General features: G+C 54.0%; 1 protein-coding gene across 2 annotated transcripts; it reads left to right on the top strand.

The window, feature by feature from the left end:
* The first annotated feature begins 52,464 nt into the window (after positions 1 to 52,464).
* Positions 52,465 to 123,314, top strand: LINGO1 (leucine rich repeat and Ig domain containing 1). Of its 2 annotated transcripts, XM_010223636.2 has the most exons (4): positions 52,465 to 52,505; positions 84,536 to 84,681; positions 89,140 to 89,225; positions 121,291 to 123,314. In XM_010223636.2, the coding sequence occupies exon 4, from the start codon at positions 121,303 to 121,305 to the stop codon at positions 123,142 to 123,144; it is 1,842 nt and encodes a 613-aa protein (XP_010221938.1). In that variant the 5' UTR covers positions 52,465 to 52,505; positions 84,536 to 84,681; positions 89,140 to 89,225; positions 121,291 to 121,302; the 3' UTR covers positions 123,145 to 123,314. The 2 variants fall into 2 exon arrangements, with proteins under 2 accessions (XP_010221938.1, XP_088376878.1); XM_088520752.1 differs by lacking the exons at positions 52,465 to 52,505; positions 84,536 to 84,681; positions 89,140 to 89,225 and adding an exon at positions 113,921 to 113,978.
* The last annotated feature ends 17,451 nt before the right edge of the window (positions 123,315 to 140,765 follow it).

Here is a 140,765-nt window from a genome sequence, read left to right as displayed (position 1 = left end):
CTCTGTGCTTTCCTTGCCAGTCTCTGCATCCCCACAGTGGCAAGGGGACCTCTCGGAGGGGACAAACCTGTCCCCTACTCTGGTCTAGTAAATTGGGCAGTGTTAGAAGCTCCACAAACCCGTGGGGAGGGACTAAGGAGAGGAACCGTCTAAGGAGGGGGCTCCTGGGCAGTGTTTCTGGTGCCAATGGACTTGCTCTTCCCAGCACAACCTTCCACTGGGAAGTCACCCCTCCGAAACTGCAGGCACTGAGTGGAATTAGACCAGGCTCCAAGATGTGAAGCAGGAGAAACCTCAGCAGATACCCATGGATTACGTAGCGGAGCGTTGTTGTGGGGACACGTGGCCCTCGTGGTCACACTGATCTCACACGCGCCAGGATATCCCCATGCCCTGGGATATTCCCACCCAACCCTTAGCCTTGTTGCCAGTCCCTTGGAGATGGGATGGAGAGATCCAGCTACCACCCCAACCTGCACAGCGCTGACGTGGTGTCTAAGTGATGCTAACTGAGTTACACCATGGAGTGAGCATGTTCCTGTCCCCGTCCTGGACGGAACGAGGTGCTGTGGTCCAAGTGTGTTAGCACAGGTCAAGCAGCAGGTGCTCCAAAGCGGGACAGAGATGGATTTCCAGGGCCTATTTAGAGGTGCTAGAGAATAAAAGCCCCTTAATATAACACAGAGTCTGCATGCCTTTCAAGGGGTCCCCTGGGGCATTTCCAATGTTTTGTTGCTTATTTTAAGTTGGCACGTCACTAACTCGAGCTACCATCGTCCAACTCAAATTCCTGGCGTTGTGGTTCTGCTGTAGCCTCTGCTCCCCGGATGATGCAGAGGCAGCTGGAAAAAAGCTGGACGGGCTGTGATCCTTGTCCATGCTCCTCCTGCTTCCAAGCACCAGGCGGTTACCAGCAGCGTGCAGAGCTGGCTGGGATTTCACCGGAGCTGATCGGTCCCCAGGTGCCGTTTTGAGGGTCTGGCTGACAAAATGATTGGTGATCAGCTGGGCGAACTGACAGATCATGGCACAGTTAAAGACCTCCTGGTAGGAGAGATTCAACCCAGGCGCAGACAGAGCGAGGTGCAAATATTGAAGCAGCCGCTAAAGATGCAAAATCATTATCTCCTGAGCAATCCAGTGACACTCGCAAGGACATTAGTGCCCGAGTGGTAAATAGGGATGATGAATGTGTGCGTGTGGATCTTGCATTGTTAAGCAAATGGTAAGACAAGCTCTACTACAACTATATCCAGCCATCTTTCCAATTGCAGCCTGCAAAGAAATGCAAAGCGCTTGGCTCGGCGCGGAGAACGCGAACACATGAAAGAAGCACAAATGACTCTGAAGTGGAACATGCTCTGGCGCGCTGGAAAGAGCGGCGACCTCGGGAGCTTGAAAGCTGGAGATGCCGACGGGAAGGAGGAGCCGGGGCTGCTGGGCCTGCCCGCTGCTCCGCTGCCTCCCGCCGGGATTCACCGCCGAGCGCTCCGACGGCTAATTACGCTGCCGTGTTCCTCGGTACACGCGGGGCTCCGCGCGAGCCTTTGCGAGGGCTGCCACTGAGGTCAGCGAAACTAATTGAATTGCATTTCCAGAGCGTGTGTTTACATGGCTATTTTCAGAGCGTGCCTTTCTAAAGCCTTTGGAAGAATGCAAAGCCAAAAAGCCCACTGCTATGTCTTTCCTGGCCTCTGTCTTGTCCTGCAGGGCATTGGAGATCCCTTTGGCACTGGAACTGCATGCTCTGGTTAGAAGAGACGTGGCACCTGCCCTTCTGCAGCTCCCCAGAGAGGTCTGGGATGAGCGTCGGAGCAGCCTGGCTCCGGGAGGAGGAACGAGCTGCTTCGGAAGGGGTGTTCCTGCTGCTTGAGAGCAAGCCACTAATTAATAGAATACAGATTTCATTAGCTGCCTGCACAGTCTCTCTGCTCTAACGCAGCTTGCACACTGAGGAAGAACCCCCATGCAACAGTGTTGTCTATGTGGATAATATGAAAGGGCCCTCTGATGGACAGGGTGCTCCAGGTGACCCAAGCACATGTCATGGGCGCCAATGTGACAGCGGTGGCTCCACAGCGGCACTAAACCCCGTGGCTAAGCCGCGTGCCTTGGTCCCTCATGATGAATGTCCTCGCAGAAAGGACAGCTTGAAGGACGCGCATGACTCCCATGGGAATGAGGACACAAGGCCATCGCTCAGCCAGGTGCCATCCCCCCGGCAGGAAGGTCCTGCTCCACGCAGCAGCAGTGACAGTTTCACCGAGCGCTTTCCTGTCCCTGGAGCGGTGGAGGAAATGCCGGACAGGGGGATACAGCCTCTTGACTCCCTGCTTTGAGCCACTCCAGCTTGGGCAGGTAAATCCTCCTATGCTCCTGGAGAGAGGGACCCACAAGCTGCTTTTTCTTTTTTTCCTCCCAGTTGTAGTTTATCTGCAGTAACAATGTGCTTAGCGTGCAGAATGATGCCGATGGAGGCTCCAACTTACCTTGGGAATATTTGAGCAAGTTTCTAAATGAACATTCACTGCAGTTTTCCAAATAGCGCGTGTTGCCGCCCTGCTACGGCTTTAAATAGGCAGCAGGGTCAGTTCTTGCTAGAAAGAAACTTGTCAAGTCAGAAATGCTGGAAATGCCCAAAAAGGAAGCTGCAAATTTTCTTTGTGGCCTGGGGATGTGGGGACACGATTCGTTGGTGCTTGATGGGGTCTGTGAAAAGGGGCAGGCTCTGTTTGCAGTGCAAGTCCTTCCTCCCATCCAAAAGCAGCTGGACACCAGAAATACAGTGGTGCTGAAGGGCCCGAATGGAAGGAGTCTTAGCCCCCAGGACCGGCTTAGGACTGCAGGATGTTGGCACGCTTGGCTGTTGTAATAAAAACATCTGAGCTGCCCTAGGGCCAGGTCTACAGAGAGCTCTCGGTGCTACAAGTAAATGAGCTTGCAGCAGATTCAGGCAAGACAGCACTTAAAACAGGTCAGCTATAAGCAATATTAGACAGCTAAGAAGCAGGTTTTCAAAGCAGGATTTTTCCAAAAGGTAGGTAGAGCATCTGAAGAAAAATAAAAAAATCTTCCTGTGTATGCAAGGACATTTCCAGAGATCTAAATCTTTGATTGCAACAGATCTTAGGAGAAGGTATGTTGCTCCTTGAAGGTGGGGAGAAAACAGAATTACTCTGGACTGATGTAAAGTGAGCCACTAATCAGCAGAGAATAATGATCGATTCATTGGATGTGATATATTTAATGATGAAATACCAACTGTCTTCCCTAATCCCTATGACTAATAGTGAAGGACATAGTAAAAAGTATTGCTGAGAACAGGAGGGTTCAGGAAGCGCCGGAAGAAATACCAAGATGGGGGGTTGTGGGCATTGACGTGGCACGAAAGGACAGGGAGCAAAATGTGCCGTGACTCAGCCAGGCACCTTGAGGCTGCCGCGGGTCTGGATGGGGACCGGGACTCGCCGGCTCCCGCGGGGACGGCAGCTGGGTCTACGATGGGAAGGGTGATGGATGCAGGGAAAAATCCCTGTCCTTGTGGGGAAAGAGCTCCGGGAATGACCAGGAAAAAGGGAAAAAAACCAGCCGTGCATGGCACACGTTGGCTTCAGCATTTAATGTGCAAGGAAGGTAATTAAATCCTGCAGCCTTGTAGGCTGCCCCGTCTTCGGGAGGGATGGGGAAGGAGGAACCTAGTGCAGTCAGGCGGTGATTTCCCTGTTGTGGAAGAAGCCAACTATCGTATTTAGATTTGTGTTTCCTATGCAAATTTCTCAGTGCCCATAAATCAGCGAGCGAATGGCACCATCGGCCGCGCTCGTCCTCACCCGCTTGCTGAGGCCGGTCGCGTTTGTCCTCTGCTGCCCACACACCCCGGGCCTGCGTTTGCACCGGGCTCGTCTGCAGCCCAACGGGGCTTGCCTTGCAAAAAGCCTTTTCTTTTGCATGCAGTTCTGCTTTGAAGCATCTCTTCATTGTGGGGTGCAAGGGGGATTTGTGTTTTTCAGAGCATGCCTCTCCTCCCCTCTGCTTTTTCTGCGCTGCCTCGTGTTAAGGTCTCTGTAAAAGCTCTCAGCAAAAGGTTTTAGAGCCCTCCGGGTGTTTTTCTTCCTAGATGAAAATAGCTCAGCGGAGCAAGGGATAGACTCATTCCTTGACAACCGCGTCTAGCGTCGGCGGGACATGTGCGATGTCCCCACGCGCGGGCGGCTCCGCAGCCTCCCCGCTCCCTGCTCCGCAGCAGAGCCTCTCCGGCCTCGTTTGGTTATTGTGGCCTTCTGCTTCCTTCTTCTCCCAGCAATCTCATGGACTGCCTCCATAAAAATAAATACACGGAGACAACTGGCCTTTCCCATTACTTTCCCAAGACTTTATCGGTTGCGGATTCATGCCGGCGCGCTGCACAAGTGCAGGTACTCGGATAAATACTAACCACATCAATCGTGACGCTCGGAGCTGGCGGGGCGCTTGTGAACAAGCCGGGGATAATTAAAACCACGGAATTAAATTTTCCCTTTACTGCTGACAAATGAAACCTTTAAAGCTACTGCTTGGACACCTTGACAAGACCCCCCTGCCACCATGCGCGCAGGCATCTCTCCAAGGAGCTGGATCTGACTGGCCAGTGGGATGGGAGAATTCCAGCCACCAGGCAGGAGAGGGAGAACTAAATTACTAAATTAAATCTATTCCTGTGCACTCTGCCCGTCTCCCAGAGTCGGGGATGCCAGGTGGCCTGTGCCCGAGCCATAGCAGGGACTGTAGCTAGATGCCACTCAGCACTTGGGCATCGTCATTTTTTACGAACTAACAGCACGTTCCCTAATGTGCTTTGGAACATTATCGTAAATAATTAAATCTGAACTGCGGTTGTCACAGTAAATGAACAAAAGATTGTTCTGCTTCCCATGTGCGAAGTACAAATCACAGACTTTTAGACTCTTTGAATTTTTACTGCCAATTTAAAGGAAAGCAGCAAAGAAAGAACCAATATAACGTATCCAGGTTGGGAGCAGATCCAAAAGCCTCCTAACCCACCCCCTTTTGGTAGATGAAATCTGTTTCCTTCCCGGCGAGGGATGAGAAAGCAGAGTGGTAGCAGCTAATTGCAATTGCTGGGAGACTTCAGCAGGGTACCCACGCGTTGGGGTCAGCATCGGGGACACGCTCCCGTCTTTGGGCATGGGATGAAGGGACAGCACCTTGCGGGCAGAGTTTGTCCCGTTTCACTGCCATGAGTTTGCACCGTTCTCAATCTATTCCCAGCCCAGCGATTCCCGCCCTGGTTTTGCTTCCAGCGGGAGCGCGAGCTGCTTTCTAGGGCTTGGACGCGAGTCAATTCCGCTCTCGCCAGGCTTGTTACCCGCTCTGGCACCCGTCAGCGGCACGTGGGGGGCTCCGACGCCGACTTCCCCGGGCTCATTAGCAACGCGGCGGAGGCTCCGCAGGCTGAGGCTGCTCCTGTTTCAGGGGGGTCTTTATTCATCTTTACTGACATCTGTAATAAGACCAAAAGCGAGTTTTATAAACAGGTGAAGCCTGCGGTTGTGTGGCTTTCCCATGCGACACGGCGCGTGTCAATTCTGTTCTCAAGCTGCCAGATTTGATGGCGTTTTGCGGAGAATTTGTTTTTTGTGACAGTTTTAGTAGGACCTCAACAGCAGCCACAACAGGGCGCAGCAAAGGTCCGTTTCACAGGTGTCCTGCATTGACATTGCGCTGCAGGAGGACAGTACACACGCAGCGATGCTTCCCTGGTGTGTTTTTGCAGCTAAGAACATATCTGCCAGCACCAGAGTTTTGCAACTGGGGTTGAACCGGAGCCTCAGGCCTGCTGCTGCCCCTGCAGGCCTAGTTCTCCATGCGGAGAGCGCAGCCTAGGAAGGTGCCTGTAATCCCATCCATCTTGGTGACCATGATGTACGCGCGAGGTTCATGCTTCGCCTCTTTAAATCTTCCTGAGCAGCCTCTAAATCAGCACAAAGTGGGGACATGTCACTCTGATTCCTGCCGTGTGAGTTTTCCCCTTCATCTTCCTTTTGGCCGTGGGAGGAAGGAGCTGGGAGCTAGATGGAGACGGGCCCATGCCGGCCTTAACAGGCAGGGGCTTTTCCCACATCTCTGTCCTCGATGCACTGCAGGGTCTTGGCTACCCCCTGCCATTACGCCTCTCTGCCTGTCGCTTTCCCCAATTTTCCATCTCATTTCTTTAGGTTAGAAAATTCTCTGCCCAGCAGAGGACACACAAATGCATTGCCCACAAGCTGAGGCCAAGCAGCAGAATAGCTGCCTATGCCTCCTGCTTCCTAGACACCATCCAAGGTTTAAGCTGCAAAACATTTTAAATGGGCGATTAATTAAATGGTAATCATAAAAGCATCAGTCAGTGCCACTGTGTGACTCCCCTGTGTTCAGCATCCCGGGCCTGGATGCTGCTGCAGCACAGGGTCCTCATGCTGTACGGGATGCTGGGGCTCATCCTGTGGTTAAGGGGCTCTTTGGTAAAAATAAACAGCCCACTCGGTTCTCACAACGCAGGCAGAGATTTTTCACTTGCTGAGTTCATCCCCATACAAGCAGAATCTGCCTGTAGACTGTCCAGGACAGGGGGTGTTTCTCTTGGCAAGATCCAGCCTCAGTAAATAACCCAGAATTTGCGCTTGATGGATGTTCGCTCCCCGCCAGCTCGTCTCCTGAGAGTTATATAATTCCTTTTCCTGGATCCTGGGTGTAAATTCAGTGATTCATGGCGGGTCCCTCTGCCAAAAGCTTTTACAGACCCGGTACCCTGGGCAGGGAAGGACAGGGCAGAGGGCACAGGATGGTGGGTGCCGTGCAGGAGGGGCTTGGCCTCTCCTTGCTGGGGCACCACGTCTTCGAGGGGAAAACTTCTCATGCGGGAGCAGGAGGCTTTGCAGGAACCCACCAGCACAGGGATGCTCCTCCGCAGCGCCTGGAAACGCACTGGGAAGAGCAGGAGAGCTGGCATGGAGGACACTCCGTGCTTTCTCTGTCACCTTGTGGGTCCTTGTCAGCCTGGGACGCCCTGTGGCCACCACAGTGCAACCCGCCCCGCAATCCCGAGGCGGCCCTTGCACTGAGCGTGCTGTCCCGCCAGGCATCTCTCCGTGCATCCGCGTGGGCTCCTTGGCTCCCTTCCCTCCGTTGCTCCGTGCTGCGGCAGTGCTCCGCAGCGCGGCCTGGCACGGCCCCACCTGGCCCCGGGAGCAAAATTACTTATTGATTTTTGGAGGGAGCCGTCCCTTATTCTGCTCTATCATGGCCTGCCTGGTCGTAAACAGGGCTGAGGCGCTTGCTGGGTGCTGGCAGAGCGGCGGAGGGGGGACGTCTGGGTGCCTCCCACCAGCAGCTCGGCTTGGAAGAAGAATACCTAAAACTTCGTTTCTCTGCCAAAGTCAAGGGCACGGGGCGCTCCCATAACATCTGCCAAAGGAAAACGTCTCCGGATGCCTTCGACGAGTCAGGAGAGCACTTCAGCCCCTCTCAGAGAAAGAGCTTTCTCCAGCGCAAGAGCTGTTGTCTGGCTGGAAGCTACTTTTCCTTTCCAAGCTTGGCAGCCTCTTAATTCCTTGCGCCGGGCCTCAGGACTCCCTCTGAGGGATCCCTGAGAGAGCCACATGGGGCTGAGCTCCCAGGAGGGAGGGATCTTCTTGGGGCAGTGGGCAGCCTGCCTGTTCCACAGCCCCAAGGAGCTGCTCGGCCTTTGCGACAGTCCCCCAAGGATGGGGGACACTGGAGGATGGGCTTCACAGCCGGGATTTGGGAGAAGGCTGCTTGCTGCGTCCACTTTTCCAGCATGAGCTTCTCAACTGGAATGAGCCCACGTGCTCTGTCTGCATCTCAGACACGGCCAATCCCCCTCAACGACAGGCGATTAAAAGCACGTTCCCTCCTGGGCTGGTCTGCATGTGTTTGGTAACAGACCCTGCCACTTCCCATGTCTTTGCTCTTTGAGACAACTGCTCTTTTCAGGCTCTGCTAATTGCTCTGAAGAGCTTTCCTGCAAGTGCCAAGGAGGAGCATGGTGGCAGAGGGACAGCATCCCAGAGCGCTGAGCCAAGGAGGATGGTGAGCATCGCCTCTGGCCACCCTCGCTCCTGCCTCTGGGTTGTAGGTAAAACATTTGTTCCTGCAAAACTGCTTGAGCAGGCATTCATGTCAGCCAGCTGCTCCTTGCATCTTGTTCTTACAGGGTTATGTCCATCTGGGGCTGTCTTTCCAGGAGGAGGGTTTGCTGTTGTTTCCCAGACCGGTGGTTCACAGCATATGCTCAGAGTTTCTCCAGGATGACCCATCCTTCCTCTTGAGCATTTCCAGCTGATAGTTTGTGCCAAGGCACAGGCAGTATGGATCTGTGGATGAGGGCAAGGCTGCTTGTGACCCACACATGACCGAGTGGGAACCCGCAGGGCAACACAGAGTGTATATGTGGATGGGTAAGCACATTGAAACTCCATCTAGTTCCATGAATGTGGATCAATTACTCAATTTCTAGTGTTCCAGCCCTCCTGAGAAGCATCGCTGTCTTTCTTTTCCTTTTCTCCCTATCACTGGCCATTGCATTCTCATCTCAATCTGACAATAGTTCATTTTCATTTGACATATTAATCTATGCTTCTTTCTGTAAAGATAACTCATCCTTGTTTGATCGCAGGAGTGCATAACCAGAGCCATGCCAGGAATATTTTACTGGCTTTGAAAAGACCATGGAATAACAAGTAATTGGAGCTTTGCGGGTATCGCCCATACATTTTAAGAAGCTAGAGGTGCCTTGCAGGGACTAACCTGGCAATGAGGATTTAAGAGCTCAGAGCACAAGGTGCGACTCAAAGGGTACTTGTGTTGAGCTAAATGCCAGCAGTGAAAGGAGCAAATTCAGAAGTGCTTGTCCCCCAGATGAAGGATGGAGCCCAAGCACTTCCCTTGTGTGTCCTCCATGCTTCCCCTCTGCTCAGTTACATCCCAGTGCCTTTTAGAGGAGCGCTATGATTGTTATTAACACTTGGGCTAAAAAACATCCACAGCCAGTGGCACGAGCACCTCTTATAGCCCAAAGCAGAGGCAGGATCAGCATGGAGATTCAATATCCCCCAACAGCTCCAGGGATACTCCCACTGCTGCTCCCTTAACCACATAAAAGGGCTCCATCTGGTTTTAATTATTCAAATGAGATGACAGACTAATCAATATAAGCGGTTAAACGTGGCTGGGGTTTATGTTGGCTCTGCAGCAGTGCTGGAGGAGAGTGCTCAAGATGGAGAATTAGGTGCTGCCCCTGCATGCATGGATAGAGGCACGGATAGAGGGACAGGGTGATATCAACACCGGCAGCGCAGCAGCCCCTGTGCCAGGCAAGGCCGCAGCGAGGGGCTGGAGGGAGGGTCGCATTGCTGTGGTGCTAAAATAACTTTTTAAAAATGCTAATTGCTAATGCCCTGCTAGCTGTGCCCCGCTATGCACTCGGGCTTGCAGAGTGAGACCTATGAAGCGGGAGATGCCGTGGGTTTAATGGGGGACTTGGGGCGCTGTGTCTCCCCCTCACTACCTTTTTTTGGCACTGTTGCCATGGCAACATGGCCTGCTGCACCTTGAGGGCTTGCTGGCCTCGGGCCTGCCTGGGCCACGGCTCTTCAAATCCGCAATAAAACCTTATTAAAAAGAGGAAGAAAGAGGAGAGGGGGGAAAAAAAGGCAGGGGGGAGAGGTGAGGGAGATTGGCATGCTCTGGGTTATTGAATTTTCCTCTGCTAGGCAGCACCCGGCAAGTAGGAGTGTTGTGAGGCCCTTGTTGGTGCTGCTTTGCCCAAAACTGTGTTGTTTTGCCTTGCGTTGTGCAGTGGAAGCATCTACCTTTACAGCCTCTGTTTATATTGCCAGGAGGCAACTCAAAATGCGCTAAGTGTGGAGGCTGCATGGCTTTTTTTGATGATTGTAGAAGATTTATTAAGCCCTTCTAGGGAGGAGAAGAATTAGAGGGAAGTCGGCGATGGGGGAGAAAGCCTAGCACATCAGATACGCTACCCTGCGCTTTCTAGCAGGGCTCCTCCTTCGCCTTGGAGTTCAGGCTGGGGAGCCAATAGTTCAGTTCAAACGGGGAATAATTAAAGGTTCGCCGCTTGCTAATGACCTGTGCACTGGAAAGTGTCCATGCAAAGCACTCAGCCGAAATTAAAACATAGTAAGTGCTCTCTGAGCAGGGATCTGGAGCGGTTCCTGGACAGTTCGTGAACATGAGAGATGGGTCCAGTTCACTGCACAAGTTACTCACAATTAATTAATTGACTGGTTCTATTAGTTTGCTCCCAAATACAATCAGTGGGGGATGAGGTCACAGCTGGCAGAAGCACCAGCAGGATGCAGAGTTTTCTGCAGAGTAAATTAGCAACATTTAATTTCACAAGTGTCCAGAAAAAAAAAAAGAAAAAATTGCTAAAAAGTCACTGAGGCCTGGAAATTGGCTGAGATGCACAGCCAGATGTGAAATTTCTGATAGCTGGAGAGGCCTGCGTGATCCACACTGGGGAGCGGAGAGGCCAGATTGGAGCCAAACTTCACATCTAAGGAGTTGGCTTTTTTTCCTTTTGGCACCTTGTGGAAAAAATAAAAAGCGTGATCTGTGGGGGAGTGAGGCTGCCCGTGTACGGGCTCCCTGCCGCAATCCTCCCATTTTGCTGCCTGCTGTGGGAGGTGGTTGCATGGCAGAGGGTTCAGTGCTGGGGCCAGGGAGGAAGCTGAGCAACCATAGCCCAGTGTTTGCGTTACTCTTCTCTGCTTCTTCCTATACCTGCCCCAAAGAGCAGCCAGGGCTGGATCCAGCCTCTTATTACCCCACTGATTACTCCAGACTACTAAATCCATGTCTGCCGCACCATAGGTGGAGCGCTTTGGAAATTCCCACCTGCCAAGTAATTTCTTGCAATGTGGTTTAAAAATCCTCCTCAAAGCCTCCCGTTTCCCCAGCTGCCTGCCTTTGGAGGGAGGCAATAGCACAAGTTTAATTCTAATCATGGGCTGCCTCTGTGCCATTCCCTGCACCCTATCGATGAACAACAAGCAGTGGTTGAAGCTGCCCTGGGGACAAGGCTGGCCCTTGGCTTTTAGGTGAGGAATATGCAGAAGGAGTAGAGGATTGCCAAAGAATCAGTGACCCTATTTCAATGCAAATCTTACTGGTAAGGAAAAAAAAAAGTGAAACTGGAAAATCAGCAGAATATGGGACCCATGAGTGTTGCAGGGTTGTTTAGTATGGACTCCTGGCTGCTGTGTCAGTGTCAGTTGTGAGGCAGCAGAGGAATCGGCTGCATTATTACAAATATGAGGCAACTCATTTCCTGTGAGTTTCCCAATTGGTTGTTCTTCCAGATTAATCTGAGCATCTCTTCTATGGGAAAATATTTAGTCATGTCCACTACACATATGTAAATATGCCCCTTCGCCTAGCAAAGAAATCTTTGTTTTGGGAAAAGGCCCAGGTGAGGGGAAGCAGCTGGAGCTGGGTCTTTTGGCATTGCCTGTAATCTCACATTTGAGAGCTTTAAATATAGGTATCTCGGCTTTACCAGTACAGTCCCAGTTTTACCAGTGCAATTAAATAACGTTGTGTTGTCTCTGATACTTGTTTCAAGCCTCTTTTGAAAGTCCTTTGTACAAAAGACCAACCCAAATGGAAGTCATTTGTGCCAGGTGTATCACTGTGCAATGCTGGATTTGCTCCGTGCTTCCCGAGATGAGTCCAGAGGAATGAGAGCTGAGCCCTGTGAGGAGCAGGGAGAGCTGCCAAATGCAGGTGAACACTGTCAAAGCCGGTCTCCTGCCCCAAAGGGACATTAATGCCTTGGTTGCTCTTTTGTAAAAGACTTGCACAACATGATGCATTACTAGGAGAGCCTCTGCTCTGAGAGAAATAATCTCATCTTGCTGAGAGGAGTCAGTGGTTATCCCATCAGTCATTAAAAAATACAGACTGGACTCTTATCCGGTGCAGAGCGCTTATTGTGAGTCTTATCTTGTTTGAAGAGCCAGCTGTCCCTTCTGCCCAGCTTGCCTATTTCTAAGGAAGCAAGAAAATGCAGCAGAATCCTGTCTGACTTGTTTTATTTTAGCACGAGCCTCTGGCTTTGGTGGATGCTGCAAAAAAGCTTAACGATGCTCAAGAAGAGTGGGAGAGAGGCTTAAGTGCTGCACGATGGAGAAAAACACGCAAACTCTTCCCCGATGGATTTAAGACGATCTCAAGTGATTATTTTTCCCCCGCAATTGGTACCTGTTTCTAGTATTGACGATACTGCTTAAATGTGTATTTTAGATGTATATTGGAGTTGGCTTCAGATTTTTGGCAAAATACACATGCACAGGGAGATTAGTGTTTCCATTCACCTGGGGAACGGCTGTTGAATCCAAGGAAGACTTGGAACATCCCGCTGCTCTTGTGCTATCATCTGCTGATACACTGGGAACAGAAATGGAGATGGTGGAGCCGAGTTGTAGGCCCGAGTGTCCAGATGGATTTGGAAACTCTTCCGTCAGTCCCTCCCTTTAAAACCTGATGTGTAGGATGGACGTAGAGTAGATGGAAGCTGTAAGCTGACATCCCAGAGCCTGTAGCTGCCTCCCTTCTCTCCTTCGCATGGTCGAGCGTGGTTCTCAAAGGGGACAAGGACACCAGGGGCTGCTGTGGCCGTGTCCTTGGCTGCTGTGGCGGTGCCTCGGCCATGTGTTGTGCCAGGCCGTCTGCAAGCTGGACAGCTGTCCTGCAGGAGCTTGCTGACATCTCTGATTCATCTCACATGGGTTGCGGAGCCCAGATGGTAACAGGACATGACTTTCAGGCACTGCTGATCAAGGCTGGAGTAAACTCAGTGATCTCCAGGTGAAAGGCTTCCTAGTCTGTTACCAGCCTTGTAAATCATGTGCATCCTGATTTTTATTCAAAACTGCGGCTTTTATGCTGCACAACAGGTTTGGCACCCAGGAGGAGATATGCAGGGCTGTTTGCACCATCGCATTGCTGCTGCTTCTCAGAAGGAGACATAGGTGGGCAGCCTCAAAACACTAAGGAAAGGTGAGAAGATGTCAGATCTAGACCACAGAGGACATGGTGAAGCATATGAGTCATGTGAAGGTAGAATGGTGGATCACAGGTCTCAAAGAGCTTTAACCACTGAAATATCCTCAAAGATGGGCAAGAATTAAGGAACCTGGATCTCTAAACCTGCTACTTGGCTGCAGGTGCTTGTTCCTCCCACAGGTGTTTCTTACCCAACCCTTTGCTCCATCAGTTGGGTTCCCTTTTCCTCCAAACCCTGAATCCAGGAGCTTCAAATCTTAATCCTGATCTCCTGTTCCCTGATCTGCAGCTGTGGACAGCCGTGGTAGCCAGAGCTCAAGTCGGACTGGTCCTCCTGGCAGGGAACCCCGCACTAGTGAGGGCTCCAAACCCAAACACGAGGTAGAAGTTTACTGAAGGAAGCACCTGAGATGAATATCAAGGGTAGTAGAGCTGCAGGTTGGTTCACCAAGCACGCGAGCAAACAGCAGCCTGTGCCGCCCTTGCCCATCTCCTGCTCCGCTGGCAGCCGGCGCGCCTGGGCGCGTGGTGCCCGGCGGGCAAGCGATGCCCTCGAGGAACAGCTTGCAGATGTCACCTACAGCTGAGCAGCCGGCGAGGAGCAGGAGGACAGGCTCACCCAGGCTGGAGAGATGGGATGCTGCTTTGCAGGGAAGGAAGCAAGAGCGAAACAGTGCATTGGAAGAAATGAAAACCGAAAGGTATTGGAAGCTTGGAGTGAAACCTGTTTTGCTTCTCCCCAGTCAGAAGCAACCAGGCATCAGCCTTGCAATGCTGGCACCCCAGCACATGGTCCCTCCTGGCTCTCCAAGGAGACTGCGGGGCTGAGATTTGCTGCTGCTCCTGATAGGCACAGGCAGAGCTTGTCCCTCTGATGAGCCTGCTGACATGTGTGCTCAGGCATTAGCCCGCATTCTCCAGCTGGCTTCTAGTTGGTGGCAAATTGTTTGTATCATGCAGCAGAATGCTGCAAAAGCACATGAAACCAGCCAAAGCTGCTCGGAGGGGCCCTAGCAGGGAGGAAGAATTCAGGAGCAAGCAAATGGATGTGACTGTGAGGGGCGTAGGGCTTGTCTCACTGATGGGAATTGAGATATTGCATTTGACAGCCATCACTTTGCATCGAGGAATGATCAGCTCTGAGCTGGGTTCCTCCAAGAGGAGCGTGTCCCCTGGAAAACAGCACCCCTACAGCTGCTCTGTGCTGTTGTGCTGAGCCCTGCCAGGCTCATGTCCCTTGTGTGCTGATCTGCTCTGCATTAAGGGCCTGCCTTGGTGCACCCATGCCCCTGGGCAGAGCCTGAGGGATGAGCCAGCAGAAAGGATAACCTTTTAGTGTTGGAGCGAAAGGTCCACGTCCCAGTCCATGGCAGATGATAGTTTAGGAACAGGGATCTGCCCTTGTCCAGCTGACACTGGGCAGGTGCAGGAGGAAAATTGAAGCCCATGTGCTGGCCCCTGGCATCCAGGCTGCCATCCTGCTTGGGAATGTGCATGTGATGCTTCCCACAGTTTTACGTGCTTTTTCTGGGAGCCTGAGCCTGCGCAGGACTCCCTTCCCTGCTGGCAATGCTCCAGTGATGCTAGCAGCCTTGTACCTGCAGAGAAATCGGATCTCCGTGTCCTCATCTTTATCTGATCCCGTCCGTTTGGCTCTCTCTGGGCACAGCCCTACACAAGCGTCACTCTACTTCTTTCCCACTTATATATTTGAGGTGTCTTCCCACATCCAATTAATTCAAGCAATGCCACTAAAGTATCACACTGCCTCAATGTGTCCTGCCTTTTATCTTCCTGCAATAAAGACGCTTTTGTTAGTGGCTTGCCGTCAGGCTGTGTTTCTCTCTAAAGCTTGCGTGAAGCATTCGCAGAACCTGTTATATAAAAATATTCGTTACTCTCTTCTACAAACCTTGTTGCCAGTAAGTGGAAGAGGTTCATTATATCCTGTGTGGGTACCTGAGCCTGAGCCCCCCTGATGAGAGAGGGAGCCAGGGAAAGGAGAACAAATGATGGGGACCTCAAATGATGTCAGGATCAATTTTAAAAAAATGTTGATGTGGAATAGAAAAATCCAGTGAGGAATAATACTAATGTTTTTATTTAAATACTGCCCTGTCCCAGCAGCTTGGAGGGGATGGGTGATTCCATAGTGGAAGAGGGAGCTGGAAAGATGTGATCCAGTCTCCCTGCTTGCAGCGGGGTTGCTGGAGTGTGTGGATGCAGGGACTGTGCTGTTGCTCAGAGCAGGATGGAGCAATGAGGACCTTGGTCTGGCTTTCTGCTCCAGTCTGCGTCTCGAGGGGAGATGAAGAACCCAGCGGAGCCGGACGAGGCCCTGGAGCACGGCTGGCCGCGGGGAGCGCGGACGATGCTCTCCGCTGGCTGCTTCGTCAGCGCGGCGGGCCCCGAGGGAGCGCCGGGCTCTGCCTCGCTTGCTCCCCCTGCGACTCATCAAGCTGGGCCTGCGTGAACTGGTGCTTCCCATCGCACACACTCTTGAGGTAATGGAAATTTTTCCACTGGCAGCGCATGTTATTTCCATCCCCTGTCCTCCCTTGGGGAGAGCAAATCCAGCCTGGTTGGATGGTGCAGGTGCCCGCAGGGAAGGGATGTGCTGCAGGTCTCATCCTGTATCTTCCTCCCTGCAGGTAGGGCTGGGGCTGGGGAGGTTCCACCAGCAGGATCTTGCTCACAGGGCCGGATGGATGTGCAGGTGGCAGGGTGATGTTAGGTGTCACGGGGTTGCTGGGACCACAGAGATGAGCACTGAGCACAGGGACAGCTCGAGAGATCCCCTGAAAGCTGCATGGTGCAGCATGGTGCCATCTGCTTGTCACCCCCCTGGCTGTCCCTCAGCTTCAGTGTCATCCTTCCCATTGCCCCTTACCCCATAGAGATTTCTGAGCAGGGCAGAGCAGTCCCTCTTGTTTTCCTCCTGATCACTGCTGTGCCGAGGTAGCATCAGTGGACCTGGCAGAAAAATTAATTTTTTAATTACAATTCTTTTTTCTTAGATACTGCTTTAATGTCTGGATCTGGAGTAATTATTAGGAGCTCCAAGGAGACACTGCTTTAGAAAAATTGTTGGTGCTGCTGCAAAGGGATTTATCTGATTAGCCAGATCTCCACCTGAGGGAGGAGGGTCAAAGGCTGGTGTTTCTGCCCGTTTCTGGACTAAACAAGCAGAAAATGACCCCAAAGAGAGCTCGGTGCTGGCTGCAAGAGGTGCACAAAAGCACCAGGTTGCTCCTGAGGAACCGGGCGAGCTTGGTCCCGCTGTGCCCGGAGTCTGCTCCTGGGGCTGGGCACAGAGGGGATGGAGCTGTGGTTTAGGTTTAGTTCAGCCTCTCCGGGACCCTGGAGCGGGCGGACTCAAAGCTCTGCGCCTGAATGGGGATCATGAGAGCCTCTGAAATGCCCGGTGGGTTCAAACCTCATCCAGGCGGCATCTCGGCATCCCGCTGAGGACGCGGCTGGAGCAGCGGCCGTGGGGCTCGAGGCTGCCAGGCTCCATGTGGGCACCGGCTCCTTGCAGGATTGGCTTTGCCCAGTTTGATCGCAGCGTTATCGGTTGCCTCTCTAATGGGTTCTGCAGGCTGCAGGCAAATCCTACCCTTTGTGCTCAATTAACAGGCTATACCTTGGAGAGTGGGAGGTAATATAAATATTTTCTGCGTAGTAATAGGACTTTTTTTTTTCCGTGCTGCTGTCATTATAATATTGATTTGACATCCAGGTGTCAGGAACAGCTGGATGACAGGAAGAATTGCAACTTTAATTCGTTTTGCAGTGGGGTGAGCGGGGGGGACGCTTTTCCCCCAGGCTTTTCCCACCCGCCTTCCCTCGCCAATGCTCCCTGTTCCACCCTGACAGCAACATTTATAAACTGCCACTGTGGGGAGTATTATTAACAGCTCGGTTCCTTAAAGACGCAATTAATTATTCACCTGCTTCCAAATCAGTTTAAGCAGCTTCTAAGCTGCAGTATAAATAAAACCTTCCCAACTTGCCTCTTCTCTTTCTCCTAAGGAGAGGTGAGCACACACACTCACACTCACTCCTGGTGTTCACAAAGCTGAGCTATTTAAATTAAACCAATCTGTAAATTTAAACTGTAATTTTTACTGTAAATTGTTGCACCGCCATCAGCTTCCCGGGATCCCTGCTGAATTACCCTAGGCAGGCCTTTAGGTGATGGGTGCTGGCATTCTTTGCTCATTTGCCATGTTTTTAGGCTATTTTTGCCTCGATGTTAAATCCCTCCTTTTCTGTCATGCCTTCCCCCTTTACCTTAGCTCCAGCTCCCTTTTCCTTGTTTGCTGCTTAATGAATCATTCCCAAAATTATCCCCTGATAAATGCCAGCTACTGTGCTGCTTGCAGGTCTTGCAGGCTTCCTGCTTGTTCTGCTGCTTTTCCAAGCACTGCGTTTGGGCTCAGATGGCCAAAATGCATCCAAATGGCTTGGAGGTCCTGAGTTCCCTATTACAGGCTGGGAAAACCAGCTGCCAGCAAAGTTGTTCAGCATCTTTCCTGAGGGGTTCCTATCAGGAAACCCCCCTTTTTTTCCTCATTTCTCTTAAGAGAAAACCTACAATTGAGGAAAAGAGAGCAGACAGCAAGGTCCAGAGGATGCTGTTGTCTACAACCAACAGGTTTGGACAACCCTGGAAAACAGCATTTTTCTGTCCTGGGGTCTGCATTGCTGCAGCTGCCAGCTTGCTTGGAGCAACCCAAGCCCTTGTGCTGATCAGCTGCTAACAATGCAGTTAATAACAATAATGATGCCAATGTCCCGAGCCTGCGTGAGACGCACTTATTAAAACCTGCCAGCACCAGGTAATCACCGCGTTTCGCAACGTCAAAACCATCAATCATCTCAAGAGCCCGTTCACCCGGAGGCGCGCGCAGCTCTCGGCGCCCCATGGTCCCTCCTGCCAGGCCAGCCCTCACCCGGCATCATTTTACTATTAATTGTCTCGGACTGCAGCCAGAGGGTCTGGGAAAAGGATATATCCTGTAGGATAGCGCTGCCCCGCTGCAGGAATAACCAAACTGGTCACAGAGGGAACGGGAAGGCGCCAGCCCTGGAGGTGGGAAGCGACTTGGTGATGCTGGGCCTTGCAGCACCCAGCGTCTGGACACTTCCATGCTAAACGGACACTTGCAAATAAATATCCCTGTTTCCAAAGCCAGAGGCATCTCAGCTTGGAGCCCCTTCCCTTTTCTTGTGTAATTTTCCTCCCCTTTCCTCCTCCTCTTCCCCACTTTTGGGATGCTGCTTGATTGCCTGGCTCCTCATTAAGATGATATCTGCTGGCAAATTGGTAAACAGAAGCATGTGAATGAGGGGTTGATTGCAATCAGCAGGGGAGCCGGGGCTGAGAGCGCTGGAGAGGCCGCGGCTGCTCCCCAATCACCCGGCGGCCGCGGGAGGGGATCCGCTTCCAAGCACGGAAGCGGGTGCGTGAGGCCCGGGATCACGGTGAGGAGTGATTGGAGAAGGAGAGCTGGGCATGTGCGCCGGAGGAGGGTACGCAGTGACGCCAAGGTGCAGCATTTTGGGGCGGAAAAGGAGTTTCTGGGCCCCCTGCAGAAATGCGGCCTGTGGGAACGGCCCACGGTGCCGAGGTGTCCCCACGTTCAAAAGTGTCCGCCTGGGGCACAGCACTTGGAAAGGAAGCAGCTCATGGAGTTCAGAGGTCCCCTAATTGCTTGAAACTTCATCCTGCTCGTGGGCTGATAGTGGAAGTTGAACAAAGCTAATTAGCAGATATTTTGGCAGCCTGCTCCGGTTAATCCTTTTTTTTTTTGCATCCTGCCAGGTCAGAGAAGCTGGATAATAATAACAACGAGGTTTCCCGACGTGCCGAGGAGCTGCCCGCTGTGAGCGCGGTCCCCGGACCTGGCCCTGTTCCCACGGTACGATCCCAAATCCCCCCTTTTCCAGGCTGGGAGAGCAGGGAGCGTTGCTGGAAGCCAAGGTGATGGTGATGATGCCTGCAGGAATAGGCGGTTACAGACTTTTCTTCCAAGCAATCCTTCCAGTGTGGCCTTTGCTCGACAGTGTCAAACGCCTGCCCGGAAAAGGCAGCTGGAATAGGATCCTGGAGGATTATCATCCCGCCATCCGCAGCTGGAAACATGGCTGTCAGGGATAAGGCGAGGAATTAGGCACGGGGACCTGAAGATGGGAGCTTAGGCTTGAAAAGGCCTCCCCGCAGAAGGAGAACAAAACACTGGCAATATTTTTGCAACCGTGCATCTGTTATTTGACCTTATAAAGCTCTGTTTGTGGAAGTGGTTGTTATTTTTCATTAAATCTTTTAATCTAAAATCCCATTAGGCTCAGTGGCGCGCTCGCCGGCAAGCGGAACAGTTTGGTGTCTGCTCGTTCCTGCCTCTTCCCTGCTTCAAAGGGAGGCAAGAAAAACACTCAGCTTTTCCTTGGTGTTTTCGACAATTTTGAGGCGCATGAGGCAATTTCCAGCCAGGTTTGCCATGGGAATCAAGTAGCGCCCGGGCAGCGGCCTCCGGAGCAGCGGCCATCCCCGGCCGGGCACAGCGGTTGCCCGACCGGAGCCGTTGCCCTTTAGAACAAAATATCATTAAAAGATGTATTGCCTGTGTTGTGTCGAAGCGCCTCTGCTGCCCGCCTTGACCAAGCCCATTCCTAAATGGCTATTGATTTTTCATTTTATTTTGCAGATCCAAATTAAGCTCCAAAAAACGTGAAGTTTGGGGATTGCTTAGCTCTGGATAATTTTTATTTAGGTTTTTTTTTTAAAGAGTTTTTTTTCTTTCTTATTTTTTTTCTTTAGTAAAATCTCTGGCTGTGGGGCTCTGGGTATCCTCAAGGCCACCTAGATCGCGCAGGGCTGGATCCAGTGATGGGAAAGGGCCCAGGGCCTGCGGTTTTTCTGCCTCCCAATCTCCGTCATCTTTATTTCAGGAACCCCTTAAAATCAAGCCTTGAATAATTAACTGGGCCCAGCCACCCCAGCAAGTGACTCGGCACCGCTTCCCTCCACTTCAATAATTCACTTTCCTGCTAGCAGCTAATGCGCTTTCCTTGTACCCATCCTGCTGTGGTGCACCGGGAAGACAAGGGAAAAGAGTTTAATACCCAGCATGTTTCTTTTAGGAAACACTAGGGTTTGGGGTGGTTTTGGTCACTGCCCCGTTCCCACCTGAGGATTGGGACGGAGGCTCCGACCGCGCCGTGCCCGCTCCACGCAGCCCGGCTCCGCGTCGGAGATGATGCTAAGAGGCTCTCGGCTGGGCCTGGCAGCAAAATCAATGGCAGGACGTGGGGAATCCGGCAAAATACCTGGAGTTAAACCCTCTGCAGGCACCTGGAGCGTTTGGTGTGAGCAGCCCTGGCATCCGCGTCCTCTTGTGCCCCCAGGCAAGTGGAGATGGACAGGGAAGGTGGCGGGGGGGGGAAAAACGCAAAGAAACAATTTTCCTAACATTTCCCTTTTCTTTTTCAGTGTGAGTTCTTCCGGGAGGAGGTCTTTAAAATTAATAATGTTCCTTCTCTCTCTCTCTCCCTTTTCCCACCGACGCCTGGTTTAAATTAATGAAATGTCAAATACTATTAAATCCTGACGGTATGTTTGTGGTGATGAAGAGGAGGCTGATTTCCAGCCGGGTTACGGCTCAAACCTGCTTTCCCTCTCCCTGTCCTGTTACAGGCTGGGCTGGTGGAGGCCTTGGGCTTCAGATGGGGATTTTTTAAGGCTTTCTGAGCCATTCTGTGAACTCTTGGGCGCAGGGGGGATGCCAGAGCACACCTGGGTCCCTGCCTCGCCGGGCATGGGGCGGCAGGAACTGTTTGCAGCTCCATTAGTGCTCGGAGACTGCACCGCGGCGGCCCTGCAATGTGTCCGTCTGATAAGAGGCAAGTTCCACTGAATAATGAGCAATAATTGGATTTCAGGGTTAACCAGCTTGCAGCAAAAAATAGAAAAGAAAGGAGAGCCATTGGATATTCCTGTTCTGGCTCATCACGCACTGGAGGTTTATCTCTGCTGAAAATAGCACCGGAGAGGTGAAGTTATTAGCGACCATCGGAGCATGGTGATGCCATCGCCCTCGTGTTTAGTGGCACGAGTCCGGCCATCCCCAGCGCGCGGGAGCCCCGAGCCATCCTCGCTGCCCGACACGGAGCCGCCCGGCTTCCCGTAAGATGGATCCAGACTGGAAGCAGAGAAGGGCTATTAGTGCCGAGGGGGATGGAGAGCCTGTCTTGCAGGAGACTGAGAGCTCTTGGCTTGCTCAGCCTGGCAAAGGGAAGGCAGAGCGGGGAGGTTATTACCCTCCATAAATATATCAAGCAAGTAAACACCAGGTACAGAAAGGAGCCGTTTAAGCTAAAAGACAGCACTGGCACAAGAACAAATAGGTTTAAGCTGGCTATTGCAGGCTGGAAACGAGGAGACGGCTTGTAACGATGGGAGCTGTGAGGCACTGGATGCGGAGGAGGAAAACTGCCCTATTTGGAGCTGGAGAGGTGCAGGAAAGGAGCAGCATCCTGGCCCGTTTCCACCTTCTCTGGCGTCCCTTTAGGGACCTCAGCATGGGGAAACACATTAAATCCTCCTTGATTCCGCGTAGGCTGTAGGGCCCGTCTACAGCATTGGTGAAGCATCCGCTGATTAGCACCCTAATCAGTGTGGAGAGCAGGTAATTTCTCAGCTAGAGATCATCTCTGTGCAGGAAACAGGCTTCAGGAGGGAGCCGCCGCTCGCAGCACGGTGGAGGCTGACAGGAGGGCTCGCCGAGCTGCACAAAGAGCAGCTCCCATCCCAAAGCCTCCTCGCCTTGTGGCCCTCCTGCCAGGTGGCTTTTCCTGTCTCGCTGAACTCCAGTTTTAGCTGAAAAAGAGTAAGTCCAGGTGCAGGGACCCCCTGCAGCACCCGGCTCAGCAGGGTCCCCGTGCCGGCTCTGGCCACTGGGTGCTGCTGCAGCACCGGCAATAGAGCTGGGGGCAGTTTTACACTGCCCTCCTCCTCCTTCCTCGCTCCCAGGAAAAAAAAGGCAGGGATGCTTTAGGAACTGCTTTGCTTCATTCTGGGGAGAGCAGCAGGGAGAGCACAAGCAGGTGAAGCGAATTCGAGTTTTGATTAAAAGCAACCAACCTGCAAGGTTCTGGTCCTCCCTGAAGACCTCTGGAGAGGGTTTGGCCTTGAGCAAACCTCTGGTGATATCTAGAGCAGGGTGGCGGGCTGGGAAAGGGGAAGCGTGTGCAAGGACCCCTCGTGCCCCCTGTGTACTATGGGCTGCTCTTCACCCCTCCGTGCAGCCTGTTTGGATGGAGACTTTCCCGGAGAAGTCAGTGCCGCAAGCGTTCCCATGTGGTTTGTCCCAGGGATGGGGTGGATTCTGCGGCTCCAAGAGGCACGGGAACATGCAGTGGGTGTCTGTACAGCCCAGGCCCGGTCAGCTCTTCTCTCCCCAGGAATTTCCACGAGATCTGCCCCACTACAGCCTCCCTGGGTGGCAGAGGGGATCATTTCTCCCCAGGCAGCCCCTTTGCTCCTCTCCCTCACCCGCCTTGGCGCGTCGTGGGCTTGGTGCATTGTACCCCTTGCACGGAGCCTGGCGCTCCCGGTGCTCGGAGCATCCGCGTCCCTGCCCCGCTCGCCCGGGTCCGGAGCCGGGCGCCAGCCCGCGGGGTCCCAGCTGAGCCCGGGCACCTCATCACACTGATGGCCGCAGCCAAGGGCGGGCAGGCGAGCGGGGCGGCTCCTTCCGAGCGGCTCCGCGCCGCGATTTGTCACCGGTGCCGGCGGAGGGAGGGAGGGAAGGAGCGGGGGGCGGGAGCTGCGCGGCGCCGCCGCGGCGAGCGGAGCGCGGAGGCCGGAGCCGCGGAGCGCGGGGCCGCCCGCGCCGCAGCCGCCGCCGCGGGGCCGGGAGCGGGCGCGGCGCCCAGCGCGGAGCGGCGGAGGATGCGCCCGGGCCGAGCCCGGCAGCAGCAGCAGGAGCAACGCGGCGCTCCCAGGTACGCGGGCCGGGGGGCGCCGGGGAGGGCACGTGCGGGTCGCCCCGGTCCCCGTCACCCCGGTCCCCGTCGCCGGAGGGGCCCCTGGTGCGCACCGGGATGCGCGGGAGCCGCCACCGCCCGCGCAGGGCAGCTCAGACACAGGAGGGTGGATGGAACCTCCCGGGAGAAGGGCTCAGTGCTGGTACCCCCAGTTTAGGGATGAAGGGGATTCTCTTGGATGCTGGGCGCTGGATTTCCAGCAGGTTCATCCAGCTGATCTCTCCGTTGGAGCAGCTGCCTGCGTGCATCTTAAACCTAGGGCGATTCCCTGCCTGAATTAGGGCAAATTGCAAAAATGCCCCCTCCATTTCTGCATTTCCTCTGGTGTTATTGGCTTGGGCAGGAGCAACCCACCACACCAGTGACTGCAGGGCCCCAGGGTGCCTCTTCTATCTGCTGCGCAGCAAACGCGGGAGCGAGCGGGGTTTAATTATCCTCAAGTGTCAGCTCCAGATGAATCTGCTGGGACACAGCTCTTGGCAGGTGCGAAATAACAGGGCATTTTCATGCATGGGAGATCGAGCTGAGAACAGTTCACTGGCTTAATTGGTGGCTGCTAGAAGGGTTCACATCGGGGAAGGGAAAATGGGACGGTGCGGGCTCCGACAGTGATCCGGGCGCTGCAGCTGCGGCCGAGGGAGGAGGGATGCCCAAGGGCTGTGTTTTCCTTGGTGCTCCCAGTAGCAGGAACTCCTGTGGACGCTGTCGCCGGAGAGCCGGGCGTCTCCCTCGCCGCTCCGTGCGCTGGTGCCGGCTCCCGAGGGAGCCCTCGGCCTGGCTGTCACGCGGCGGGCCATGTTCCTTGGGACGCCTGGGATGCCCAGGATGGGTGCGGTGCTTACCCAGGGTGCTGAGTGTCCTCTGGGGTGGCCTCAGGGGTACCAGAGCAGTTTCCCTTCCCTCCTCCTGCCCTGATGCCTGGAACACGCTCTGGGAGCTTGCGATAAGCATTGGAGGAATCCTGCATCCCAGCCTCCATGGGGAAAAGCCACTCTGAATAGCTCCAAATGGCTGTGGCGGGGACATTTGGTGTTATAGCTCATCTGGATGCACGTGGCTCTTCTCTGTCCCCATTCCTTGGGACACATGCATTAAGGAAGCGGTGCCCCTCCCTCACTGCTGGCTCGCTGGCATGGGGGGCAATTCGGAGAAGGGTTTGGGCGCTCCTTGCTGTGTCCCCATGGCAGTGACCTAGTTCTGCACCCGCTCGCGCTCGTCAACGTGCAGTAGCGGGTCGCCTTGGAGGACTGGAGGTGGCCGCTTCTTGTTCTTGCTGCTTCACATCAACTCTGGCTGCTCTCCTTGTCGCTCACTGATGCTGTTCTTTGAGGTTGCTCATTAAATGCTCTGCTGAGAGTGAGCTGGGTGGATGTGTGAGTACAGGGTGTTCAGGAGGACCCAGCTGTTTGATGTCACATCAGCTTGTCAGGGCGCTATCACTCCGGCAGCATCCCCTTCCCGCTTGAGCGTCGTTGCGCCACCCTCCTCTGTGCTCCCGGTCTGCCAAAGCCACATCCTCCTTGGCAAATTTGCATCAGTGAAACTCAGAGGCTGTCGTGTGCACAAGCCCTTGCCCATCGCGTGGAGGGCACGTGTCCATCAGGACCTGCGTGGTCCTGATGCAGCCAGCATGGAGCCACGCGCATCCCTGAAGACCGCAATGAGAAAAGGCCTCCTGTTTCTCTCAGTCACCTGTCCCTCCAATCCCACCACTCCAGGGTGCTGCTTAGGCCCCCAAAACCCATGGCTGTCTCTTGCCCTGAGCTGGGTGTCATGCTCTCCTACTAGGTGACACTAGCGGTGTCACTACTAGGATGCCGACCCATCATGGAGGTCCTGACGTGGGCCAGAGCGAGTGGGAGCAGAATCTGCCCCCGTTTAACGCGCAGCAAGCTTTGGATGTCACCTGCAACTGGGGTGTGTTTGTGCCTGAGATCTGTCCCCTGCGTTGGCTTTGATGGGCTTGAAAGCGTGAGACCTTTTGACCCTTTTTTGGCACAGTAATAATAATAATAATAAACTAAACCCAGCAATCCTCAAAATGTCTGCAAATCCAAGAGCTTATCCTCATCCTGGGAAGGCAAAATTAACCAAGGGTGGGCTCAGTGTAGCAGCAGAGCAGGAGAAGCTGCGAGTTCAGCTGGCGGAGAGCCCTGCGACCACACTGAATTGGAAGGTGCTCTGGATCTGGCCCTGGCATCCGCCGTGCTCCGCGCTCATGGAGGCAGCCGAGTTTCAGGTTTCTGGGAAGCTGACACTTTGGAGACACCAGGACCAATATCTGAGGGCAGAGAGGAGACCTGATCGTGATTTGGGATCAAATCAGTTGAGCTAGGGCAGGCCACCACCTTGGGCAAAGGTCTGGGGTGACTCCTCACCTGTGCTGAGATTTTTGGTTCCTTTTGGTCTTCCCTTTTAGCCCAGGGAGGAGATTTCAAGACCACTGCAAAGCACATCTTAGAGATGAGCACATCAGTGACAGCGATAACCATCCTAAATGGCTGTTCTTTTAGCTTTAACTGCTCTCCTGTCTCCACTCCACACTCAAGGAGCTTGCACCGAGTCAGGAGGCAGAATGATCCCCCCTCTCTCTGTTGAGGAGCTGCAAGGAGCCCAGCAAGGGTAGAGGCGAGTGAGCTCTCCCTGGGCGATGCTTTCCTGAAGCCAGGAGCAGTTTCCCAATCCCTCCCTGAGCCAGGCCGGGCTTTGCGAGGTCGCTCCTAAGCCTGCCGAGCCAAGCCAGGCACCGAGGGCTGGAGCGCGCATCCGCCAGTGCCATGGGAATGTCGAGATGCAAGGAGAGCAGTGGGAATGGTGGATATGTCCCGGAGCAGAGCTTGGTGGGACAGGAGCGGTGGGAGGTTCGGGCCAATCTGGGTCACCTGGAACTTCATGGTATCCCCTCTTAAACACCCGTAACTTAGCTGTGCAGGAGCAGCCACCACTGCAGCGTAAGAAGTGCCTCAGTTAGTGCTTAATTTGGGGAAATGCTGTCATGGGGGTCAGCCAGAGCCAGCTGCTCCTTGCTCCCTCCCAATCCAGCCCCGAGGCAGCCATGGGGACCCAACTTGGGCATCCCAACAGGCTGCAGCTGTGCAAGGGTGTTCAGGAGGACACGCGGGACACCTGGGTGGCTCCTTGTGAGGCTGTTGTGGGGTCCTGGCCACCAGCTGGGGCTGTTTTGGCCCTGACAGGGATTTTCGGGCAGTGCCCAATTGCTTGCAGCAGGTATGTGGGGAACATGGTGAGTGCAGTGCTCCCATGTGCTCCGCTTGCTCCGCTTTCCCTATGTAGGGGAAAAACAGGCTTATTCTGATGGTTCAGTTGGGCTTGCATGGATGTAGCTCGGGTTTTGGGTGGCTTTGCTGGGTGCTGGGGTAGGAGGTGGAGGACCGTGTGCTTGCAGAGTCCTGGCTCGCTCGGGCAGGCTCCCTTGCAGGATCTTCTGGCTGGTAAATCTGGGAAGGCAAATGGGAAAGCTTCCATCGGCTCAGCTTAACTGGCAAAAGAGAACCGCGCCCTTTAAAAAATAGCTCTTAAAAATAGTTTTTATTTTGTTTTCCTTAGCAGAAAATGCCACTTCAGAGCAAGTCAATTGGCTCTTTCTCAAGGGCTGGGAAACAAAATGCTCTCGGAGCTGTGAAATTCAACCTCTTATTTTAAAGCCTTCAGAGCACCCGGTGTGGCAGCTCGAGGTCTGTGCAGGCTGCATCCGACCTGGCTCCTCTGCCTCGCTGCTTCTTCCTTAGACCTGGGAATCTTGGGGTGGTATTGGGATGAAGAGGGGAAAACAGTGGCTCTGGGGCTGCCTGGGATGGGTTTAAAGGCAGCAAAATAGACCAAGCTGGGGGATTTTAAGATAAGACTTTGCTATTGTTTGTTTTCTTTCTGCCATCAGAAACACAATTTCATGGAAAGGTTTGGTGGGAATATCTGCTCTGTGTGGAGGAAAGGGCTGGGGCTCCCTTCCCTTTAATCTAATAAAGAACTTTAAGTGGATTCGCGATTTTCGAGGCATTTTCCGTGGGATTAATCACGGGATTAATCTGGCATTAATGAAGGGCCCCAGCCTTTCTAGGGAGCTGCCAGGGCCAGATTATTTTCTCCTGCTCTGTTGTGCAGCACTGTGTGGTGCAAGAACATGCACCAAATTGACATTCCTTGGGTTACTGGTGGAGGGGACATCTCAGATGGTAGTCAGGACATACGGTGGTGTTTTCTGCATGAAGAGTCGAGGGGAAACCATGGTTAAATGTCCCTCTGCCTCCTCTTCCTCAGCGGCTCTGGCCTTCCTCCTCGGTGCTCGCTCGAGGTTCCTGATGGGCAGCACCAGCTATTAGTACGGCTCCGCTTTGTATTCTCCGTGGATTTTTTCCCTCCAGCGCTGTTGTTAGTGGCTCTCCGCTGTTGCCTTTTGTTTTCCCCTCAATAGCTTGTCTAATAAATGTCATTATCTTGGGCACAAATCTGCTTCACGTCTTGATTCTGCTCGGAGAGCATTGGTGATAACAGCCCGACAAGGGCCCTTTTTAAAGGGGCTCTTCCAGCTGCGCCTGCTTCGTGTGCTGCCACCCTGTCCCCAGAGCTGAGGAAGAGGAGGGGATGTGGCTGATAAATGGGGTCAACACAGCGGCTCTGGGGACCCAGGTGGCTGAGCCCCGGGCACCTTGGCAATCAGGGCTGATACATCCGTGGCATCTGCTCGGCAGAGCCGCTGAGTTTTAATTGACGCCAGCCCGTGCCGGCTCCTCCCCGCCGGGCGCGCGGCCGCGCTGTCGTCAGCGCTTCGGGGAGGGCCTTCCGCAGGCCTGGGGAGCGGGAGCTCTTTGGGAAGCCTCCCCTGATGGTGCCTTAGGGCTTTTCCTTGCCCATGACCATAGCCATGGCTTTGGTGTCCCCTCTCTGGAGAACAGACAGCATCAGGTGGCCCTGTCTGCATTTGTTCCACAGAAAAGTGTGTTCAGGAGCACCCACTTTCCCTCCGTATGCCCGTGACTCATGTCCTATTTGCCCTGGGGTGGGCAGCTCTGCCGCCTGGTTCCTGGCCAGGGTACATCCTGGCAAGCAGTGATGCTGCGTTGGGACTTCATGCTCCTGTTGGATTATGGAGTCCTCCTGGAGCACTTTGCACGCTCCAACCCCTTCCTTGAGCATGCTGTGGTCCTGTTGCTAGTTTGTCTGGGTGCTCCAAGCTGTGTCCTTTCCCCAAGATATCAGTATTTTTATTCTCTTCATGACTACTGCATCATTTTGTTTAAAGATGTTTTCTTTCCCCCTTCTTTCTTTATTTTTTGCTCGGTCCTTCCATTTTAAAACCCACGCATCGCGTGCAGCACTCGGATGCGCTCTCGGCTTTCCCCCAGATGTAATTGCTTCAAAACTGCAGGTAGCTGGCGAAAGCAATTTTCTCTGTATTATGGAAAACTCCAGCTCGCATCATCCTTCATGCAAGCCCCTATCGTTGCTTTCTCCCTAGTACTTCCTGCTCTCTCGATGTGAAATGCTCATGGCCTTGGCTTGCACCGTTATCCGCTCCGTTCTTGGCTAATGTCCTTAGTCTTTCGGGACTGCAAGAAGAGGCTTGCAGGGGCACACAGTGATGGGCATCTTTGGAAGCAGAGGAGGAGGATTAGTGATGTTGGAGTATGTGCAGTGAGAGGATGGTGCTCAGGGCAACCCAAAGCCTCAGCTCTTGGCTACATCGGTAGGAAGTGCCTGGTGCCATCGCCAAAGTCCCTGGCGAGCTTGGCACAATGCTGGAACGCGCTAGGCGTGTGCTCTTCCTTTTTTTTTTTTCTTTCCTTTTTCAACTCTGAATGCTTAACATGCTCTTTTCATTTGTGGGACGTGTTGGGTTTTCAAAAGCATTAATGATGGAGAATAAATTGGAATCTGAGTGAAATAATCTTTAGGCATTCTCTGTAGGCCCTGTCTTGCCTCGCTTTTCTCAGCCATGTTGAAGGCTGTGCCTGGGCTGGAATACAAATGAGCGTGAGCCCTGGATCCCTCTAATCTGCTGTGGCTCCTGCCCTGTGCTCAGTGGGTCCTTCCGAAGAGGGGGTTTTGCAGAAACGCTGTCTGTTTGCTAGCACTGATAGAACACATGGAGATTTGGAGAGGATTAGACGTGGAGGAGCAGCAGGAGTGACCACAGGCAGAGGCACCGCCGACCCCTCTCCACAGGCCTCCAGAGAAATAAGGAGAAGGTTTCTCCCTGCGCGACTGATGGGAAGTAGGTCCCTGCAAGGTGAAAAGCTTTTATGGTAAAGCAAGAGATGAGAGCAGGGGGGTTGTTGTGTGATGGGGACCTCCAGAGGAGGCCCCTCTGCAGCTTGGGTGGATGGAGTGGGGTGGGACCTCTCCCAAATGTGGGAGTCCTCCATGGCAAACCCGTCTTGCCCTCCGAGAGTTGCTGTCTCCAGAGGAGAGTGGAGAGGGAGATCCTTTGCCAAGGGGACATGTGCTGTTTGTAAGTGCTCTGAGCAAGACGGATCATTGCAGGGTGGTGGCTGTGAATGGGGCCTGTCCTGTGACATGTTGGTCCTCAGTGTAGGTGGTCCTGGTCAGGGGTTGGGCCACCTTTGTGAGCAGGGAGAGCTGTACATGGAGAGCTTGAGGTTCCCCCTGGGCAGCTGGTGGGGAAGGAACATCCTTGCACGTGCCAAGTCCCAAAACACGAAGAGGTCTGAGGTGACCCTGCTTGTAAGGACGAGCTGATGATCTGCAGAATCTGAATCTGAACCCGATAAAAGGATAAAATCTGCCACGTATCTTAACCAAAGCCAAAGCTTTGGCAGGAGCAGCCTCAGCCCCAAGCGTGAGAGCTTGAGGAAGCGCAGAGCTCTGCCCCTTCCTTGCAAATGGTGTGTGCGTGTGGTTGCCTTAAATGTGACTTTCCGTGGCTGAATAATTAATAGCACTGCAGGTTGTTCAGATGGGAATGTGATAAAGGAAATCATACCAAGTTCTCAGTGCTGACACTTTCACAGTGGCTTTCAGAGATTCCCTCTCTGCCTAGCTCCCCCCTCCACCATTCCCTTCCCGTATGCTCCTCACACATTAGAGGAAGAGCAGTGCTGGTCACTTCTCCCTCGAGATGTCTGTCTTGATGCCAGCAGCCTTTCGAGATGTGCTTTAAGATATCTGCCAGGGCAGGATAGGGCAGTTTTGTCAACATCAAAACCTGGAGGTCCTGCAGAGGAACGGATGTGCTGGTGGGGCAGCGAGGTGGGATCCTGGCATGCGTGGATGCTGGCTAGCCCTGTCCTTCTACCTGGTACCCGTCCTGTCTTAGGCAGGTTTTCTTTGGCACGAGGATTGCCTTTTGATGGACACTCGATATACACAGTGCGTGGGCGGAAAGGCTCCCTGTCAGCTGGAGAACATGGCAGTACGTGCTATTAAAGTAAGAACACATTCTCCATCCTCACTTTGGAACAGCCTTATATTCAGCTTATAAACAGTCTTGTACGTGGCTTTGGCTTTCAGCCTCCCTTGAGAGGTAGGAGGCTTCTACCTTTGTGTCTGGGTTGGAGAAGGTGCTGCCGCAAGGCCATGGGGTGATGGTCCATGCTCAACTCAGGTGCCTGGGCCCAAGGAAGTCCTTGCAAAGCCTCTTTTGAGGCTATCTGGGCTTTTGTCCTGTATGGCCTTGGTTAGGGCTGATGTTCAGTGTGGAAGACAGTGCTGGAAAACCTGTTGGTCTCTTGTGCCCCTATCCTGGAAAAACAACACGTAGCTGGAGCGGTCCATGAGTCTGCGGAGAGTCATATCTCGTGCATGCCTTTGGCAGGAGGCTGTTAAGGCACCGTTTCCTACCTTAGTCTGGCCCCTGGGCTCCTTTTGGACGCAAATCAGTCTCATAATGAAAGCTTTCTCTATGTCTATTTATTTTCTGAGTACCAGCTTATGTCTGGAAAACCCTGTTCCAGTGGAGTCTGGAGTACTTGAAAGGTGTCTGGTGAGAGCACTGGGGCTCTGCAGGGACCCTGCCAGGCACAGGGCAAAATCCGCCTGCAGTGAGTGGCTGCCCACGTTCAGGAGCTCAAGGAGAACCCGCAAATCCCAACCCTTCCTTCCCGCTTTAGCCATCCCACTGGTCCCACCAGGGCTTGGAGTTGCATTTTGTCTACCCCACCCTGGGGAGAACAAAACCTCTCCCTTGGCCACTAGGTGGGATGCGGGCTGAGTTTGCTGTGTTTGACTTTGAAAAAATTTTCATTAATTGTGGCAAGTGCTATTAAGACTGCTGCCCTGCTCTCCTGTGAGTTCCTTGGAGCAGGGACGTGTGTGCGGATTCCTCGGCATCGCTGCTCGCAGCTGTGCTGCGTGTTCCTGCTAGCAAAGGCAGATCTGAGCCCATGCCTCACACTTGTAACGGGAAGGATTGAAGGCAGTGGTGCCTCGAAGATCTGAGTGCTGTATTGTTCAAAGGTTTTCACCTGAAGCTTAGACAAAATGCAGCTTTTTGGTGTCTCTACCTCTAGATGGTTCATGTGCACACAGGTTCCTTACTGCCTGCATTGAGGGTGTGTTGTCTTCTTGCCTCTTTTTTAGCAAGGGGAAACCCAGGTGTCCCCCAGCTTGCAACCTACTGAATTGAAATTTTCTGCCCAATTCCAAGGGGTTGGACTTGGTGGGGTGAGGGAAATCGTGTGGTTTGCTTCCATAGCGCAGCCGTTGTCCGTAGGGTTTGCCATGCCAAGTTGCACGTCTTCCCAGTCTTGAACGTCTGCAGGTCTCTTGATGATGAGTGGGTACATTGGGCAAGAAGGATTCACAGGTTTGAAACCCGCTACAATCCTCAAGCATGAGTTAGCCCCTTTCATGGTACTTGAGAATCCCTGGTGCTTTCTCCTTTGGGGACTCCATTCCGAGTGATGCCGAATGAGGCAGGCTGCTTTTGGGAGCCTTGCTGCTTGGGTAGGTGCTGTGCCCTCCCTAAAAGCAGGCCTTTCTTGCAGGGCCACCCCTCCGGTTGCATGCTTGTGCGTCGTCTTAATAGTGTCAAGCTCTGAACGAGCTCGGGCAATTTGCTTTATAAAGCAACGCACTAAATATGTCAACACTTGGTGCATGTTTTTAATATAATATTTCAGATTGTTTTGAAAGAAGCCAAGATCCTTCTTTCTCTCTTCATTAGGAATGTTTTATGTGAAGGAGATGAACAACAGAGAGAGTATGCCAGAGAAAGCTTTCCTGAGTATTTGTTGCCACTGAGAAATGAGATGCTCTTTACAGAAAAAAAAGAGGGGAAAAAAAGGAAAACTGCAGTGCATAACTATCAGGGCAATTAAGCCACGTGGATGTTGCCAAGGAAGGCTGTGGACTTGCCGTGCCTGGAGACGTTGAAAGCTGGAATTGGCCGTGTTCATTGGGAATGCCATAGGCACAAGGAAATTGCAGCCACCCCAGGGCGAATGGGTTAAATGACCTAAGAGCAGATCCCCTCCCAACCATGTTGTTTCAGGAATATATTGTGAGCTCTTCTGCCATGAGTGTTTTGGGGTTGAGGGTTACAGGTGATGGTGAAGCTGGTGCTGCTTCAGCCCAGAAACTATGGCTGGGTCTTTCACCTTCCATCCTGCCAGGACCATGGACACATTCTATTAGCGTTGGGTTCTCCAGTTGTTGATGGACTTTTGGCTGGTTGGTTTCATGCTGTGAAAAGTGCAAGACCTTTTGCCTGCCTGGTGGGAGTGCCTTGTTCTCACTGGAGGTAGTCAAAAAAAAAAAAAATATCCGCTACTGAAATATTTCTGTCAGAAAAACTGGGCTGTTGGCTACACAAGTGCTCCTCCTCCTCTGAAAGTATTTCGTTTTCAATGCAAAAAGGAGGGAGCTTTGGGGAAAGTTGCGTTTCTGCACTGGCTGCTCGTGACGTTATCCCTGGAGCTGTCTTTGCTGGCCTCGTTAGCTGGAGGGTTTCTAGTAGAAGTCATGGCACCGCTGGTCTCGGAAGAGGGATTGGAGCTTGGAGGGCAATCTCTTGGCAGGATCAGGAGAAGCGCTCCAGCCGCCGAGGAGGGCATGCAGATGTTGGCATGACAACTGGATGCGGCGGGTGAGCCGCTCGCCGGAGGCCCTGGCTGGGATGAGGAGGAAGACGAAGGGAAAGGAGGAGGCGCAGGAGATGGAAACGCAGTGCTCTGCTCCACTGCAGGGGAGCCGTGTCCCGGTCCGGGTGTCCAGGCGGCTGGTGCTGGCATCCCCGCTGCTTCCCACGCAGGGTGGGGGTCACCTCTCACTAATCCTGCTGCTCTCGGATGTTCTTCCTGCAGATCTGTGTTTTTTTTTTTTTTATTTATCATTTTTTTACAGCTTCTAAATGGAGTGTTTAAGCTTATTCTTTTCTGTCCTGTGAAAGAAGCACTAAATCCTTTATCCTGGCTATTTCCGTGCGGGTATTTTCTCGTTGCATGCCAGCTTGTCAGCCGTGTCCAAGCCTGGAAGCCTTGGCCTCCGGCGTGCTCCGGGCTCGCATTTCTCTGCATTTAACAACACAAACTCTGCTCGGAATAATGTTGCCTTACCTCCTCTCGGTGTCCCAGTCTGGTTGGGAGATGAGGATGAGGAAAATGTCCCACTGCCCTGTGCTGCGGGTGCCTTTCCTCGTGCTACGGATGCTCCTTGGAGGCACCTGGAGATGTTCTCTGCGTGCGGTGCTCACTACCCTAACCAGGATCCCGCTATTCCCCCTGCGCTGCCGTTAGCAAGCGATTGCCTCCCTCGTACCCAATTAGCCCACAGTGCTCCAGTGCTTCAAGTGTTAATTACCAAGCCCTGGTCCATGCCTGGCCCGTCCCCCCATGGGGAACGTCACCCCATTTGCAGCCCACGCTCCCACGTGCGACACAAAGTCTTCGTCCCCATTCTGCATTTGCAGATCTGCGAGAGGACCGCGCTCGGCAAATAAATTTGCAGCAAGCGTGTCGCGGGCCTGGAGATTTGGACGAATCCTTGGCAAATATTTGCCAGGCTCTGCAATATACCTTGCGAATATTTCTCACGACTTAGATGCTGCGTGTAACTGGTGATTTTAGTAGGATGCCAGACCTTGGGCATGGCTGGGATGAGGCCGTGAGCAGCTGCCACCAAGGAGCGAAGCGAGCAGCGCTCTCCTGCGCCCAGCTCCTTCCTGCTCACTTGGTATGCAGCTGTGTGAATATCTTAAGGTACGATACACTTGACTGCATCCATTGTAGGATCATCTCCTGCCCATTAAAAGGTGACTGTGGCTAAATACCATTTGCTCCGCCGGGTCTGCAGCAGTGCCCTTTAGTGTAATTGTGAGAGGCGGCCCCGTTCCCGAGGACAGGAGACTCTCTTTCAAGGCACAGTCACTTTATTATTAATTTGTTAAGCGCTGACTGCTCCGAAGGGTTGGAGACACCGGGAAGGATGTGAATGCTGCCTTGGGGACCTCGGCGCTAAATAAATCTATTAAATCAAAACTGTGCAGACTACAACGGCGTTGCCACAAAGGTGGAAGTGGGTAGAGGAGGGCCAGAGGTGCCTCCCTCTCCATCAGGAGACGGATGCTGCGCGGTCAGTGCTGAAGTGAGGCTGTCCTTGCCCATCCTACACTGCCCTCTGGTCATTCACAGTGCCTTGGGATCATGGGATCATCTGGCTAGTATCCCTCTGAAGGAGGTGGTTTATCTCCGTGCAGAGGATCCGGGCTCTTTGCTTCAAACGCCTGCGGCACCGGTGCGAGCGGGTAGCGCGTGCGTCCCTCGCGCAGCGCTAAGGCGCGAGCTCCGGGCTGCGCTTCCCTAGCCCGAGTTTCCTGTGCTCTCTCCTCCACAGCCCCCCGCGAGCCATGAGCCATTCCGCGTGCCCAGAGAGCCACTGGAGCATCCCTGCGTCCCCGCAGCTCTGCTAGGCGCTGTCGCCTAGCGCTCTCTCCCAAGGTAAGGACCGCGCGCTTTGGGACAAAACCGAGCGGTTTTGCTAACGAAGGTCTAATTGCCGTGTGGGTGCTCCCAGGGAGGCTGCCGGTGGAGGATGCTTGGGAAGGAGGTGGCAGGAGTTGGGCTGGGGAGGGGACCGCCTTGTTGTGATGGGCGCCGGGTGGCGGATGCGCTTCCAAGGATAATTGCCTGTAATTTGCCTTTTAATAACGCTCGGGAGGCTCTGCCGGCACGCGCAGCCTTTCCTCCCTCAGCGAAAGCCTTGGAGGCTCCGTGGGGTCTTCCCGTCGTGGGGAGCCGTCGATACGTGGAGGTTTTGCTGCTCTCGCGCTGCGTGGTGTAGAGTTCTTGTGCACAGGAGCAAGGAGAAGATGCTCGAGACACACTCATAGGAAGCACTCGTTTCTCCTGCATTCTCCCCTTTGAGCTGTGACGCGATGGGAAATGCTGGAGGAAGGAATGCTTGGTGGAGAGCCCAGAGGTGATGTCCTCTGCCTGTGCCGGCTGCTCCCTCAGTTAAGCGAGGTCAGTTTGGAGCTCGCAACGTGCTGCGGCATTCGGCTGGCAAGGCAAGCTCCCGGGAGGAAGCGTGTCCCTGCATGATTTATGCTCATTTCCAGATTTCGTTGGGGGTAACCTTTAAGCAGAGCTTGGTTTCTTGGTGAGGTGGTTTTAAATTAATTAGTATCTGCTGGGTCTGGAAGAAGCACTCGCATGGAGTCATCTGTCGGGGTTGGTTTTGTGTCGTTTTTTTGGGGAGGGAGGGATTTCCCTGGTTGTTTTTTGAGTTCCCTAGAGCCCTTGGATGTTTGCTTGCTTGTCCCCAGGATCTGGTGCCGTGCAGGAACCTAGGAAAGGTTGCATTGGGTTTTGTCCTACAAAGGGTCCGGCACTGATGGTGTGGGGTAATCCGAGCTCCAGGGGCAATGTGCCCTCGTGCTGGGCATGGGAGCAGTGTGTTTGAAGGCACAGGGTTAAGCGGAGCTATCACACCGTCTGTCCTCTCCATCATCCTCGCTCTGGTGCCATCAGCAGATTCCCCTCAAGTGGGATGCATTCCCACAGATTTCTGCACCTAGTTTCTCCTCCCTGGTGTCCTCTCTGCCTTGGTGCCCATCACGTATTCGTCGCAATGCCCCGTGCTTCCCAGAGCCCAACACGCTGTGAATTACTGCTCATCTATTCCTCCTGACATCCTCGCGCTCGTAACGAGGGAGCCTGCATTACCCGCTCGCACATCTGTCAAGCTGCATGTTCCGCGGCCATTTCCAGGGATACATAAAATTGCCTGTGTTTATGACATTATTGACAATCCGCCCCGGCTCCTTCCCCCTCCCCGAGCCCAACTGGCTGCCTGGCTTTATGAGGATTGATATTTGGGCAGTAAATATTTTAGAAGCTCATCTGATGAGCGTGTCTGTGCGGGTGAAGGTGTCCCTGTCTGAGGACAGATGTTGGAGCTGTCTTCATGGGCAACGCCAGGCTTTGGCTTCCCCTCTCTCCGCTTTTGCGATGGCTCTAGTGTCTCAGCAACCCTCCTACCCCAACATAATCCTTAGTGGGGGATAAGGATCCGAAGGAGGGAGTCAGGCTGAGGTTGATGAGGAGGCCTAGAGAAGTCTTGGTTGGAAGAGGAGCTCCGAAGTGGAGCTTTGGGACAGCCCCTGGTCTGGCTCTGTAGCCAGGGGGTCAAATCCCTTTAGACGAGATGATCATCCTTATCAAAAATCCTTGTTTGAAACCCCTGGGGGCTTTGGGGTTTCTTGCTGGGTTGGACCAGACATTTCAGACCCTCCTGAAAAGGTGTTGGTGTTTTCCAAGCAAAATATTTTGACTCTCCTGCTGGGAAATGCCACTTCATTCCCAAAGTCTGAAATAGGCACTTTTGTAAACCTCCCCAGGGAGGAGGCAACAACATGGGGCTGACATAGCCTGGGGAACCTAAGCTTTCTTTTCTTTTTTTTTTTTTTTCCATCTTGCTGAGCAAAGCCAAGATGCTAAAATGTTCCTCCAAGATTCTCTCTCTTTCGTTCAATCAGCAAAACAAAGCGCGGGCGGGTTCCTGGAGGAGAGAAAAAGCAGATGCAGCTCCCAAAGGCCGCGGCAGAGAGCCAGGGATGACCTAGTCCTTTGGCTGCCCTGTGCCGATGGTCACGGCCGCGCTGCCGGCTCGCCGTGTCAGGGACACGGGGGACCTGCTTGAACTGCACCTTGAGCCTCTGGAGCTCAACTCTGCTCGTGAAGGTGGAGATGCCCTGGGATCCAGCCCTGTGCCCAGGCTCTCAGCCTTTCCAGGTGCTGCTCCATCCTATTTTTCCAAGGGGAGACAACTGTACTCTCCCACTGTCTGAGGCAGCCGGTGGGCTCCCTCATGTCACCACTTTTTCCCTCTCTCTTCCCAATCTGTAAAAAATCAGCTGCCTGGGGATGATTTTGCAACTCAATCTCAATTCTGCCCGGGGTTTTTTCTTGCTTTGCTCTCCAAGGGAAGCGGGGCTGGAGGTGCACGGGCTCAGGGCCGAGCATCCCGCTCTGCGCATCTCCCGGTGCTCTCCGATCTCGCTCGCAATGAAGGATGTTAACCCGGCCCTGGACAGCCCCGCTTTTTTATGCCCACAGAGTATCTATTTATTTATGATTTCTGTGGGTGGCGTTTCGGGTGATCTATTGAGCCAGAGTGAGATATTTTGAGGCATGGTGCGATATTTTAAAAACATCTCATCACTCTGGAAATATCCGCTGTGCGAGAGCCGTGTATTAGTCATTCCGAAAGGGAGCGATTTCAATGAAGGAAAAAACATTTCATCTTGTCGGAGCATTTTCACTCACTGTCTGCCAGGCAGCTGCTGTCAGTCTCCCATCTCTGTTGCTGGTTTCACTCTTCCCAGGCTCTGCCTTTTATTCTTTTTTTTAACAAGAAATAAAATAAACCCTATAATGGATATCAGGAGATACTAACTCATCAATTGTCAGTAAAAAAAACGCCCCTGAGAAGATGCAATAAAAGCTCTTTGCCCTGGATTATTTCCAGGGGGGTTATTTCTCCTGGGGACAGTCTGGTTTGGAAGGAGAGGCTCCTCCTGTGGATCCTGGGGCCAAAAGCTCTGCCTCTGATGGGATTTATCCTGGATTTATTCCACTGTCCCACACCAGCTGGAGATGGGAATTAGGCTTAGGGATCGGGTGCAAGGAGAGTGTTCTTGCAGGGGGAAAGACAAACCTGTGGCTGGAAGAGAACCCAAAGGATGAGGTGCCCGTGGAAGCAGCACAAAGGAGGGCAGAAAATGAAAAGCCAAATGAGCTGTAAAAAACAGCAACACGGGTTGAGAGCTTTTTCCACTTTGATGGAATCCGACATAAATCACCTAATACTGGGCTTGGTGCTGCCGTTCGGGAGGGCTCGTTGTGCGCGGTGGCTCCCTGCTCCGCTCGCCTCCTCCTTGGGGTTTCCATATGGCCAAAGACCCAGGATGCCCCTCGTGCTTTTTTACCAATTTCAGCAGATCTTGGGCAAGCGGAGGGGGCGTTTTTGGAACCATTTGGGTCTGGGCGGCTGCGCCCCCTGCTAGCCTGAGTCAGCAGTATTCTGCTGCCGTCGTGCTTCGCGAGTCCAAAAAAAAGCAAAAAGTTTTGGTATTTAAAGCATTCCAGCAGATGGGAAGCCGCAAAACACAGTCGATGCGCGGCTCGTGTTTCATGACTAACAAAATATGCCAGGTAGGCCGCTCCGCTCGAGATATTTTGAGGAATACATTCATTTTCACACATCCTCCTAAGTTTGCCAAAGCGTTAGCTTTCTCTCCCGTACGGGAGGACAAGACTGCAGCATCCTGAGCTCTGTGCCCACCTTGTGCCCTCTGCAGCATGGGGTGAGGGGCATTGGTGAGTTGGGAAATGCCAATCGCGTATGGATTTGTGAAGCCCCGGGTTGGGATGCGCGTTGGGAAGGGCGCCCTAAAGGCCTGGGCTCCCAGCCTGCCCTCGCTGCATCCTTAGTTCAAGAGCTCCCGGCGCCGTCACCCCGGTGCCTCCCACAGCACGATGCCATTTTTGAGGAATTGCATAAAAAGAAGTTTCCCTAGTGACTCGGAGCACCCAAAGCTCTTCGGGTGAGGGCTCCCCGCATCCGAAGCGGACGGATGCCGGGGCCCGGAGCCCCGCGCTGCTGGGTGGCGCATGCAAGCGCGCTGCTCCGGGGAAGCGCGCGGCGCTTTGACAAGCCGTGCCGGAGACGGGGGCCGGAGGTGGATCGTTTTTAGCAGCACGCGCCCGCCGAGAGCAGACAGCTTGGGCATGTTCCAAAACACTTCCCACGCCCCGAGGCTGAATTTTAAGAAGCTGGGGCATCTGCGCATTCAAAACGCTCCGGAAGAAAAGGGAAGAGAAGGAAAAATCCCCGAGGCAAGCAGAGCACTCGGGAAGGGCGCGTGGAGCCCGCGGGTTGATGCCTCGCCGTGGAGGGGAGCTTGTTTGGAGGGCTGAGCATCACGAGGACTCGCTCTGCGGCCAGCGCGCGCCCAGGTGAGCAGAGGTCCCGGCTCGCTGCGTGGCTCATCCGAGGCTGATCCTGCTGTCAGCTGAGCAGGAGGAAGAGGAGCTGGAGTTATGCAGGAGCTGTGCCTGAGTGAGTGCTGGTTCCTAGAGTGCATCTGGGGTAGCTCCAAGGAGATGCGGAAGCTTTGGGGCTGCTCTTCTCCCTGCAGCCTCCATGGCCTTGCAGGAGGAGGAGGGTAGAGGGCAGATGTGGCTTCCAGGATAGAAGGACGTGGCACTTGCCTGCTGACTTCTCTGGTGCCCGGTTCAGGGCAGCCCTCCAAGGAAGAGCATCATCCCCATCCACATCCCCAGCGGGGAGCTTGGCTGGGAATGCGCAAGCCGGGCGTTTGCGCCCGCTGTCCTAGGACTATTTCTGCCCTACCCTGGAGGCCAGCAGCTCCTTGGGCAGGTTGGGATGCTCAGGCTAGCGAGCCAGAATGGGAAACCTCTGGGGCTCAGAGACGGACACCGCGCTGCGTCCTCACGGTCCGGTGAAGACGGCCCCGGAGCTGAGACCGGGGCCTTTGCGCTGAGTCACGCTGTAGCTTCGGGCATATTGCTGCAGCTTGCGTTGCCTGCTTGGAAGGCTTCTGGTGCTGCGTGTCCAGCATCAAAGATGTTAAAAGTCATGCTCAGAAGGGCTGATCATATCCCTTGGTTCTTGCTGCTCCTGCGTGCTTGAAATTGGTGGGTTTCTGGCAATGTGGGGGGCGAGAGACGTGTTTTGGACATGGTCCTGGTGGCTTTGGAGAATGCGATCTGCCCTCTCAGTTCCTTGTTGTCCAAGAGAAGGGAATAGCATTGAGGTTTGGTCTGCATTTTGAGATCCAAGGATGGATGGAGGGGACGTGTGCATGCATGGCCAGTTGAGGAGTCGTTGCTGTTGTCTTTGAGGAAGACGGTGGTGCGGTGCTAGCAGCTCTTGCGGTGGTGCTCGGCTCTGACGGCTCCCCCGTGCCAGTCTTTTGATGGATCACGTGCAAGTGGGGATTGTGTCTTCTCTGGGGTGCTCAGAAAGCTTTTTCTGCTGGTTTTCCTCCATATCCTTCACCAGAGAGATGGCTTGGCATCTGTGTGATGGAACTCATGGGTTGTTTGAACATGTGTTTTTTTCCTTACCTTGTACGACTGCCCTTGCGGTGGGGATGGCCAGGACCAAGGAGCCGAGGAGCCTTTGCGAAAGCCTTTTCCGTATAACCAGCACTTTTAACATATGGAGAGATGGTCCCTGATGGAGAAGCCTGCAGGGCCTCCCTCCTATGACCAGATGCCAGGACTGATGTGAAGAGCATGGGAGCTCACTGGAGCTGTGGGGTAGGAGCAGCTTCTGGGGAGCTCGCATGGAGCTCACCGGCAAGAGCGGCCGATGCGCGTCGGATTCATCTGCGGGCTGGATGGCCCTGGGCACAGGGCTCCCTGTGGGAAGTCTCCACTCCCAAGCATCTTCCCGAGCTGCCTTCCCCGCATCTTGCCCTGGCTTTTTATAGCGCGGGCTCTCTGCGGGCGGGCGGGCTGACCTGGATACGGCAGCGAGGCGCTGGGCCCCGCGCGCTTCCGCGTCGCTCCCTCCCCGCATGTCAACGGCACCCGCAGGAGCGGCGGGATGACGCCGCCTCCCGCGCCGAGCGCCGCGGCTCCGCGGGGTCCAGCCTGCCCGCTGTGCAGAGAGGGGACGGTGACGAGGGCTGGAGGTGCCCCCCGCTTCCCTCCTCTGCAGAGATTGGGGTTGTGCCAGGAATCAGGGCTCCCCGGACCGCGGGGAGCTTATTCGAACTGCTTGTGATCGCTTAGAGCAAGTGGCCGGGGTCGTGGCGTGTCCCCGCCGGCTACAGGTGACACTTTGGTTCCCCCGGGGCGCCGCGGGGGCCGCAGGAGGCAGCTCCCCTGGGCGCAGAGCCCTTTCCTTGGCCGGCCTCGCTTATCGCGGCGCTCCGGCTGGGATGAGGCGCGGATAAAGGCGATCGATAAATCCTCCTCCTCGGGGCCGCGATGCGCCACGAATCCCTCAGCGCAGGAGGGGGGCTGCAGGCGCGAGGGCACCGCGCTGCTGGTGCCGGTGGAGGCGCGCGGCCCCGCGCTGCCGAGCCTGCCGCTCGTGGCTGGAGCACGGGAGAAAGTAGGTCAGGCGGCGCCGCAGAGCCCCGTGCCAGCGCCGCGCGCCCGGCCGCAGCCGTGAGCGCTGCGGCGCCCTGAGCGCGCCCGGGCCCGGCCGTGGTGCCCGGCCCCGCTCGCGGGGCGGATGGAGCCGCGCGGCCCAGCCCAGCAAGATCCGTGTTGGAATAACAGCGTTTTGGGCTGAGCAAATCCGCTCAGTCCCTGTGCCCAAAAGAAAGAAGAGGGAAAAACATCCCCCTCCCCTCCCCTAATTGCCATTGAGGGACTTATCTGCCAGGCCTGGTGGTGAAGATAGAGCAAGCGAGGCAGGGAATAAATTGAGTGTGTATATCACAGGCAGGTCTGGGCTTTATTGATTTTCAATGAAAGGCTGTGTCATGAATTTTTCTCTCCCACTGTATTTGCGGCAAAGTTGCATCTTGACTCCAAGCGTTAAGCACTAACTAGAGAGCTCATTTTTTCCCCTTCAGGAGAAGGTGAGACGGGAGAGAGGGAGAAAAAAAAATAGGCAAAGTTTGCACAGTTTCTTTTCAAGGGCATGATGGATGCGGTGGCTTTGTTCATCCAACACCGGGGCAGAAAGCCGGTCTTAACAGTGGCAAACATGTGGAGGGCTCCAGAAGGCCGGAATTTCTCAGAAATGGTCCTTATTCTGTTGTTTTCACCTGGTCGTGGCAGCAGGGAGAGCTTGAGAAGAGCTGGCCTGAGCTGTGCTTCCCGGGAGGTCACCCTTGCGTTGACATCTTGTTGGATTGCTCTTCCCAGGCGCTGTGCCGGCGTCTCCGGGGCCCGGGGCGCTCCGTGGCAGCCAGCCCGTGTCCCGGGGCTCCGAGAGGCTTCCCGGAGCCTCGCGGCGGCTGCGGGAGCCGCCGGGAGGGCGAACGCGGTGCCCGGGCGGAGCAGAATGCAGAGCAGCTGAAGTGGAGCGCTATGCAAATCTCGCCGCTTTCGTAAACTGCTTAATTAGGCGAATGTTAATGAGACGTTAATTACTGTTGTGCCGGCGAATCCCGCGGAACGGAGATTATGTTTCTCTTTAAACATCCAGTCTTAATTATAACTTGCGCTTGATTCTGCTGCCTGGCTCGGGCTGCGGTCGGGTACGGAGGGCCGAGCAGGGGCTGCGCTCGCCGCCTCCCAGGGAACGCGGTATTTTGGGAGCATATTTGGAAAAGCATCCAGCGCATCCAAGGCTTTGGAGAGCAGAGTGCAAGATGCTTCTGCCGGGCTGTCAGTGCTTGGTGCTGTTCTGATTTTCCATCAATTCAGTGAGACTTACTTTTTTTTTAATCTCCAAAATTAGCCTTCTGAGAAGAGGAAACCTGGGATGAAAGAGGGAACAACTGGGGATTTCTGCTTTTTTTCATTTTCTTTTGCACTACCTTTTCCCTCCATGAATGCTTAAGTCCTTGTTAATTAATTAAGAATCCATTAGTTCTTGTTGCTTTCATTAAAAAGCACCCTGGTCTGGGTAAAGCTCTAGTTCAGCAGTGTTTTGCGTTTTCCTGGTACTCCTTAAAGGATTAGTCATTACTCGAGGCATCCGGGCCGCGTTGCACCTTGCGAGGCAGAAACGGCTGATGATCCCAGGGACTTTGCAAGGCAGGATGGGAATATCTGTCGGTGTCCATGTATCCTTCCCAAGGGGGATATTGCTGACCAAAAATGCACGTTCTTCAGATATTATTACGGCCTGACAGCGATGAGGCAGAGGCGATGCAAAGGTGGTTAAAGAGCAAGTTTGAGTTAGCAAAGTGCAGTTGTCTCTCGTTGCAGGGAACTGAGCTCCCTTTGCCACCCGCCTCGGGAAGTTGGGCCTCACTCTTCCTTTTTGCGTAAATGCCAGATAATTTATTTCCTATCTGCTGTCCCACCGCGTGCCAGGCCGGTGGCGGGAGGGCCCTTGGCCGATGGGGAGCCAAGCGGTGGCCAGAGAGGCCATCTGTGTTGGTGTGAAAACCCGCAGGTTGCTCTTCCGAGCTTGCCCGCTGTCCTCAGCACAGGACTGGCCTGAGTGCAGCCCGGCGGCTGCGGTGATGGGCGCTGTTGGATGCTTGTGCACTTTTCCTGTAATAATAATAATAATAACACAGTTCTGCCACTGCTTGTTCCAAGATGAAGTGCTTGGTGCTGGCAAAGGAGAGCAGGGATTTTAGCTGCTGACCTCAAGAGCTCCAGACTTCTGCAGCTTGCCCGAGCCAAAGCGTTAAGTCCCGGGAGGAAACAGTGAATCCCGCTATGTCGGCAAGGCCACCGTGCATCTCGCAGTGCCGTCGTGTGGCATCTCCTGGGAAAAGAGGTGGATCCTGGCACTCGGGTGCTCAGCAGGAGGAATTTTCAGGCTCTCACAGCATGCTCAAGGCTGGTTTCAAAGAGCTGCTCGCGGCCGAGGGACTCAGGGTGGCCTTAGCTTGGCTGTGTCAGTAATCCAGATAGCGCTGGCTCGTTGCAGGACTGGACTCCAGCAGGGCTTCACCTTGTCGGTGTTGGACTCGAATGTGATTTCGCTGCAGAAATCCCTGTCGCAGATGCAGACCGCCGAAGCAGAGCGTTTCGGTGCTCCCACTGTGATAGCTCGGGTTGGGACCAGAGGGTCTGCTCAGCTCCGGGCACCGCGCTGGCTGCCCCATGTGTTGGCCTGAGATATCCCCACGGAAGCTCTGCGTTGGCTTTGGCCCACGCAAAGCCAATTTCCCCGGCGTGTCCGGCATTCCTCAGAGCTCTTGGATGTTCCAGCTCCATCAGCTGAGCCTCAGCTCCTTTCCATGCTCTTGCTGCTCTCGAGGCGGCGAGCGTTTTCTTCCCGGCGCTCCTGCTCGATGTGGGAAGCATCCTTGGGACTTGGCACGGAGCGTGTGCATCCCCATGGAGACGCGCTCCGCGGGGGATCGCTCCCGGGGCGCCGCGCGCCAGCCGCGCTGGCAGCGCCTGACAGCGCCCGCGCTCCCGCTGCCTCCGCGCCGCCCCGGGTCCCCCTCTGCGCCGCCGCTCGCGCAAATCCCCAGGTCCCTTCCATGTCAGACGTGAAGAGCTTGCTTGCAATGGGTTAGATTTAGAATTACAGAAAGAAAAAAAGCTGGAAAGCATCCCTTCCACGTCTGTTCATGCTCAGAGCCAGGGCTTCCTCCCAAAGGGAAGGAGCAGGAAGGAGGTGGGACATGCAGGGAGCGAGAAGATGCTCAAAACGCTTTGGGCCCCTTCTAGCAACCTTAGCAATAATCACCAAGCTCCCCAAGGCCTGACGTGGCATTCATGAGACAGGGCTATGTCTGGAGTAAATATTTTGGAGTAAATATTGACTGAAATCTCCTCCTGGGGCAGGTTCCTCAGTGCTCCATGCCACGTGCCCTTGTGTAGGTTGCTGGGTGGCCTCTGCTTTGCTTTGGACCTTGCTGCTGGCTCCCAGTGGCCTGGGACAGCCCTGTGCTCCGGCATCTCTCTGAAACAGCCTCCCTGCGCCGTTTCTCCCTCTGCATCCCTTCCCGCATCCCTCCCCGCTGCCTGCCCCGTGCCGGGCTCCGCACGGCGCTCGGCCGGGATCGGATGCACCGCGTGCCAGCAGGCGCAGCTCGCCTCCGCTCCGCTGGAGGGTTATCAGAGCCGACGTGTTTTTTCAAAATATTTCAGTTCCAGCGATAACCGTTGTGCAATGGAAAAACCCATGTAGTCAGACGGCACCGATTGGCTCTAATCACAAGTGATCCTCGGGTGCAGGGGAAGGTCTCCTGCCCGAGCCATGTCCATGCGGGGCGGGATGCACATCGGCATGTGCCGGCACGCGTGCCCCTTCCCACCAGTGTGTTACCTACCAAAGGGCGAGATGCTAAGAGCCTCCCTATGCTTGCAAAAGCAGCAGGGCAGGGTTAGGAATGCCAGGCTTTTCCAGTCTGTGGTTTGCTCTCTTCTGGAATCACGTGTGCCATGAATGGGATAGTGGGTCCTGTGGAGAACCGAGGATTTGGCCATCGGAGGTGGCATCGGGAGATTGGAACCAGACAGGGTCCAGCTGAGCTTGTGCAACACAGAACCTTGCTCGCCCCCTTCCACCACGTGGCTTCCCGTGCTTTAATTCCATCCCTCCTAGGTTGTCTCCTTCCCAGATTAAGTGGCGCTGGGCTCTTCTCCCGCACGTCCTAATCGCTGTTGTCGCCAGTGGTTGTTTGCATTTTCCCGGCCTGCCAGCATGCATTAAGCCAAGCTTCCCATCGAAGCTGTCCACCGTGACGCGCCTGTCCTTTCCTCCCTGAGTTATTACCATTAATTCAGAGCTCGACAATGTGCACGAGCGCTCAAATTATCCCTTGCGCCCCGTGCTGCAGAGCACTTGTCAGCGTTGAACTCAGCTGCCATCTTGCCAGGGAATTATCCGGGTCATCCCCCGTGAGCGGCGGTGAAACCTCTTACCCAACGCGGCGTTACTGTGTCCTTGGAACTGCTCGCGAGCTTAAAAGCCACTTGAGAGGCGATTGGGCACCTCTTGGGTTCCTCCGAGGAGAAGGATGAGGATGGGCTTGCTGAAAGGCAGAGTTCTGGAATAGCCAGTGTTCGTGGGTCCCGGATGCGCTGGGAGAGCAGCAGGATCTTTGCACGAAGCTTCGTGCTTGCTTGGTGGCATGGGGACAGCAGGCATTGAGATGTCCCGTGTTGAGTAAACACGGCTGAAAGCAGCAGCGATAACGCTCCCTGGAAATGAGGAGTTTCGGGTTCGGAGGAACGTGGTAACTGACAGCTCGGTTTTGTATTTGCTTGTTTTTCCATTTAACTGAGGAAAAAAAAAAGTAAATAACTGCTTTGGCATGATCCAAAGCAATCCTCAAATTTGATTAGAGCGGTTCATCGGCCACACTGCAAACTCCGGGCACCCATTTGCTGGGGAGCAGCGCACGGAAAGGGGGCAGCAGCGGCGGTGGCCACTCGGAGTGGCACGTGCTGGAGCTGGGATGGGAGGGATTTGGTCCCACGCGGGTTTTCCTCCTGCCTTGCCTCCCTGCAGCCCTTCAGCAGGACCTGGCAGCAGGCATTAGCCTTGCCATGTCCCAGCGCTGGCACCGTGCCCGCTCCGGAGCCCGGGCTCTTGGAGCCGACTGGCATTTCACACTTTGGGGAGGATGACATTTCCTTTGCGGCATTTGCACATTAGAAAGCTGGCATTTCACCCCAAGAGGAAGCTGGTATTTATAAGGCAGGGCACTGGCATTTCGCTCGCTGTTACCATCCAGCGATTCAGACAAGGTTGCTTCGCCCGAAAGGTCAGCGAGGGCTTTTTTCCCTTTGCCGCTTTTCCTTGCCTTTTCCCAGGGAAAGACAGGAAAAGCAAAGCAAAAAAAAAAAAAAAAAAAAAAAGGGGGAAAAAAAAAAAAGGCACACGAGAAGTGCTGAATAGACTTTTCCTGCCTTGCAGGCTTTCCAGGGTCTGGCTTGCCAGGCTCTCTTTCCCTTGGAAGGAGGCCCTTGCTCCACTTTGCTCGGAGTTCCCTGTCTCTCAGTGACAGCAGCCTCCTCCCTGCCAACTCCTCGTCCCCGTTTCCCTGGATGGCTGAGCCGATACTGGGGCAACCTGCAGCGCGTTCGCAGGAGGCCCAAGCCACGTGTTTCCTGGCCAAAGGAGAGGCCGTGTCCTCTGGCCCTGGTGGCATCACCCCTCTGGGGGCTTGATGGCAAAGTAAGTGCCAGGGTCTGGAAAAACGTAAGAAAATCAATAAGCAGCAGTTAAAATTGTGCCTGCGCATTGCAAGGAGTAGCGCAGACTGCAGCACCGCATCTCCCGCAAACCTGGGAATTTATCTCCTCCGGAGCCGTGCCATCCATCACCGGCAGCAAAGCTCAGCACGTCCTCCCGTTGGCAGCCCCTCGGAGCAGGCGCTGCGGGCAGGGGGGCTCCGCGGTCCTCCGGCATGCGGGAATGCCGGCGTACCGGTGCTGATCCGGGCGTCTCCGCTCCGCGGCCGATCGATCGCGGCCGCCGCGGAGCCGGCTAATTGCAGGGAGAGAGGTCGATGGGCTGCGCTCACCTTGGGAAGCAGAGGGAAGGGGCACGCTGAGAGCCGGCCTCCCATTTCCTGAGTGTTATCCCGGAATAGCTGCTTGGTGCTTCCTGAAACCGTGCACGTTTAGCCCTGGCGGAGGAGGTGAGGAGGAGGGGGCTGGATTGCCTTCCTCCTTGGGCACTCAGAGCCGGGCGCCGCTCTCAGGCTGGGGCTGCTGCCCGCTCCCATCCTGGCATCCCGCAGACCCCGCTCCGGACCCAGCGCCCGTGGAGACCCGGCGCCCTCACCCTCTTCCTCCTCGCGCTGATGTTTCAGCTCCGGATGCCATCAGCTGTCAGCCCCGGCGCGCGTCACGGAGGTCTACGCAGCGCCCTGCTTCTTCCTGTAATTTCTTCTGATGCTTTTAGGTATTTTCTTCTTTCCCCGTATCAGCTGGGAACCCACGGTTTATCCCGTTGCAGCAGAATGAAGACTTGTCAACCCCTCTTACACATATGTTAAGATGAAAATAACTTCCCAAGCCCCTTAGAAAGCCTTATTTTCTGCTGCTTTTGCTACGTCTGGGTATAATTTGACTGACTAAAGAATCTTCAAGTTAAAAAAGAGAAAGCAGACTGATAGTAATAGGAAAAGCCTGTTCCTGCAAAGCAAAGGCAATAGAGACCTCAGGAATCCCAGTGTAAACCCATCCGTGTTGCCTGGGTGCCATTTGGGCGCAGTGAAATGATGCTCTTCTCTACTCTTCTCCAGGCCAGCTCTTCCTTTTGAGGTTTCTGGAAGCAGAAAATTCCTGCTGCTGTTGAGCGTTTCCAATAGCTAGTGCTTGTGTCTGCCTAAAAATTGTGCCTTATTTTTAGTCTGAGCTTGTCTGGATTCAGCTTCTAGCCACTAGGTCCAGTGAGAGGTTTGCTGCTTTAAGGGATGCTCTGCTGTCTGAAGGCCCTTCCCCATGCAGGGAGCTGTGTGGCTTCATGGAAAGGGCCCAGCACAAATCTCCTGCTTTTGATGGAAACAGAGTTTTGAGACGAGCTCCATTTGTCATATAAATATGCACTTTTGGGCAAAGATTTGAACTTTCCCCTCTGCAGAACAAGCACTCCAGGCCTGCAGGCTTGCTTTGGAGAGGACCAAGGGAGGGGACACAGTGGTGACTGCTCCCGGCAGAGCATGGAGGGGACATCCAGCGAGCAGGAGCTGTTTCTTGCCGTGTTCTCGGTGCTTCCCTGCCCTGTCCATCAGGAGAGCTTTGGGAAGATCCCTGTGGGTCGAACCGGGTCTGCAGGCACTGACCTGCGCCTGTGGCCTCTGCCCAACCTGGCTCTGGTGAAGGGCTGAAGCGCGTTCTGTCCCCGGCTGGTTTCACAGAGCGCTGATTCAAGCTCCTGCCTGTGCTCTGCAGGGCTCGTGGGTCAGATGCGCTGCTCGCTCGGGAGCTGTAAGCAAAGATGTGGAGCTTCTCTCCTGTCTGTATTTATGCCCGAGCTCCTGTTCTAGCCAGAGTCCTCAAGTCACATCGCTTGCCACGGCCCCCCTCCCCACCTCAGATGTTGTTGTTCAGCTATTTTATTTTATCCCTTTGATTTTACAAGAAGTGACAGTAAATCTATCACGTATGCACAGGACCATGTGGGGTGTTTAAGCTATCATTTGCATCCAGATGTGTTAATAGCTTTGGGGTATCTCCCGACAACATGGGTTTGTGCTGTATATGTTGCGCTGTGAAAGTTAATGTTCGGAGCCTGATGTTAAATGCACGAGAGCAGATGAGCTGTTGGCACTGGGTGCTCTGCTCCCCTGGGTGCTGGTTCCAGCACAGAGCAGCTCTGGGTGCACCGGTGGCCACGGGCTGCTTGGAGAGATGCAGCATCGGTGCAATTCGAATCCAACCTCCTCATACTGCTCTTCAGATGGGGTCATGGGTGCTGGAGTGTGGTCACTTAGGGGCTACTAGACCCCATGGAAAGTTCCTTGGATCATGCAGATGTTAAAACATCCACAAAGCCCATTAGCTGGAGAGGGGAGGAAGAGGGAGTGAGAGGAAGTGGTGGAGGAAGATAAGACCGGGAAGCAGTGGATTTGTGCGGAGTTAATTGGCAGCAAATTGCCATGAAGCTCCAGGAGGTTCATTCCTTCTGAGTCGGTGCTAGCTGCTCGTCTGCATCCTAACGTGGCGAGGGAAGCGGCGCCTCGGACAGAGGCAGGGCTGGCAGGGACAGTGCGTGTGCATGGCAGGGTTCGGAAGAGATAAGCGCCAGAGACGGGGCCGCGGCTTGGCTGGGACGGCCGCGGAGGGACCTGCGGTGGGAACTCGTGTTCCAGACAGAGCTGAGAAGATGGAGGAGCAGGGATGGCAGGGACGGCGCAGGAAGCACCGCGGGCTGTGCAAGGCTGCCCGCAAACCGGGTTGGGGAACACAGGAGGAGGGATGAAGCAGAGGGAATACTGGGCTGCTGTGCACCATACACCAGACTGTGCTCCCAGGCTTGCTCGCTGCCTGCGGCGCCCTGGGGCCCTACTCTCTGCAGGGCACTGAGTATCTCTTGCTTCAGCCCGAGCAGAAATTTTCCAGTGCTGTTATTAGCTCTCCAGCCTGGAGATAAAGGCTCTTCTCCCGGTGCCTGGAGAGCACTCGCCGCAGCAATGCTGTGACAGCTTAAATCCTTCACTGTTTCCACTGTGTCATCGCATCAGCTGCCCGCTCGGTCCCTGGCAGCGCGTAGGGCTTGGGGACGGCGCGCTGGGCAGGCCGTGGTGGTCGGTGCCGCGCTGGGGGCTGCGGGGGCACCCGGCTCTGCTCCCTGGGTGGCCCCTGGGGTGCTGCTGCCTTCGTTCCCCCCAGCCGCTCGTCTCTCTGCCCTTCTTCGGGCTGGCAGTTGCTATTCCCCACCCTCTCTGGCTCCCTTGTTATGCAGATGATACTCCAATTTGCCGGCTCCCCTGCCAGCTCCTCTCGCCTTGGAGAGCATGAGCAGTAAACATGGAGCTGGCTGGGCGCGTGACGTGGCCGGGAGTGTTAACGCAGCACTCGGCACAGGGGAGGCGAGGGGCTCCTCAGTGCGTCCTCCTCGTGTGCCGAGGTCCCCAGGGCAGAAGGGGACCCTGGATGGTTTACAGGGTCGTGGGGCTCAGCTGTCCAGCAGAGGAGTTGTTGGGTGCCTAGAGCACCGAGTGGTCCAGGAAAGCTGCTGAGAGGGGTGAGATGTCCCACGGGGACCGGGCCTCTGGGCAGCTCTGTGCTTGTCTCTCCCTGCACAAAACCGGACCCCCGAGAGAGGGGACGTGTGTGACTGTCATCTGCAAGGCCAGACACTGCTCCTGTACGCTGTTTGTGCGAGGCCACTTCTCTGCTCGTGCTCCTTTACGCGGGGCTGGACGGATGAAATGGACTTCACAGTCCAAAATCCCTTAATCTCCAGTATACTTAACTGTATTAGCCAGATTACAGGAGTCACAGACACAGTAATTGCACTCGGCGGAGGACATGCTCAGAATTTCATGCTGCAAGAAGACGTATTACTCATTTTTTTCTGTCTCCCACCCATCTGCACAGAAATACATGGAAGTCATGATAAAGATACGTTGAACACGCAGAGAAATGTCATAGCTGAACCTCAACATGGTCTTCTGGTAATTAGCCCGGGCAGCCTTGCAAAAGCTGCTGGGGATGAAATTTGCTGAATGTAGTGCCTAATAGTGAGTCTTTTTTTTTTTTTTTTCTTCTCTCTAATGGAACAACCTGGCCCATTTCTGTATCACATGCGATTTTAAGAAATCTTTCTGGTTTGTCAGATGAGGATCCAGCAGGCCAGGCCTCCCTGTGATGGGACACTGCCTGGCGGGTGCTGCTTGGCAGGCGATGATGAGTTATCTTAGCAAGGGGTGGTTATTGGTGCAGATGGGGGACAACTTCTATCCACAAGGATTAGATTGGTGGCCAAGAGACTATTTTACTGAAGAGAATGGTGGAGAGGGCTGGGACATTTCTCCTCGTGCTCCTGACTTGGGTGGCTGCACCCAAGCATTGGGTGGCTCATGGGGCACCAGACAGGCTTGTAGGAGCCCATAGCAGCCAGGCAGTCCAGCGTGTCTCAGCCCGGCTCGCTTAGCAGCGAGTCCTTCTGCCTCATCCTCCATTGCCACGTGAAACAGGACCGAGCAACCACAACCTGTTGCTTGTTGAGGCTGATTTAAAGTAACACCCCTGAAGAGCGGGTGACGTAATGACCCAGTCTGTCATCTTTATGGCCGGCTGCTTGAATGCGCCGTGCCTGACGCCGCTCCAGTTTGCAGAGCCGATAAGTGATTGCAGAGGATACTTTATTGTCTGAGGATTACTTATGCAAACTAACACAATGGCTTAATAGGGAACACCTGGAGAAGCCTCCCAAGCAAGCGCTGTAAATCCCCCTTCCCTTGTATTTATGGGAAGATTTTTCACAGATATTTATAGTTTACCAGACATGTTGTTGTGACTCCTTTGCATAGATTTGCATAGAGTGTTATATGAGTCGGGGCCCGGGAAGAGGCAAGCGCTAATGGGACAGCCCTGTGTTTCCTCCTAATGAATTCCCAGCTTGTGGTGCTGCCCGTCCTGCTCGGTGGGATCTGTGTTGATGAGAGGCTGGGGAGGAGAGGCCCAAGCGCGTGCGGCAGCCGCACGCGTATCCCCCTGTTTGGGGCTGATGCAATACCAACGCCCCCATGTTACACTTTCAAAACGTTTGCTGCTGTCAACAGCCAACCCACTGAGCCACGTCTCTCTCTCCTTTTCAGGTTGCTTGCCTAGCCAGCAGGTCCTTGCAAGATTTCATCTCTGGTAAGTGCAACAGCGTTTCCTCCTCTCTGAACAGGCAGCTGGTGCTAAAGCATCTGCTCCATTGCTCTGTGTAAGGTACATCCATGCATTTGATCTCAATGCCCACGGGCTAACTGAACCTTGGTCTGCAGAAGCCCCCAGGCGGGTTACAACTGGCTGAGAAGCCTTTGATGTGGAGATGGGGCTTCATCTCAAAGTGGAAGCTGGTGCTCTCGCTGTGACGGACGCTACCGGCTGCGCGTTAGGACGGAGTGGACCTGAAACCTTAGTCTTCCCCCTGTTCAGAGGTCCCGTTTAGTGTGTAGCAGTGCTGGGGGCAGGCAAGGGAGGAGGCAGCGCTACCAACTTGCCACGTTGCTGCTGTTGAGTTTGTCAGGGGAGACGTTGACACCTCCTACTTGAGCGAGGCTGCTAAAGAGGAGCGTGGAGGGGGGAGAACTGCTGTGATCACTGGGTGATCTTCTTAATTAGCTGGACCCTATCACAGTGTCACCCAGCCACCTCCTTTAGGTTGTCTTGTGCTGTGCTGGAGGAGCTGGAGCGCGGCGTGTAGCAGCTCCGCTCTCCAAATATTCCTCGCCAGGTGGGTGGAAGAACCAGAACACGAACAGGCGCCTCTGCCAATCCTGCAGCCCCCACTGCGCTTCAGCTGAGCACAAACAGAGCGTGCGATTACTCCCCTTCCTCCCGTGTGAGAACTGGGTGAAGCGCATTTATCCATGCCTCTCGGTGCTGTGTGGGTATCTCCCAGCCTGCCCAGGTAAATGTTGACAGATGAGAAGCAAAAACTTCAGTTGAGTAATCGGCGTGATGATTTAAATGAAAACAGGGATCCCACCATTGCAGCGAGGGCGTTCTAGGCGGTGGGCTGTGGAAGGGACCTTTGGAAAGAGCAGAGGGCGCAGCGACGTGCAGCGCTGGGGCAAAATCTCCCCAGGGAGCTTGCAGGGGAGCAAGGTTGGGATGAAGAGCGAAGAGAGAAATGTGAGAGCGGGAGGAAACGTGAAAGTCAGAGGTTGCAGTCCTGGTTTTACCTGTGCTAGGCAGGTTGGTGTCGTCATCCGTAACCTTTCTGGTAACGGGCTCCTTTCCGAGCATGCGCTCCAGCGGCGAGACGCTCCATCGGCTTTCTGTTTGTTGTTGCAAAGGGCGTATCGGGCCTGGCAGAGTATCCCTTCCAGCAAGACAAAAATCCTTCACAAAGGATTAAAAAAGGGTCCACATTCTTAAAGCTGGTGCTTTGTCTGAAAATACTTTTGCTTTGAGAAGAAATGTTGTCCTCAAGATAAAATGACCCCTAAAAGTTGACGTTTTACCGTTGCATGGGAAGGAAGCGATGGGCAGTGTAGGTCTGGGTTTCAAGGAACACAGGCTCTTCAGACTGTATTTTATGTATCATATTGAGTGGCCACTTTGTAAGGGTAAATTCTGGTTGGCATTTGGGGTTGCAGAGCAAATCAGTGAGGAAATGGGGCAAGACCCAGAGCTTTTGGAGCGTTTTTGTGCAACTTTTCCCTAAGGTAAGGGAAACGATGAAGGAGGAGCGCTATTGAGGTGGTAGGGAGGGAGAAACAGCTTATACAGTTTTTGTGGTCTCGGATATGGTGAGACCATCTCTGTTTTCTCAAGGCGGACCCGAAACCGCCTTTTGTTTTGCTGTTTTTGCACTTTCAGAGGAGCTGTGGGTTTCCTAATGTACATTTAACCCGGCACAACAGGGCCTGCTTCTCCGCTGAGGTAAATTAGCGGCGCTGGCTTGATGTCAGTGGGCCTGCTGCAGGGCGCATCATCTTCCCACATGGGCCCTTGACACATTTTCCTCAAAAAAAAAAAAAAAAAAAAACCCAAAAACCTATCCAGTGAAAAAGCAGCCTGTCTTTTACCACGTCCCGCCAGGTTGGTAATTGAAGCCCACGGAGGTGCTGCCGGCACCTCAAGGCTTTCAGCATTGTCGCTGGGCCCTCTCCCATCGCACCGCTAGCCATGGGCACTGCTAGGAAGCCATCCCTCCTTCCAGCCCCTAGTCTCTTTCCACATTAGTGAGCAGAGACAAGGTGTTAAGACTTGGAAAGCTTTGCTGTTATTTCCTAAACGGAGAGAAAGTACATCCAGCCTTGCTGAGCAACAGGCGGCCTTGGCTTCTCTCTGGCTTGCCGCGAGGTGCTTTGGGTGCGAGTGCGTGAGCAGCCCGCTGCCAATTCCTGCCTACTCAGTTTGCTCAGCTCTACTCGAACATGAGCGAGGCCCCTTTTGGCTCAACGTGTTCCGTATCTGCCTCAGCAACGGGTGGGAGGGGAAGGATGCAGCCCGAAGAGGCGGAATCGCAGCAGCAACAAAACTAGATGGGGAAACTTCATTAGCAGAAGGTTTGAAGGTGTTGCTGTCCCATTTTAAAGAGGGCTTTATGGTGATTTCAAGGGTTTGGTTACTGCTGGGATGCTCTGAAGTCTGCAAGCCCTGGGGATGGGGTGGTCTTTATTCTTGGAGATCCTGCCAGGGCCTCATAATGGTCTTGGGCGATGAGCAAGTCAGCAAGGCTTGAGTTGAACTGCACGTTCCTGATATGGGACTTGGCATGTGGGACCCAGCAAATCTCTGTACTGGATAATCAAACCAGAGTGAGGTTGAAGTAGGGCTGTTGCCGTCTCTTTGCTACATTCCGGGTTGTGGCTTTCATGAGGCCAAAGAAAGGCCAATGTGAGGCCTCAGTGCTAGCAAGAACACAGCGCTGTGTGATGGATTTGGCTGCTGCATCTGGCATCAGTTGTATCAGAGACTGGACGTGGGACAAACAATGGGAAACAAATGTATTTAATGACCTTTATTTCTCTTTGCTGGTGATCCCTCGTTACTTTTCCCCTGGTCATCTCAGCTTCTCCCAATTCATCCGAATGATGTGCTGTTTCGTGGGTCCTTGGGCTGCTGTGAGAGTGTTGAGATGCAGCAGTGACCTCTTGAGAGTCACCTGCCTTTTCTCTTCCCTATCTGGCATTAATGACATAAGCTGTAGTGGGAATGCTTGTAAATCCTACTGCCTAAGGGACAAGCAACAGTCAGAGAGGTGCAGGTGGCAAAGGTCTGTGTATCAGAGGTGCTCAGGAGAAAGTTTGTAGGGCAGCCTCTTTGTGGCGTTTGTTCCATTGAAATATCCTCTACCCTCTGCAAACAGGAGACACTGGCATGGGGGTCCAAAGACGTCTTTAGGAACCAAAGACCAGGCAGGTGGACACGTCCTTCAGCTGAGAAGCTGCCGTCAGGAACAGCTCTGGCAGGTTCATTCGCTCTGCGGCTGGCGTGAGGAGGCAAAGGAGCCCGCACAGTCCCCAGGGGATGTTATTAGCACGTGTTCAAGAGAAATAAATATGTATATAGTGACACCAGAGCAGCAAGCTACTAAGGCGCAATTGGCAAGTGAAGAGAAGCTGATGACAGGAGAAAGCTGAGCTCATGGAAAAACGCTTTGTGTGAAGCTCTTCTTTGGGAGGGAGGCTCAGCGAGAGGCTGTGTGCCCTGATCTGCAATGGGACAACCCCTGGGAGGGAGAGGGGCTTGACCACGGTTACCCTGCAACGCATTTCCTCCTTGGTTGTGTCCCTGCTCTAAACTGCCTCATCTATCACGTCCTCTGTGCACACACGATGGTTTGAGACAGTGATTATCACTGAGGACACGTGCAGCCTGAAGCCAGCAGCTTGTGTCTAAGGCCTGGTGACACTCGGAATGTCTGCTAATGAAAGCAGCAAGGGGACTTGAGAGGGCTGCGGAGAAGAGCGCTGGACACCAACCGGGGGGACTCACTGGTGTAGGAGGCCACGGCGCAATGGGAATTTTGAGAAAAAGCAAAGCCCAACTTGGCAGTGCCTTAGTGCTTGTGGTAGGGAGCAAAACTCCTGATTAAAGTTAAAGCCACCTTGGGAGTTGTAGGTGGTGTGCCCAGGCAGACCCTCAATTCTCATTCTACAGCAGCAGCTCAGAGTGCTCAGGTGCAGGATTAGAGAGCTGGTCCTTGAGAGGGGAGCACTGAAATCCTGTCTTTCCTTGCTGGAGGATTTGGTGGGTAGAAGGTGTGTATTTAATGAAGGAGGTCTGGATGGGGGTGGCTTGAGGCCACCCAAGGCAGAGGATGTAGAGTGCTAGGTGCAGTGAGAACCCAGAAGAGGAGCTTGCTGGCTTCAGAGATGAGCAGGATGTGTTAGGAACAGTGCTCTGGGCCATGAAGGGAAGCTGTGGTGACAAATACCATGCAGATAGCCCATGATGGGATGGCTTGCAGCAAAGTTGTGCAATAAAACAGCTGTGTTGTTATATCTCGTGCCAGCCTTCTCTCCTCTGTGAGCATTTCTGGCTGTTGGCTAACAAAGAGCCTTTCCCAAATTCCCACCACGCTAGAGACTTGGACATTGCAGGCTCTTGATCAACCACAGATACACCACAACTTAGCATGTTCTTCCTGATCTTCTGCTGGCCATCTGGGCATATGAAGGATTTTACTCCCACTAATGTCAGTGTGTGAGGATGACTATTAGACCTGTACAGCCAACTGCACCTTGTGAAGACATACAAGAAACATCTTTGGGTGCTTCTTGCTTAAACGGACGCCTTAAAGATTTCGTGCCAAGCTCTGTCATGCCACACAGCATCAACAGGGCAGAACCCTCCATCCAGCTTACGTTAGCACCAGCGCCTGCCTCAGAAACACCCACAGCTTGTTCCACTGTACGAGGTAAAGATGGAGAAAGTCGCTCCAGGCTTCCAGCTAGGATCCAGCAAGGATGTAGTGGAGTTGCCATCTTTGATGTCTGCCAAGGCATGTGGGTAGCAAGTGGTGAAACAAGAGCAGAACTAGCAGATCCTGATGCTGCCAAGCTCTGCACAGGATGGGGTTGTATTTCAGTTCTCTGAACAAAAGGTGGAGCCAGAAACCCTGGAGCTAGGGAAGAGTTTGCTTCCTGCTCACAATCAGTACATTTGATTGCTTCAGCCTTTGGGAGAGCTCCTCCATGCAGCACAAGCAGCCTTGCTGAGTCAGGTGCTCTCCAGTAAGTGTAGAAACTCCATTCATTGGGTGGATGCTCAGCCTGAATGATTTTTCCATGGCAGGACTGAATTACGCCAGGAAGCTAACGTAAAGATCTGTTTCCCGGGCAATTCCTCCAGGAGACATAGACTGGTATAGGAGTAAGTTCTTTTTGTGCTTGTAGAGCTTTGATCTGGCATTCAGTTCAGACCTTTCCTACGCTGGGGACTTTCACACTAATTCAAGCCTCAACTTCATTTACTTCAGCAAGGCAGGATGTGCAGTAAGAGGAAGGATCTGTGCTTTTCTTCTCTGCAAGCTGCTAAATAAATGGAAGCGAAGGAGCCTGAGGTCCTGAGCTCCTTGGGGTGCAGCAAACACTGAGAAACAGCTCAGCTTCCATGCCTGGAGCTGGGAGAGCAGGTTTTGGAGCAGCGAGGAAAGACCATGGCTGGATTTGAAAGGGGGGGATGTATAGCATGAGACAGAGCTGTCTCAGGCAAAGATGGTGGAAAACAGGTTGAAAGGGGGGTGATGAAGAGAGGAAGAGGAGTAAGAGGAGGAAGTAGCCACGATGGTAAAATTGAGTCTGCTGAAGTGCAGTAATCGGCTCACAGCTTCCTTCCCCCAATCCTCTTACACTTCCCCCATTGCACATCCCTCCCCAGATTCTGCCATGTGTGTCAGCAGGGATAAAAACTCCCTTCCCGCACTGGGCTCTTCTCCCTTAGTGTGGTTAATTGCAACGTAATGTGGCAAACGTTCTTCCCGGGAGATGCCCTGAGCCCGGCTCCTTTCTTTCGAGGTGCCTCCTGCTTTTTTGCCTTCTCTCCCTCACGCGTGCCCTCCTCCCCAGCGCACACCGCGTGCCCCTGCGGGCTGCACGGCCGTCACGTGGCTGTGATAAATGAGCTTCATCTGCACTGAGAATTAATCACATTGTCATGCTGGCAGAGGATGAGGCAGCTGCATGAAATGCCCGAATCTCTGGCTAATTTATCACCATGGCCGGATGCAGACCTGCTCCACAGCATAACCACTTCTGCTGCACAGGGCACATTCAGCAGAGCTGGTGCGAGGGCTGGGCCTGGAGGCTAATCTCTTGAGATGCAGTTTTTCTCCTCAAAATGTCCCACGAGGACTTTTGTGGCTCAGCAATTGATTTTCAACAAGGAGAATCCAGCGAGAAGTTGCTGGTGTCCGAAAGCTGAAGGCTGAGGCTGCTAAGGATGGCCTGGCTCCTGCACGGGTCTGATCCCGTGACCTGAACCTGCAAACTGCCTGGGACCTTTTAGGCTGGAAGGACATTCAGAAACCTGGATGCGCTATAAATATGGAGGCAAAGCTTTCCTCCCTGCAGAAGGCAGCACCAAAGCCATTGCTGACCACAAGGCTCTGCCACCACCACTCATCCCCCTGGGCCCAGGGTGAGCACAGCTGGATCCTTGTGAGCCCACCAGCACTGCCAGCCCTGCTCCCACCCCTGGCATGGGGCAGCCCCTCGGTGAGCACGTTTTGGACTCGGTTCTGTCTTGCAGCCCATGTTATTCCAAACGTGGATGTCCAGGCAGAACTATCAGGCAGAAGTCTCTAGCAGAAGTAACAGTTGTGGGGTGAGTAGCAGACTAATGATGAAAATGGATTTTAAGAAATTACTCCTGGACTTTGAGAAACCCAGTGTCTGCTGATGGTGGAGCTTGAAGCTGCCAGGCTAGACTGATAATGTCCTGTTCTCTTGGTTAATTATGTGCTGCTTCTCAGAAGAAATACTCACATCAGCAATGCAGTCTGCAACATACGTACGTACCTGTGTTGTGCCGGGTATTATCCTTGCACAACCAGCTCCAGGGCTGATGTCGCTCCTCTGCTGCTCCATTTACCTAATGGATCTACACCAGTGCCTAGTACAAAACTTTAGGGACGGGAGCTCTGTGTTTTAGTGGTCATTTCTGGTGTTGCATGGAGGGCCGTACTTCTCTTTGGGATCCAGATCATCCATTCAAAAATCCTGCTTACTTAATGCCAATTATTCCTCTTCATTTCCGTATGGATTTGGTTGAAGATGCCATCTTTTCCTGTCGTTTGAAATTCTTTGTACCCTTTGTACCCAGTGAGTTCAGCAGATACAGCTGCATGTTGTGTAGGAATATGGGGAGTCTGTGCCCATCTGTGCTAGTGATCAGCCATCAAGGAGGGCTCTGTGATGGCCCTTGGTCAGGTCTTCCCAAATGCTGACATTTTTGGAGGACTGGCAGTTGGCACAGGCTACCCCAGAGCACGTTCAGGAGCCCAGAGAGGCCATCTACTTGTGGGCAAAAGCAAAATGGGCCTGTGGAACGTGCTGGCTGTCCTCTCATGCCAGAAGTTGAGCTTGTCTCCCACCCTACCACCTCATCCTGCAGCGAGGAGTTTGCCTCTCCACCCAGGCCCCTGTTTACTTGGACTCGTGTCTGAGAGATGTGGGTTCTTCAAATGTGTTCAGTGTTACTTGTCCTGCGGCAGCCGATCAGTCTGTGGCAGTTGGCAGTGAAATACGAGCAAGCTTCTGTAGATAGACATGTCACTGGTACAGGTCCCACTGGTTTGCAGCTGTATTTCATATGTCTTTCAGGTGTCTCCTCGAATTCGCTGTTCTCCTCTTTGCTGTCAACACCAAGTACAAATCTGCTCTGTTTCCTACACCTGAGGGGCTTTTTACACTTGCTTGGTCCCATTTATTTTGCACTGTTTTTGCTTGGACATTATGGGGATGTTGCTCTTACTGTTCCCCATTTGTGCATGGTGAACTTGGAATAGCTTTATGTCCTCTCTCTTCTGCACACATGCCTTCTGTCAAAACAGAGTTGTTGTCAGGTCACCAAAGCAGCGTGTTTCTGCTCATTTATAGCTACCAGGAAGGTTTTCCTCAGTGTTTCCTGCCTTTGTTGGTCTCCAAAGTCCATGTCCTTTTTGATCCAAAGGAACAAGCCATCTCCCCATTTGTTGCTTCCCATCCAGAGACCCTTGAAGGGTCCGTGTAGCAACACACTGTGGTCCCCTAATTTTTACTTATGGTGGGAATGTAGATCGAACTTACCGTATTTCACAGAAGATCAAGTATGTTTGGAAGGGACCGCTGATGGCAATACGAGAGGATGCTTGCTCTGGGATGCAAAATAATGGAGAATGAAGTAAGGCAACTTGCAGATGTGCTGTATTGTAGCTGATGTATTCGTCAGCTTGGTTCAAAGGGGCTCTCCTCTGTGGCCCTGGAGATGGGTCTTCTGGAAGAGCCTGGAAACAGTTGCTCTGGCCACTGATCTCTGAAGATTTCTGTTGCAGATGTTGTCAGATTTTTTTTTTTCTTATGGTTCAGCAGAAAAATACTGAAACAGTTGTACATTGTGATCCGAAGTTCCACCCTGCCCACGTTTTCCTGTTGTAAGAACTGGTCCCTTGTTTTCAGAGGAAAGAGGTTTTATCAATAAGAATTGAACTGCTGGTGCTCCCAGTAGCTCTTCCAGACCATGGGGGGAAAAAAAAGCACTGTTTTGTTGTTGTTTTTTTTTTTTTTCCAAAACGTTAAACCTTTTCCTTGAGCTTAACTCATAAGGACATGGGCTCCCTTAAGCCCACAGTAAGCTGGTTTCCAGATAAATACAACATCTGCGGGAGGGCGAAGAGGTGCTCCTACTTCCAGTCTCCTTTAGACATGTGTCTAGGACAATCCCTGGTTTAACTGTGGGCAGCAGGGTGAGAGGGAACCACAAAGTCAAGTCTAAGCATCTCTGAGCCCCCTCTCATGCTGCAGCCTGTCAGATTGCCTGTCCTTTCACTGATATGGTTTTCCTCCTAATCTGCTTGCTCCAAAGCATCGGAGATGGTGTGCGTGGCCTGACTGTGGCTTCGTGCTGCTGCCGGGTCACAGGGACAACCCGTAATCTTTTTTTAACACCTGCTGGAACCAAAGGTATTTTCTAATTGGAAATGTATTTAAAACAAGCCGAGCTTGCTCTTTGCTTGGAGAAATAAATCCATGGCACACCTCTTAGCAGAAAACACCTCTTAGGAGAAAACTCCCTTTGCTCTTCCACCAGGACAGGCTTCTGGAAGGCACCTGGATGAGAAGTGCCCCAACAAACCAAGGAATGGAGGGAATGAAGGTTTTCTGATGGGGCCAAGCTGGCCTGAGTCACTCTTGTGCCCTTCCTTGGGAAGGATGATCATTTAAGTGCCTGTTTCAGAGCTCTCGAGTGGCTCTTTGCACCATGCCAGGTAGGAGAGGGAGCGTACGGCCAGTCCGACGCTGATCATGGCCCCTCCTGGGACAGGAGGCACTTTGCTAGCTTGACTCCTGGTGTCTGCTATCCGGACGTTCATTCATATTTGGAATCCCCTGAGATCCTGTCTGGCTTTAGCCCTCTGTTAATGCAGCAGCAGAATTGATGTAGTCTTTGCTCAGGCCTGTTCTCAGAGCAAAGATGCTGCTAGAGACAAAGTGCTCCCCGAGGTGCCACTGCTCACCCTGCTAACACCCTTAATGGGTCCTGGTGGTCAGTGGTGCTCAGACTCTCTGATGTTGGCTCTTTTATCAGACCTCTTTATTTTATTAAGTTTCCTCTTTATTTTTCAAGTCAGGACTAGAACCAAGGTGCTTGTTATTCCTCAGTCTCCCCTGCTCTTCTTCCAGAAAATGTTGATGGAAAAGTTTGTTTAGGATGTCACAGGTTTAGCCGAAGTGGTGAGGTGACTTTGCCTATCAGAAAGGCTGGTGACACCAGCGTTGTGCCTGGAGTCACCGTGCGCCTGCTCAAAATGAGGTTTAACCCTTGGGCTTTCCCATCAGCAAAGCAGGGAATCCCACCTGTGGTCCCGGCCGCGTCTCCAGGAGCTTTGCCAGCTCTGGCTGGTCTCCCTTTTTACTCAGACAGAGGTACCAGACCCTTCCCCACTCCCATGTCCTTCACCAGCAATGCACAGCACAGAGCATCACACTGCAGCCTTGCAGAAACGGCACTCCTGCACTCCAGAAATTAATTTATTTGAAATATCTCTTCGCTTCCATGTGCAGATCCCTACATCCCAACAGCTGGGCAGCATGGCAGTGTGTGAAAAGAACTGTGATTGCAGCCCTGACACCTTTTAATTGGCCGCCTGTCTTTTTCGAGGTGCAACTAATTGTGCCACAAATTACATCACGGTTAACTATCCACTTTCACCAAGGAATCAGTCAGGTATCCTAATAACATCAACAGCTCCTGTAATTATTCAGGCTGACAAAACCAGAAGCCGGTACGATGTCGTTTGGGTATGGACACGACGTTGGGTGTAATTGCTTCCCTTGGCAAATGCTAGTGCTTCAGCATCCCAGTTTGGGATGAACTGGAAACTTGTGCTTGTGCAGGTGTTCTGAGAAGTGTTACCCTGGAAAGGGAGATCACTGAGCAAGCAGCACCGCAGCAACAGGCTGCAAGTGCTTGCTCGTCGCTTTGGAAGTAGGAGAAGCCTTGGCTGACCTGTGAGCCCTGCCGATCTGAGGGTATAAGAAGGATGTTCCCACTGGCTGCAGTGGAAAAGTTGGGAGGAGGTGCTAGGATGGTTCATGTCTCTGTAGAAAACACAATATGATTTTGATGCTCTCCACTCACAAGCGCAAAGGAACAGTAGGCAGTGTTGATCCTCGAGTTTTCTGCTTTCCACTCCTTCGATTTGCTTTATCAGTGCCAAAGAACTAGAAGTTCTCTTTGGCTCTCTGCTTCTTCGTTTGACCGCTAGCAAAGAACCTGATTTCGTGTGACGCTGGTTTTGTTGCTGGTGCTGACTGCAACGCTCTGGCCTCCCTGCGTCCAGGCAGGCTCCACGGTGCTGCGTATCTGTGGTCTCTATGCCCTATGGCTCAATGTGCTGCAGCGGCTGGGATCCCCCGCGGATTTTTGGCTAATCCACGCGTGTTTGGAGCCAGGCCTTGGCTGCCACGTGCCTGGGACTCTGAACTGCTTGCCAAGCACGAGCGGCACCTTTGTCACAGCCGCCGACGCTTCACCTTTTGGGTTTGTTTTGTGCTTTCTTGGGTCTTTGCACTTTTAGCCAGAGCTGGAAATGCCAGGCTCCCCTGGGGGAGGCTGTTTTTGGCATGCTCTAAAGCCAGGGAGAGGGAGCTGGAATAACCTGATACGACTCTGTGGAGCCTGATTTCTAGTCCCTGTAATTAAACACCCAGCTGTTGAGATCTTTTATGTGCATTCGAATTGAAACTTGGCAGGCTCGTGACTAGCAGGAAGCTGGATTCAATGACCGAGATCTATTGCACTCTTAAAGCAAACTCCATTATACCGAGGCCAGGGTGGGCAGGAATCTAAGCCTGCCAGAAATGCTTTTATGGCCCTAGCTGATTGGATTGGGTGAGAAGTGTTGCCATGTTATTACTGATACCTAATTCACAGGTGGAGATGAGTTTTGGGTTCCCTAAGCCCTCAATCCCCTGCTTATCTCGGCCGAGTTATGGCACAACAAGCGCTAGAGATGGAGTTTCTAGAAAGCAAAAAGAAACCTCAGACCCCGCTAAGACATGTAGGGGCGGTCGGAAAACAGGACACGTGGTCCTGGAGACAGAAGAGGGTTCAGCTCTTGGAGATTTGCCATGCTGAGACTGAGTAAAAACCTTCTTATCTCGACTGAGTTGGCAGGATAAGATGGCTGCTTCTCTGAACCAAGCCCCTGGACTTGGGATTTGTCCATCACGAGCTATGACACGCAGAGAAGTAAATGTCACGTACAAAATTTATGAAAGAGATGCCTTGCCGATCTCCTTTTTAAGGTTGTACTAAAAATTAAACCACATTCCCCGCCGGGGAAACCACAGGCTGTCATTGTAAAACGTCCCTGCGTGTCGCTGAGCAGCAGGCGCGCGCGTGTGCAGCGTAGCGGGATCGAAATGCAGGACGGCACGAAAGACAGCTCGCCTGGCTGCCTATCCGAGGAAAAGCTGCCTTCTTATGTATATATATTTTATATCATGATATCCAGGCCGCATAAAAAAAACAGGCGGTTTCACACGATGAGACAAGAGCGCCTGGGATCCGGGAGAGGCTCCTCCGGGAGTCCCGATGGCTTGAGAGTGGCTGGTGGCTTCTTTCCAGGAAAGACCCCTGTTTATGCCATGGATTAAAGAGACAAATGCTTTGGGGGAGCAGCGGTGAGAGAAGATACCCGGGCAATGTGTGAGCGGGGAGCTGCGCTCAGCTCTGTCCTCGGCGTCCTCAGTGTCACCTGCCCCACACGCTCCGTCTTCAGCAGCGGCAGGGCCCCGTGCTGGGACCGCACGGGATCCGTGGGTTATGCTGGCAGTGGCACTAACAGCACCTTTATTTTCCGTCCTGCCCTCTTCTCTATGAGTCCCCTTGTGCCACCACTGAAGACTTAATTCTTCCACCAAGAAAAATTGAGTTTCCCATGAAAATTGCATTTCCTACTCGGTAACGGGTTGTCACACTACTGCTAACGGGTATCAGCAATACACATGGCTCATTTTTTGGGCTGAAGATTGATTCTCTGTCAGAAAGGTGTATCCTCTGACTGAGCCTTTTCCCTGGATTGGGGCTCCTGTGCATCCCCTTTGGCGCACATGGGTCCTTCGGAGCCTCGTGAAAGGTTCCTGCTGCAGCTCTCCCTCCCCTCTCGTCTCCACCCTATTTCCATGGAATTCCGAGGAATTTAGCATCACTGAGGAATTTAACCTCGCTGAGATTTCCACCGGCCACTCAAACTCCTTTGAATTTGACTGCTGCATTTGAGCATAATGAGGGGAGACATGAGAGAGACGCCCTTTAAAAAGAGAGGCACTTTTAATTAAAAAACCAAATTGCTCATAGGTTATTATACTGTGCATTGTGGTGGTTATTAGCAAAATAGTGTAATATCCATAAAAATACCCATTAAAATACTGACATGGGTTTCCTTGATGCCCCTGGACATTAAACTAACCTTGGGCGCACGTTGCCCCCAGCTCTGTCACAGCCCTTTGGCTGCCAGCCCAGAGCCAGGATTTTTATGGTATTTTTTTTTGTTTGCCTTTTAAAAAAAATTCTTTTGGGTGTTTTTCAGTGAGAATAAATCTTGTCGCTGTTGGCTGTGAGATCATGCTGCAAACGCTGCAAATCTTGCGCTTTTTACGGCCGCTTCCGTGTCCTGCGCTGCTTGGAGTGTGCCCAGCATCTGCTCCGATGGCCACCGGAGACCTGAACCGGGGGAGCAGGGCCACCAACCCGGGAAGCAGGGCTACCAAAGCGGGAAGGATGGAATATTCACTGGGGCGAAGCCAGGGAAACCATGCGGCCGGGAGAAAGGGGTAGCAGGGAAGGTCAAACATCTCGTTTGGCTTAATTACGGCTGGCGGTGACGGCGCGCTCCTTTAGCTGGAGAAGTACCCGAGCGGTGCGGGCTGCGTCTCTCAAACGGGATAATTATGCTAATTAAAACGCTTGCTTTATCGCCACGCTGATTAATAAAAGGCGTTCCGGCGCGCTCTCAAAGCACGATAACCTTCTGTTGTGCGGGAAAAACGGGCTTTTCACAGCAATTTCATGACTTTTAGAACAGTTCTGAGCGGGACAGCTGGCTGCTTTGGTGCCTTGGCGCTTCCCACGCGGCCGTCAGGGGCAAAAGCCCCTGCATCCCATGGGAGCAGCTGGAGGAGCCCCGGACCGGAGCCGGGCCGCGACCGCGGAGTGGCTGCCAGCGAGCGAAACTGCTGCTTGTTTCTCTAATTGCTGTTTATTTCCTCTGCAAAGTATTGGGATAATTAACGAGCTCCCAATTAAGAAAAATTATATGGAGTGGGGGGGGAGGGGGAAGAAATGGGTGACAGTGCCAAAAGAGATGGGTTTGGTGCCAAAATGCAGGGAGGGAATGGCCTGATGTCGATGTTGCCTGTGTGCTCGTTCCCTTGTCCCCATGTCCCTCTCACTCGCGGTTATCAGGTTCACGGGTCCGCGATTACCTCCCCCTCACCCACCTACGTGCCTTCCCTCCTCCTCCTCCTCGTGCCCTGCAGTTCCCCGCGTGAAGCTGGTGTCCCCTGCATGGGTTGTGCCCTGGGAGAGGTGACGTTGTCGAATGCAGGTGGCCGAGGGTCTCCAGGGACTTTGGCCCCTCGTCTCCCGCTCCACAAAATGTCACCCGTGCAGAGCCACCCTCGCTCGGAGGGATGACGCGATCGCTGCCCACCCGTCACCTCTGACATACTCGGGGCCACCGCTGACCATGGTGGCTTCGCTTGACCCCCTGCGCATCCCTGGGGGAGCCACTAGGACGTGCCAGGACAGGGGCTACCGGAGCCCCCCGGCTCTGCCCCACGTGCGATCGTGTGCCCTGAGCCCCGCGGCCTCCTCAGCCCCTTAAACCTCTTACACTAATTAATCCCATGGATATTCCAAGACTCGGCCCTGCGCTGGGAGGGCTTTGCCAGCCCCCCGGCTGTCTCCCGCATCAATCCCTTGCATCCTCGTCCCGTTATCTCCCCTGCTGTCCCCTTCCTTCCCAACCCTTGTGCTGTGTGTGAAGTCCCTAGGGACAGGAAAAACCTTGCATTTTGGGGGAACTGTCCCCTCTGGTGCCACGTGCTGGTTGTGCGTGCAGGACGGGCTGTTGGGACAGTCCCCAGGGCTTCGCGGGGACGTTGTTACCCTGCCCGGGGCCTCCAGCCATTTCCCCGGCCTGCGGGCCCAGGTGAGCTCAGCTCCTCTCCTCCCCTCGCTGCCCCGTTTACCTCTGCTATATTTACATGTCTATTTTACGATTTCAATTTTTAATGCTTCTGCTCTTTGAAGACGCTTAATGCTCTGGAGTGGAACATTTTCTTCCGAGTCCTGAGTGCCAATTGAGGACAGACCAATAAATCACCTAATAACTGGAACCTCATTTTCTGCTCCCGTGGCTGCGCGTTAACCCTCCCCGCGCTGCCGGGCCCCTTTGGAGCCTCCGCACGAGCTCCGGCGCAGGGAGGCTCCTCCAAGCGAGTTGGGGGCCGGATGCATCGCTTGACTTCAATGCTTTTTGACTTGATGCTTTTAATTTTTATATTCTTGTATTTAACCTTTTATTACGGTTGCGCGCTCGTGCATCCGTGCCAGCATAAAGCCACTTCCCAGGGATATATATATACTTTTAAAACCCAGATGATGGCTTGTTTGCTGTTCAGGTTGCAGGACTCCAGGACTTTGTTTGGCAGATGCAGCCTGCAAACAGCCAAGTGACCATTTGTACAGCATCACCCCACAGCAAGCGCCAGCCTCCACCTCTGCCAGGTGCACGAAGCTCCGCTCCCTGATCTATGAGTTTCAGCACCAATTATCCAAGCCTCATTTGTGCTACACTCGCAAGACCACGTCCCATGACATCTATTAATTGCATTAAGCCCTCTCATTATCCTAAATCTCCATGCTGCAGAGCCGGAGCCGTTGAGGGCCAGGTTTCTGGAGGGCACGCGTGCTGGGAGCAGGCACGAGCAGCATGATCTGATTTACGGGTGGCCGTGCACGCACGGCAGCCTCGGCCCTTTGAAGTCGGCAGCGCTGATGGTTTCTTCGTGCACATCTGCTTTCCTCCTTCGTCCAGGGCCCAGGAGCTCCGGTGAGCTGGAGAAGCCACCACCATAAAAACCACCATCACAGTGTCCTCCCTACCACAAATCAGCAGCCCAGGGACTGCAGGATGGATTTTTCTCGCCCTCTGTCCTGCCTTGGTGGCACCGAGTGGTTCCTGGGTGGCAGCAGGATGCTCTCAGCAAGCACCCCCAGGCACAAGCCGGTTGCTGCCTTCTTGCCAAATACTTGTTGTTCCTGCTCTTTTGCAAAGAGGGCTTTGCCAAAGTGTGAATCATTCATTAATTCCTGACTTTTTTTCCCTTTGTTTTACTTTAACAAGTTAAAAAACAATGAGGCTGGAGGGGCTTGCATGAGGAGCAGCCCCAAGGAGGGAGTGCGAGGAGGTCAGGGCCTTGCTGCAGGGCGGCCCCTCCAGGAGCTCTTGCCATTTCCACTCTCGTGCTGCTTTAATAACTTGTTCCTTATTGACATTTTTCTTCAGAACCCGGGGAAAATGCCAGCGCGGGAATTGCAGCCTGTGTAGAGCAAGGCAGCGTGCTGCCTCTCCCCATCCCTCCAAAAGTTTTCAGCGAACACAAAGTGTTGGAGATTTACAATTTTGCAAAACCAGGGGATCCACCTTTTCCCAAGCAGTAAGCCAGGGACTGCTTATGGCACGAGGCAAGGCAGAACCTGTAGTGCTGCAGAACGGGAGCGCTTGGGAAACCATCTGTTTATGGGCTGCAGCCTGCATTTTGTGCTACATCTATATTGCACAGGTGCGTGCACATGCATACGTGCCAGACACGTGCTGCATGCAATTAGAGCCTAATTGCTCATGTACAGCATGCTGGGGGTGCATGCAGGCTTGCAGGGGTGGCAGTGCCACATGTCACCCCAGCACCGCGGCCTCTCTGCATCCTCTCGTCTCCTTTTGCCCCGACACGTCTCCGCTCCCGCCTCCATCAGCCGGTGTGACTGGTGTTCGCCATCGGCTCCCGGGCTCTGGTTGTTAACATGAGAACACGGTGGTTTCCCTAAATTGCGCTGTCACTCACTGCGAGCGAGGGGCCTCATCCGTGCGCACGGGAGCTGCCGGTGCTGCGGGGAGCTGTTTTCTCTGGTGTTGAGGAACGCGGATGGGTTTGGGCCACCTGCGCTTGGTAATTGCTCGGTGTTTAGCCCAGGGGTCTCGGTGTGTTCGTGCATCGCTGGGTTGCAGCTAAACGGGGGCACCGGGCTCTGAGGTAGCAGCAGGGGAGTTATCCTTGTGTCCTGCTCCCTGGCATTCCCAGCGGCTACAACAGCCCACCATGCCCTCAGGCCCTTGCTACCCACGTGCCCCTACCCAATACACGCGTGTCCCCTGCGTTGGTACCGGTGCAATATCACCTGCGTGGGTGCAAGCAAGGGGCAGGACCTGCACACATGTCCAGGCACTCATCAGTGTCACAAGCACCGCTGTGTAGGAGTCTCTTTGTAAGCCTCAATTGCAGTGGATTTGGTCTGTAGTGCTGCATGCTTTTGTTTTGATGACAGGAGTGGTGAAATAACACCCAGGGGATAGAAATGATACCAAAATTATGATATTGCCCTTTGGAATTATCTCACAGTCAATGTAGCTTTCCTGTCCTCCTGGTGATATTTTACCCAGACATTGCTCAGAGGATCGCTGTCTTATATTAATCCATTTCTGTTGATGCACCGAATAAAATGCTATATTCCCCCTAGCGCTCCTGCTGTCCATTTTGTTTCCAAGCAGCAAGCTGCCACTGCTCATGGGCAGCAAGGTTTATCTGCTGCTGAGATTTATGATCTGGTAGTGCAGAACGGGGATGGGATAGAGACCGCTTGAACCTCCTGCCCTCTCACAAGCTCCTCTTATCTCACTGATAACCCAGACCCGAGTGGTTAGTATGTCTATACATATATGTATTAATTTCTTGTGATTGCTGCTGTGATTAAATCGCATGCCAGGTTGTACTTATCTGTGCAGTAATTAGCCCCTGCGAGCCGTGGCAGAGTCTGTGGGCCTGGCACGGCCCTGAGAAAGGAGGGTTTTTCCCGGGAAGGGCTTTGCCGCAGACTCTTGGAGGGGTTCAGGACCGTCCTTTGGCCTGTGCCAGCTTGGGTGGCCGTGCACTCATGCTGGCCTTTAGGTCAGCATGTTGCAATTGCTTTTTGTTTGCAGGCTCCTCCAAATTTCCCATTGCAACCTCTAGAAAGGGACTTTCTTTGCTTCATTCCCCTCTAGAAATTGCCTCGGTGCCCCTGGGATCACTGGGTCCTAGATCAATCTCTTCCACTGTATATGTAGCATCACCAGGAGGGTTATGCTGGAAGGGTTCTCTCGCAGAAGTTCCAAGATGCTGGGGCAAGAGTTCCTGCCTTGTAGCATCCCCAAATTCCTTCACAGACACCTAGCAGGAGTCATGGAGCAGAGATGGATTGTTTGGAAAGGCCAGGGAACGAAAGGCTCTGGGCAGATGCTTTTCACGTACTGCAGAACCCAGTGCAGACTGTGGCATCGCTTTTTCGTTTCGATCTATTTGATTTTCTATACAATTATCATCTCAGGGCCGGAGTTTTAACAATATTAGGCACCCAAAGAGTCGGAGAGAAGGCAAAGAAGATCGTGTGTTTACACCCTTTTAATTATCCTACTAGACACTTATCTGCATTTTGAATGTCTTTCAATATCTGGCTATTAGGGCCAGGTAATGCTAATTGTATGAGTAATTCTGTTGACTTACTTACTCCCGTAAACATTGACAGAAGCAACCCCCCCTCAGTCAATATAAAACACTTCCCAGAAGAAAATACAAACAAATTGCTCTTCGTATCATAACATTTTAACACAAAAATATCAATAAGGAGCCAAGTCAAAATTCCATTTTAGATTAAACAGATTATTCGGCAGAAAAAGCCCAAACAATGAAGCTCTTCTGAGTATGATAATAAGCAAACACAGACGTATTGCTGCTTCAGATCACAAAATCTCTATGCCCAAGATCAGTAGAAAACTAAGTAGAAAATGCTTTTTATAGGATTCAAATTCCAATTAAATTAGAGCAGATTATTCAACAAGAAAGCCGACGAAATGAAGTCTCAGTTTATGTATTGGAAAGCAAAATGCAAATATGTTGCTTTCCGGCTCGCAGGTTTTCAAACCAAAAGACAAACTTACTTTAAGTAGAAATGATTTCATTCAAATTCTGGGGGAATCGACTCAAGTAACTGATCCTTAACTGAATTATTCAGCTTTTTTTTTTTTTTTTATCAACAGACTTATTTCTTCCCTCTTTATTCTTAATTTGCCTATTCATAAATTCCACTGCTTTGTCAGTCACAAGAAATACTTTCCAGTACCTTTGACAAAGCAAAAATTAGCGGGGGAAAGAACAGGCACATGAACGCTTCACTGCAAAATGCTGCCTTGCAACGTAAGACATTTTTCTGCTCTCAGAGCTTGAGTGCCAGAAGAAATCAATGCAATCATCTAACCCAACCTTTCTGCAGCCCCCTTTTTGGTTTGCCTACAGGGATGCAACCAGCAACCGGTATTTGGTACCTGCTGGAGGTGATGATCAACGTGGGCACGTGGTGCTGGGGTCCGGACGTAGCCTTGGGCATCGCCACGGGAAAAGCTTTTCCTACAGAAATCCAGCTCCTGACTGGAAGGTCCCATGGGGTAGAACAGCTTATTCTTTGCTAGACGATTCTGTTGCTCAATTTCCTTTGCTCTTAAAACTCGTCTCAGCGGCTTGCGGTTGCCTGGCGTTGACTTCAAGCCATTGGATCTCATTATGTTGGCTTGTGTGGGTCGCGGGTGTTTCCAGGGGAAATTCCAGTGATCATAAATCTTTCCTTTTGATCTGCAAACATCCATCTCTGCTGATCTAAAGAAGATTCAGAGGTTACAGTAAGAGGTTGAGTCAGAGGGTTAGAACTAGATAAAAACCCTCGTGCACTAATTTTATTAAGAATCGGGAGATATTTTAACAGGGGGACTAAATGTATCTTTAAATATAGATCTTAAAAAGAAGGGAGGGATTCGTTCCGCTGACACATCAGAGGAATCACAGGACCTTAGAAACAATTTGTAAAGCCTCATTAAAAGGCAAATGGCTCCGTGTATCCATCCAGTTTTCCCTAAACTTTGAACCTTCTTTCTTGGCTCTAGCATGGAGTTATTTGCCCTTGGAGCGGCTCTTTGGCAGTGCTGCATCCCAGGAGTCCTCCTGGAGCAGCTCGTGGATTCCATGCACCGCAAGAGATGAGACGATAATAAATGCAGTTGGGATTGAGTTCCCTCCTCCATATCCACTTTATTCTCCAGCTTCTCCAAGCAATAGCTCTCCATGTGCCGCTCGCTAGCATGCAGGACTGAGCGCAAGGGGGAGGGTAGGCACTCGAGGTGGCTCTTCTGGGGCCTGAGATGCGATCATTCTCCTCCCCTGTACATGCTACTTTATGGTGTCTCCACCGTAAACTGTCTCGCTGCCTTCATCTTCTGTCTGGAGGCATCGCAGAAGAGAAACCAGTGGTGCCGTTGCCGTTTGTGCTTCTCTGGAGAGCAGCCTGGGAGAGGCAGCAGCAGGGATCCATCCGGAGGAGCTGCCAAAGTGAAGCTCAAGGATGGAGAGACGGTGGGATGATCCCGCTACATGGGGTCTAGCTGCTTTGGGGAAGAGCAGCAGGGACGCTGAGCGGCCCGTTTGCTGGGTGGCATCTTTGACTAGGTTTGGACCTTGCGCTGCCTCCGTTCTGGGTGTGAGTGACTGAAGGCCGCTCTCTTTCACCCTCTCCTTCCTGCCTGGGTCGCTCTTGGGGGGACATTGTGCCGTGGCGGGATCGCTGTCCCCAGACCGCCTCTCCTCCCTCCTGCCCCACGGATGTTCCTGCTGTCCGAAGCACTTGCTCCAGTGGTGGACCAACCCCAGTCAGAGGTGGATCATCCCCAAAAGCGCTTCCTTTCCTTTCTCCCTCATCCTGCTGATACCCACCTCTCGCCCCACTGGCTCTGCTCACAAAGGAGGCTCAATCCACGCGGGGGACCTAGTGGAGCCAGCTCTTTTACCCCTTCGTTGCATTCCAGGAGCCCCTCAAGCATCAACCCTCCAGAAACTCATTTCCCAGAGAAAGCCAAGCACCATGCAGCCCTTCATGGCCCCGTCCACGCCGCTCGTTTGCTTTGTGGCACCAAACTGCTGAGGTTGGACAGGAGAGTGCCCGGTTCCACCTCCCGCTCACAGCAGGGTCACCTGGAGCAGGTGGCGCAGGGCCTCGTGTCACCCTGCATCCAATTACGGCCTTGCCTGCTGCCTAAATTACAGCAAGGTCAGACCCTCCTGCCGTATTTATAGACCCAGCAGCGCCGGAGCAGGGCAGAGCTGGTGCCCCTGTGCTCGAGGGCTGATATTCCGCTCCTGCCGTTGATATTCCATCCGTTCCCTTCCAGCTGGCCACGAGTGCTCCGCGTGCCACAGATTTTTGCCTCCTAGGACACGGGAGGGACGCCGGGGGTTTTGGCAGCCGCCCTGCGAGCAGCTGGGGGTGCTGGCACCTGTGAGGATGGTTCACGTCGCTGAAACCCCTGGTGCTTGAGGAAAGGCCTCATCTTGCCTGTTCTGCTGCCCTTTTCCTCACACGAGATCGGGGTTTCTGATTCCCAGGGCACTGCGTGTGAGTGGAGGAGATGTGGAAGCAGATTCCCATCCCATGCTGGCACCTGGCAGAGCCGTTTTGGCCACCTGGAGCCAGCGCTGACATCAGGATATGCCGTGGGGACAGAGCTGGGCTGAAGACGCTCAGAGCAGGAGAACTGCACAACCTCCAACATCACCAATATTTTCCTTCGTGCTCACTGTGTCCTCTGCTACGCTCTGCCTCTTGGTGCAGAAACGTGACTTAACGTGGGCTTATCCACAGCAAACTGGGCAGAAATGTTCAATCCCAGCCCTGGCATCTGCTACAATGTCCGCAGCGGTGATAATCAATGTGGGGTCATGTCAGCGGGATGGGAACCTGCTGAGGAAACATCTCCCCAGCCCCGGGCGTCTCTGAGAGCGAATGGAAATGAGCTCCCCCCAGCAGCGAGAACAGAGAGGTAAAATTTCAGCAGCGCTGAGAAGTAAAAGCAAGAAAAAAAAAACCTAAAAAAACCCCTTTTGATTCTCCTGAATAGGGTTTTTAAAATAATTTCAAAACATTTTGATAGTTGCTTTTCATTTCTAGTCATTTTTTGCAAAACTATAAATTACCTCGGGTTTATTAACCTAAAAAATAGATTTTCTTTCACTTCGAACGCGTCAAAAATGGGACATTTTGACCCTTTGGAGCCTTTCCCCAGAAGTTTTGCGGAATGGGTAATTTTTCACAATTGATCCTTTCTCGGAAGGCTTTGAATTTCAACAAACCGGTATTTTCTGATGAAAACACATTAGTTGACAAATTCCCGAGCCTGCTCTATTCAGGCGGTGCCTGTGATTTGAGGCTTCCTGAGCGAAGCGGAGCCGCGTTTGGGTCTGTGATTAGCAGCTTTCGGCTGCCCCGCGGGGAAGCGCCGCGCGCTCGCGCTTGGGCTGTCGGTGCGGGGCACCCGGGACGTGAAACACCAGGGCTCGAGGGACGTGGCTTTAGCATCGGTGCCGTCCAGCGCCTGTGCAGCGGGTTAAGGCCGTGGATTTGGGGCCACATCAACGCGGCGCATGGACTCTCCTGCAGCAGAGTTCACGGGGCAACCGTGGAGCATCCTTCCTCTCCACCAGCTTTAAATCATTGACCAAGCACTTTTAGGGCATCTTTGACCCCTTGGCATCCTGCCGAGCCATCCGCAATCCCAACAACGCTCCGCTCAATGGCCCAGCTGGCCCGGGAACGCCGCGAAACCACACGCGGTGGCATCGCTGTTGTGCTCGCTGCAGCGCCGAGCCTTGGCAAACGCCTTTAATATTTAATTGGTCTTTAAGAACCATAAGCAAGCAGGATATTAAATGCAACTCCTCGGGCAGAAGAAGGCGAGTAATGTATGTTACCCAGAGACTGGTGGCATCTCGCAAAGTGCCCTTGGTGCGGTTTTAAATCTAGGAGCTGGGAGAGTTTCTTTTCCGGCTGTCCACGAAGGCAGGAAGCGGAGAGCCCCTAGGGAAAGCCCGTTTCCTTCTGCGGAGCTGCACAGCTTGGCGGGAGCGTTTCTCTTGGAAAGGCAGCTCCGCTGCCCCGGTGAGATGCTGGCGAAAAGCCACAACCCGACGCTTGCACCTTGGCTGCTGTTGCAAAGAGCCGGTTACAGAGCTAAAGCAGCTTTAAAGCTTCAAAAGCCCTGAAGAAAACGCCAGCACAGGCAGCTGTGCCGGCCGCAGAGGTGGCAGAGAGGTGGCTGTCACTTGCCCAGCACTTGCAGCAGTGTCAACTGAGCTTTCCTGTGTCTAGAGGCTGATTTTTCAATCAGAGAAGCCCTTGAGCACCCCAAGGTTCAGGTGTTTGTGTCTCAGCTGCCGCTCCTGGCTATCCAGCGGGAACAAGGGGGGATGGAGATCCTGTGGGAAGCAGCTTTCCGAGGAAGGCGCTGGCGCTGGGTGTCACGTGGAAGCAGCCGCCGCTCTCAGACCTCGGTCTCAGACCTTCCCATGGCAGCGCGGGGGCCGCGGACTACGTGCGCCGGAATAACCGCTGGGAGGGAGCAGAGGAGGGACTGGAAGGATGACCAACACGGAGCACTCCGGAGCTGGGAAAGGCTGGGAGGGAACAGTGAGGGGGCGCACGCCCTGAAACAGAGGAGCAGTCTGACCCAATCCTCCACACGCGAGCCTTGGTGCGTGGCGTGGAGAGGAGGTGTCTGCACGTCTCGATCCTTCCTCATGCAAAACCTGGCACGCCGACTGCCCCCTTTCCTCCCCTCCTTCCTCCCATTTTATCCCCCCTTTCTGCAGAACCCGAACGCTTTGGAGGCTCTGCACTCCACCAGCCGGTTTTCCATAGGAGCTCCTATCTCCCCGCTTCAGGATGCTGCCTGGATCCGACCAATTACCAGCTCCCTTGATGTATAACACCATAAAACCCTTAACCTCATTATAGAAAATTTCTTTTGAATGGCCTTTAAAAACCATCTCATTACACAGGAAGAACTGTAATTACCTTTAACAAGACAGAGATATTGTGCGAGCGGGTGCGTTCGGGCTGTCAAAACAGCAGCGGTGGGAGTTCGTCTCAAGCGGGTTTTACTGCAAGGGCAAACGCTTTGTAGCTCCTTCCTCCCGTCCCACTCTTCCTCACAACCGAGGCTCTTTGTAGGGCACTTCAAGCCCTACTTGCTAGCTCTATCTAAGGGCCATATATTTTTGGTGTGCGTCAGGAATTGCCTCTTTGCTGGCGCATTAAAACATGTACCTGGGATGTGGGAAGTGGAGGGGTTAAGTTGTTTTCATTTCTGCACGCGTGTGACTCAAAAGAAGATATTTTTTCCAAACAAAATTTTTCCATCCCATCTGTCACTAATGTCAATGCACTCCTTTGCCCAGATCCATTTTTTTTTAAATCCTAAAATCTAACATTGTTTTAGGAAAGAAAAAACGAGTATGTGTTGCCAGAGCTGTGATATTTTCCATTTCTCGGAAAGTAACTGTTGCAAATTTTAACCCTTGGTGTTCATCGCCAGGAGCTGCACTGCCCTTGCTAAGCACAGACGGTTCTGCCTCTCGATACCATCTTTTGCTTGTGGGTTTTCAGTTGTCCTTGTTTCTTGCCACCCTTTGGCTCCTTTGGCTTTTCTGCCTCTAGGCTTTATATTTTTTTCTTTATTTCTTTTCTCTGCCATTAGTGAAGCAGAAGCTAGTTGAGTACTGCTTACCCGTTCCCAACATCTCCATCTGGAGCAGCTCTCGTGCTATTCATACCAGCATTACATTTGGATGAGGCTTTTGCTGTGTCTTTCCCCCCGAGCTGTGAGCATTTACGAACAAACGCAGAGTCCAAAGCCTGGTTCTTTCTTACAACCAGACCCATTACATGCATGATAACCCCCTCTTTGCCCTGGCTCAAATAGATGGGGTTCAAAATGCCTGTGTAGCTTGCAGACCCCTACATGATGGGGCTGTGCCATGTTCTGGGTGCTTTACCTATACGACCTGTATCATAAAGTTGCACTGTTGTTTAATGATATAGTGCAAATTTCCTTATTTGCACGTGCACAAGGATGTGCAGGCTCTGGGTCACAGCCTTGGAGCCGAGTTGAGTGGGACAGGACCATGGAACGTGTTTTCCCACTTGTGCTTTTGCTGGGGCTGAACCTTTCTTGCCCCATGGAGCCAGCTGGGAGCTGTGCAGGGTGCTCTGCGGTGCTAATGGGCCTTAACTGCCCTGATGAGTCTCACCTGGGGCTCTAGCCACACCAGGCCCCTGTTTAAGCTCAGGTTGGGGCCTCCATTTCTTTTGCAAGCTTTTGGGAGGGGAAGACTTGGCTCCAGCACCATCTCCTTTTGCTCCTGGATGGGTTCCTGGCCTGGATTTGGTTCATCATCCCTATATGTGGGGTAGCCTCTGTCCTGGTGTTCAAATCCTGTAGGAGTGTGGCCTGCAGGAGAGGATACCCATGGCCTGTGCTGGGGTGGCTCCAGAAGCACCTTTCCCATGGGAGCAGCTGCCTGGAGAGCGGAGCCCTGGAGATGCAGGTGGGTTTTGAAGCACTTGCGGAGTCAGTGGCTGCACTGTGGGGCTTTCCTGAGCTCCTGATATAGGAGCCTGATCCATGCAGCTCCCCTTGGTTAAATGTGATGGATTGAGCACCCCCATGAGTTCTCTGCCCCAGCTGCGGGCACCATAGGGCTCTGCCCGAGCTGCTGCTCTCTCTAGGCTGCAGTTGCTCTGCTGTAGGTTCTTGTGTGGCATTTGGAGACAGCCCTTTCTTGATGGGTACCCCTGCAAATACGTAATGTGCAGGTTGAGGGCTTTATGGCTTCTCTGCAGCGGCATTTGGAGAGCTCTGGCACTCCCGTTAGCAGCTGGAGCGGCGTGCGGGAAGGATGCTCTTCCTCTCCGAGCCCATCATCTTCCTCTCCTGGTGCTCTCAGCTGTGATGTAGTGGCCTAAAGGAGGCAACTTGTCTCTGTTAGCGCACAGTGTCGAGCAGTCGATTGGATCATTACAAGTGGCTATGGGCTGGCCTTGTTTTTGAAAGCAAGCTAAAACATTTGGCTGAAACCCAGTTGGAGTGATTTCAGCTCTTGTAAAACCCTCTGCTGAACAACTTGGCTTCCCTGCTTCTATCGGGACCACGGTCTCGAGATCACAGTAACCTCCACAGGGAAACGGGGATGCACCCAAGGGTGGTTTGGGTGGATGGCAGGGCACACGGGGGGCTCTGTGCCCCCAAGAAGGGATGTGGGCTGCACGGGATGTGCGTGGTGAAGCCATAAAGTGGCCTGGATGTGTTTGAGTGGCCATGGAGATGCCCTGCTTGGTGCAGGGCTCCAGCTGTGCACAGCCCCAGCACCTACCCTGAGGGTCTGAGGGTGCTCACTGGTGTGCACTGGTGCTCCTGCCTACCAGGGAGTTACTTGTGCTGGGTTGGCCTCTAGCAGATAATAATTTTAATGCCTAATTTTAGTCTAATGGCACTTGTTCAATCTGCACTTCTCAGAACGTGTTGCAAGTGGCACAGATTAATATTGCATAGATAAAGTCAATCTTCTGGTGTGAGATCAATAGATCAGAAGTTGGTGCCATTCGAAAATACATCTTATTAGCAGCTCTTATTTTGGCATTTTGCATATATTCCCCTGAACGTGCTCCCAGAGCCTGCTGGTGGCTTTTATCTTGCAGAAGCTACAGACACCCATGGGGAGAGGAGTTTCTGTAGGAATGCATGAGAAAGGTGGCGTGTGCTTATTTTGCATCTGTGGAATATGCTAGGAAAGCTGCTCTTCCCCTGCTCCCTGGAGTCAACAGGAGTGGTGCTTAGTTCTGTTCAGGTGGAAGATGCTTGTCCGCATTCCTGTAGGCAATAAACTCACTCCAGTCACCTGCTTAGTCTTCTCTTTCTGCGGTTTGTTCCCAAATTCCCTCTGGATGGGTTTGAAGCATCCTATATAAGACCTGCGTGCTGTGCTCCGAGCTGGAAGCTGTACTCGTCTTCCCGGGAAAAAATAGGGCAGCGCTTTTTGCATGCAGGCAGACGCTTCAAGAGACTGCGCAGGAGGAGTGTGGACATGGAGCTAAATTGGACACAAGGAGCCAGTCCCTCCTTTGGCATTTCACCTGGAAACAGGGACAAGGAGGAGCCACGATGGCTTCTTTGGTACTTTTCTGGGTGGCTTCCTGCAGTGCTCCAGCTGCTTGGCAGGATTTGCAAGGGAGAAACCATTTCCTTGTTGTTTTGCCTTCATGGTTGGGATTTCCCAGACTATTCAACTTGTACTTCTGCTCCCAGGAAAGTCAATGGCAAAATTTACTGCCCTGCAATGGGATTAAAGTAGCAGCCCTCCAGGAATCGCCACCTCACCTGCCCTCTTCACTTCTGCAGCCAGATGCCCAGGCAAAAACCAGCTTTGTTTTCTAACCTGAGACACTGTCTTTCTGCTAATTAAGTGAGGAATATCATCTCTTTGCATTTCTGTCAGCTGATTTCAAATTAAAAGGGGGCCTATAGGAGCAAAAAGTACCTTATTTTCCCTTTGAGGGTTGCCTGCCTTTTCATTTAAGTTTTTTTTGCAGCCGAATAATTCCATCCGAAGGTCTCCCGCGATGTTGCGGTAACCCTTGGATGCCATTCAAGTGCATCCTGGCCCCTGGCGTGTACTCATTGCCTCCTAATTGCTCTAAATAAGTTGGGAATGATGAAATTAAAGCACCATTGATACCAGGCAGCCCTGGCATGCTGCAGATGCGGGCGTGTGAGGGAAGTGGACAGATGGGGAGATGTTAGGATAATAGGTATTAAATGTAGGTTTTACCCTGTTTGGGCTCCCAAGCTAAGCACAGTTCAGCTTCCGTGCACAGAATTTGGCAGCTTCTACTCTGGGCCCTCACTGAGCGGCTGGTGCTTGTGGGACACACAGTTGTGCCTGGATGACCTCTCCTGGCGCCTGCTAGACTTCAGGATATTGGATTTTCGGGTGCTGGGGTGTAACCCTAAGGCCAGCACAAACCTCCCTGTCCAAGCGTGCTCTGGAGAGCCCTGGGGAGTCAAAAAAGCCTCAAAGGAGGCTGCAGATGCAAAGGTTATGTACTTGCTATGTCTCTTCTCCATGACTGTATGGTTTCTGAGCAGAGCTCCTGTTTGTTCTCCTGTGACCATGCGTCCTCTGAGGACATCCAAAGGAATCAGGAGCTCAACCTTCCCGTGAGCTGCCCATGCTGCACACTGGAGGGGCAGCGTTTTCCTCGAGTGGTGCCTCTGTGAACGTGACAGCACTAGCCTAGGACACCAAGCAACAAATGGGGAAGGGAAAGTGTGGTTTCTGTCCTTCAGGGCCAAAAGCCTCATGGATGAACCATGTGAAGCAGTGAGCAGAGCAGGGATAATACTTGTGGAGCTGTTTATTCCCATGGCTCATCCTGGGCACTGTTGGTAGGTGGCTTTTGGGGGATGCTCTCTGTGCAACCTGATTTTTAGCAAGTGTTTTTAGTTGAAAGGAAAGAGTCCTCTGCTGGCAGCGTTGCTGTGTCCCAAAGGAGCAAGGGGATGTGGTTGATGGGTCTGGATGCTACCTGGTACCAGATCCCAAGAGAAGACCCTTATGTGGGTCTCTGCTCCCATTGGAGCAGTGTCTCCCTTATGCAGAAGCCCACCCAAGCCACAGGTCAGCAGTTTGGCAGACTCATCCCCGTTGTTGTGTGCGCTCCCATCCCTGATTGTGCAACAAGCTGCCCAGGTGCAGCAATATGATGCCCCCAAGAGCTATGTCGGCTAAAGTGCCCAGTTTTCCAAGCCTCTGAGGACATCCAGGGAATGCAGGAGGGGTGGCTGGTCCCATGGGCTGCAGGCACCAGACAGCATGAGCTTCCTTGCTCTACAAGCCCTCGTGCAGTTGAGCAGGCTTGCAGATGTATCTGCTTTTATGATCACGTAGGCAGTGGTTTTCTGAAGAGGGATGGCAGGTATAGCACAGCAGTTTTGCTTCCAAAAATATGCCAATCATTTTAATCACTTGCCTAAGGTTTGGGCCAGGTCCAGCCACCTGAACTTGGATAATAGTTTTCCCAAGGCTTCTTGCAAAGCCTTGGTGTTATCAGGATGTTGGAAATGAATGGCAAGCGGACTGATGTGGCTGCTAGCCGGCCTGCACAAAATTAGAGCCATGGGAAGTTGCTTCGGTTCCATGTGAGCCAAGTCCCTCCCTGTGACTCGGGTTGCAGGAGCTCAGCCTCAGGTGTCGCAGTTTCCCCATGTGCCCATTGCTGTGGCATCGTGTGCCGTGGGGGCCTGGACCGCTCGGGGGCTCTTCATCCCTCCCGTTCTTCCTCTGGAGGAAGCGGCCCCTTCCCTGGCTCCGCTCGCTGACCCAGCGCGCTGAATTATTGACGAGCGCTAATGCGCGCGCCGCGACCTTGAGCTGCCGCCTCGCCACGCCGCGTCTCCCCGCGCTGGCCGGGGCTGCGATAAGCCGCTTCTCCTCCTCCTTCCCATGTGCAGGTGCAGTTTTCTGCTCTGTTGGTTTGGGCAAAATCCAGCATCCTGTGGGCTTTGCATCCCTGTTTGCATCTGCGGGGCCCATCCCGGCTCCTTTGACAAGATAATTCCCCTATAACGGGGAGAGGTAGCTGGATGTAAGCTGGCAGCAGTGCATTCCTCTCCCGAATGTCTCATTTCTTTTGGACAAACTTCCTAGCGAAAGGGTTTTTTTCTCCATCCTTCACAGAAGAGAATAACAGCTCTGACCTTGAGAGAAATGGTGTGGGTTCAGAGTTTCCTTTTTCCTTTGTTGCTATTTTTCTTCCCAAATATTCAAGGGAGACGGATTTTTTGCTTAAACAATTTATGCCCAGTGGATAGATTTATTCCGTTCAGCAGCCAGCCACAAGAAAGCCCTCTTATTCCCTCTGGCATGTTTTTTTTTTCAGTGCTCATAAATACTCGATGCTAAATCTGATGAGTTTTGCTCCACGTACATCTCTTGTACTGGTTTGTGATGCCCAGATGCCAGGTCCTCAGCTTGGTGTGTGGGACCCACTGTGATCCTGTCCATCCTGGGCAGCTCTCCCAGATCTTCCTTGTTTTCCCTGCATGCTCCCTAAGGAGTCACATGCCCCATCCCTGCAGGAGGTCTTTACTGCTCCACTTCTGCTTCCACATTGCTCTCCCTTAGAGGTAAAGGCGGCCTGAAAATCGCTTTATTAATGTCCTGGCACAGGGAGGTGCTTTGTAGGCAGCACTTCCAGATCCCACCTGGCTGCTCCCTCCCACGCTTCCCTTCCCTGGCTAGCCTTGCCGATGCTCTGCTGGCCTCACTTTTAGCAGGAAGCAGGAAAAAGGGGTATTTCTGGGATGGCTGCAGCTTATAACGTTGTTCCTTTGTGGGAAAACAAAAATGTGAAGTTTGGGATGATTTGTTTTGAGTGTGTCAAATTTGGAGAATCTGAGTTCCGCAAAGCTTAGGTGACTTTGTGCCTGCCCAGGTTGGCTAATGCTAAGAAAAACACATGGGGGATTCGCATGCTAGGGCTCCCTTGCTAAGGATGTTTCCTTTTTACCTCCCTGGTGGCAGGGGAGGTCTGTGCTGAGAACTGCAGGCTCGTTGCAGTAGTGAACTGCAGCACCTCATCCCTTGCCTGATGGACAGCTCACTTGCTCTGCTGTCTGAGCGCTCTGCTTTCCTTATAGCTTAGTTTTCCAGCCTTCTCACCTCGCTGGTAGCACAATATTTTGGAAACAGATGGGCTTAATTTCCGCTTCCCACCCCCTGAACTTCGGGGGAGGCTTGAGCTGAGATGGAGTCTGTCTCTTATTCCATGTGACTTGATTTGATAGACGTCTTCTGCAGGCAGCTGAGCCTCCCGCGTGCACCAGGGGGGCCAAGGACCTGGTGAACACTCATCTCTGCACCAAGGAGGGCTTCTCTGAGCAAACGCTTCCCCCTTTAAGCAGATGAATCTGTGTCCATGTTACCTAAGCAGTAGTAGTGGCTGGGCATCATTGCGTGGCTTGATACCGTTGAGATGCTTAGTCTAAGCTTCTCCTAATCCTCTTTCATCTCAAAATCGGGCTAATGATCTCCCAGGAACAGGTTTTCTGACATCAGGCGTGGTGTTTCGTGGTGGTTATGTGGGAAGGGCAATGCTGCCTGTAGCGCCCTGCCAGAGAGAAGGGAAAGGGTGGCCCAAGAGCTCTCACATGAGCTCCGGTTGTGACTTCTGGGTCTCTGGTTTAGGAATCTGCCGCTTTTTGTGCGGTTTTGTGACATCTGATCTTCTTAGCTGGCCTCTTGCATGATATAAACCTGATTTTTATAGCCAAGACTTCTGGTTGGATTAATACTTTTTCAGAATATTATCTTGAATCTGAGATTTTGCCCATCCCTGCTGGTGTCCCCTATGGTCCAGCTGTGTTGGGCTTCTTGGGGAATCCTTTATCTCTTTGGGGGTGCAGCTATAGGAGACAGCCGTGGCAATGCAGGGTCTCTGAGGTCAGCACATGGGAGTCATTTAAGATGGAAAGAAGAAAGACTCTTTTTTAAATTAAAAATATTTCCATTCTCCCCTTGAGGTCTGGAAGCCCAAATTTGAGGAAGGATTTGGGGCTGCCAGACTTCATTTGGCCTTCACTCATGCTTGAAAGCTCCTGGCCTGTGAACTCTGCAATCCAAACGGGCTCGCTGCCCGTTGGAAGCCGCGGGCAGGCATGGGCACATGGTTCAGCAGCCTTGCTATCCTCCTGCAATATCCCCTGGACACCCAGCTGGAGTCGAGGCCTTGGGACACAGGGATGGAGTGATTGCCGAGGTCCCGCTGCAAGTGAGGGAATAGCACTGGAGCACTCGCCTGCCTCAAAGTCTTCCTCGGTCATCTGTGAACGTGGTCGTGATGCTGGGTTAGCTGTGGTGACTTGGCCATGGGCATGGTGGCGGGTGGAGGGATGAATCTCTCCAGTGCATGTCCTCCAGTAGCGCAGATCCTCTGCTTGGGTTTTTCTGCTCTGGTGCTCAGAAAGCCTCGTGCAGGAGAGCAGATGGCCGAGTGCACCTTGAGAGCAGGGTGAGAAGACGCCGAGCTCCTTGGCACGGAGAACGTGGTGTCAAATAAGCTGAGCAGGCGGCCGGGAGCCAGGCCTGTGCTTGGCATGTCCTGGAAGCTGAGGTCCTTGCGCACCGGCCAGGGCCGGGGCTGCAGGCTCTGGGAGCTGCACTGGCTTTTCAGCATCGTGGTTGGGCTGTTCCACCTGCTACATCCCTCCTTTTGGGCCAAACTGACTTTTCCACACCTCCTCATCCTCTCCCTGTCCTCTTTGCTCGCAGGGAAGCGTCTCCAGGATTAACGGAGCTGCTCCTCGCCTGGTCCCATGAGACGGGCAGGCCTTCCCTGGCCCTCCTGCCTGCGGACGCGGCACCATCCTCTTCCTCCTCTGCTTTTGGAAACGAAGCTGTGAAGCTCTGCTGCAACGGTAGGTCCTGGGGCTTTTCCCTCCTCACCAGCCCTGCACGGGGTAGGGTTGGGCCAAAGGCTTTGCGTGAGCGGCTTCTGCGCCGAATAATTTGGGTTTCAGTCAACAGAAACAGCTCACGAATTCAGGTCATATTTAGCAAGTGGTTTTGGCTGGGAAAAAAAAAAGTGAAACATTGAAAAGTTTCATTTTGACATTTTCAAAATGAAACCTTTCAACCATCTGTTTCAAAATGACATTTCATTTTGAAATTTTTCTAGCTTTTTTTCCTTAAGTGTGGGGGGGAAGCCACCTACAAACAAAGTGAAAGCTTCGTTTCAGACCAAACAAAATGTTTCATTGAGTCCCAGATTATTACTGGGGTGTGTGTGGAGGGGCTGTGTATTTTTTCCATTTGTCCTCTGGCCAAGAAAAATAATCTGATTTCAGTCAACTTGAGTTGCTTTCTTTTCTCACTTTGGCCACCAAAGTGAAGCAACCAAACAAACTGCTTTGGCAGCTGAGGCTCTCAAAGATATATTGCTTTTGGGGTTGAAATCTGAAGAAATGGGTTTCTAGGACAGGTTTTCTGGACTTGCGGATCCCTGAGATGACATGGAGGGCTCCAGGAGATGTGGCCCTGGGTGAGACCTGCCCATGACTTGTGGGGTGTTCCTGGCTGGGAAAGGGCCCAAGTGTCCTGGGGAACAGGTTACAGGGCTAGGAGGCAGCATCATCGTTTGTAATGCAGCACAGCAGATGTGTTGGGTGGAAAATCGAGGTTATTTACTCTGTGTGCATGCGAGGGCATCAGATCTTGAGGCATGCCCTATGGATTGATGATTTTCTAAATTTTTTTAAGAGAAGCTGGGAAAAGCCGGTGGTGGCAGAACATGTTGTACCAGTGACTTAGCAGGGAGACTTTGTGGAAGCTAAATTTAGATGAGAGAGAAAGCCAATGCCGGAGTCTACGAGATCAGGACGAGCTTGATCGCTGCTCGTGCAGACAAAACAGCTTGTGGTCAGAGAAGCCTTGGTGAAACCATGGTGAAACATCTTGCCTTGCATAACCCCACCATCCACAGAGGTTGGGTTTGGGCTGTGGGCTGCCTAGCTGGTTCTGCTGCACATATGGATGTGGGACCTGGGCTGAACCAGGCAGGGGGGAGATCAGCATGATGCTGAAGGGATTTATTTGCCTGGAGGGTTTTGTGTGGTTGGATCCAGCCTCCTGCTCTGAGCAGGGAGGAGAGAGAAGAGGAGAAGGGTTATGAAGCTGCAGAGAAGAAGGAACAGGAAGACTCTGAAGTGGTGAAGGGAAATGAAAGGTTGGTTTATGTTGCAGGCATGGCAGGAAAGGCGTAACTGGGGGTTCAAGTGCATGTGGGCTTGGCTTGGGTCAGAAGAGCTAGCAAAGTCTCAGGAATGAGGGGTAAGTGTCTTCTCCTGGAAGCATCTGTGACTTGGAGAGCAGTAGTTGGACACTGAGGGCCACAGGCTGTTGGCATAAGGAATATGGATGGTAGCATCTCCCCCAAAGCATGCCCAAGAGCTCCCAGCCATCCTATCTGCAAAAGGGGCTTGAATGGTCTCCTCCTCATTAATGACAAGGAGATGGTCTGGGGGTACCTGCCAAATCCCATCACTGTTAGCACCTGGGTAGTCCTTCCAACCATGTTCTCTGCTCAGCTGAACATCTGAAGTCTCTTAATTAGAGAAAGAAGCTGCATCTTTCATTGACTACACCCCCTCCACCCCCAGCTCTTCCCAAGTGTGCCCTTATCAACATCCACAAGTGCTCATGGAAACCACGGCACACGTGCGCACGCGTCGCCAGCGCTTGCCGCAAGCGAGAGCGCCGCGCTTGGCAGCGGCCCCCAAGGCTGCGGGTGCCCCATGTTGGCTGACGCCTTCCATCAGGGAGGAGTGGGGGGCTGGATCACGATGGGGAGAGGAGGAGAGACCCAAAATTGTGGCATAAACAAAATCTGTGCTGCAGTGCAGGGAGGAAGCTGGATAATGTCCCCTGCCACGCTCTGAGGAGGAGCTGGCTGCTGGCATGGCCCCCAGCTCCCAACATTCGGAGCTCGCAGGACTCCCACTCCAGCAGAAAGGCTTAAAATACAAAGAGACTGGGCAGGTGTCTTGGTATTTGGGATACGTGGTAGGACTGCGGGCGTTTGGCATCTGTTCTCATGTTCTCTCAGCACTAGCTTCTCTGAAGCTTTGGAGGGTGCTGCCTTTGTCACCAAGGCAAACGATGGCCTTTCAGAGGTGCTGGAGATTGGAAGGGGAAGAGCTGCTGCTTGGAGATTGTTGTCTGCCCTTCAGGAGGGTGTCAGTTCTGCCTGAGCCTCTGTCATGTTGCAGGTGGGCTAGAACCCAAGGACCGTGTATCCTTGAGCCCATTTTTGCCCATTGATGGGCAGAATCTGGAAGGCAGTTGGTCTCCTCTGGGAAGCAGGGGAGGCTGGAGAAAGGGATGTTGTTTCCACAAGGAAACCATCCAGGCTGCTTCGAGATGGGATGCAAGGGTCTTCCTAAAACCACTTTGTCCAGTCCAGTGCTAGAAGCCTTCTGAAATTAGTTGAATCCTTTACCTCTGTGTTTGCATTATTTCTATCTCTCATTCTCTTTTTTCTTTTTTTACCTCCCTTCATCTTTATCAGTAGCTAATGAAACAGGCAGGGAGAAACCCAATTCGTGCAGTAATTAAATTTACTTAGTGGGTATTCAGCTGGAGTAATGAGAAGTTTAATTCAATGATTAGTTTTTTCTTTCATTAATTAAAAATGGAACAACAGTGCAGTTACAGTGGGCTGCGCTGATCCTCCTTGTGGAAGGTTGCTGATGGAGGAGGAGGAAGGACTGATTTCGTGTGTGTGCTTTTTTTCTTCTCCTCCCTTAAAAGAAGCATCCTCTATTCTTAGATCCTTGCACAGCCACTCGGCGTCGGCGCGGCTGCCCCTGCAGCCCTGGAGAGCAGGATGAGCAGAGCAGCCTTGTCAGGGCGCAGGGCTGGAAAGCTGGAGAAATGCTTTCCAAGGGGCATTTCCAAAAGGAAAATTTCCGGGGCATCTTGGAAAGCATTTCTCCAGTTTTGCCTTCCCTGTGAGTAGCAAAGACCCTGCTCACAAGCATTGGCACCGATTGAGGCTGTTCTGCACACAAGCCTGTGCCTCATCTGGGTCTTCCTTCAGTGAACATGGAAGGTCTCCCCTCTGCGAGGGCTCTGCTGGTCTCCCTGCAGGAGCATCTCCGTGGGGACCAGGTGAGAAGGGTCCTGCTCGCTCATGGCGAGTGGCCTTTCCGCTGAAAAAGGGCTTTGAGATGCTGTGGGTGGCGGATTGAGAAGCAGATCCCAGCCCACAGCAAGTTTGCGGTGGGAGAGTTGTTCTCCTTCCTTGCTAAACAGATTCTGATCCCTCTGAATACATTAATACATGTGTTTTTAGTCTTAAAATAATTGTGTACAAGCAAAATATTAATGAACCAAATGAGGGTTTTTCTCCAGGCTCTTGCAGTGATGCTAGGACCTCTTATTTCCTCTGAAGCACAGTTTTGCTGGTTACAGTCCTCTGAAATAGGGCCATCGGCTTGCTCTTGACTTATATTTGGGGTGATTCTGGTAGCTGTTGGGATTGTTGTATGATCTGCCCCAAAGCCTCCTTGTCCTCTGGGCTACTCTCCAACATTGCAAATTCCCATGCCCCTTTTGAAAAACAAAGCTCAGAAATGGCCTGTTGAGTGAATAATCTGAGGTTTAAAAAGTCTCCTGGAACTGGGTTTTAAATCGTTGCTAAATATATATGAGTTCGCAAAGAATTGTCGTCAATAATGTGCCTCAAAAAACAACCAAGCAAAAACCCATTAACTTGCACTATAAATCCAGTGTGTGCAGGAGATACTTGGGTGCCAAAGCTTCCCCGTGGGGCTGTGGAGCCCAAAGGGAGCAGGGACTTGCTCGTGTCCCTGTGAGCTTCTTGGCTTCTGCAGAGGACAGAGGCAAAAACTCCCATGATGTCAGTTCACAGGGGGAGTTTTTCAGAGGACTTTTCCATGCACGTATTCTGTGAGGCTGCTGCAAATGATTCCCGAGTGTCCTGGCCCAGATCTGTCCCAGATCCAGTCCGTAGCTGTCAGTGGATCAATGCCTCGCCAGGAACAATCCTGCTCTGTTTCTATTAGAAAATGGCTTCTATTAAGCAGTTCATTTTGGTCCTTTCAGCAGCTACTTAGGAGAGATTTAGCTGTAATATAGTTGTCCTAGGCCTGCTGAATTTTGGTAGTCGTGTTGTTTTGTCCTTTGCATCCTGATTTATGGCTTTTTAAATATCAGCCTGGATGAAGATTATGCTCAGAAGAGCTCCTGTTTTGGGAGGCAGAGGGGAAAAGCATTCAAAGCTTTAATTTCTCTGCATCTTGCCTCTGTTAAATGCCAGGCTTAAAGCTCCAAGCACAATATTGTTTCCTCCACAGTGCATGAGCGGGAAGCAGAGGAGAGACCGAAGCCCACCAAGGCTCTGGGATCCAATCCCCCAGCATCCTGACTCCATCTGACCTGGGTAGGTGATGCATGAGCCCGGATGTGTGGTGTGACCCGATGTGTGATGCTCATGGCTCTTGGTTGTGCCAAGTCCAAGCCTGAATGGGTTCTGTTGTAATGTGGTTGAAGTGCCCTTCTCCAGGGTCTACCTTGCCTTTCTGGGGCATTAGGTGATGCAGGTTTTGACCAAAGACCAAGATTACACCGCGGTGGAGGGGGGCAGACTGTTCACGATGTCTCCATCACTGCATGCGGTGCTGTGTGCTTGCTGGGACAGCTGGAGACAGGAGCAGGTTTCAGCTTGTACTGTACATAAAAAATCCTCACCTGGAATCTGTGACCTGTCAGTTTGATGCTGGCGGTGCGTGCGACAGCAAACATCAGAGCTGCCCGGGCGCAAGGAGCTTCCCAGGGCGGCAGCATCTCGGCAAGGAATGGGGTTTCATTTCCTAATGAGGAAAAAGAGAGGGGGGGAAATAACATGATATTTTCAGCATCTTTTATATGCTGGGGCAATTATTGTAATCGACTCGTCTCTGAGCTGGTGTGTGATGGTGCTCGAGTCTGTGCCCTGCAGAGGGAGAGTGGCCATCAGCTGCAGTGCAGCAGTGCTAACCCAGGGTGGCTTTGACCCCAGAAGAGCACGAGTAAAGGCAGAGAGCCCAAAGTGACCTCCATGCACAAGCATGTGCACATGGGTGTATAATTTCCCCTTTATACTGTGTTTTATGCTCAAAGCTGGGTGGCCTGCATAGGCTCCATGTGATGCATGCAAAGAAGGGACCTGTGTCTTGTCTTGCCCCATGCCCTTGTGCACAAGGGGCTTGCAGAGAGGTATTTCTAGCTGCTTGATGCTGTGTGATGTGTGAGCACAGGAGAAGACCCCCGAAACAGCTTCTGGGCAAAGGGACAGTGACCGCAGTGGGGCTGCTCTGGTGGCAGATGGGCATCTGCCCTTGCTCTGCAAAGCAGGATGGGTCTGCTTGCCCCACAGTGCCAGGGCTGAAGTCAGTAGATATTGGTAGGGCAGAATGGAGGAGACCATGGACATAGTCAGCAATTTGCTATCAAAGCGCTTTCTCAGCAGTAAGCCCTGAAACGCGCTTATTTTTAGTGATCTTTTATCAAAACAAAATTCCAGGGGGAAATCGTCAGGCTGGTTGAAGTCCTCACCAAATAAACAAGCACTACAAGTCATTTGATTGTTTGGGATTTTGATATTTTCTTCCAGAGTCCCAATTGCAAAAGCTGAAGAAGCTTCTCTTTTCTTTTTAAACAAGAAATTATATTCAGACACCCAGGTGGCTTGGTTTAGTTGTATTTTTTTCACTTTATTTAAAAGAAATTGAGAGTAATGGAGGGGGATGTGATCTGCATTTTGGAGCCAGATCTCCCCACCAACAGATTGGTGCCTGGTCCATGTGGCTCCGTTTCCCTTCAGAGACTGTGAGCATTGGGATGGGGGTGACAAGGAGCTGGTGTCACCTGGCCAAGTGTCCCCAGGACCCAGGGCTGCCAGAAGGGATCTAAATTTGAGCCGTGAGCATATGAGTAAACCCTGTCCCCAAGGAGGCTGTGAAACACAGGGCCGGATGATGTGGTTGGAGGTTTTATTTAACTCTGAGATAGGTCTGGACCTGAGTGGGTTTTTAATGCATGAATTTTTAGTGTTCAAACTGAACAAATCTCTGAACCTCTGTGGTTTGGGAGGGATGTGTCTCTTCCTCTGACTGTGTGTGCCATAAATGCTTCAAAAACCTCCTCCCTGTCCTCTCCAGCACTGCTGGCCCTCGTGATGGAGCTGCAGACTCACAATAGGTTGTGTTTTCCACCAAACCTCTGTGTCATGGGAGCAGTTCAGACTTTTCTTGAGTTTCCAGCATGGGGGAATGTGCAAAACGCCCATGGAAGTGGGCAGGGGCTGCCCAGCACTCAGCAGGCCCAAAGGCAGGTGTTTCTGCATGTTTTTTTTTTTTTTTTTTAAAGCTCTGCAATTAACCGATTCCACTCGTGCTGCACCGACCCCCTCCCTGAATCCTCCCTCGCCCGATGCCGCGGAGGCAGCGCCGGGTTTGTGGATTAATCGGAGATGATGCCGGCGAGCGCGCAACGTGCTTGCTTAGAGCCCGGCTCCGGCCCAGCCACCGCTAGGAACTGCTCCAGCTCCCGGCCGCATCCTGGGGAGACGGGCTGAGTGCTCCTTTCATCTGCAAATAAAACAAACAGGAACAAAGCCGGCGATAATATTGACTTTCATCATTGATATCCCCATTTATCTCGGTAATAATTAGCAGCGCTGTTGCTGCTGGGCGCTGGCAGAGCAGCGTTAGGAGCCAGGGAGCTGGTTGATGTCGGTGGCAGGAGCAGAGCTGCGGGCACCCTGGGGCTGGGGCAGGGTGTAAGGTGGCAGCCTGGGCAAGAACCTCCCTGCGTGCAGGTGCCAGGGGCTGCTGAGGGCCCGTGGGTGCTGGTGGCGTGATGGAGACGTGGAGCTGCTCCTTGGGGGCTGCTGCCACCCCCCTGCTTTGGGGAAAGCAGGGCGAGCACGTGCGTCCTGTCCCCGTGCTCCTGTTCCAGTTCCGCCTCCGAGCTGCCCACGGCGCAGACGGTGCGTGTTGTGCCTCGGCTCTTCCCGTTAGTCATTCCCTGTCCTCCTTTAGAAATCCTTGTGTTCCTGGAGCAGTTGCTGCCGCGTGCCTGGCTTTCTCTGCCTGGGGTGGAGGGTCTGGGAAGGAATAGAGACCTTGGAGATGCAGCCCTGGGGAGGTGACACAGGCTGGTGGTGTCATTGGTGCCATGGGCTCTCCGGTGTTGCCCTGGACTTTGGCACCCGCCCGCTCTGTGCATCATCCTGCATTGCTCTGGAGGTCCATTTCCTGCAACTGTTTTTTTTTATCATCACATTAAGCCAAGTCCCCACCCTGCTAGTGAGAGCCAGTTTCCGGCACGCGAAGTCCCCAACATTATCAATTCCACAGCAGCCACGGGGACCAGCGAGCTGTGCATGCAAATGCAGGGCAGTGTTTTTATTAGGATTTAAATGAGTTTAGGGCTGTTTAGAATAACAATGTGATTGGAGCCAAGAGGGCCTTAAAAACTGCTACAAGTTCATATATTATACAGTAAATGTGTCAAATCCACCAGCCCTGCCTGGAGCACCTTCCTGAGCCCCTGTGCAGGATAAGGGCCATTGCAGGTGGTGGCAACGTGAATGGGGTGTATGCTGTGTCTTGGACATCCTGGCTCTTGGAATGTCCTCCAGAAGCCCTCTGGCAGCAGCTAAACTTGCTTGGATTGCTCGTTCCCATGCACATGGGACCCACCTTGTCCATCTTGCAGTGCCCAGAGCGATGCTGCCTGTTGCACTGGCATCGCCGAGCACGCTCGGAGCGTGTGGCTTTGGTGGCCTTTATTGCAATATATCTCACTGCAGGGGATGCAGGAAGAGGCAGGCACTGTGACAGAGCTGTAATTCTGTCCCCTGCATCCCAGGGTGTGTGACACCCAGGAATCGCAGCTGTGATGAATGCCAGCACAGGAGCCCACGCTGAGTTATGGGCTGGGGGTGTCTGTGCCTGGCCCCCTTTGCGGCGTTCCAGCGTCGTGCTTTTGCTCCCTGAAGGATATAGCTGAGAAATGAATGGGAAATCTGCGTTGTGATCCTCGCACACATCCCCACGTGCTCCTCTGTGTAAGAGGATGTCGACCCTTCCAAGCTGTGCACTGTCAGCGGGGACACCGTGACATCAGAGGTGGCCTAGGACAGATTGCTTCCTTTGATGTATTGGTCAGTATGGTGGTGGTTAAGACCCTGGTAATAACAGTGGTATGAGAAGCACAAGAAAAACCTAGGAATGTGTATATATGCGTGCACACGTGCATATGCCTGTATGCATGTTTGTAGTTATTTCTCACGGATGACCTTGCAGACACAAAATAACATCATCCCTCTGTACAACCTGCTGAATGCTGCTCTCTGGGTGACAGCAGCACGCCTGCTTTATCCTGCTGGGAAGGAGGATGTGCAAAGGGCTCTTCTGATGCTCCGAGGGCTCTGCACGCTGCCCGGCTCGCTTGAGAAACGATGCTCACCACGTGCAGCAGCAGCCCCGATCAAAGGGCCTTTAATGCCTTGCCCTGGAGCGAGGGGATTTACGCAGGGGACTCGTTTCCTTCCCTGCTCAGCCCTTTCAGAAGGAATTGTGTCAATTTGACATTCAGGAAACTTTATTTTAATATCTTTTTGTTCCTTTAGTTGTGATGCTTTTTTTTGGTATTTTTGTGCACTTTCTGATTCCTTTCACCTCCATCCTTGCATGCGCTTTGCTCTCTCTGGTTGGTGCATTGTGGTTATTTATGGTGGGAGGAGTGCAGGGAACCCATGAGTTGGGTCCCAGGGTCTCACTTTGGGATTTGCTAAGTGGAGTAATTGTCATTTGCCTGTAGAAAATGATGCCATTTGTATACTTCCTCGTTTTTTATCTGAAAAAATGGGTAAATCCTTATAAAGGTTTAAAACAAATTTTGAATCTGAAGCCTAACACTACTGTGCTTCTGTACACTTTGGATTCACTAGGCTTGGAAAGGGGATGCATTTCCTGCCTAGCCAAGCTAATTCTTACTAAATTGCCAAAAAATGGAGAAATAATAATAATTGTGCTAACGATAATGCACTTTCACAGCCTTGCCCTTTACCACAACTAATTGCACTCTTTCCTTTCTCCTGCTCTGTCTCATCTCAGACCTTTCCATGCAGACAGCAGATCCAGACAATTCCCCTGTCACCATGAGTAGTCCTTGGGGTCCTTGTCCCAATACTGTGGGGACGAGTGGTGGCTCCAGTGTGTTAGAGGCTTCTCCGGGATGTGCACCAGGCACCTCCTGTCCCTCTCGCTGCAGTGTCACTTGCTTTTAAATACACTGGTAGTTTAAAATGAGAATAACCTGCTCCAGGGCTCCTTAAACTGCAGAATTAAATACAATCCTGGTCTCCAGGCAGAGCCAGACTCCCCAGTCCTAAATCTGCTCAGCCAAGCGAAATATTGCAGGGGGCAGAGAAATGGATGTTTCTCTGGCAAGGCGGCTGGGGAGCACGTGGGCGCTCGTGCCGGGGTTGCCCCTCATTGCAAAGGTGCAGGTTGCACCCAAACCCTGTCGGTGGGAGGATGAGGAGGCTCCAGGTGATGGATGGGGCCCTTTTTGCTGCCAGGGGCACGTGTCGTCTGTCACTCAACAGACCTTTCTGTGCTGTCCCAAGCAGTGTGCTCCGTCACGCTGCCTGCAGCTCCCTGTGTCCTCTGTGCCTTGGGCAGAGCTGTCCTTCATGCAAGGGTTGCTGGTGGCCCATGGCTGCTTCAGAATTGGGAATACAGAAGGATCTCCATCTGTGGGCAGCAGAGAGGGGAAGGACAAGCTGTATTGACCTGCTCTGGCAGGTGACCAAACCACGGACACTCGCCCTGCCCCAAAAGCTTCTCTGATAGCTCAATTTCCTAATTGCTGTCTGTGATCAGGATGTCAGCCCTGGCTCTCCTCCAAGATATGTCACTGCCAGCAGCCCGGGGCTCGCTAGCACCTTGCTTGGCTGCTGCCATCCGCTCGGCCAGCCGGGGAACGTCCCATCTCCAGCTATCGGCATCGCTTCCTGAGCAAGGGCAACGAGGATGTCTAGTGATTGCAAGGTCTCCATCCCAAGGGCATGCCACGCTTTGGCATGTTGGAGTCAGGGGACGGAGCCTGGCCACGTGCCCACACATCCCAACTGGAAGCCCGGCGCCTGGAGAAGTCCAACTCCAGCACCCGCTGGTGAGCACGGGATAATCTAACCGCGGGGAAGCACGCAGGGCACAGATGGTGGATATGGAGGCCCAGGGAAGGGGTCCAAGGAGCAGAGCATTCCCAGGATTGCGCTGCTGGAAATCCCTGGCAGCTCCCGCCCTCCCGAGGCAGGGCAGTACTATGTGTGCGCGGCAGGAGCGCACGGGCTGTCATGCAGCAATGCTCTATATCTCAATAAGCAGCACTCAGAGGCAGACCTGAAAATAAATATTTGAAGAGGAAATAGTGCTCTGTCTTCTGTTGTCTCTTCCTCCTGCCTCTCTCTTCCTCTCCCCCTTCTCCTTTTACGTTTGACTGAACACGAGAGCTGGATGTTAAGGGGGGTTTCGCCGTGCTTGTTCTTTCCCTTCTCTCTCCTCCCAAGGAGGGAACGGCAGGAGCTGCTCTGCTAACAACTCGAAGCTGTAAAACTGTCTCTGCGCCAGGCTCGTCCGTGTTCGAGGTGCCGGGTGCTTGTTTTTCTTAGTTTGTTTGCTATGATAAAACACAAGTAGACACGGCTATTTCTTCTGCAGGGAGCAGAGGTACAAGGGAATGAAGCTGGCTGAAAGAAAGGCTGTTTCAAGCTGTACAATAATGTTCCTCGTTCTTAGCAGCTTTGGCTTCGTGCAAGGTGCAGCGAGCAGGGCAGCGGTGCCAGGAGTGAGACCTTTCCTGGTCTCTCCGGAGATGCTCTTGGTCTCTCCTGTAAAGACCAGGAGAAATTTTGTCGTCTCTAGATGAGAAAGGGTAAAACTGGATCAAGAACATGGAAAATAAGTTGCTGAGGCCATGGGTTTTGACCAAGAGGTGGAAACATCAGCCTCTCGTGTACTGCCAGATATTAACTCGGTACCTGGAGAAAAGGGAACTCCATGTGGAACTGGGAGAAACCCCATGCAAAGTGGGATGGGGGATGCCCAGGAGGCCCTCCACGGACATGAGCTGGAAGCAGGCATGATGTGCAAAGGTTTCTTGATGGTTGGTAGTGAGTGGTGCAGATTGGTGAAGGATCTCTGAGAGCCACAGTTATCTCTGGTGGGTTGCCTGAGACATGTGTGTGTATGTGTTTGGAAACAAGTCTTGTCCCGCTGACTTGGGCTGTGCTGCTTGCCCAAAGTGGGGATGCTGGGACTCATGGCTGAGGGAAGGGAGGCTGGTGAAGAGCAAGGAGGCAAAACTCCATGTGGGCAGAGGCAATTAAATCTCCTGTTGATGTTACATAGGTTTGGGGGCCACTTTCAGAGGAGGCCGAGAGATGAAAGAGCAGAAGGGGCTAAAGGAGCCCCAAGCACAAAGAGGAGGCCGTAGCCTGCAGGAGGCACCCGGCTTGCGCACGCTCGCGTGACGGCCCCGGCGCGCTTGCACATCCGTGGGATGACGAAGGAGCGCGAAAACCAGCGCAAGGAGAAACGCGGAGGGGGGAGCGAAGAGAGGTGGTGAGAAGGGAATGGGGGAGAGAGCAGGGAATGACTCCAGGGAGGAAGCGCGACTGGAAAATGCAGAGGTGCCTAAAGATAGCGGAGACTTCATGGCAAGGCAAGAACACCAGGGAAGAGGCAACTTTGGGAGAAGTCTTCTCCACTGGGCTGCGAATGTTTGCTGAGCTCCTCAGCTATATTTAGCAGCCTCAATGCCCTTTGGAGAGCTCTCCAAGCAGATGGTGAAGGGGCCACGTGCCAAATGGTGGATGCCACGTTGCATCGGGTAGGGGTGCCCAGTGTTCAGGGAGAGAGCTTTAATGTTCTCTTCGCCCATTCTGCAGCAAAGCCAAATGGTTTGCTTCGCTGCCCAGTGCATGGTGCTGCCAGATGGCTAAATATTTGCTTGTAAATTAGCAATGGGAAACATTAGACATAAAGCCCTAAATTGAAGAAACATGGGGCCTGGCTTGGGCTGCTTCTCCTGCTGAAGACGGTCTCTGCAGACCGGGCTTGGGCAAATCCATTACTGGAGCAGCGTAAGATCTCAAAGGAGATGAGGCTGGATGCTGCATTGCCATCTCTTCCCTGTACGTTGGCACAGTCATGGGCCATTACTCAAGCACGCTCAGCCTCTGGCTGTTTCCTTTAGACCAATATACAGAGAAACATAGCTCTTCTCTCGAGGAAAAATACTGCTTGTTATGTAGCTGCGTAGTCTCCAGCTGAATGGGGTATGACTGCAATGAAATTTTCAGGCCCTAATGCAATATAAGGGCTCCTAATTTGTGGGTGTGCATGCACAGGGCTGGGCGATGCCTGTGCCACTGTCTTGCAGGGTCCTGCGCATGTGAAACACGGAGCCCCGTCTGCCTTCCCGCTCCCTCCTTCGCCGTATTTATAGATGGCAGCGACGTGCTCTGTGCGGATGCAGCCTGTGCGCCGCGGGTTTCTATAAATACAGACGCTCCGTAATTATCCTCAGAACCATTTAGCCCAATCCAAAGGTAGATTAAATAATGAGTGTGTGCGCGATATGCCCGTCGGCACCGGCGCGCGGCGCCTCCGCACGCGTCCCCCGGTCTCCCCGGCAGAGAGGAGGACGGGAATGGGACGAGCGGATGGGATTTCATCTTGCTGGATGTGCTCTACTCCCCGACAGGGTCTCACAGGGTGTCTGTGGGTCGGGGGGCATCTTTGGTAAGGGAAGAGCAGGGATGCGTGTCCCAGGGGCCACATGTTGCTGTGTGTACCAGCCGTGCTGCTGCTCCATCCCTTTTGTGTACACCCTCCTCAGCAAACCCACCTCAAAAATCCACTCCCAAGCTCATTCCCTGGGCTAATTGATAGCTAGTTGCGGGGGGGGGGGGGGGACATTTAAAAAGGCCTGAGGGAGGGAGGGAGGGAGGGATGGATGGATGGATGGATGGATGGATGGATGGATGGATGGATGGATGGATGGAGGTGGCTCCTCCAGGTCCCATCAGGGTGTAGCTGGGACGGGTGGATTTGGCCGGGAGGTCTCGGTCCCTGTTCTGCGCTGCTCCCCAGGCGGCCGGGCTGGGAGGAAGGGCCTCCTCACAGTAACTAATAACTGCACGCTGACAAATTGAATTATACCTTTTCCAGTTGCCTGCACTATTGATCAGAGGAAAGGTTTGTGTTTTTTCTAGGGGTTTTTCTTTTTTATTTTTCTTTTTCCTCTTTTTAAGTTACAGTTGCAATGTCTTGGGGGCTTATAATGAACTAAATAAGGTCAGGTTAGCTGAAGAATCAAATGCGCTTTGGCAGCAGGAACGTGGGCTTTTCCTCAGAGCGGAGCAGGAGCCTCGCACCCCTCTGTGCCTGGCACCCTGGGACCTCTCATGGGGCCAGGATGAGGGCTGAACTGGGGCACGATTGCTGAATTCCAGGGTTGCTTTTCTAGGATGGGCTCGTGCCGCTGGAGCGGAGAAGCCTGGGGAGCAGGGAGCGCCGCAGGGAGATCCGCTGGCCGGCAACGTGCAGGCTCGGAGCCCCGCGAGGGGTGATCCAAGGGCAAGGCTCGCGGAGCGGGAGGAGCGTGGACGCTGCCATCTTCCTTTGGTGCGAGCCTGTTTACAGAGATCTGGATTGAAATCTCGGCTGCCCCGGGGTGGACTTGGAGCGTCTCCAGGGCCGCGTGTACGCGAGCAGAGCTGACGTGCTCCAGACGGGCACGTTTCCCCGCTTCGTGCGAGTCCTTTGTCCCCGGTGAACAGGGACATGGAGACTTGGCAGGGACTGCCGAGCTCCTCCGCTTCCATCCGCGCATCTCCTAAACCTCCCCAGATTCCCAGATTGCAAATCCTCCTGGACTTCCTCAGTAAAGATCCAGGGTGGGAGGGCTCCTGGGTGCTGGGACGATGAGCTCGGTGACCTACCAGGCCCTCAAGTGACTAGTGCCTCCCTGTAGCACCCAGACAGCGGGTAACATGGGTAGGAGATGGGGATGGATGATGTTTGCTATTAAGCAGGAGCTGCTCTCCCATTCCATGGTCCATCCGACCTCTCCAGCATGAGATGCAGGTTTCAAGGTGTGTGCATGTGCTAGGCAGAGTTGCGTATCCTTTCAGCCTATTGCCAGGACAGCAAAAAGACAGGTTTGATGTCACCCAGGGCCTTGGTGAGCATGGATGCTCCACACCTAGCCCTGAATACCATGGTAGAAGCAGGGATGGGCCCCATCTTGCTCAGCATCCCCAGGTCCTGCCAAGGGGTGACCTGGCATCTCTGTCAGTAAGTGCAACCCTCTTCCTCCAGCACTGCCCTGCTTGAGAGTCCGGCTGCATCGGGCACCAGATTAACATTCCCGGCACAGAGCCAGTCCATCACCATTTCTATTAAACTCATTTGCTATCTAAAGGAATTCATTTTCCACTTTGTTTGCCCACAATAAAAAAAAAAAAGCCCTCCAAGCTGAGGTGCTTGAAGGAGGAGAGGAGGGAGGAGAGGGACGAAACAGGGAGCTGGACGGTGGAGCTGCCTCCACAGGGACCAATCTCCATGATTAGAGCTCGTTCTGACGTCCAGGCGCTGCTTGCAGTGTGGGCGGGTGCTATATATATATATATATATATATATATATATATATATACACACATACTTACATATATTTATGCACATACTGCTTCTCCCCACCAGGGATGGAGGTGCAGGACAACATGGGCACATCTATGCGGCCACCAAACATTAGGGCTGCTCCAGCTCGGGTGCATCCATTGCTTCCCAGGAATTGCCATGTCTCCGTCCGTCCCGTGCCGTGCGATCCCCAAGGCCCTGGCGCGCGGGGCCCGTTCCCACGAGCCGGTCCTGCCGCGCGGCCGCCGCCATGTGCCCCACGGTTACCATGGTGACAGTGCCATTTCCTACCTCGCCGGGGGAAAATAGGAGAAAAAAAACCCTCCAAACATTTAATTCTGCAGCCCACCTGGGAGCCTTTTCAACTCCCTGCTCGGCGTTTGACATGTAATAATTTCTCTGCTTTTAAGATTATCCTAAAACGCTCGCTCGCTTTCTCGCTCTCTAAATCTCAGCAGTGGCGCTGCGGAAGGGAATCAGCATAAAAAATACCGATACGCATTGCAAATAACAAGTTGTCCCTGGCGCCGGGAACAGGCGGTGACGGGTGTTTAGACACGCGGGGGACACGGGGGCGCTCGCCGGTGGTGGCTTGAGCAAGGCGCAGGGTGCGATGCAACCGGCTCCCGTTGGGTGATGGGATGGAGCCGGCGCTTGGTTCCCGCTGAGTGGCTGGCTTCATCCCTGGGGATTGTCCCCAACCGTGCAGGAGTGGGAATAGACGGAGGGGCACGTGGCAGGCGGTTGGGAAGCACGGTGACAAGGCCTGGGACACCGTCACACGGCTGCTCGCTCCTCGCACACCTTGCACCAAGCAGATGGCCTGCTCCGGAGCATGCAGATCCAGCAAGCAATTTAATCTCCAGAAATAATTTAATATGGTTTCCTCCAGAGTACGGCTGGGTGGGTTATTTTATTTTTTTTTTCCTGGTCAGCCCTGGAATAATTTAATCCTGCCTTCTGCGCGAGGGGCTATTTTGAGCCTGCCACCTGCGGAGCGTTTTAATCCCGCATCGCGCTAAGTAATTCAATCCTCTCCCTTGGTGAGTAATTTAATCCTCTATTTCCAGGGTAATTTAATCCCCTCCCTGGGGAATAATGGAATAATTTGATCCAGAGCGTTGTGATCCTCCACCTGCAAAGCGTAAGGCTTTAACCTGGCCACCCGCGAGCAGCGTCTTTGCATCGGTTTTGACTGCGGCACTATCCGGGGAGCAGAGCCCTGGGCACGTCCTGCACCAATCCCAGCATGGAAACCTCCCCGCAGCAGCATGGGCTCCCCAGGGCCTGCATAAAAGAGGGATTCGCAGCGGGAATGGGGCTGTTTTATACTGGTTTCTCTCCTCCTCGCTTTTGTTGCAGCACTTATTAGGAGAAAGAGGGTTTCCTTGGCTGCGTGAGATAGTAAAGAAAGAAATACCGCTAATGATAGTGTCCATTTCCAGACAGAGGAGGATCTGTGGAGTATTCAGGGAAGAAATACTTTCCTGCCCTGGCAAGTGCTGCAGCTGTTTGCATTCAGGAGAGCGATTAAAGCGCTGAAAAGGCAATGAAATCCTCAAAAAAAAACCACTGACGAAGAGGAGAGATGGGAAGGTGATACCACCAGGACCGCTGGCCTCAGTCTGCACTGCCCAAGGGCTTATAGGGCCTGTAGTGCCTCCTTCCCAAAGGAAAAGTTAGGAGATTTGGGTGGCCTTTATCACTGGATTTATCCCACTGCACCCGCCGGTCCCTCCTGAGACCCCTAAACTTGTGCTTGTGCAGTCCACCTCCGTACAACACCTGTCCCGATGCATCATCTCACACTGTGACATGATGGGTCAGACAGGTAATTCCACATGTGCGAAGCATCCCAGGCACCTGCAGGCCAGCAGGGCAGCATGTGCCTCTCCCAGTCCTGCAGCTGGGCAGCTCCATGTGGAGCCTCTTGCCTGGGAATGCTGGGCTTTCTCCGAGTTCAGCCCGAATCCCTGGAGATGGGGCATTTTGGGCCAGATTGCCATTGCGTTTAGGCTCATTTCCTGTTGCCTTCAGTTGGACTCATCTCCGGTGTGACACTGGGCTGCAATTTGGAGGCAGGAATCGGAAGAGCAGCATCTCTCCTGCTCCTCCCGAGGGTGTCCGCGGGGCTCCCGCGTGTCCCTCCATCCCTCTTCTCCTCCCGTTGCGCCGCGTTTGGGCTTTGCTCCCGGCTGCCGTGCAGGGACCTGGCAGCAGGACGGTGCACGGGGCCTCGAGCTGCCTTGGGATGGCAGATGTTCCTGTGTTTCTGCTGAGCCCTCAGCCTTGTCCCCGGAGCAACCGGGAGCCAAAAAAGCTACTGCAGGCCCTGCTGGAGAAGGGAGGTGAGGAGGAGCCCGAGGACAAGCCGGGGTGCACGTGGGGACATGGTGATCCCGCACAGCGTGTGTGGACAAGGGCACGGACGGGTGTCTGTGAACTTGCTTAGTGGATTTGGCTTGCAGAGCATCCGTATAATAAAATCACCTGCGAGGTCGCCTGCCCCTGGCACAGCGTTTAATGATGAGACATCTGTGACGGCTTCGTGACTCACGTTAAAGAGAGCCTTTTTGCAGCCCCAGTCCCCAAAATGTACCTTTCTAATGGGGAAATGTAAACATTTTGCATAGAAAGGAATGGGCTTTGGGGTTTTTTTTTGCAAAAGTGAGGGCAAGCTGTGTCTCATCCTGCTCTCGTCACCACTGCTGCGGTCCAGATAGCTCCATTTGCTGCCAAAGGAGAGATTTGCCCACGTCTGACCCTCTCTGGGCTGCACTCACCCTCCCGTCTAGCAAATGCATTTACCGCAGCGCGAAGCACAGGCTTGGCTTCTGCGGGTGGGCCTGGTGGCAGGTCGCTGGTGGCCTTTTCCATAGCGTTCCACGCGTGGGGCTCCGGGACGCCCGTGCCGAGGTGCTCTGCAAACTCAATTACCCCGTGGTAATAGCACGGTATTGACTCAGGAGCCGCGGCAGCGCAGGGCTCTTGCCGTTTATTCGTTGTTTAATTATATGGCACATCAGGCCAAAATAATGTCATTAGCTAATTAGCCCATGTTGGAGGTTTCTTTTATGTTTTTTTTTCTTAAACGAACGTTGCCATCAGTACAAAGCGCCAGCTGGTAGTCCAGGAGGCTGGAGCCCTCGTGCGCAGAGCAGGTTGGGCTGGTCCTTCTGCACCATCCCCTGGGCAGAGCTCCCATGTAGCCTGCAGGAGTGAGGCCAGGACGAGGCCACCCCTTGTGTTCCTATGGGATTTAAGGAACGATTTTAGGAAGTCAGAGCTGTCCAGGAATACCAGGCACCTGCGCCTGGGCAGTGACCCGGCTCCTTGGGTGCCATTGCCCCTTGCTGCACACGCTGCTGAGCGCACAGCCGAGCACAAAAATGTGGGAAGATGCCAGTGTCATTTACTGCATTTGCACCCTGCTGGGGTAGGGGGGTGACAGTGACACTACAACGGGTCATGTGTGATAATCCGGGTTAAAACCAGGTGCTTGGGATGGATCCTGTCCCGCTCTCACCTTGGCCCGCGTGCCCACAGAACCAGCATCCTGGTGCTGTGCCGAGACGTGCATCATGCCGGCTGCTACCGGGAGAACGTCAGCTCCAAGCGCTGATGTGAATTTATAGCCCCAGCAAAGCTTTCCTCGAGGGTTTTCTTAATGACTCTGTGTAAATCCATCACGGGAAAGTGCCATGACCTGGATACTGTGCAGGCGTTTGGTTTGGGGGGTTGGTTGTTGTTTTCTTCTTCTTCATCCAGTGCATTAAGAACAGGGATTCATCAGTCACGTTTTTATAATTAGCCTGGTTGCTTGCTGTATCACAGCAGCACTGATGGATTTTAGAGATTTGCTGACTGAGGAAAGTCCTTCAACCCACCTGCTTCAGGCCTCCAATTTCACAAGTGTCCATGTTGCCCCTGAAGGCTTCTTAGGGTTATTTAACTCAAACAGAACAGCTCTGGGCTTCATAAAAAGCATTTTCCCCCTTGTTCCTAAAGATTTCCTAACGGCTGTCAGCCTGGCTGGGTCAGTTCCAGACTCTGACCAAATGCAAGCCCCTGCAGATGTCTTCAAGCTCTTGAAGATGAGCGCTGCGGACTCTGTAAACACAGTGGGGAACCCATGGACTTTGGAGACGTTCAAGAGTCCGTGGCAAATAACTCCGCAGTTAACCATGCAGTCTCCCCCAAATACTCCAAGGCACCAGCAGAGATGAGTAACTTGAATTTGGAGTTAATAGACCACATAATTAAAAATATGACATTCCAAAAAGGGGAAGAAAAGAGAAGACAATAGTGAGCAACTTGCCATGTTTTAAGCCTTTCTATCTTCCCAACACCTCGGATGATTACCTGGAGGCTCTAGTTATCAGTTATTTTCTGGAATAAGGAAAATTTTGGCAGGTGGATTTCTTAAATGAATTGCCCCCTTAAGCTGGTCATTGCTTGTAAGGGTCCTCAATACTGCTGTGAAATAATGACCCGTTTTCCCATGCTCTGCTGCTCACCTTCATAACCCTCCCAGGCCTCGGTGTGGTGGTTTACATAACCCTTTTGAGGCATCCTAGCTTCATCCAGCACTTGACTGTGACATTGAGTCAACTCGAAAGTGCTTCCGAGCTCAGCGATGCCCCAAGTTTGGGGGCAACTCACCAAGCTTAACTGTCCAGACCTTTCTAAGTGCTCAACCTCATGTCCTCAGGCCAGACTTGGTTTTAGGGTTGTGCGAAGCTTTGAGACTGGGTGCAACAGAGGAGCATTTTCCACTGCTGCATCCAGAAGGAGCATCTCCAGCTCTGGAAGGCGCCGCCGGCTCCTGTCTCTGCGGGTGTGCGTCACCCCCGGCTGCATCCACTGTAGCATTTGGGTACCTGGACTTGGAGCCACCTCGCCTCACTTCACCCGTCCGCTCCGGAGATCCCTGCCTCCGAGCTGCGTGACATTTATAGTGAGCGGGGAGAGGAAAGGTATGTCCGGGCGAGCGCGGCTGACCTTTCCGAGGCAGCCGCCTTGGAGAGAGATTAATCCTGCCTCCGAGAGGCCCTTTCCATTAGTGCCACCGCTCTTCATCTGCTGGCTGCATGATCGTGGGCACGTGGATCATGTTGGCGCTCAGAGACCCGCGTGCTGTGTGTGCGGCTCCTGATGGCATCCAGGGCACTGGGAAAATGCACGTGCTGGGGATGACCATCCCTGCGGGCTATTAGCCCACAGCATTTGCTAGCCAAAGCATGGACATTAGCTGAAAGAGCAGAGATAAAGAACATATCTATTTTCTGATATCTGCTTGTGCCGTCTTAAAAAACTCTGCAGTACATTTTGGTGTTGATTGTATATGTAAATCCATATCTATAATAGACTGTCATATATATATGTGTGTGTGTGTGTGTATATATATATATATATATCTGCACGCACACACGCGTAGATGTGTGTATAGCTAACGTATGTGCTCCCAACCCACACAACATATGTAACGCTGCAAATCACGGCACGTCCTGCAGCAGAGCAAGAAGCAGAGCGGGGAGAAGGACACGGGACAGAGCTGAGGACACCCCGGCTGGGTGGCTGAGAATGGGCCTGGCCTCACGAGAGCGCCCGGTGCCACCGACATCGCTAGTGCTGCTGCTGGAGAAATTCAATCACTTCCAACGAGGGGAAAATAATTGTCTTTCGAGGTGGAGGATGTTGTTGTCATTTTCCTGTGACACACTCCATCGGCTTTCAATTTCCAGGACAAAAGCCCTCGCTTCTCACTCGGGCCTCTCTAATCCATGGAGCGCTCCATGGGCAGGGGGTCCCAGCCTGGCCTGGTGTCACCTGGCAAGCAGCAATGCCCAAGTATGTGCTGTGTCCCTGGTGTCTCAGGCTGAGATCCGTGTCCCCATGTGGCTTGGGAGGCTCCCCGGGGAGACGGTTGGATGCCTGGAGTGCCCGCACTAGATCAAGGGGAAATGGGGATGGATTCAGCATCTCCTCTCTCAGATATGAGAGCTCCACCAAGGTAAAGAAAGAGGATGAGGAGGGAACCGAACGCAGTGCTTGGAGCAGAGGTGCGTGCAGCAGAGGAAGAAACATCTCTCCACAACCGAGGGAAATAAGATGTGATTAGCAGCCTATCACAGCCTCGGAGCCTTCTTCTCAGGCCTTTAAAGAGGAAATATGTATTTAAAAATACTGCCCTAAAAGAGAGAGGTAATGATGTGCTCCGAAGCGGAGATGGTATCATCCATAAAGCTGGTGCTGCTTAATTGCATCAGTGCCATTTAAGAGAGGAATTATTCCCAGTCAGGTCCGGGTTTGTTTTCCCCCAGTCCTCTTGTGCATCTTGCCGGGGCTCCAGCCCCGTGCCAGCCTCTTGGGTAGCCCTGTCTCCAGCCATCACTTGGAGCTGTCAGCCAGGGAGCCCTGTGGGGACAAATTGTCACCACTGCCCCATGAGCCGCCAGTGTCCAGGGACAGGCAGTGGCTCCAGGAGCACCACGGCAAGGCCGAGGAGAGCGGGGAGCGGTGCCGGGAGCAGCGTGTCCCATCCCCACCTCCCCCAGGCACATCGCAAGCTGCTGCGCCGGGGATGTTCCCACCAGCCCAAACCCAGCAGATTATTTTGGTCTCTGTCTTCGCAGCTCAACTCCTTCCCACAGGCAAATATTCTGCTCCTCTTTTTCCCTGTTTTTCCTCCTACCACCACGCCAGCCTCCAAGGCAGATTGTTGTGCAATCTGTAATTCATTGCTGCAAGTGACTGCAGAGGACTCAGAGCATGGACCAAAGGCCCATCTCGATGGGGCTATAGCATGAGGATGCACTATAGTATACTTGCTATACTGTAGCATATGCCGCAGTATATACTGTACTCCTGTGGTCTCTCTGTGGGGACTTCCCTTCCATGCACTGAGGTGGAGGTGACACCACCATCCTGTTCTGAGCAGATGAAGAGGTGACCCCAGGTTGGGTAACAAGGATGGTCAACAATCTGGTGCCCCTTGTGCTTTTGGGGTCTCCTCTGGTCTCAGCAGGGACCAGAGCTGAGCTGAGCCACTATTCCCAGTATTCCTGTGGTCTGGGGGGGCATGTGGGGTAGCAGGGAGTCCGGAAAGCCCGAGAGGAGCATCAGCGAGAGGAAGGAAGGTGGGGAGCTGCTTCCCTAGGAGAAGAGCTGGGCCCTCACGCAGGAGCGACGCAGATCTGTTGCCATGTAACAGGAGAGCCACCGCCTCCATCAGGGACGGGAAGCCGGAGCATCCATAGCCCAGTGCCTGTCCCAGGGATCTGCTGGGGAATCCAGCCACAGTGCTTCCCTGAGACCCACTTTGCCCGGGCAGATGGACCTGGCCAAAGCGGCTCCTCGGGGACCTCCTCACGTGTCTCCACGCCTGCCTCTCATCCCTGCTGCCTTTCGGAGGAGAAGAGCATTTCACGCTGCTTTTAACCAACCCTGCCTTGTGCTGCTTCCCTTTCGCCTGTCAGATCCAGCCTGACGTTATTTGGGTAGGAGCAGAGGGGTGGGAGTTGAGAGAGACAAAATGGTGCTTTTTTTTTTTTTCCTTCCTTTTTTTTGCATTCGAAAGAGATTTCAAATGACACACACACAATAACGTATCACCCAGCCAGAGTAAAACTTGAATGGTTTAAAAATAAGCTCCTGAACTTTCCACCCCTATTCATGCACCAGCGCCATCCCTTTGGGCTCTGCTCTTTGGCAAGAACGAGCAAGGAGTTAAGCAGCTCGGCAGGGCGAGCTATTTGTGGCTGCCGCGGGCTCTGTCCCGGCCCTCGTACCCCGCTCAATCCTTTAATTATCCACCGTTGCTTCACGCTGCGTCTTACCGCATGTTCCGAGGGAACCGCCAGGGCTTTGCCGGGTGCAGCGATGGCGAAAGGCAGGGGAAGGCTCTGGTATGTGAGTAAAATTGATAGTTAAATAAGAGATGCCGCGAGGTGGCTCATCCGTGGGCTCCTCCGTGCTGCAGTGACAACGGGCCGTGGCCTTTGGGACAAGGAAACAGAGCTGATGTGGAGAACATCCCCCATGTGAGTTGCAGACGGAGAGGAGGACACAGCAGCATATGGTGGGGAGAGCCTTCCCACTTGGTTGGGTTCAGTCCCTTGATTCTTGGAAGCCTCCCCGGGACGCGGAGCTCAGAAGCTGCAAACCTGAACAAGTTGGAGGGGGGAAAGCAGGAGGGACCACACGGCCGCCAGCGCCTGACGTGGGGCCCTGCAGGCGGCCCAGCCTCTCTCCAGCACTGCCAGATTCAGGGAAAAGAGTATTTTTGCCAAAAACCTGCGTCCATCCCTTGCTATTCCCCCGACAAGGCCGCCCAGCTGCAGCCTTGCCCCTGGGTCCTGGGAAAAGCAAACACTTCTGCAGCCCTGAGATGCCTCCCCAGCACCGTAAGAACCTCAGTTAATCCACTAATAGTCTTAGAGTAAATCAGCCACACCAGAAAGGAGATGAGAATGAGCTCGGGGTGTCAAGCTGCCTAGTTGTAATGGATGCTGAGGCCTCTGGCACGGACAGGGCAGCGGCTGGGCTGGGGACACCCGTGTCCCCGCTGCCCACTCCTGGGGACACTGGCTGCACACGGACCCGCAGCTGCACCCGGCAAGTGGCTCTGGTTGTTCCCGTCTGCCCTGGCCCGTGCGGATGTCCCTCCCGCCCTGTGCAGATGGAGTCAAAAAGCAGCGCCCCGAGGAACCGCCTCGGCTAAGCTGGCTGGTTTATTAAAGCCAACTGTGCACTACCTCGTTAGGCTTCTGTAATGGAAGGAGTTAACTGATCATCAATAGTCCCCGTGCCCTCTTCCCGTGTGCTGGGTCTTCTTCTTGGGCTGCTCTTCATCAAGTGGCTGTGAGGTACCTGAACGCCAGCCAGGTGGAGCCCAACACGCAGGCAGGAAGGGCTCTGTTATCCTTGTGCATCCCTATCCCTGCGTCCTGCAGCCCTGCGCATCCCCATCCTAACGCTTCCCTGCAACAACACCCTGGCAGTTTTCCGCGTGGGTCTTTAACACCCCCAGCTTCGTCACCCTGATTCAGCGCTAGCTGCTCTAGACACTATTTAAAATACTCCTGCTAGCTCCCCTTGCCGTGGCTGTTTGTTAATGCTCATGGCTTATATTTGGAGCGGGCGCGTGCGTGTGTGGCGGGGGTTCATCTCTCCAGCGAGTCTCTCCCGGGTGTGAAAGCTGAGCCTCCAAACCAGCTGCTCCCCGAGCACAGGCTTCCTCTGCCCCCACGGGGCGCGTGTCGGCGGCACCCTCGTCCCCGAGCACCGCGCGGTGCTCGGAGCCTGTGCTCTTGTTCCTGGAGCATCCGGAGCTGCCGGGGCCATCGGCACGGCTTGGTTTGCGCTGCACAGCTCTGTGTTCCGGCGCCTAGAGCCGTGATGCCGCTGGATGAGCTCCCTCCAAGGAGGACGCCGTGGGGCAGGTTGACTTTGCTGCTCAACTAGGTCCATGGAGGGGACACGGCGCTCCTGGCCTGTCCAAGACCTCTGTGTGGGCCACCCAGGCGGCCAGGATGTCCCTCCGGGCGCCAGCTCCGTGCGCGTGGCCGGGCCGTGACTGTATCTGCGGGGCAGTCAGCAGCGGGGCTGGTGCACGGTGGGCACGGCCGCCGAGCCGTGCGTGCCCCGCGCTTCCGAGGCAAATCCCCCTCCTCCGATCCGCCCCGCTACGCGCCTCCCACCGCAGGTGACAGCAGGGACAGCCAGAGGGGCGCGGGACGCGGCAGCAGGGGAACGTGGCTCCCCACCTTCGTTAGCTTTAACTAACGAGCTGTTTATAGGAGCGACACGACACCTGCTTTCCTCTTTATAAATTCAATAATTTATGAGAGGTATTAAAGGCAAAGCAGCCTCCTGGATGCAGGCTGCGACGCACGCACGCCGCGCATTAGCCAGGCGGGACAACGTGTTGCACGTGAATAACACACGACGATATTTACCCTTTCCCTCCATAAATTATTAAGGGGCTTTTGCACATAATTACATGTGCTTTTATGCTTCTCACTCCCTGCTTTTAATCCTTTTTGGATAGGTGCCAGTCACTTCTGACAGAAGCTCAGCAAATGCTAGAGCTGGTTTTAAGGTCGCTAAAGAGGACGGTGGTTACAGGTTACTATCAGCAGTTGCTCTTCTAAGGGTCTGCAGGGACAGGCTGCACCAGCCCCAGCTTTGGTGGCCTTTGTGGAGCAGGGCTGATTTGCAGCCCTGTCCTAGGATGTCTCTCCTTCCTCCTCCCTGGCCTCTGCGCCCGCAGCTCCGGGCGGAGGCGGCTCCCTGCTCCGCTCATCGCTCTCGTGCCGCCCTCCCGCCAGACGTGCCCACCCTGGGCACCCCGGAGCCAGGCGCTTTTAAACACACAGCTGAGGAGCCTCCTTCATCCGCTCCTGGCGCCCGACCCTTCCCTGGGGTGCAGAGCAGTTGCAAGGAGGCCCAGCAGGATGTCTCCCATGCACCTCCTCATCCTGCTTGTCCAGCGCCATCCTTTTACCATCCACATTAGCATCTGCCGTGACTCTGATGTCCTCCACGCTTGCTGTGCTCTCCCATCCCTCTTGCCTTTGTGCCGAGATCTTTAATCGCTGCTCTTTGTCCCGTTGTGTGGCTCCTATTCTTCTCCAAGCTGTTAAAAAAGCCATCACCGGCACAACTTCCCTGTCCCAGAAATGATCTTTCATCTCCTCCATGTGGGCTACAATAGCCATGGAGATGCTTGATATTATTAATACCTTCTGTATATGTGTCAACGAGCTCAGGAATTTAATGGGTCTTTTTCCCTGCAGCCCTTCTTTGGCCTGGGCTCGGGAGTGGGGGTGACAGAGGTGGCCCTGGGGACACCTCTGCAAGCACCGACTGCTGCCACCTGCATCCCTTGAGGACAGGAGCCCCCCGAGGAGCTGGGTTGTCACCCGGGCAGCTCTCTGGACCTTGCGGTTGAGGGATTTTTGGTATGTTGCCTCGTCCTGCTCCAAATCAATCAGCTGGCCAGGACAAGGAGCAGTACAAGACAGTACAGAGAGAAACCATTATGATAATACTTGATAACGATCCTCAATTTCACTGAGGAGCAGCCGCACGCTGCAGAATTTGGCCTCCCTCCAGCTGATAATGAGAAGCCACTGGACTGAGTCAGCCTGCGAGGAGGCACCGTGCGCAGCCAGATGGCCACGGGGATGGGCTGCAAGAATATCCCGCACTGCCCCTTCCTCCCCCCACGCACCCCCAAATGCCACCACCTCCGAGGAAGGAGCCACGCGCAGTCCGGCAGACACGGGCACACGTTGTGCAAGGCACCAGCTTCCATTTGCAGCCACACCTGAGGCGTGTGGAAGTTTCTGGTTAACATGGGAGAGATCCTGGGCGCCAGTTGCCACTGATCCAGTGGGAGCCACCGTGTCACCTTCCCATGGCGACCCGCAATGGGAGCGGGGCACCCCCTCGCCCGCCTTGCGGGAGGCGGATCCCGGTGCTGGCAGCACTTCAAGGTGTGGTGCAGCTTCTGACACATATTTTTCTCAGCTCAGCTTGTTACGACAAAAGTGTGAAAATTTAAAAGAAAAGGAACTGTGCTAATAATGGATGTAATTAAAATCCATTGCCCTCCTGCCAGCTCAGCCCTTTCGGAACCTGCTCGGGGAATCCTGGGCACGTGCAGCAAAAACAAGAGCAGTTCTGCTGGAGGGGGAGCGGGCATCAAAGCGCTCCCGCGCTCGCGGTGCCAAAGGGCCAGTCCCGTCGCCCTGGAGGATCCCCGATGCCGCACGCGGGTGCCGGAGCTCGGAGCGCGGATAAATCCCTGCCTCCTGCCAGCAGAAGGGAACCATCTGCCGCAGCCCGGTATCATCTGAGCATGGCGGTGGCAAAGAACTTGAGCATCTGTCGGAGGGATGAGTCCCCGCAGATGGACACCCAAATGTTCTCAGCGATCTTTTGAAGAGGAAGATGTTCTGTGCAGGTTTGCGAGCAGAGTCCTCCTCTCCCTTGCAGCCTGGGACTATCAGGACATGATCATTGTGCCTGGAGAGCTAGCGGGGGGCACATATTGGGTGACTCGATGCTGCAAGGAGGCAGTTAACCCAGGTGAACAGAGCTGGAAAAGTCTTTGTGGCTTCCCATGACAGCAAGAGTCAGTCTCCACATCATAGAAAAGGCCAGCAGCGATGATGGCAAAAAAAAAAAAAAAAAAAAATCCATGTCCACCTTCCTCAGGCAGGACAGGAGAGGGGCTGGCATCTGCCTGGCTACTTCTGACTATCTCCAGCTCTGCCACCCCTGCTAGAGCACCCTGGGGACCTTCGGACAACAACCAGGCCTGTGCAGAAGGTCCCCTGCCTGTGGTAGTACCAGTGCATCCCAGCAAGAAGTGGCATCAAACCTGACGGGTCCTGGTAGAGCTGGGGCTCTCCTTGGCTCCAGGTAGGGGTGAGTTGTGCTGCTCCAAGCCAATGTCCATGAGAAAACGCTTTGGCCTCCCTCCTAGGAGAACTGTGCGAATCATTTGCACCAGTCCCCTGGAATCGCTGCTGCACCCAGGGTAACTTGACAGCAACATTTTGGGAGCAAGATGGCAATAAGGGCCAACAGCCAGAGACACGGTCATGGGCAGAATAAGGACACAGCATTTGCCCAATATTAACCAGCCATCGAGAAGCCCTGCCAAAGGAGGCCCTCCCTCCTCTGTGCCATGCTCAGTTCCTCTGGCTCATTCAACTTGCCGCTTTGTGAAGTGCTATAAACACGGCTGGCATCGCTGCACTAGCCCTGCTGATAAGAGGCATCGATCGGCGCGGAGGAGCGGGCTGAGCGGCGCACAGAGCGGCCCCGCTGACCCGCCGCGCAGCCCGACGCGGGGCTGCTCCGTGTGAGCCAGAGGGTGGAGGGGGAGGCCGGGCAGCGAGCGGCCGCGCTCGGCTGGCTGGTTCAGAGCGCTGCTGCAGGTTCGCGCTGATGCCCTTTGTTTATTCCTGCTCGCTCAGGAGCTCCCGAGTGCCGAGAAGGAGGAAAATTGCCTCCTCTGCCGGCAGCGGGAGGCAGGCGACTCCGGCTCCGGCCGCGCTGGGATTAGCACCTGGTCCGCCCTGGGGCTCGGGACCCCCTGCCCAGCCCAGGACACGTCTCCTGCTCTGCTTTGGCAGAAAACGTAGCCCGAGCAGGTTTTCTGCATGGGAATCCTCACCCTCGGGTTGGTTTAGTGGGTCCTGGATGAGGGCCAAACCATCATCTTCATCAAATGCTCCCAGAGGCTGAAAGCGCCGTCCAAGGGAAGGCCCGCGGGACTCAGCGTGGGGCCTTCCGCAGGGGCTGTGGCTCCGTGTGTGCCAGCACAGAGCCCTGTGCCGCTGGCTCCGAGCACGCTGCCTCCGTCCCGCTATGGCCTCCAGCCCGTTCGCGGGGCGGGGGAGGCTGGGAGGAAGCGCGGAGAACGGGAAGAGTCCCAGAAGGGCCCCACCGGGAGGAAGCGGGAGCAGAAAGTGCCCATTAGATGCAGAGTTTGTGTCCATTACTGCCCGGGCTCCAACGGAGGAGCCGGCACCGGGCAAAGCTGCTAATGCTGCTCGATAGCTCAGAGTGCGCTTATGAGCAGGGTGACGGAGGGGACAGAGCGCAAGAAGTCGGGCACTTAGTTCTGATTGAGGTGCCACCAGCCTGGCATGCAATGAGCCTGGGAGCCGAGGACTCCATCCCTCCCCACTGCCTCCCTTCCCCTGGGGCAGGAGCGGGGATGGAACCACCACGGACCCCCGTGAGGGTTCCGGGATGGCCCGGGACAGCGTCTACGGGGCTGTCACCTGGTCTGTGGGGCTGTCACTGCGTGTGCAGGGTTGTCGCCGGCTCTGCGGGGCTGTCACCGGCTCTACCGATGTCACTGCACCCTCATCCGCGCAGCGGCGACAGCGGCGCCGCTGCCAGGCGCGTTGATCGCCCAAGCCCCGCGGGATCGGGCGCCGACCCCGGCGCTCGTAGCGCCCCGCGTCCCTCCGCGGTCCCCCCCGCTCCGCACCGGGCTCCGCGGCGGCGGGAGGAGGGACCGGCCGCGGCCCGCGCCGCCCCGCGCCGCCCGCGGCTCCTCCCGCAGCGGGGGCGGCCGCCGCTTGCAGCCGCAGCCCAGCCGAACCGCGCCGGCCGAACCGGGCCGGGCTGAAGCGGGCCGGGCCGAACCGGGGCCATGCGGCCGCCGCCCGCCCGCAGCGCCGCCCGCCGCCCGCCCGGGAGGCAGCCGGGCGCCCGCCGCGCTGCGCCGCCCTAGGGCGGCTCGGAACCGGAGCCGGAGCCCGAACCGGGCCCGGTGCTGCCGCTCGGAGCCGGCGCTGCGGGGAGGGGGAGCTGCGCTACTGCAGGTGCCGGTTTGGGCGGAGGGCGGGGGCCGCGGGAGATGCTGTTTCCGAGCGGAGGAGATCGCCGGCCACAATGAGATGCAGGTGAGCGGGGAAGGGACACGGGCCGGGGCACCAGCACTGCCGGCGGCGACGCTACTCCGTGTCGCCAGCGAGAACCGGCGCTGGACCTGCGTGCGGGGCTGGCTCGATCCGGTACCGGGGAGCGCCTGGATAGGTCCAATCCGGTGTCCGGGAGCGCCGGGTTGTGTCCGATCCGGTGCCCGGGAGCCCCGCCTGAGTGCGATGCAGTGCGCGGGAGCGCCGGGTTGGGTCCGATCCGGTGCCGAGGAGCCTCGGGGTGGGTCCGATCCGGTGCCCGGGAGCCGCACCTGGGTCCGATCCGGCGCCTGGCCCCTGCACCGATGCCCGTAGCCTTGGCTTGGACCCGACCCAGTGCTGGGCGCATTAGGCTGGAGCCGACCCGGTGCCTGAGATTCTCCTGCTGGCCCCAACCCGGTGCCCAGAGCCTCCCGGCCCGGTGCCAGCAGAGCGGGGTGGGAACTTTGAGGGCGCTGGGCAGTGTGCGGGTGTGCGAGTGTGGGGTGTGCGAATGTGGGGTGTGCAGTGTGCGGGTGTGCGGTGTGCGGGTGTGCGGTGTGCGGGGCCCCGCGGTGCTGCGTGCCCGGCCAGGGCCGCCTCCGGGGGGGCCGGTCACTGGGGAGCCGAAGTGGCACCGCGGGGCTGGGTGGCGAAGGAAGGAAGGAAGGGAGGGAAGGGAAGGGGCGGCGGGGCCAGGCGCTGCTCAGCGCCGGAGCGTGGGGTGGCAGCGGGGGCGGAGAGACGTGTGTCCCGGGTCCCTCCGTCCCCGCAGCTCTGCCTTGCTCTGCACCCCTGCCCTGCGCCCCAGCCCTCGCTGCCTTTCCCAGGCACGGGGCTCAGCAATGCAAGTGCAGAGCCGCACCGTGATGGGGGAGCCCTCCCCCTCCTCGTCCTCCTCTTCCTCCTCACGCAGCGGAGCCTAGACCGGATTCCACATTCAGGTGGGGTTCGGCAGGGCGGCGCTGCCAGCCCGGATTAGCTGAGGGGCAGCAGGACGAGCCGACCTGGGCGCTGGCAGTGCCGGCAAGCCACTGAGGAGAAGGGCTCGACCCTCCTCCTCCGTACGCGCCGCTCCGAGAGTCAAGCGGCGCCAGTGACGGAGCAGGGAGGAGGCAGGAGCCATGGGGGTCCCTTGTGTGTCGGCATCGGGGGTTCATCCCTGCCTCCCTGCACCCCTGCACCGGAGGGAGGTGGGTCGGGGGATCGATCGGGGCATGGGTCGTCCCTCAGCGCATTGGTGCACATGCACATTCGTCCCCGCGCCGCTGGCACTGCCAAAGTGTGGGGATGAGCGTGCATGTGGGTGGAATGCACCCATGCACAGGGCCCCCGTTCGCACAAAGTCAGGGTTTTCCCCAAACCTTTTTTTGGCAGACGAGTGGCAGGATTAATTACCAAACTACTGGTTATACTTTTGTGATACAGCAATGTGCTGCAGCTATTCTGCACCTATAACGTAATTACTCTGCGATACCTCTAATTACCACTGTTTCCTATCACTAGAAGGGTAGCAGCATGACTGAATGACTTATTATTCCTCTGGTTCCCTCCTTAATACATTCACTGTAATGATACTGAAGTTTGTGCTGCCTGATATATCTAACAGGTATAAAAAAAAATCCAGGAACTCGAGGTTTAATTTCAGGGGCTGATAAATCACTGTATAATAACACCACAATTATACTGTAATTATAGTGTAATTACAGCCACTGAATGATAAAGCACAACGGAGCTCGTGGTGAGGGGTGGTGCCCCCCGTTGGGTGCTGCTTGGGGTGCGTGGAGCTCCTTGGGGACAGGCCTGGCTGGGTTGAGGTGTTGGGTGACACCATGGAGGGACAGTGACGTGGGAGCCACTGCTCATGGGATGTCCAACCCCAGCAGCCCGCCCGGCTGGTGTCCCCTGGGAACGTTGCTTGGGCACAAGCTGGGGGCTCCCCCATGGTTGGCGCGGTAGGTACCTGTTGTCTCAGCCGTTGGCTGGTGTTGAGCGTCTGAACGTGGCACGTGCCGACATTGAGCTTGGTGGCCCCAGCCCGGGCGGGAGCTGCGGTGCCTGGATGGTCACTGGTCTGAGCGCTCTGTGCAGGGAAGAAGGTTCATGGGCCCCAGGAGCACGGTCCGAGAAGGGATGGAGTCGGTGTCACCGCTGGGGCCTTCAAAGCATCCCCAGGACCTGCTCCCTCCACCACCGGTGGGAAGTGGCCCCTGTCCCAGCCGAGGAGGAAGGGGAACCGCTGGGATGCTCCAGGCTCCTGCCTCCTGCAGCGCAGCCTCATGGTCCCCGCACCATGGCCCCACGGCCGTGACAGCGCGTGCCCCTTCTCACGGTCCAGCTGCAGAGAGCAGCGTGGACGGTCACCCCCATGGCAGCGCTGCGTGGACCTGGTGCTGGCCGCAGCGGCCGCCTCGAGCCGGTGCGTCGAGCATGCGGGGCAGAGCGGCGGCCTCGTTCCGCCCAGAGCCTCCATGGAAAGGAGCCAGAGCGGCTCGTCAGGTAGCGGGGCTGGGAGGAGAGGGGAGGCCTTGGCTCAAATCAAACAACACAGGAAAAACAGCAGGAGAGACGCAGCCCAGCGCCTGGGCCTTGGTTTTATTCCGAGGCAACGTTTTTCTCCCTTGCTCTGCCTGGGGCAGGGAAACCAGGAGCTTGCCGAAGGGAACGGCTGCCAGCTCCAGGCCTAGGTCCCTGCCTGGAGCTGGGACCTGCGGGTGCCTCCTCACAGGAGGGGACATGTCCCCCAGTGCCCCCTGTCACCTCCCAGACACTGTCCCTTGTGTCAGGGGTGTCTCCTGCAGACTGAGGTGCTCTGGTTTCTGCCGTGTCCCTTGTGCCAAAGCTGTTAACGCAAAACATTCAATATCGCCCGTTCTCGGGTTAATTTGGCCAGCAGGACCTTACCCGCGTTGCTCTCAGACGGGGACTTCTCCTAGGAGGGGAAACACAAACGTTTTGCTGTGCTCCAGTCTTTCCGCTTGTTGTTTCCTCTGGCGGCATCGCGGGTGGACGGGGAAGCAGCGCCCTCGGGCCCGGAGGTGGCGGTGCCGGCCCAGTCGAAGCGTCCGCGGTTCGGCCTCCTCCGTGCCGGGATCGCCAGCGGGCGCCGGGCAGGCTCGGCCGGGCCTCGGCGCAGTTTGTTTTTATCTAATCTATTTTTTTGTTGAATGAAACAATAACAACAAATGCAGGCCCCGAAGACAAGCCATAAATAATGCAAAAATCAAACAAGCAAGAAAGGAGGGGAAGAAGAAAGGATGCCGCACGTAAAAGCGGCACGCAGGGAGCCGGGCTGGGAAGAGGGATCGCTCTCACCACGTTCGCCATCGCTCACGCTTTCTCCTGCTCCCTTTTCTCCCTGCTCCTCCTCTCCCACACGCTCCTGCAGCAGTGTTCCTGTTATTCCGTGAGCTCAACCCAATCCCGGGCAGGGAGAGAGCGATCTGGCTAGCGAGGGAGCCCGGCGAGGAGATGGATGGCGAGGGCTCTCATTTGCTCCAGGTGCAGCGGTGCCGGCACGGCCGGGATCATCCCAGTTCCGGGAAGATCCACGAGTGGCTCTGAGTGCTGGCCGGCCTTTGTGCCCACGAGGCTGCTTATTTTAGAGAGTGGTATAAAAATATCTGGGCCAGTCCTCGTGGAGTAAATGAGCAGGTTTCCCTGGAGTCAGACGAGCTCCTGAATTGTCTCCGAAGTCCCGCACCGTTATCCCACAGTTGGATTTGCAGGGAGGGTGCCATGCCCTGGCTGAGTCCTGGTGCTTTTCCTGTACCAACACCTGGATATTGCTGGGAGCATGTAGGGATTGGCCTTAAACCTGGGAAAGGTGCTCATGCTCCGGGGATGCAGCGGCGGCAGCAGGTGGCTTTGCACCAACTCCAGTAGATTCAGCAGGACTAGGATAGTGGGTCAAGCCACCCGAACCATGCAGGGCATCGGCACCGTGGGCTGCTCCCTGGGCCCGGAGCGAGCGTGGCTGCTGCGCGGGGAGTCCCGCTGGCTGCTCCCGCGGGAGCGGTGCCGCTGGCGGCCGCGCGTGGGACGTGCCTTTGCAATGTCATCTTGACCCTGGCAGCTCTCCCAGAAGACACTCTGTAGACAGACCTTCCCTTCGCCTCCTCGAAATGTTTCCAACTGCCCCTAGGGAAGGCTGAGCTTTTTTCCATCCTCCATGCACAGCTGCAGGCCAGGGAGATAAATATTTGGCGAGCCCCTTGTGCTGGGCTGCTCATGCACTCCCATGTGCCACTAAAACGCGCGGGTGACCCAGGCCCGGGAATCCCAGGGAGGAGATGTGCCGGAGAAAGGAGGAGGAGGAGGAATCCCGCCTCGACTAGCACCAGCCATGCCAGGAGCCGTCCCGCTGGTGTCCTACTGGCCTCATCCGGAATGCCTCAAGTGATGGAGCCTCCAGCACGGCCCCTGGGAGGTGGCTCCTCTCCTGCTCTCTGCCTTCGCAAGCACAAGAACATCCGTCCTCTTCCCACCTGGAAAACACGGCACCCACAAACGACGCTGGCTGGGGAGCAGGGGTTGCGTCCCACTTGTCAGCACTCTGCACCCCACAGCTCCCATTCCTCCCTTGCTCTCTCAGGGCTTTGCATCTGAGCCCCCACAGCCGCCCGTGGGAGTGCTGATTGATCACGTGTCGGGGTGGTTGCTTTGCTCATGGGTCATGGAAGCACGCACGGTCCAGAGGGAGCCCGCAGCCTCGGAACCGCAGGAAGGGGATGGGCATCCCAGCGCGTCCCAGCGCTCTTCTCCGGCCTTGGAGCAACTGCTGTGGCAGATCGGGTTGCTGCACACCTATTCCAGGCTCCTGCCTCGCCGCAGCTGAAAGCGGATACGGCCGCAGCCAAACCTCCCCGCTGGAGAACTGTGCGTGAGGGGCAGCCCGGGACCCCCCGCTGCATTGGCTGCCACGAAGTCCTCAAGGAGCCCTCTTGAGTTTCAAAGCATTTTCTCCACCCTCCTCTACCCAACTCCGGCTGCTTTTGGAGGGTTTCAAGCCAGGGAGATCCTATGGTGGATTCCCATGAGCTGCCCAGAGGTTCCCATGGGCCCGGGGCAGGTGCTGACAAAACTGAAGGGCCCTGGGGGCAGAATGAAGGGAAAGGCCCCCCTAGAGCTGCAGGGAGCAAAGCAGCTCGGTGTCACTAACCCCAGGTGCCCAAGCAGCTCACGGTGACATCTTGCGTTGGGGCTTCTTTTCTCCTGGACGGAGCAGCGCGGTGTGGGAAGAGCACTGTGGAGCGTCGGGAATCAGCAGCAAGACCTGAAGGACAACAGACGAGAAGAGAGGCAAGCGAAACCTCTGGGAAGAGGCTTCCTCCTCTACGTGCCCAGCCCCTCGTGCCCAGCGTCCCCTGGGGAGCTCTTGCCGGCTCTGGGATTGCGTGGGAAAGGAGGAGGAGGAGGAGCGGGTCGCGCAGACAAAGAGGCAGGCCCAGAAGCGCACGCGGCCGCAGAGGGAGTGATGGAGCGCGGAGGAAATGGGCACGAACGTGTCTGGCAAATTAAAGCTCCTGCCTTTGTTTTGCTGCTTTGCAGAGAGCTACAGAAACACTTAGTGCAGAGCCCGGGGTCTGGGTAAGCTACTCCGTTAGCAGCAGGAAAGGTTGTTAAATATTTATTTGTAAACCTGGAGTCTTTATCTCTAAAATGTAGTCAAGTTCAATAAAATCTGATTTAGCCCGAGCAGCTTGGAGGAGATGCGAGCACCGGCTCCACGTACCACACCACTGAAAACCAGGGCTGGCGGTGAGCCTGGGAACACCACGGGGGTTCCACTGGTTCACCCGAAGCCACCCCTTGTCGTAGAGGCTCTCGAGAGCATCTGGTTCAAGGGCACACGCTGCTTGCGCTGTAATTTATGGGTGGCAGGTGGGGGGGCCAGTGCATTAAGGAGGTGCCCGAGGCTGCTCGGATGTCACCTGCCCCCCGGAGTGCACCCGTGTCCCTGGCAGGGACGAGCTCGTGACCTGCTGAAACGCGGTGGCTTCTTCAGCAGAAGAAGGACCAACACGGGGACATCGGCAGCCGGCGGCCGAGATGCTCTGCTGGCACTAGAGAAACCCGGTCATGGTGGGGACACACGTAGGAGTCGCCGAAACTGGGCTTGGATGGAGATTTGAGTCCTTTTGAGATGGTGCCTCTTAATATCCAGCACGCCTGGAGGCAGAGTGGTTCCGTCCGAGGTGTCCCGAGGTAAATGGGAAATGGGAGCGATTTAAAGCTCATCTCAGCCCTGAATTTCTTCAGCTTATTCATTGTCTTTCTCGCAAAGCTCTTATGTGATTCTGGCTATTAAGATTACGGATGTTTTTGTCGGGGATTGTATTTATCACGGATTTAAATTTAGCTGAGAACTAATAACACGTGAGGCGTGTCTAGACTTTAATTCTATGCGAGGGGGCTCGCCTGGGCTTTAGCGACGTGCAGAGTTTTTGCACGACTGATTTATCAACGTTTCCTTCTCACCTACCGTGGAAGCCGTTGCGCCTGCACACGGGTTTGGCCGCCCTTCCCATGGCCACTCCATCGCAATGAAGGGCTTTGGGCAGGACCATCCCAGGACGTGGTGCCTGAGCTGGTGGCGGTGGCTGTTTTTATGTCTGGTGCCTCATCTTCCACCCCTGTGAAGTAATATATATATATATATATATATATATATATTGAAACAAAAGAAGTTATATTTGGGCCATGTGTGTACATGAAATGGTGAATATAAACAGAAGCGATGAAAGCAATGCACAAAATCTGCACTGGACGCATAAATAGTGCCAGGGCAGGGGAAGCAGCGTGCAGGATGTATAATGATGGATGTAAACTGAACCAATGAAAGTAATCTATTGAGTATATTCAGCAATAGCCATAAATAGCATTAGTGGAAGCGGAGCGTACGCATTACAATAGATATAAACACAGGCCAGAGCAGCTATACATCCAGTATGCAATATTAATAAGATCTGATCCCTCGTAACAGCTCGAACACAGAGAATGGATGCAACAGAAGCAGCGTGGCGGGAGCGTTCACAACCGCTTGCCCCTTGTTTATGGTCTGGGGGCCAGCTTGCAGCCGCCGCGGTCCCGGTCTCGCGGTTGGCTCCTCTGCGTTTGCAAAGTGCTTTTGTAGTCAGGCTTGGTCTGTAGAGAACTAAGCCCAGGATAAACAGCATGCAGGTAGACATGGTCGGTTCTTACTTTTTCCTTCAGGGCTAAGCAGCTGGGGGCAGAGCGCCTCGTGCCACAGTCGTGCCGGTCGGTCGCTCACGTCCACCTTTGCTTTCTCTCCCCTCCCGCACTGTGTTACCTGCAGGTGAGAGATAGGATGATAGCGGGGGAGGCGAGTATGCGCAGCCCAATTCTGGCCTGCTGGCAGCCTATTCTCCTCCTGATGCTGGGATCCATCCTGTCCGGCTCCGCCACGGGCTGCCCGCCGCGCTGCGAGTGCTCTGCCCAGGAGCGCTCCGTGCTGTGCCATCGGAAGCGGTTCATGGTCGTCCCGGAGGGCGTCCCCACCGAGACCAGGCTGCTGGACTTGGGCAAGAACCGCATCAAGACGCTCAACCAGGATGAATTTGCCAACTACCCTCACCTGGAGGAGCTGGAGCTAAACGAGAACATTATCAGTGCCATTGAACCTGGGGCTTTCAACAACCTGTTCAACCTCAGGACACTGGGGCTCAGGAGTAACAGACTCAAGCTGATCCCTTTGGGGGTGTTTACCGGACTCAGCAACCTTACCAAGCTAGACATTAGTGAGAACAAAATTGTGATCCTCCTAGATTACATGTTCCAGGACTTGTACAACCTGAAGTCCCTGGAGGTTGGGGATAACGACCTTGTCTACATCTCCCACCGGGCCTTCAGCGGCCTCAACAGCCTGGAGCAGCTGACCCTTGAGAAATGCAACCTGACCTCCATCCCCACGGAGGCTCTGTCCCACCTGCACGGCTTGATCGTGCTGCGGCTGCGCCACCTGAACATCAACGCCATCCGGGACTACTCATTCAAGAGGTTATACAGGCTCAAGGTCCTTGAGATCTCACACTGGCCCTACCTGGATACCATGACATCCAACTGCCTCTATGGGCTGAATCTGACCTCCTTGTCCATCACCCACTGCAACCTGACGTCCATCCCGTACGTGTCGGTGAGGCACTTGGTTTACCTCCGCTTCCTGAACCTGTCCTACAACCCCATCGTCACCATCGAGGGCTCCATGCTCCATGACCTGCTCAGGCTGCAGGAGATTCAGCTGGTGGGCGGTCAGCTCACCATGGTGGAGCCCTTCGCCTTCCGCGGCCTCAATTACCTGCGCATCCTGAACGTGTCGGGGAATTTGCTGACCACCCTGGAGGAGTCGGCCTTCCACTCGGTGGGGAACCTAGAGACGCTCATCCTCGACAACAACCCCTTAGCCTGCGACTGTCGGCTGCTCTGGGTTTTCCGGCGGCGATGGAGGCTGAACTTCAACAAGCAGCAGCCCACCTGCTCCACCCCCGAGTTTGTCCAGGGCAAGGAGTTCAAGGATTTCCCGGACGTCCTCCTGCCCAACTACTTCACCTGCCGCCGCGCACGGATACGGGACCGCAAAGCTCAGCAGATCTTTGTGGACGAAGGCCACACGGTGCACTTCGTGTGCCGGGCAGATGGGGACCCCCCTCCCACCATCATGTGGCTCTCTCCTCGGAAGCACCTCATCTCTACCAAAACCAATGGGCGGCTCACTGTCTTCCCCGATGGCACGCTGGAGGTGCGCTACGCCCAGATCCAGGACAACGGCACCTACCTATGCATCGCCAGCAACGCGGGTGGCAACGACACCATGCTGGCCCACCTGCACGTGCGCAGCTACTCCCCAGATTGGCCCCACCAGCCCAACAAGACCTTCGCGTTCATCTCCAACCAGCCCAACGAGAGCGATGCCAACAGCACGCGTGCCACCGTGCCTTTCCCCTTTGACATCAAGACTCTCATCATCGCCACCACCATGGGCTTCATTTCCTTCCTGGGCGTCGTGCTCTTCTGTCTGGTGCTCCTCTTCCTGTGGAGCCGGGGCAAAGGCAACACCAAGCACAACATTGAAATCGAGTACGTGCCACGCAAGTCCGACGCAGGCATCAGCTCTGCTGACGCGCCGCGCAAGTTCAACATGAAAATGATTTAACCAGGCAACAATTTGCAAATAATAATGTTTTTTTAAAAAAAGAAAACAAATGAACAAATAAAAAATAATTTAAAAAACAAACATTGCTACAAACATACCGACCTCTCTCCTTCCACCGCACCCTTCGCCCCTATCCAAACCCTCTGCACCCGCACCGACACCACCTCTTTCTCCTGCTCCTCTTCTTTATACCAGGAAAACATTTGGCTGATGTCTTCAGGACTCCCATGTTTGTAAGGACTTTGTCTGATGGACTCTCGTGTCAGATATAACTCTAAGAGGGGAAAAAGAAAAAAACAACGGGGGGGAAAAAAGAAAAAGAAAGAGAAAAGAAATAAAATCAATAAAAAGTTACGAACTTTCTTCTGTAACTTTGATTTCAATAACTATGGATTTTTATGAAAACTTGAAATAATAAAAAAACCCTATTTCCTATAGATAGTTGGAATGCAAAATCTTGACTTCTTGCTCTGTCCGGTTCTGTATCTGTGGCTGGCGCTGGGCTCTCCCCTCCTGATGCTCTTTCTTGCACCTCCGAGGTATTTTCACCCGCGGATGCAAAGGGCTCAGAAAAAGCATCTCCTGCCGTGCCGAGGCCCTGCTCCGCATCGAGAGGAGTTGGATGGTTTATTCCTGATGCCTGCTTGTGTTTTATAGCCAGTTCCCTCCGACACCTTTCTGCCTGGCTGGCTCAGCGGGGAGGCCAAGCCGCAGCTCTGAGGTGCCTGCGCACGCAGCACTAGCCGCGCTTGCCGGGCTCCTGCCCTCCACGGGACGGGAAGATGGGAAGCCCCATCCCGGGCAGGTACCGCCGTGTCGTTGCGGGCTGTGCGGGGCCGTGCTGGCGGATGGAGGCTGCGGGGACCCACCTGCCTGTTTCCAAAGTCCCCCGCGGTGCCTTTCGCCCCCGGCTGCCGGCCTCCGAGCACCCTCCAGGGCAATTCGGCTTGCAGGAAACCTTGCTCGGAGAAATAAAATCCAATGTATACATGAATACTCATGCCCAGGGCCGAGCGCGGGGCAGCGGGGAGGCAGGGCAGGCTGCCATCGCGCTGTGTGCCCATCACTGTGGCATCTCGGCTAGCACGGGTCCTTGGCAGCAGCCGTCCTTCCCAGGGACCCGAGCGGCCAGGCCGCAGCACTCACGACGTTGGCAGAGGGCTTCGTACAGCAGATAGATTCAAAGGAGCAAGTGAGGAGCGCGTGCGCAGGGGGAGAGCGCCATGCTAAGAGCTGGGGAGCGCTGCGGAAGGCCATGTTTCAAATTATACTTTGAAAACAAGCGAAGCTTCACCAACCCTGCTCAGCTTTTCCCCAGTTGGGCTTTCCCCTTATCCCAGCTTCTGAAAAAAATTAATTAAAAAGCAGTTCTCCTGGAGGAAGAGCCAGCTCTTCTCTTGGTGCAGGCCTGGGGCACGACCACACGGCTCTGCATCCGAGGGGATGGGCTCCCTGGGCGCCTCCAGAAGAGCTTCTCCTGCCAAAGCAGCCCCAAAGGCTGGTGCTGTGCTGGGAGCTTCCTCCCATGGGCAGCATCTTCTGCTGGGCACTTTGGGGACCAGAGACTGCAGACAGTGAGTCCTGGGCAACCTGGTACCAGAGAGGCGAGATATGTCCCCAAATAAATCAGGAAATACCTAAGAAACCCCCAAACCTCTGATCCCACCACATGAGGGCCGGTCTGCAGGTGCCAGGGGTGCTGCTGCTCCATCAGCCCATCCAGAACAAGCCCAGCACCCGGCTGCAACGGTGGCCGAGCCCTCCCCGCACCGGGGGACGTGCAGGAAGCTGCCCCGGCCTCGGGCCCTCGCTCACTGCGGCGGGAGCGCCCAGATCCACACGCTTCGTTTGCAGGGCCGTGACGGAGGCTGCGGGGATCAAAGTCACTGCAATGAAACAAAAAACGAGAGACAGGGACCTGCAGCGCAGGCAGGAGTGGGGAGGATTTTTGTTTCTTCCAGCAACATGCCAATCTAGAAAATCAAGCTGAAACATCTGTGTTTGCTGGGAGGGCAGCATTTTTTTGCTGGTTTCAGCTTTGCATTCATCTTGAAACAACATATTTTGCGCTCCTCTCTCCGCGGTGGCTTTCACGGGCTTTGATTTGCTAGCGCCTCGTTTCTAGCCATCTTCCCTGTTAGCACATCTTTGAAACCAAAGCATCTTTTTTAAAGCCTTTTGCTTTTGTTTTTCCTTTTCAAAGAGCCAAAGCAAAATGCTCCTTTCCTAATTCCTCCTCCCTGCACTGTCTTTAACCAATCTTCCCAGTGGGCTTGATACTAAACCCCAAGTAATATTGCACAAAAGGAGGCCCCAGCTCAGGGCCCTGCTGTGGGTGACAAGAGGACCCGGCCCCACTGTGAGGGACACCAAGAGCCTTGGCACTAGGTGCAGAAATCTCCATTTTACACTTTTTTTGTTGCCAGGACTGGCAATAATTCAATCAGCCGCTCCTCAGGTAGCAGAAAGGCACGGGGTTTTCTCCGTGTTCCTGGACAGCTACTAACACTAGTGATCTGAAAGAGCTTTTTAATTGAATCCAGTTATCCTTTTTAATGCCATAATTAAAAGAGCTAATTCAAAACGTATGCAGATTAAAAATAATAATAATAATAACCAAGTCCAACCAGGTACGAGCTACATACAGCTGCGTCCCAGCAATCAGAGGAAAGCAGGAGTCCCTCAGTGCTAAAAAGAAGCTTCAAGAAAAGCAAAAGGAGAAGGAAAAGGATCTCTGGGGCTGCTGCAGCATTCCTGCTCCCACCGGAGCCCGGGCGCCGTGCTGGAGCACGGAGTTTCCTTCATCTTCGCTGCTTTGTGGATAGTTCCTCTTTTTTGTTTCTCCAGTTGCCGTGTGATTAAAGCAGATGGATGGAGCAGAAGAAAAAGCCTCGTGGAGCAGCCAGCATCTCAGCTCAGCAGTTTTCATGGCTGTAAAAGATGGAGGGAAAATAAATAAATAAATGAAATCCCTTTCTCTCCTGTGCTGAGATTTACAGTGTGTTTGATTGCAGCTTAATGAGGGCCGAGGGAGCAGGGGGTGGGTTTCTGGAGCAAAGGAGGGGGTGTCCATGGCCCCCGGCCCCCCGGGGCAGCCCCCACACCTCCCCTTCACCTCCGCTGCCTTTCCCCAGTTCTATCAGCTCTTATCGCACTTAATTTTACTCCTTCTCTCACTAACTACCCTCCCTCTCTTATCTCAGCTTCAGAGTCAATTTTTTGCTCTCGCCCTTTTTCTCCCTTATCGCTCTTTTTTTTTTTCCTCCTTTTAATTTAACTTGGTGCTGCCTGCGCTCCCATCCTGCATCCCTCCCTGCCGGGTGCTCCGAGCTCCCTGTGTCCCCGCTTTCCTCGGCTCCCTGCCTCCTCCTGCAGGGTCCCGGTCACAGCAAGGACACAGGGCAGATTTAGTGCAATTCTATCACATTGTGGTTATAGCCCATAAATTTTATTTGGCATTTTTCCTCATTTTCGATAATCTTCAGGAATCAAGGCAATCAGATTGTGACTGGAAGGTTCAGACCATGCAGCTAGGCCTGGGTAAGAGGTCCCAATCCACCTCCATTACTGGTGGCACTAAAGAAATACTGCCCTGTGAAAGAGATTTTTCCTCATTTTCCCCTTAAAACAAACCTGCATCAAGGGGCAGGGAAGCCATACCGAGCCAGACTAAAATCTGGTACCCATTTGGTACACTCAGACCAGGGTACCTGGCCGTAACAGGCCAGAGTTTGTTCCCCTCTGGCAGTTCCCAAGCCAAATTTCCCTGCGCAGGGCACGGGGATCCCACTGGAGCCAGCAGGGATGGAGTCGTGGCTCCATCTTGGCTCCCCGGAACCCAGCACTCGGAGATGGGTCATGGTAGACGATGGAGCGCAGTGGACTACATGGGACACGTTGGCTATGGTGGAGGGCACTTACCTGCAGCAGCCCTCGCTGCAAGAATCGGTGCCAACGGGATGGGAAGGTGAGTGCCAGGGAGCCGGCTCCGGGACCTGCAGCTCTGCAGGCCCCCGGCATCACTGCTAAGCTAGGAAAGAGGTGGGATGGCCAAACACTGCGTGCGCCGCAGGCCACAACCAGCGGTGCCAGGGACAAGGAGGCACCTGCGCTCCATGCGGTCCCGGGGAGGAAAGCAGGATCCTGGAGGTGGCCGGGCATGGATGCTTTTCCAGGGAGGAGCCTTCATGCCCCCTTCCCTGCCACAATCACCATGCCTTGCTGCACCCCAGTGCCTTGCCCGGCGCGGCTCTTCCCGGCTCCGTCATCCTCCATCCGCCCTGCCCTGCTCCCGGCCATCCCTGCTTCCAGTCCGCCATATTCTGCCGGCTCCCTGCTCCTCGTCTCTCCGCCTTGCGCTTCCCAAGCCTATCAGCGCTCCCCAGGCCTGAGCGCTGCTAAACTAATTAGCTCACTACAAAGACTGAGGAATAATTAGGGACTCCGCTGAAAGCGCGAAACTAGGGCACCTCGCCTCGAACGAGCGCGAGGCCGCGTCTCTGTGCGTCGCCCGTGACCTGCTGCTGCTCGGAGCAGATGACTGCACTCCCTGCGAGCCCTCTGCTCCCACCGTGGGTATGTTCAGCACCACTCTACCTGCCCGCAACCTCCCCTGACACGAGCGCTCCCTTCTCAGCCCTCCTTCCAGACCAGCTCTGTTGTGTTAAACCCCCCTGAGATATCCAGGGGTTGCTCAGGAACCTGCGCCTACCCTGACAGGAACATCCATCCCCTCCTGCCTCCTCACGGTGATGGACAGGAGAGGGAGGAAGAGGAAGCTCTGAGCAGCTGCTCTGACCTTCGTCACCTGCTCGGCTCTCCCCAGCGCCGCAAGCGACGTCTCCTCCAGCCACTGTCTGCACCTCGAGTGCTCCACACAGTTTTGTCACTGTTTGATGATATTTAATAACAACCTGACACTCAATCCCTGCCTCTCACTCAGAGATCGGAGACAGCAGAGCTGGGAGCATGACTAACATCCCCACCTGCTTGTGGTGAAGCAGTACACGAGACCTGGACCTGGGGTGCAGAAGTCCTTCAGGGGAGACCCCAGCCCAGCTCCTGCTTCCTCTGAGCCTGGCCAGGGCTCGGGTGAAAGAAGGGCACACGACACCAAGTCCTTTGGACTCAGCAACAGCTCCTCCTTGGGCTCAAAGCCCAGCCTGCCATCCCCTCGGGACCTCGTGTCTTCAGCCCTTCCCTTCCGCACTTTTCCTTTCCCCATAAGGAGCCAGCCCCAGCATCACATCCCCAAGAGTCTGCCCCCAGGCATGGTCACAGCAGGTCGTGGGGCAGGGAGGAAGCACGGGGTGAGCGCACACGGCAGCACTCCTTCCACATCGTCCCTCCCAGCCTCGGGCAAGCCAAGGTTGGAGAGTTCCTGAGCCACAGCGTCTCCCTGCACCATTTTCTTATTAGTCCTTAACGAACCTTTCTTCCATGAAGTCACTTGATTGCACGTTTTAATCTACTCACATCCTTGGCCTGCAGCAGTCGTAGCAGTGAGCGTCACCCGCAAATTATGCACCGCGCTGCCTGCGATCGGCGCTTGAGCGCTGCGAGCCCTGCACAGTCCCACCGGAGCTCCGTGGAGGTGTCCATGTGGGACATGCTCCCCAGGCACATCTAACAGGAGCAGAGAAGAAAAGATTTGTCACAAAAAGCTCTTCCCACACATCACGTTAGAAACCATACCATAAAACACATAACCAGTCCTGCGGCAAAAACCCCAAAGAGCCTCCCTTCTTACCAGCCCCAGACAATAGACTAGAGCTCCAGGCTCGCTCTGCCTCCTGGCTCAGGAGCAATGAATCCCATATCCTTTGCTGAGTGGAGCAACAATTTCCATGGGAGGCACACATCTCTCCACACCACTACCAAAACCAGCACTCAAAGGCAACAAGAATGCTCGAGGGCAGGGGAGGCAGCAGGAATGGTGTGAAGCTGCTCTGTGGCAGATCTCCCGCTGCCAGGACCTGCAGGATGCTCCATCCATCCATAGCATCACCGGTAGCGGCTTCCTCGGCATGTCTTTCCACCTACCTCTGATGGCCACGCTGCAGACCCAGTTCTGCCTCCTTGCTCTGCTCTCAGGGGTTTCAGTTTTGATTTGCAGGGCACAGGTAAAGGCAGCGCAGGCAGCAGAGCGGCATCGCCATGCGTTATCGCTCTATCTGCACCGTGCTAATGGATTGAAGCAGCTGCTCGTTTTTCCTAGGTGTCCGTTTAAAGGGACATTCCCAAGGTTGATTAGGCCCAGAATTGGGCCTTCCCTTTCGTCCTCTTTTCTTTTTTCTAGGGCTCACAAGTGATGACAATTCAAACAGCTGAGAATTGAGGCCAAAAAGTAAGAGCGACAGCTTCAAAAGCCTCCATTTAACCATCCTGCCCAGGTAGGCTCAAAGGTTTTGCAGATGGCAACACATGCTGAGCCAGGCCAGGCATCCGCCGGCGTGAGCAGGGGCTGCCCCTTCTCTTGCACATATTTGTGCCTGATCATGCAGCAGCCCGAGAGAGACCTGAACCACGTCCAACCACCCCTTCTGGTTTCCACCCGCAGTGACTACATCAAGCAACTGCACTTTGCTTTCAAGAAATGACTATTCCTCTGTTATGACCATTTTCTCAAAGAAAGAAAGAGCAGTGTGAGCAGGGCAAGCCAGGCCCACAGCATCAGCAGCTGAGCTGTGCACGGGGCAGGGACGGAGACCTCGGCAGCGCAGGCTCCCCGCACCGCTCACCTGCCCGCTGCAGCCTGCTCGGAAGCCACCGCTTGGGAAAGGAGATCCAAATCTTCTCTAAGCCCTGCACTTCTCTTTCTTTGTGCCACTGAATGGCACATTTTCACATTTACTCTGTCTCCTGGTGGAATATAAGTCCTTTGTGGCAGACAGAGCCATTCTCAGGATAAAACCTCAGTGCGTCATCCTGCTCTTACACAGGATCCTGAAATCCAGGGCAGAAAACAAAGGCAGGTGTAGGCTGCTTGCTCTGGAGCAAATACGCAAGTCCCTCCTTAGTTTTACATAAAGTACAGGAGAGCAGAATAGTCCCCGGGTATTGCTCCAGACTGGCAGGAAATTGTTACCATGCAGAAGGAGGCAGGAATAGGTGGGAAACGGGATGCAGCCTCTGCAGTCTCCTCTGTTTTGAGCCCCTTTGGGAGGATGCTCTTGAGGCAAAACAGCCAAGTGTTTCCATGACCAAGGTATCTCTAGATCCCTTCATCCTGAACTACTGTCAGCACTCTGGCAACATCAGAAGCTGAGAGCATTTCCCAAAGAGCAAAATGGAGTGATGAGGAGGAACCACAGAGATGCTGAGGTTGGAAGGCAGCTCTAGAAATCACCTAGCCGGACCTCTGCTCAAGCAGGGTCACCTAGAAGAGGCTGCCCAGCGCTCTGTCCAGACGGCTTTTGAACACCTCCAAGGGCAACCTGCTCCAGTGTTCAACCACCCTCACGGTGATAAAATGCTTTCTTACATTGAGATGAAATATCCTGTATGAACCCTGGTACTGGTGCCGAGGTTATCCCTCCCCAGGAGAACACGAGAAGGGCCTCTTGAAGTCAGTTCAGGCAAACTGAAAGACTGGGGTGGGCTTCCATCCATGTACAACCCAGAGATTCCTTTTGGCATGAGGCCCTCACAGATGGAGGTTCAAAGAAGCAGATATGTCTTTATCTGGCTGTGCCACTGTAGCTGCTCTTGTCTTTCAAACACAACACACCTAATCATTTTTAAGATCTCTGTCTCCATACTTTCTTTTTGATAAAACTAATCACAGGCTTAAATTATAGATAAATACCCGGTATTAAGAGTGCAGTTTGAAAAGCAAAGAAGGGGTAGTTTGCTCCTTTTCTTTGCTTTTCAATAGCACACATCCTGGGCTATTTAACCGTAGAACTTGCGTAGCTTCACTTTGACAACTCTCCTTTCTTTAAAACGTGGTTTCCACGGAAGTTTCCCTTGATTTCTTTACCCCGCTCTACTGCTGTTAGCTGTATTGCTGCCACAGTCACCACATCCCCAGCTGAGACTAAGAAGCTGGCACACAAAGCACGGTACGAGCACGTACACAGGACTAAACCTGTTGCTTCAGAGTCTGGACCCAAAAGAACCTGGGAGTGAGATGTATGGAAGTGCCTCCAAGGGCTCGGGGCCGTGCAAAGCAGCAAGGAGATGCTCACAGGGGCTCTGCAGCCAGGCCGAGGACACGGCTCTGCCCACCGTGTCCAGCCCAGCTCTCCTGCTCTCCAGGGCTGCTGTGTGGTGCACGCGGATGACCCCGCTCCAGAGGCTCTGGAGCGCTCCCGGCGCCGGCTCTGCGCGCGCTGCGCTGGCTTCCTCTGCTCTGCGGGGAACAATACCTTTGATCAACACAAGATTGCTGAGTTAATTGTAATGATATTCTAATAAAGCTGGGGAGATTAATTACGGCTCTTTATCAGAGCTGGCCCTCCGCCAAGGGGTTGCAAAATTGTTTTCCTCTGTTTCTTGTCATGTGGATTTAGGAGAAGAAAGGAGGAAGTCAGGTGCCTTTTCTTCCTGTGACAATGAGGACGGTGGCCCGGCGCCCCAACTGCTCTCGCCGCGTTGCAGCGGGGCGGGCGAGCAAAGCGAATGGGGAGCGACGGAGCAAAGCGATCGGGCACAACGCGGCGCAGTTACAACCCCTGCCAGCACATGGCCAGAAACACCAAGGAACGAGGTGACGGCATGGGGACCACCAGTGCCGCTCCACAGCCGTCCAACCACGTCATGGCTGGGGGAGATGGAGAGCATTCGATGCTTCCCAATGGATCAAGGCAGCTCTCCTTCCAGCAAAGCTTAATCCTCCCTCGTACCACTCCAGGGACAGGAAAGCAAGTGTCCGAGAGCAGCCAGAGCGCTGCTAAGCAGCCTTGGGAACCGCAAGACTCCAGCCTGCCTATTTTACTTGACAAATAGCCATTCCTTCCAGGGAAGATTTAGCAGTGCCCAGGCAGGTGAGAGACAGCCCGGCAGAGGAATGATCCCGCTGCAAGGCGGCCGATGGATCAGGTGGAGCTGCCTGTTCTCCCTTGCAGGGGAAAAGGGCCCGGCCAGGGACACGGCTGCGAGAGAAAGCACAGGGGGAAGCTGGTTCTTCACAGAAATCAGAGAACAAGGATTCAAAAAACACCACTCACTGCGAAGCTGCTGCAGGGTGGCACGGGGAAACCTCCTGCTGCTGAGGCAGGGCTTGAGGAGGAGAAATGCCACCGCTTCAGCCATGGTCCTCACCGTCACTCTGCCCAACCAGCCACATGGTTCTGCGGGTCTGCAACGATCCACAGAGCAATCCGACATCCCACGTTTGACTCAATGAGGAAGAAAACGTGCTGATTGAAACGCTTTTTTCCTGAAACACGTCAGAATCAATTACTCATTTTGGTGTTGGAAAGACTATCAAATCTGGCAAAATGTTGCTCCAGAGTAAAAGAAGGAAACAAGTTTCAAAAACATTTAAATACCGTGGATTTTGCTGCTTTCAGGCATGGAAATTCGGATTTTCCATTTCAGAGCAACTTCTCGTACCAAAGCTATTATAAAAATATAAAACAAAGAAAGAAGCAAAAGAATAAATAATCATGCAACAGATCAGCCTTCAAAAGCAAAGTGCTGCGAGATGGTTTTCACTCCCACCCACCCAGGGAAGACTTGGCCTTTCACACAGACTCTGGCCAACAGCAAACACATTTCAGGGAATTCCCTTATTCCCCAGGCACGAAGGGGGATCTCCGGCGCTCGTGACCGCGTCCCTCCCATGGGGCGGCCGCCACCGTCCCCGAGGTGGCACCCTGGGGTGCCGGCACCGGCGGCGCATCCCGGAGATGCCCGTAAACAAGCGGGGCCGGCGCTTGCGGCTGTTAATTTCACAGGCGGCTGCTCTGCTGACAGCTCTCACACGCCGCCGCCGTGTCTTGTCAGCTTTATACTCTCAGGCCAAAGCCGCCTCGCCGGCTCCGATGTATATACATAAAAATAAATGGTTCAGAAACCCCAATAAAGTGACAGATAACATAATGGGAGCTGGCTTCAGAAAATAAGCTTGTTTATGGAACCTCTGGGCCTCCAAACGTGATTTATGCCATGCGGGCCGGGGGAGACTTGGTGCTCAGGATGTGAGCCCCAAGGCCAGTGGCATCGCTGCGCGGAGCCCAGCACAGGGGGCACCACGGAGCTTCTCATTGAGATTTGGTGGCTGCCCCAAACCCCAATGCCATGCAGGACTCACCTGGAGGTGGGATGGACTTGCCTGCCCACAGAGAGATGAGCCCAAAGACTGTTGTCTTGTTAACAGGAGAGCTCCTGATGGCACAAGCAGGTTCTCCTGGTGGCCCCTTTGCTCCCAGCTGCAGACAGTCCTTATTCAATCCCTCACTAGAAGAGCCTCCTTGCAAACACGGCTAATCCTTCATTTGATGTTTGCTCCCCCGGATACCCCTGTTCACAGCAAGCACTGCAATTTGTGTTTATTCTTGCCAAGCCATGTTTATTCTTGAGCCGCTTTGATTGCTACAGCGGAGGCTGGGATGGCTCTTTCAGTCAAAGTGCCTGTTTCCAGGGGGCTAATAACAGCAGGCTGTCAATCCAGAGATGCAAGGGGGAAAATTGCAGCCCCTCTTCTCCCCACAAATACTCAGCTCTGCCAGACCCCACACTTCACCCTCCTAAACCCCTGATCCATGGCCAGAGGACCCTTCACTCCAGCCTGGAGCAGATGTGCCAAGAGGACCCCTGCCCCAAGGCCCTTTCTGCAGTGGCCCTCAGGACAAGGGCTCACATCCACAGTGTATAAATGCCCGCAAGGGATTTTTTTTCCCTACTCCAGGCATTTCACTAACCACTAGGACCAGGGCCACCTGCGCGGTGGTGCCAGCTCCCTCTGGTGCTGCCCGGGTCCCCGGCACAGGAGCCCTGTGCAGCCGGCCGGGCAAACAGCATTAGCAGAAATGAATAGAAATACTCCATGAGACTAACGAGATCTGAGTGGAGCTCCTCAGACAAGCTCATTTCCAAATCGGACTGACTTGAAATAAAAATTAATGCTGATCAAATACGTCGGAAAAACCCATCAGGGCAGATGAAGGCTCCAATGTGATTTTAGCTCCCCCTCGCACTTGCAGTTTGGACGCTCCTCGGGCTTGCCGTGCCCTGGCCATGGTCTCTCCTGTCCTGGCAGACCAGCACGCGAAAGGAAAGGGAAGGACAAGCAGGTTCACTGCGTGCTGCACACCCCTGAATTCAGCGGTGCAGGCAGAGGTTGTCCCCAAGGAGGGTGGGAAGTGACGAGCCACACGGGGCCGCGGGGTTGGCAGCAGCAGCACCGTGAAGGGCCTCGGAGCCGACACGTACCTGCTGTTTGCTGCCCCGTAAAGCAGGAGCAGCACAAGCAGAGACGCAGGTGACAAGGGCAAAGTGACAGAGCGCTCCTCGCAGCCGAGCTCCACGTGGGGAGCAGCGGGCGAGGGGCCGAGTGCAGCCGTCCTGAGGAGCAACGAGCAGCGAGCGCCCCGCGGAAAGGGCATCGGCCTCGGGGACGGCGACAGCAAAGCGGGGAGCCTGGAGCAAGCTGCTCCCCGCTGCGATGGGATCTTAAGGCTGGCCTGAGGCTTGCCAGGGATTTAGCGTTTCAAAAACACGGCACCGCCTCGTACACGGCAGCGCAGACTTCAGCCTTGTTCCAGACCCTCTAAGGGTTTTGTTGCACTGGAATCCAGAGCTTGGAACAACTTTCTAGGAGAGATGTTCCCGCCATTACCGTCCTCTGCACTCGTCCCCCGTTATCCGCAGCACTGGAATTTTTCCTCCTCTTTCCAGGATCTGTTTCCCCTGGCAGGAGCCAAAGCCCGTGCAAGGCGCGGACCACGCGGAGGCAGTTCCCGCTGCTGGGGATTACGACCTGCAGCGCGAAGGCTGCAAAGGTCACCTGAGCGCTGGCGCCAGAGAAAGTCTATTGAATTCGACAGTGCATGAAATTAAGCGACCACACGAGCCTCTGTAGGGCCAGGCCGGACGATGGGCACGGAGACCGGCACGTGCCAGTGTCTCAGCCCAGCGGCCGCCTAGCCCCGTTGGAGACCATCAAACACAAACACACTATGGGCCCTCAGCAAATACTGCCACGGATAATCCAGAAACAGGGGCTGATAACACGGGAAGGAGCCTCCCTCTGCCTAGGGGAAATGAGCGGGGTCGGGATCCGCTTCCATGGAGCTGCACAGGCAGCAGGGCCGCGGCTCAGGGCGCAGGCTAGGGGAATCAGGATGATTGATTCCTCTTTCAACTCCTTCCCCCCAAACGCAGGTTTCATATCAGCGCAGACACACACAGGTCGCGTTCAGAGAAGAACTTCAGGGAAAAAACAAAAAAGAAAATGAAAATGAAAATTTCAGACCCAGTTTTGTTTGTCTTTTTTCCGAGGCATTTTGAAACAAAAGGTTTTTCATTTAGGAAGGGAGCCAACATGCACAAGCAAGAAGCAAAGTGAAATGACCCCAAACAAATGAAATGGATTTTCACAGTCTGTTTTTCTCCTTGGGATGCTCAAGGGGAAAGGGATCATTGTCAGGCACCCAGAGACATTTTTAACCATTCCTGCTCAGACACAACAAGAAATAAATTGAATTATTCACAGAGCTCTAATTGCAGCTCCGAGGAAGCTTTTCCCCCAGCACCCCTTCCCTATAGCATCTTTTTTTTTTTTTTTTTTGGCATGGAAAGGGTTACAAGAGATGAGTGTGGGCAAATCTGCACCTGCACGTACAAACTTTGCAGGACGGAAGGGAGAACGGGAAATAATGAATCCCTTTGCACTCACTAAGCCCAAACAAATAGACTGAAGTGGGAGCCCGATTTGCATCGGTTTGATTGAAGATGTAATTTGCTGCTGAATAAATGTAGTTGCATCCAAATCAAACCTTTAGTCCCTTAGACATTATAACTCTTTCCTCTCTTCCCTCAGGGTTTGCCAACCTTTAAGGCTGACCAAGGATGATGTATTACAAGAAGGAATGGCCTTAAATGAGAGAAGGGCAAGTTTAGAATAGATATAAGGTAAGACTTCCCGCAAGGAAGAGGGAGAAGTTTAAGCTACTCCAAGAAAAGGAGTTGAAGTCATACGACATGATCCCCAGCTAGCAAAGTCCAGCCAGCCCAGCCCAGCCCTGTCTCACACTCAGTGGTGGCCCCAGAAGGACCTTCTAGGTCATCTAGCCAGGTCTGTTGCCCAGTAGCTTCCTGCTCAGTTACCTACTTCCATCGTAACTCCCCTTAGTCCCTCTCACAGGTTCCCATCAAAAAGGCAGCTCTCTGAGCGTCTATGTTTCATCATCCTTGCCCACGGCATAGCACATGGTGTTGGCCACAATGGGTGGGTGGAAAACACACACATCTTGGTAGGTGGGCACTGCTAGGATAGACCTCTGACAGAAACATGGGCCCAAACACAACACCTTTAAATCAGGGCAGTCTTCCAGGGCCGTCAGAAACTCAAGGCTTCAGTGCTGCTGCCTCTCTCCCAGTAACGCCGGGCAATATCAAGACCTTTCCTCCCTTGTTTGTATCTCGCTGGCTCCTCAGAGCCACCACCAGGTTTTAATTATATAATTAGCACTGTAACGCCTTTCCCGGGCTACCACTGACGGCAGGAACCTGCTCTCCATCGAACCTCATCCATCAGAGGCACTGCATTCTGAGCTCTCTCACTTGTTGTCTGTCCATCTTACAGTAATGTATTAACGAGATCCCTCCAAGGTCTCTATCGATCGTCCAAGCAGCCTTGGTGACACAGCAGCCATGAGAGCCGCGAGATGCTGCCAGCCTCTCTGTGAGCAGGGTGGGACTCGTGTCCAGCACGAACAGATTTGCCATGTCCCAAAGGAGGGTTGTAGCCCTTCTCCTCGCCAGCCCGATCCCAAGGCTTGCTACCCTTACCCATCCCTGTGAGAGCTTGCATCCCACTGCCAGGCAGGACACGGCTGGGGAGAGACACAGGCAATGCCAGTAAAAGAGAAAGATGGAAAAATAGCCATGAAGATGAAGAACTGTTATTGTAGCTAGAGAGAAAATTGCTCCCACCTTCCCGGGCAGCTCCTGGCTTCCCTTTGCAGTGCTCGTGAATCCTGTGGCAGCCGTGCTAGGAATGGCAGCAGAGAGGAGCATCTCCCGGGCACGACTCCTGTCCCCACACACACCTCGCTGCCCCCAACGCAGCTTCCCGACGTAGAGCATCCCTGGCAGGAGCAAAGATGCCTCGTGGCCTCAATTTATGTGAGGGGAATCCATCAGGAGGCCTGCAAACCTTTCATTCGGGACAATTTGTTGCAGGGCTTGTACCGGAGGTGTCAGGAAGGCAGCTGTCAGGCCAGGAGCACGGCAGATTGGCAACGGGGAGAGCGCTGCCCGTGCAAGAGGAATGAGAGCCGCCTAATAAATGATTATTGGGCAGGCAAGGCTGTAAATAGTCGGTCCTCCTGGCCGAGCGGGACGCGGCGGCCGCAGGGGAGCAGGGGTAGCCAGCCTGGTCCCCGGGTGCAGTTTGTAACCTGAAGCCATCACTCAGAAACCAGGATCACGGTGCCGAGGCTGCCAAGGCCAAGGGAAGGGAGAGAGATTGATTATCCCATAAATCAATTGCTGGGCACCGATTACAAAATAAACCACCAGGGCAAAGGTCAAGTGCCTTCTTATATCAGCCAGTCCCCGCGATTTATCTGCCACGAGGGCAATCAGTCCCCCTTGCCATCTATTACAGCAGCTGTAGCCCTCCCTTCCCAGGTTTGGGAACGGCTTCCACCTGCAGACAACGCTGGGCACAGCCCTGATGGCAGCAACTCACGGGTCAGAGAAAAGAGCCAGCAGCAAGGGCCTGGGGTGGGCCATGTACAATCTTATAGGACCTACATAGCCACATCTATGCCCCCGGGAAGGGTCAGAGCTGGGTGTTCAAGCCCTGCTGCAGATACCAGTGGTAGCTAAGGGTGGTCACTAGGTTCTTCAGCATCATCATGCTGCTTGCAAGTCAATCACACTGCCCCACACTTGGGCATGGTCCAAGGAGCACGGTCTTCTCCACAAACACATCTGGCTGGGCCTGGTTGGGATGTACCACAGAGGGGCTCCCAGCACCACGGCCTCCTCCGCAAGGGCTTGCCCTTCCTTGCAAGGCTCCAGGCAAGACTAATCCCTTCTGCCAGCTTTCCAGCGGAGACGAGCGCTCGCCTGAAAGCAGATCTGCACACAGCAAAGCTTTCCATGCCAGCTCTGCGATCCGAGCTCTCTACCCATACAGGGAGAGCTGCAGGCTGTGTGTCACAGCACCCAACTGGAATCAAGCCTATGAAACCTTATTTTTTCCCCTTCTCTTTCTAACTTTAGATTTTAAACACAGGCAGGCACAAGAAAAATTCCTGGGAGTACTGTTCATCTGTTTCCATAATTTGCTTGTCACTGACCATGAAGAGATTTCAGTCCAGCTCCCATAACACAAAAACCCTAAAATGGGCATTTTGGAGTACTTCATACCAACCGAAGGACAAAAACATCAGAGCTGCAGAAAGATGTATGTACACACATACTCACAGGGTGGCAAAGAAACACCGCGGGGAGGAGGAGACGCGCCACGCAACCCCCATCCCATGGCTGCAGCGGCCGCAGCCCCTTCCCAGCCCACGTGCTGCCAGGTTGCTTGGGAAGGGGTGTCCATGTGTGCAGCCTGTGCTGGACCCATTTCCACTTATAGATATTCCCACTGAGCATGTGACGGGTACCCCCTCCCGCTAGAAGACACTCACATGCCAAAATGGTTGCTGCACTTAGCACGTGCCTGGGAGTTTATTTTTCTTTCCAGAAGCACTGAATGTTTCAACTCTTATTTTAGCCCCTCCGCCAGCAGGGAACACAGGGGCTCCAGGTCCCACCATACGTTCCCACTGCAGCCAGTAACACACCTATAGGCTCCCCAGACACCACCGCACAGAAGGGCACCAGCACCAACAGGCCAATCCCGAGTCCTGCCTGGAGCACTAGTAAAGGGACTATCCCTCAGGAGTCATCCCCATCTAGCCCAGGATGCAGGAAGGCAGTAAAATGTGACTAAAGTAAAGGAAGGGGCATGCTCGAGCTGATGAGTTGGGACATCCCCCCTGGTGTAAGTTGATGCACTTACCCCAAGACCTTGAATGAGAGGCCCTCTCTGGGCCATACCACCTCCATAGATGCATCCAGCCTTAGCAATCCCTGCTCTAGTCCTAGACACCATCATCTCAGAAAGCTCAAACACCCTCAACCTCAATTACCCCCAGTTCAAAGATCCAAAACCTCCTCAACCCCAAAAGGCAGCACCACCACCACAAGCTTCTCTGAAGCGCAACAAAAACGTCCCCAGGCTTCAGGACATTTCAGCACCCAAAATGGCCAGAGAAGCACAAGGACCTGTGGTTACTTCACGGGTCCCCGCACTCCCAAGCAGAGCAGCAAGCTCTATAGAAGAAGTCCTCACCACACAGAGATGAACATTTCCACCAGCAGAAGGGTTGTTCTTGGGAGAAGCTTCTCTCGCTGGCTTGCGTGGGCTCCCCAGAGTGCTGTGCTCACCCCCAAAGCCGGGCCTTGCCTCCCACCATCACTGTCTCAACCATGATGTGGGAAGGTGTGACAGGCAGCTGACCCCTCCTGCACTCTCCCAAGGAACTTGATGGCTACAATATGTAACTCCAAGCATCAGCTGCCTCATTCCTGGAGACTTTTGCAAATCCCTCGAGTCAACAGCATACTTGCAGGGCTTGGCATGCCTGCTCCTTTCCCACAGGGGGTTTGACCTGCGTGGACAGATCCATCACTCCTATTATTTGGCCTGGCTCCATCTTTCTGATGGCAGTAATGAGCCGAGGTCAGCGTGAGACAGTGACATCCCCCAGCCCTCCCCCTCACTCCCCCAGGCAGATTTAGAGGTTCACATTTAATCTGGAAGAGGCAAGATGGAGAGGAGCCTCGCCAGCCACGATTCCCGTAAATGTCAGGATAGGAAGGAGATCTTAGCATGCCTTAATATACTATGCAAATCCTCAGAGCATGACCATGGGTTGCCAGGGCTTTTTATTCCCCCTCCATAGTAATCAGAGAGACAAGGATTAAATAGGGGACCTGCCACTAAACTAGCTCTCCCTCTGCCTTGCCAGACACCATGTAGAGACCACGGCTTAACATATGGGCCTAGGGCTCTGCAACAGAGACAGTTCTAGTGTTACAGGCAATTTCTGCTTGAGACCAGACCAAGATCTGCAGCCCAGGAGTCCTGCATGCATCTCCATAGCTCAGCTCCACACTTTTAGGTAGGTGTGGGATACGTGGAAGAGGATGAAATGGTGTCCAGGAGTACAGGTGCTGCATCTGTCTCTTCCTACAGCTGCATGTTTATGGTGCTTCCTTCTTTACATTTTTCTCCTGCATCAGGAAAGCTCCATCACTTTGCTTTCCTGTAATGATGTTGACCTGATTAAAATTTTTATTGGATTTTACAAAATAATTTCATACATACTGTTCCCTGGAGCCCTGCAGGGTGGATGGAAGGCAGAGGGGAGAGAATGGGAGAAGAG

This window comes from Tinamus guttatus, unplaced genomic scaffold (genome assembly GCF_059628265.1).
Source record: "Tinamus guttatus ecotype Peru unplaced genomic scaffold, ASM5962826v1 Tinamus_guttatus_pri_ptg000004l, whole genome shotgun sequence".
Taxonomy (NCBI): domain Eukaryota; kingdom Metazoa; phylum Chordata; class Aves; order Tinamiformes; family Tinamidae; genus Tinamus; species Tinamus guttatus.
Note: the sequence above shows the minus strand (reverse complement) of the source record. Positions and strands in the feature narration are given on the sequence as shown.